The sequence below is a fragment of the Chiroxiphia lanceolata genome, chromosome 4 (genome assembly GCF_009829145.1).
Source record: "Chiroxiphia lanceolata isolate bChiLan1 chromosome 4, bChiLan1.pri, whole genome shotgun sequence".
Classification (NCBI taxonomy): Eukaryota; Metazoa; Chordata; class Aves; order Passeriformes; family Pipridae; genus Chiroxiphia; species Chiroxiphia lanceolata.
The window spans coordinates 68,024,763-68,168,941 of record NC_045640.1 but is presented as its reverse complement, the minus strand read 5'-3'; the positions used below and the strand labels follow the sequence as shown (position 1 = coordinate 68,168,941).

The window sequence follows — 144,179 nt, the reverse complement described above, 5'->3', positions numbered from 1 at the left end:
AGTGCTTTCAGTAGCTCTTCTGTTATTTCACAATGACTTGAAAACCAAGCTCACTGCTCTTTAAAGCACTTTTACACCACATGTAAAAGTACGATGAGCAAAGGAACACTGCAAATGTTCCCGTATTATGTAGAGGGAAATATCAGCTATGTTCTTCCTTTATATAGTGAAGGAAGGTATAGATTCCAATCAGCAATGGCTAAAAAAGATATTACTGTCCTTTATTTGTTCATATTACAGTTCAAAACTCAGCTTAAGTTCTGGAAGTGAAAAGAAACCTCCATACAGTTGCAGCTGTTACTTTGTTCAAAGGGAAAATAAATTCAGCTAAAACAAATGACTGCTGTTGGCAACAGCAGCAAACACTGTTTTGTGACTTCTCCAATCCCAGGGATGAGGGCAAAGTTTTCTGGTGCTGGTCCCTGTTTACCAGGCTGTAAATTATATTCTGTGCAGTGCCTGAACCAATAATCAAAAAAAATATCCAAAACCCACCAGAAACAACAACTTTGAAAACATCTTGTACTTTGTTTTTCTACTTAACATAGCATTATGCAGTACAGACGTGTTACATAACAATAATTGAAATAAAAATGGGAACAAAACCAACCACATGTTTCAGGAGTACTTTTGTGCAAAAGTAAAGACCATATTGGCTTAGTGCATTTGATGTTAAGCCAAGTATGAACTGGAAGAACAGCCTTCTTAGATTTAAAAAAGGTAGCACACATCTGTTTTCTAAGGCCTGATATTTTCAAACATAAAGAACTGCTTAAAAAACCCTACCATTCTTATAGTATCAGGGAAGAAAGCACTATGATATATATAAAACAATATAAAAAATGACAATTTTTGACCAGGCTCACTATATTTCTTGGCTGATTTCAGAGTTTATTTAAATTAAAACAATTTTTTAAGGTACTTATCTCTTAATAGCAGAGTCTACAGGAATCCCTAGTTATAATATTAGAAAGTAATAATCGTATTCGTCCCTTATTTTGAATATTGCTATGCATAATGGGAGCCCAGGTCTAAGAACCCTCTTTCTTAGAGTTCTTCTATCTGCTGAAACTCTAAGGATGAAGGCCTCTAAGGTTTTTCTAAAGTTTCTCGTCTCTGCCGTGGAACACCTGCACCGGCAACAGGGTGTGGGGTGAGCTGTTGGGACTTTGTGATGCATGGCTGCCTTGTGCCCGGAGACCACTGTGACACGGCAGCCAGCCTCCCTGGCCGTGGGGGAATTGGAGGAGCCCTGAGGTGCCCAGTGCTAGGAAAGCAGCTCCCGCAGGAGGCAGCATCTCCCCTGGGTGCTTTGGCACGTCTCTGCCAGAGAATGCCAAAGACAGAGATGGAGAACCTTTCAGACAATGCAAGTTCCCAGCTGCGCGAGGAGAACTTGGAGACAGGGCGCCAAGTGAGGGATAGGGCAGGAGGGAGAGGCTGCTGGTGGGACAGGGCTGGCCCAGGGCTTGCTGGCATTGGGGAATGCTGTGCCAAGGCAGCTGCCTCCATGCCATACCACCCCTCCCTTTCCTTGCCGCAGGCGGGCTGTGGCAGGAAATCTGCAGTATATGAGAAAACTGTGGTTTAAACATGTTTCAAAATGGCTTTTTGTAGTCTCTTTGCTAACTCATGCTTTCTTCTTCCCGACACCCCCTGTGAAGGACTATTGTCTCCCATGCAGGAATGTCCTGGGAAGATGTCCTAAGGTGTTCTCATTGGCCCCTTTTAACCCCTTCCTATTGGTTGTTAACCCCTTCCTGCAACCTGTAATTGGTTACTCTGTGAATCCTCCTAAGCCTATAAATGTAACCCCCTCAACAATAAACCCTCTCTTGCCTCCTCTCCACGCTGGTGTGCTGTCTCTGTGCCTGCCATGGAGCCACGTGGGTGGAGAGAGGGGAGAGCATCTCTCCCCTCCAGGCTCAGGACCTGAAGAAACCCCTGGCCCTGGAGTCCCCCCCCCCCATCCACTTAAGCCGTCGGAAATGGTTCCTCAGATGGAAATGGAACTAGAACTGGGCTGCCCCACGCCACGGGGGGGGGGAAAGAGATCCAGAGCAGGCAACACCCAGCCCCACGCAGCGCCTCAGGAGAGCCTGGGCTGGGCCTCGTCCCTCCACGGCGATGGCCTGCCAGCGCTCCCCGGCCAACAGAGCTTGCAGGGCACCGGCAGCTGCCCAGCCATTGTGCCCAGCAAGAGGGAGCCTGCGTGGGGGCTGGAGACCAGCTGCCAGACCTGCCCCCAGTTGAACTCTAGGGCTTCCTAGAGCACAGCCACCCTGCCATGGCAGCAGCAGTGCCTGGAGGAGGAGGAGCTCCCAGAGCAGAAGAACCAGGACCATCTGGCCTCCCTACCATGGCTTGATGGCAGAGCCGGGCAGGGAAATGCCAAGGACGGGAGGGGATGGCATCAGAGGGGACAGGGGGATGATCCTCCCTCTCCTGGGGCCAGCCGCTGCACTGCACCGCTGCAGCCCCATCATCTCCCACAGCCCTGTCCCAGCAGTTCCTGCTGCCAGCTGCCCGGCACGCATTTGCTGGGGGGAAGCAGGAGACCGTGACAAAGCACCCAATTCCAGAATCGTTAGGCTTGCAAGGGCTCTCTGGAGATCATCCACTCCAACCTCCCTGCCAAACCAGGCTCACCTGAGGCAGCTAACACGGCAATGTGTCTGGGGAGCTTTGCAATGCCTCCGCAGACGGAGATTGCAGCACTTTCCTGGGAAGCCTGTGCCAGTGCTCTGCCAGCCTCAGCGTCAAGAAGTTCTTCCTCCTCACCTTGAGGGAGATCTCCTCCACAAATGTCTCTCTCTCCTTTCTCATCTGCCAGGCAAACCCCAAGCTGGACATTGGGAAGCCAGAGCTGACAGGCCTGGAGGGACTGGAGGCCCTCTCAAGCCAGCAGAAGGTGCTGGAGTGGCTCGAAGCCTATTTTGACACCAGCACTACCTATGCACTGCCCGCTTTGCCTTGGCAAGAGCCCTGGGCACCGGCGCTGCAGGCAGGAGTTCCCGCAGGAGGCAGCAACTGGAAAGGTTGTTTCTGTAGACAGTACTGGAAGGACTCTACGGCCTATGAGTGGTGGTGCAGCCTCAGAATATCTGTGTCTTTCATTCACTCCAGTAAAAACAGTTGGACTGGAAGGCTGTCTCTTGCTCTGAAAATTTCTGCCTGCACTTCCCATGTTACGCACTAGCAGAACTTATTTTCAACTAAACACATAACTTTGCTAAATTAAATATTGGGTTCCTATGGTTTAATTGTGTTGTGGGAATTGGGCTGTACAAAGGTGGTTTCTTAGTTTGCAGCAGAGATGAAGATCATTATTATTAGTTGTGAATTATGTGAGTTACTTACAGTCTGTGGTGAAAAACTGGAATAAGTAATATCTCTGTATAGCAAGAAACTATTAGATTAATGCTGCAACAGTTTTCATTTGTTTTACTTTGTTCCAAATATATGCTGAATAAGCAAGCCTAAAAGCCTCTTGAATGTTAAATGCTGGATATTTAAAATTATTACTGCCACACTGAAGCAATCAATTAGATCTGCTGATGCTGGTCCCAAATTTTCTTTCACCCAGTGCCATCCCTCTGGAGCACGCAGGTCCTCTGAAACCTACCTCCCAACTCTTGCACTGTCTGTGTCAGCCTGGGTGCTGGGTGCATCAGAAACCCTTGAGCATATAGAGGAGCCGAGGACTCGAGACCCACTGGAAGGTTTACTGAGTGCTGAACACATCTGAAGAAATAGACGCAAATTTTCCTTTCTGGAAGAGAAGGAATTTATGTTCATTTATTTCCCTTGACTCAGACAGTGGAGGAGAAATTAATTTCTGAGGGAGATCTTTATAATGAAAATCAATATTTTTGGTGTGTCCAGAGTATATCCAAACAATAGATTTAATCCTCAGAAATTGTATACTTTTATTTTTTGTCGTCTTTCCATTGGGAGTACTGAGGTCATAATTAAAACTATATATTTAAATGCCGTTCGGTCCTTTGAGAGGTACTATTGCTGTAATACTTGAGTTGCATGGATTTAGTTATTCTCCTGGAGAATCTGTCTTTAAAATTGAATGCTTCCATGCCTTGAAAAAAACCCCAAAACTAAAATGTACACATTTATTCCACATGGTTACTGTCTTTTCTGAATATCTGTCAAATAAATAAATACATAAACAATTCAATGAGTTAAGAAGGGCTATCCCTAAATAAGAGAAATGATTATTGGAGAGTTATTTCCAAGTAGACAATTACTGTGCATTTATTTTTAATTGCCCTCTGCTATAGGTTTCATTACGCTGCCAGCTAGAAATGACAGCCTGACAGCCCTGTTGTTTCTCTAGGTCAATTTTATCTCAGTTGTTGAATACTCAAACCTCATTAGCTTGCTGCCAGGCCTCCAGAACTGCATGGATTGCTGTCTGCAAATACAAGCATTTAGTAACGAGTAGTTTTACATTAATTTTATTGTTCTGATGAGTTTAAGAGGAAAAAACCACAGCTGGACATTGGAAAAAGGAGCAGTTATTCTGGGTACTTGAGTCAGTACTTAATATATGGGTAATATTTGAGAGTGATTTTTTCACATATAATAGATTTTTGTTCTGCTAAAGGAACTGAGTACATTTTAAAGTCATTCAAAAATTTTGGTCTTTATCTGGTCTATTTCTTTTTGTTGCTCTTGTTGTTTTACTTTAGAGCAGCTGGATTATTAGAACTTCTTCTGTTGCTAAATCATACCTCACATATGTATCAGTAAAAATAATCTAACCTGGCAACAAATGTTCTGTACTGGAGTACAAGTGCCCAAATAAGTCTGTGTTTATGCTCAAGGGGATCCTCAATATTATTCTATACTCTTTTGCAATTGGTCCTGAAAGTCAAGTCAGAGTTAAGTTTTTATATAGCAACCAAAAGTGACTGAAAATGTATCCATGACTGGCAAAGGTGGAATGTGGCTGTGCTTTGTTTGCCTTACTACATCAACAGAAGGAAGAAATAAAAAACCTCCAGTAAAAGCTTGAAGGTGAAGCACCTCAGGAGATTTAACAAGACTTATCACACAGCACAAAATAATCATTTGGATGACTCCTTCCCTTTCTCCATGGATGTATTTATCTCTCCAGTGCCTATTGTACAGGATACAAAGTAGTAAACCCTACAGACACCTCCCCCTTCAATATTATTTGGAATTAAACCAATTTCAAAAGAAAGTAAGTTTCAACTTTGGTGCCTGTGTATAGACTAAGCATACCATAAATTTTAGTTGTCAGTTTGAATACAATATAATTTGGTGATATTACTAGGTGTTTTTCTGCATTAGCATCATGTTTGCTGGTGAAAGCAGAGCCATGAATGACATTATAAGCCATCATCAGTACATTTATTTTGGTTCATTTAATATAGAGAAACTAAACTAAAAATAAAATAAAATAAAGAAAGTCTTTATACTGGAACTCTTAAACTTGCATTTCAACCACTCTAGTAACTATGGACTAGGAGTCTTGTCCCTAAGTCACAAAAACTACAAGAAGATCACAGATAATATTTAGGAAGAAATTGTGGGGAGGGAGAAGGGAAGTATGTGTCCTCATCTGCAACTTTTTTCCTGATCAGGATTGAGGTGCCTTGGCAGGACAGTAAAAGAAAGCTTCAATATTTTACTGCTGAACTGTACATGTCAATGGCTACAAACAACACATCAGCCATCAAGGTTGTAAATCCAGCACTTATGCAGTAAAGGGAACAACCACATATTCACATTTTGTTTCCAAGGTGATGATAAAAGATATCAAAGCTTTCCCCTAAACAAATCAAGGTATCCTTGTGCAATCTGTAAGTGTAATAAGTAACACTTAAATCTTTTGGTGACATTGAAAAGAATTCTATAAGAGGTGATTCTATAGTCTCAAGAATTCAGATTTCTGCTGTGCTTGAGTTCTACAGGTTAAAATCACCTAGGGTAGCCTAGATGTTGCACTGAAGAAGAAGTTCCAATGCTGAGCAGTGCTGACTGCCCCAGGGGGTTTGCTTCATGTCCAGCAGCATGGATTTGATTTTTGTTTTCCCTTATCTTTTGACCTTCTGAATGAAATGGAATTTTTATAGTGAAAAGTCTTTATCTTTGACTTAATCTTGCTTCATGCCATTAAGGTAGAGTTTACACCAAATAATGTAAACATATAGAGGGGTCAGAGCTTTCCAACTTAGTCTATGTTTGATTATACTGTAATCGTTCTTTGTTGCAATAGCTACTTCTTTATTTGCAGTGGTCTTGATATGATAGCACTGCTGTTATGTAAGAAGTGTCTTCAATGGTCTATAACAATTATAAGTGTAACTTTACAGGTGGTTCATAAGCATTCTTAATCCCATCATGTACACAAGCACAGACTTGTTGAAATGATGATTTTCAGATATGATTGGCTAATATTAAACAATTTAGGGTCAGATTTTTCAGACAAGGTGAATATCTACAGATTTTTCTTAATAGCAAAATGTCTCTATTTGACTGACACTATCCAGCAAAGCCACACTTACTAAAATACCTCCTTTCTTCAGGACTATGTGTATTTTCACAGTACTTTTTATGCCACATATAGGCAGAGATGCCAGCTTTCTTATAAAAGTGGATCTGTAAGTAGGATGTTAATTAGGTACACAAATATATCTTGTTCTTAATATCCATTTTGTAAATATGTCCCAAGAAACAGAATAAAGGTTGAGACATATAATACATATAATAAAAGGCATGGACACAGCAGGAAAGAAAGACATATGGCAATATGTACAAAGAACCTTTCTTGACAAAAGAAATAAATGGCATATGTAGTTTGGAAACCTGAGTAGGGACAGTTTAGATGAAGAAGAAAGATAGGCAAATTAAAACCTAAAAAGCGCTAAAAATTGGTATAGACCTCTTAGGCAAGATTTAAAAAGAAAAGGAAGATAAGGAAAACCTATAAAAAGGATAAATCATTAATCATTGGAAATTCAATTAGTTAATATTGACTGGGCTGACAGTTATGGATTTGATAAGAAAGGGTACCTCTTCCTGGGAAGTAATACAGGACTCCTTTCTGATACATTTTTCAGGCTACCCAGTAAAAGTACAGGCTATTTTGTACTTACTCCTCTTGCTGGGAAATAAAATGAGGATGATAAATAAGATAAAAGTTGAGAGTCATCTTAAGTTTAGTGACCACAATGTTGTCAGAACTTCAGATGCCCTTGAGGTTATAAATGTGAAAAACAATCTCAAAATCACTCAACTTTAAAATATAAATAAATAAAAATAGAGAGTGAGTGAATGTGGGATGACTTGAAAAAAAAAATTGATTAAAATCAATTTTGGTTTGGGGAATTTAGTATGAAAAACCAGCTAGATAGCACAGAAGTAGCCCTGACAGCTGACCCTCATGAGACCTTGTTTCATGAGAAACGGCTGGATTTTTATTTTCCTGTACACTGTATTTTGGAAATCATTTGTGTGGTCTCTTGGGAAATATACCAGTCATACAATTCTTTCTCATGAAAGCCTTGTCTATTGCTTCAGAAGACCCTGTTTACTTACTCTGATGCTTGAAATGAGACATTTCAGTTTGAAGGAGAGACATTACAATAAAGAATGATACTTCTAGAAAAACAGGAACAAAAAGGTGCATTCAGTGAAAACTTTAATGACTTTGCAGATGTTCCTGTTAGAGTAGGATTAATTTTATTGTCACAAAAAAACCACTGCAACCATCTTGAGTTACATGAAATGAACAGCTTGAGAAAAGTATTAAGCTGAGCAGATCATTGAAGTCAAGGGGGGATTCTCTTCAAAAGAAAGGTATCATAATTTCATAGGACAGGAAGGCTGATGTTTGTCAGGGCTTGTCTAGATTAAAAACATCATTTGTTGTGATTTTTTTATTTAGTTTTGTCACTTTGGTCTTCACTGGCCTCAGTAAGAGCTACTGTTCAGGAATGTGTAATATTGCAGACTGCAGGTAGTAGAGTCAAAATTTCTTTTTTTCCTTCAGTCCTACAAAGCAACTGCAATAACTAAAGACATGCTGTGTTCCACCTTTTAAGACAATACTTCCCAGTGTTCTGATCTGCATGTAACCAATAGCTCAGCAGTTTAAGTACTTTCATGAACCACTGGAAAATTGTGCTCTATCTCACTAATGATGAAGGAATTGAACTCTAAGGCCTCTTGGTTTCAGTAAATGAATACCTGTGTCACTGAGGTATTGATTAGAAATATCAAAGATTAATTTCCAGACATTCAAAAAATTCTCTGGAAGCAACTTTTTCTTTGTGAAGTGTTTGAAGTGAAAATAAACTTTAAGATCATATGAATTTTTTATATAACTTATTTTTCCTGTTTGTGGCTTATATTTAAGAAGCAGTATATAGCATTCTAATAAAATCAGTTGTCCTGACATCCCTGCGCACACATCCTCCCTTCTTTTTAGGAACAGCAGCGTGGGATAGTTTGGTTAGGGGTTTTGACTCAAGTGTTGAATGGAAGAATCAATTAATCCACTAAATCTAAAGGGCTGCCACCCCACTGATCTAGAGAACATGGAATGGAATGAGAGTATGCTACTGGTTTTATCTGTTACTTTATACTCCAAATATTTAAAGCACATTCTTTACATTTAAGACAAATGTAAGTTTTATTTAGCCAAATGGTTTCTCGGTAACAATAGTGTTATGGTTTCTTTCACAGACCAAACGTTTCCTGCTGTGAGCCCTTTTGTTGTTTCATAATGGCTGAACCTGGAACTTTGGCCTCTTAACCTACAGTGACAGCTGAGGAATTTCACATTGCAAATTACATTAGCTTCAGATTCAGTGTTTGGCAGGACATTAATGTACACATATCTCAAGAAGCTTCCTTTTGCAACATTTTAGTTTTCATGTCTAGTGAACAATACTATTAAAATGCTTTTCTAGAGCTTGTAACATAAAATCTGAAACACATCTTACATTTCTTGAGTGGTTTGGGTAATGAATTACCCAGGATTGCTTATTATAAAACTCAAGGTTGTTTGGTTTATTGTTTTTTTTTCCCTCCAGAAAGTTAACTTTCTTTTTTTTCCTTAAAATGTGATTCTACACTTTCAATTGAATTGGAAAATACTGCATGATCCATGAAGAAAGCAGTACCCCCCAGCAAATATTGAGTTTTATCAACAACTATGAGGTGTTACATCTATGTGTGTTATATGTGAATACTGTATGAATACTGCATAATAACAAAAAGATGAGTAAAGGATTAAGTGGAATTGTTACAGAAAGAAAAGACAATCAACTAGATAATATTCAAGTGTAAGTAGGACAACAGACTGAAGCCTGAGGAGGCTGCCGTAAACAAAATAAGGAAAAGTTTCCTATTAGACTATAAATGTGGGCATGAGGGGAGTTATTCCTAGAAAAGCCACTTCTTTAAAGCCATTTGCCATGCCATTGCAATTACACTTGAGGAGCTTTCTATAAAAAAGAATTTGCAGTCAGCCAAACCGACATTGTCTCTCTGGGTAGAAGGAGCTTATTTATGAAAATAAGATAAATGCACTGGGTCTGTCATTTGCAGGGACCAGATCCATGGTAAAAACTAGAGAGACACTCAGTTAGAGACGTCTTGGCTGGAGACAGACATTTCTAGCCTTTCTCTTCATTGATCTGTGGTAAGACCTCAGGTATGAGAGGAATAGCCATGACATGACATTAGTGGATCTATTGCTCAGAAGCATAGTGTTATGTCAGATTAGTCTGTCTCAGAAGCAGAAGAATTGAGTAAAACTTCTGCATATGTGCTTTGATGTGTCACTACAATATTAACATTTTATTATTTTACTGAACTAAGTTCAAAAATATGTTTATATATTTATATATGTTTATAAAATGCTGTTAGGGAATGTGCTGGTTTAAAAGTAAACCAGCAGGAGAAATGAACCCAACTCAAGAGGGATTACAAGTCAAACTTGTAATTTACCAAAAAAGACTACAATAAATACAATGATACAGAGAAAAACAGTTTTTAACCCACAGATGTATAACACAGCACCCTGGGGCAAGAACAGAACAGTGTTTGTCCACTTCGGTGCTGAGCACCATGTGGCCCCCCTGGGTGCAAAGTAAAAGGAAAGGAAAGCTGTTGGTCTGGATGATGGTCGCAGTCCTGTTGAAGTGATGATCGCAGTCTTGTCGAGAGTGGCAGTCGCAGTCCTGTTGAAGTTGTGGTCCTCCTCTGGATCTGACAAGTATTACCAGAAGTCCCCAAACCCCAAGATTATAAATGCTTAGGTTCAGGTGGGAATGCCCAGTACCTCCCCCAGGGCAGGGAATTTCACAATGGGTGATTTAACTCTGTGAGTCATGGGATATTTTTTGAATCTTTCATGGTCTAGGTCATTGCAGCTGCCTAGTCTTCTGCCAGTCCATTACAGCCCATTAGCAGACATGACCCCTCAGGCTGGGTGTGCAGGTGCTAATGCCTCCCCAGAGGTGACTTATCACAGCTCAGTCATTGATGGGAAGACGAAGCACTCCCCTGCCCAGCTTGTTGCCTGGGGTGTCAGGTGTGCTCTGGGCACCTACTGAAAACGATCCATTATTAACAGTCCATCAGAAATGACATAGAGGGTGTAGAATACACAGTTTTAATTATACTCACATAGCGATGAACTGGTCCTGGCCCCTGTAGCTAGGACAGGAAACTGTGATACTGTTTCTACCAGTTTTGCTAAATACTTTAAATTTCTGGCGCATTTCACCACCACTGTTTGTGTTTGACTTAAATCTGAGACTTCCTGTTTCTAGTGGTGGTATAAAGGTAACTGTTTTGGTGGGGAATATGGTTACATCCAGGCTTTAATTTTTTTTGCCAGGTTAAGTAGAAGTACATGGAAATACAACTGGAAGAAGGTTATAGATTTGGCATAAGACTTTCACAGGCTTATGTGCTTGGGCTATTAACCCTTGGACTGATGCTGGTTAGTGTTCACAAGCCAAGGTTCTTGAAAAAGATAGTGTGCCCAACACAATATGAGCAGCCATGCTGGAAGCAGTATAGCCACATCAGCTCTGGGCCCAGGATAATGATGACTTTTTTCCAATCTTAATCCTCTGCTGAAGAATTTGGTAGAAAAAAAAAATTTTTTAGCTTCCAGTCCCCAAGCCTGCAAACAGCCTGGAAATAAAGAAAGGACAAAAATAATAAATCGAATGGTTACATCAGAGAAACTTTTCACTTATTTTGGCTTTGGTTAGTATCATGACAATTTTATAACCATTTATCAGATTGAATTAATTTTGCAAATTAATCAGTGGTACCACAGAATATGGATGATCTCAATTATGGAAATGTGGTTTCCATTACTATTCCATTATTATACCATCCCATTTATGACTTTATGTTGATAATTGCAGGATGCAATTTTCACTGATGTTATCACACCCAAAATTGTTTATTCTACTGCACATTATTTTATAGAATCTGTTACGTGCACCTGCTTAGAAGTTATACTGCAAAGTTAAACAATATTTCAAAGACAGAGATTCTTAATGTCTGGAAAAATTATGAATGCCTAGAAATGATTAATTGATAATGTCATAGATTCTATGATGATAAGCCTCTCAAAAAAGCTTATATAATTATAACGGTGAACTTCGGTGAAAGATGAGATAGCATTATTATTTCCCACTGTATGTCATGGAAAAGTAATTATTTACTTTGGATAAACTGATTCTGTTCATTTCCAAATATTAACTTCTCAGTAGAACCATCCTCACTGCTGTCAGAATGCCTTCTTTCAATAGCTTAATCACAAGCCTATGCAATTCCCCACAGGCAGGGCATGCCCATACAGGTGAATTCAGTGCTTTGCATCTGTACTGGAGAGTGATTACTAGAAAAATAATAAATAGTAAAAAATAACAATAAATTTACCTTCCTAGGCAAGGTTGGATGAGACAACTACTGTGCTTCCAGTCCCTGAGCTAACTAGCATTATGCTAGTATAGCACTGTGCTGTGTACACAAGTTGTGCTTTCTGGGAGGGTAAGAGAAAGTTTGATATGTTTTGTTTTACCCAAGTGACTGTGATCACGAAATAAGGTGTCGTAGAGCTTTAACCAGTGCTGTGTGGATTTGTCAAAATTTTGAATTTTCTAGCAGCTGATTTGAACAGATTCCATGTTTTAAACAATTCACCTCAATACTGCTCATTCCTTCACTCTTTAGTAGTCACTGAAGCTTCCTCACCCTGAATTATTTTGCTGTAAAATGTCCCAGGTTCACAAAGCCTTGATTGTAATAGCTTAAAAAACCAAAATTGTCGTCACATAAAGACTCATTATGAGTGCCTATTGTAAATGGATCATATGGCTTCCCAGAAACCATGTATAGAGGCAGAAATGAGTTTGTTTTTAACTGTGGACAAGGCATGATAGTAATTTTGAAAACCTAAATTTAAACAAATAGTCCCTGGTACCAGAGGAATGCCAGTCATTTTTACAGCAGCCAATTAATATGCATGACTCTGGAATCCTCTCTGGGTTTGTGTGATAAAACACTACGAGATTGATTGGACTGCTTTTCTACTGCAAAATGTGGCTTCTCTTTGATTCTGAGAAAAGCCTTAACTCTGATTATAAGGTCCTGCACAAATACTCAGAAGAGGTAAGCAGAGGTGCCTGTACATTGTGTCTATCATAATTTTCTTGTAACAACTCTATTATGGATAATTCTCTGGAAGTCAGCTGTAAAGCTCAGCAAGTCCCCTCCTGATATCCTTCACATTTGGATAATTAACTGAGCAGTTGGAATAACAGAAATTTTATAATGTTCAGCAGTGGGAGTCTTGCAGTTGATCAGCTTTACCTCTATCAGCACTTGTCATTTTAACACTTGAAGGGTAATGTTTCAGGATGAATATAATCTTCGTCAGGAAAAGAAAAGGTTTTAAATGTACAGGAAAATAAAGGCTTCAATAAATTTATTATGCAGACTGTAATACTTCTTGTGCTGCATTGCTCAAGTACTCTGCACTGCTGCTTAAGAAGGATTTAGTCAACCTTGTATCTCTACAAAATAGGCTTTCATTCATTGCAAGGGAAAAAACAAGTAACGAATCCTCACAAAACCTATCCCTGACACCCTGAGAAATAGCACACAGGATCTTAGTGCTGATCACAGCAGTCTTGCCCAGACAAAACTTAATTTGTTTAGATACAGTGAAATTAAATAGCTTCTTTTTTTTTTGTTCAATTCTTCCCATAGTTAAAAATGACCAATGACTGAGTTTCTCTGCAGAGTTCAAAGGAGCAAAGTTGTTGGTTTCTACTGAAATTCATGGCAGTGGAACACTGAATTCTAAGCTTAGTTGGCATTTATTTATTATCCAGTTGGCACAAAGATAGTTTGCAATTACAGAAATGTAGAACATGCTAAGTTGGAAGGGACCTGGGACCCACATGGATCATCAAGTCCAATTCCTAGCCCTGCACAGGACCATCCCCAAGAGTGGGACATCATGTGCCTGAGAGTATCACCCAAACACTTCTTGAACTCTGTCAGGCTCAGTACTGTGACCACTTCCCTGGGGAGCCTAATCCTTGTCCAACCACCTGCTGGGTGAAGAATCTCTTTCTGATATTCAACTTAAACCTCCCCTGACACAGCTTTAGGCCGTTCCCTTGGGTTCTGTCACTGGTCACCACAGAGAAGAGATCAGTGTCTGCCCCTCCTCTTCCCCTCAAGAGGAAGTTGTAACTGCAATAAGGTCTCCCTTCAGTCTCCTCCAGCTAAACAAAGTGCCCTCAGTCGCTCTTCACATGGCTTCCCCTCAAGGCCCCTCATCATCTTCATTGCCCTCCTTTGGATACTTTCTAATGGCTTAATGTCTTTCTTATACTGTGGTGCCCAAAACTGCACACAATATTCAAGATGAGGCCGCACCAGTGCAGAGCAGAGCAGAGCAGGACAATCACATCCTTTGACAGACTGGCAATGCTTTGTCTGATGGCCCCCAGGGCCCAGTTGGCCCACTTGGATGCCAGGGCACTGCTGGCTCATGTCCAACTGGCCACTGACTAGGATCCCCAGGTCCCTTTCCATGGCACTGCTTTCCAGTATCTCATTCCCCAGTCTGTACGTACATCTGGGGTTGCCCCACCCCAGATGTAGAATCTGGCACTTCCCCTTGTTGAATTTCCTATTGTTGGTAATTGCCCAGTCCTCTAATTTGTCAAGATCTCTCTGCAGGGCCTTTCTACCTCTGAGGGAGTTAACAGCTCCTCTGAGTTTTGTGTCATCTGCAAACTTGCTTAATATCCCTTCCTATCCTGTGTCCAAGCCATTTATCAAGACGGTGAAGAGCACAGGGCCTAAGTTGGAGCCGTGTGAGACCCCACTAGTGACAGGTCCCCAGTCTGATGTCACCCCAGTCACTCTTACCCTCTGTGCTCAACCCCCGAGCCAATTGCTCATTCACCACATGATGTGTTTATCCAGCTGTGTGCTGGACATTTTGTCCAGAAGGATACTATGAGAGAGACTACCAAAAGCTTTACTGAAATCCAGAAACATTACATCAAACGGCTTCCCTTGATCAGCTAGGTGGGTTACCTTGTCATAAAAGGAAATCAGGTTTGATAAGCAGGACTTTCCTCTCCTGAAGCTGTGCTGGCTGTGACCACTGACTGTTGTCTTTCACGTGTTTTTCAGTACTTTCCAGAATAAACTTCTCCATAAATTTACCAGCAACTGAAGTGAGACTTACAGACCTGTAGTCTATGGAGTCCTCCTTCATGCCCTTCTTGAAAACTGGGACAATGTTCACCAGCTTCCAGTCAGCTGGGACCTCTCCAGATTCCCAAGATCACTCAGAAATCATCAAGAAAGGTTTTGTGATGACATCAGCCAGCTCTTTGAGAATTCTGAGATGAATCCCATCAGGATCCATAGATTTGATGGGATCTAGCTGGAGCAGCAGATCCTGCACAATTTCAGGGTCAACTGAGAGTTGATCATTCTCACAGTCATGGTCCTCCAACTCATGGCACTGAGACCCTCTTGGTCCATCATCCGTGTTGAAGACAGAGTCAAAGAAAGTATTAAGCACCTCTGCCTTGTCCTGTTTGTGAGGTGACCATCCTCATCCTGTAATGGGGCGATGTTATTTCTACACTACCTGTTGCCATTAATGTGTTTGGAACAACATTTTTATTGTCCCCCACATTTCTGGCAGCTGCAACTCCAGTTGAGCTTTGGCCACATGAATTTTCTCCCTACAGCAGCAAGCAAAATCTCTGTATTCTTCCCATATCACCTGACCTTGCTTCCACTGGGCATGCACCTTCCTTTTTTGCCTTATCTCCAAGAGAAGATTCCTGTTCAGTCAAACCACCTTCTGCCTCACCTGCTTGACTTCCAGCATTTGGCAATTGCTGCTCCTCTGCCCTCAGTATAGGACCCCAGCACCTGCAAAAACATTTTTGCCAGGGGCCTTACTTACTAATTCCCTGAGCAGCCTGAAATCTACTCTCCTCATATCCAGAGCTGAGGTTTTGCTGGCACTTTTCCTCCTGTCAAAAGAGATTTTAAACTCGATTAATAACGGTTTGGAAATCATGGTGCATTATTTACTGTCCTGAAAAATGGTTGCAGTACAAAATTATTAATTACAGTGAGATGTTATTGTTTTGATGGCTAAACATAACTGGAATAAGAAATATGCTTTAAAATACAGCAAAAGCAACATATGCATAGTGGTTAGAAATATCTACATCTATTGAAGCAGTTTAATCTAATTTTAATGACCTACAGTGCAACTACCAAAATAACCTTCAAAGGTTTATTCATTATTTTTAAGTTTCTGGATGCACAGAGGCCTAACCAAGATAACTCATATATCCCAGTTAAAGATATTTTCATGGATGAATTTGTAAGAATGAGACTCATACTGATGAGGTTATGATGCACTGTGTTAGGTCAGGTTAAAGTTTGACTTCTGAAGAGAATTGTTCAGCATTTGTTTCTTTTTCCCTTTACCCCCTCCCCCAGCTTGGATAAGAGCAAGCACAATAAATATTGTGTTACATGAAAATGACTGGTAGCAGAGAGGCTGTTTGTTTTTCTAAGCCATTCTTCTTAGCACAAAGTAGACTGCTTTCTATAAGATAAGTAGAATGCCTTTTCAGTTAACGAGGTGCCAGTTTCTCTAGGTCTTTACACTTTTCCAAGATGTGAACCTATTCTTTAACAATACAAGCAATACCTAGGCTTGTTAGTCCACCCTCCCATGATAATATTTCTTTATCCTAATAAAGTGAAGTCACTCTGCAACCAGGTTAACTTAAATATTTTATTAAGACAGAGACCATTAAACTGTAGCTGCAGTTAGATAAAACAAAACTCAGCATTAAGCATATCACGATTTTCTGTGACACCTTTCTCATATTGCTTTATATAGTTTTTGTAATACTTAAGGAATATTTCTCTCAGGTGTCACTGATCCCTTTCTTATAAATGCCTTGTGCTAGAATTGTCTGCAATGTACAACTCTACAAACAAAAAAATAATACACTAAAAGGCTTTAGTCACCTACTAGATCTCAGATAAGGCAATATTAAAACACATTTATGCATGAAAAACTAATAATTAAAGATTTAAAGAAATTACATACAACTTGAGAAACCATTTCTTAATCATTGCTCATTAAAATAAATTATGGTATATTATTGCATTTACAATGTTGACAATAGAATTTAGCGGCAATCTTTCTGTCAATTTACCTTTCATTCTAGATTTTTATGGCAGTTGTGTTTCGAAAATAATTTGTCCTAATCAGATGTGTTATATTTTACCAGCTGGTAGCTGCACCTCCTCTCAAGCATATCCTTAGAGAGGCATTGGGTTAAACATTAAAACTTATACTCATCAGAGTTAATTGAATGTTATCGTAGTGAACATGAAGAGTTGTTGCTGTGGTTCAAACAAACTACAAATCTATGGATCCTTACAATTGCACTGCTATCTATGACCTTATTTATTCTACACAATACAGTATTACTATAAAGAGCTGGTGTTGAAAAATTCATTGAACATTGAAAATTAGTAAATCCTTTGTTATTATTATAGTGTGGGTTCAGCTCATTCAGTGAATGTGTCTTTTGCAATCAGCTATGGGGTGCCTCAGTACTGCTCCTATGCATCTTCAGCTGGACGCCTGATCTGGAATTAGGAACTCCTGGACCCAAAGGAGGAGAGCAAATCACAAAATCAGGAGCAGTTCCCAAATGTTATGAGTCCCTCAGGATTTGGCCAGATTGATGTGAAGGATTAGTTGTTTACTTGAATTCACTAACCCACAATGACTCAAATATAACACAAGTTCTGGTTGTCTTGCAATCTAGTCACAATTTACCACTTCCCTTCTTTCTGTTAAAACTGATGTCTCTGGTGCCACCGCCATAAACACACAGGAAAAATCCCATTTAATTTCAATCTGAAATTAAAATAATACTTTCAATTTTATTATCTATATTTCAAGAACCTGATTCTAACATTATTTTATCTTTCTTGTGGTTTAATTCTTGATTTATCTTAGTTAATTCTACTGTCTCAAGCTGTTCTGTAAGGGATAACTATAGCTTCAATTACGGAGATATCTACAGTATATAGTGGAATTAGAGAATTTTCTGAGGTGACATCAGACTAAACTGACAGAAAACATAACTGAAAATCTTCCAAAGTTTATGGATAAGATTCTCCTTTAATGGACTTATTTATTTATATTAAGTAGCATTTGGCAACTACAGGAATGGCTATAAAATTGTTCTAATGGGTTTCCAGAGCAGCTGCTGGGCGGGTGGAGCTGGGGATGTCATAAGCTTGCTGTTCTCTGCTCCTTTTTTGCCATGATCTCAGCTTATCATAGGTGTGATTGCACTACTAACTCTGCCCTGCAAAGTGTTGACTTTGGGGGCTAATAAGTATTTTTCTGTTTTCCCCCCATCTTAAAATGTTTGTCTCCCTTCCCCTGTAAAAGAATGTTTGCCCTTCAGGATTGTATGGCATACAAATAATTAATGCTTGTCAAGGGACGGAAAAGAAGAAAGGGGAGAAATCCAGCACACATCTGAAATGAAACTGAGAGTCACAGACATTTGGATAAAATCCAGGAAACATAAAAGTTACAAAATAATTTCTATTTTGAATGACATTGTAAACTAGGATCTGCCTCTTGTTCCTGGTTTTTTTGAGGAGGTTGTACTACATAATTGAAGAAGTTTGGGGTTTTTTTATGTTGAACTTTAGAGACTTTGTAGAAGAGAATATCTGTCTTTTTGCTTCACTTATGGTTTTTCTGAGGGGTCACTACAAAAGGAAGCCAAACCTCTTTATGCCAGGAACTGTGTGTCATTTAAGTTATCTCCTTCCATCCATAGTACTATTCTATAGACTGAAATAAAAAGTAGATAAAAAGAGCTGGTACCATTAAATGAACTTGCTCAATCTCTGTTTTTCCGGGGAAGAGGGACAGAGGGGAAGGTCACAGTTGTTTATGTCCTAGAGCTACTCAATTTTTGGTTTACTTGTATTCAGTACAGTACTGAGACTGAAAAGTTAGGAAGCCTGGAAAGAAAAGAAGGAGTCTACAAAAACACAGGCAAGAAAGAGACAGAAGAAATGAGGTAAAATGGAGAGGAATACACGAAGAAGATGAGGTGAACAAAAATGTCATGAGTGCGTCGATGTGGGTTGTGAGTTATTAAAACACTTCCCTTCTCTCTCCCCTCTCAAAATTATTCCCAAACTTTCTATTAAATGAATACATTCAGCCACTGAAATTTAGGAATTATCACGATAAAGAATTAAGGTTCATCGCCAGGTGTGCCATCCCTGGTGTCAAAGTGTATGGTATGCCCTTTAATTACATTGAATCTTGGTAATTTTTTCCACAAGTTTGTTATGTTGTCTAATGCATTGCACGGGATAAAGATCACAGGATGGTTGAGGTCCATCAACCTGACAATGAACATAGTCAGTGGTGACTTCCATTAATATACATGCACAATCCCTATTATTCATTATTATATTGTTATTCCCTTTCTTAAGGGAGCCTCAGAGTGATTGGGGCTGGAACTACAGTGTTTCCAATAATTTTAAATGTCTGAACTGAGACACACAGGATCTGAATTTTTAGGTGTGCCGGGTCCTGCTAATGATCTTTCAGCCACATCTGGTTTTCTGAGCAGTTAGGACTCTTGTTTTTTCTGTTGGAGATACGGACAGCAGTTGTTTGAGTACAAAATGCGATACAGACAGCCAATACATTGGATCATAGTCCAACTGCTGAGCACATAAACATTATAAATGCTTCCCTTCACCTGGTACATACAAAAGGATGACTTTGGCTCCATATCGCCTTCGTGATGCTTGTCCAAGCAGTCAGATAATAAGTTACTGCACATAAAGCTTTTGTTGTGTGAGAGTCTTCTCTTCTTCCTCTCTTTTCCTGAGAAGTTCCATGCTTCCCCAAGAGGGGAAGTGGCTGATGTTAGGTCCTCAAATCTCAAATAACTGGCTACTGAGCTTGGTGCATGCCACTTTGGCAAAGTCAGTATTTTGACTTTCATGTATTCAGGATACAAGTGTTTTTGAATTAGTTCTAGCTACTGGTCTTCAGATCTTTAGAAAACCAGACCTCAAACCTCTGAAGCAGAGCAACTTTAAAGGAGGAATTTCAAGTAGCCAATAGAGGAAAAGTGTGATTTAAAAATAATTCCCTGAACCACACAGAGAAGGCATTTTAGATGCACACACTTTTCATTATGCTGCTTAGTTGCTACCAGTGGCGGTCTGAAAAATAAAAGCTAGACACGATCCCAGTATGGGGGAACTGGAATGGTTTATTGAACACGAGAACACTATTTTAAAGGCATCTGGGGCTGGACATGTTAATGAAGGGGACGAGCTATGGTAATTAGGGAATTACACAAGTTTTTACTACCGTTGCCCAATGGGTTAAACATTTCCTTCAATTAAGATTACATAGGGGGAAAGGGATTAAGGGGTTTAGACATGGTTTGATACAATCATCTCAAAAGTCTTTTCTGATATCTGCTGGAGCCAGGCTTGATCAATGAGGTAGAACTTTAACAGGTCTTGTGAGAAGGGTCCAGCTCCTTCAGACCACGAGGTTTTTGTCAGCCCTTGTTTTCCTTTGCTGAAAGCTGGGTTTGGGCTCCCACAGCTACCTAACCAGAAGTTAGCCCTTTCCTTTTCTTCATAACTAAGCCCAGTATACTAGTCCAGAACTGTATTCCTCTAGCTCATCACACTCCCATCTGCTGTTTCTTCATGTGTTCCGTTCAGGTCAGAGATGGAAAAAAACCCCAGTTTTCATTACATTGACAAGTTGTCATTCAGTTCCTGGGGAGAATGGTATTATGATGCCAGTTTAACAGGTAAGGAGTTGTTTACATTTCCATATTGTTAATTGAATGTGTTTAATTGAGGGATACATTCCAAGACAAGTAAAAACAAGATTCCAGTCCATGAGACTTAGAAGAAAATGTGTTTCAAAATTACGTGGTACCCCTACCCAGATTTAATTGCTGCAGAAGTGAGATTGAACAGGTATCTGCAGCCTTATCTTATTATACCCTGTATTTATAGAGCAGTGAAAGTGAAACCTCAGCATATAAAGTTCTTTGCATTTGCAGCCCTTGGTTTTAAAGGGAAGAAAATGTTAGACCTCTTCTTTGTGATTTTCATTTCTCATAGAGGAACACTGCATTTCTGTTAGACATTTGGCCTTGGTTTACATAGAAAGCCAGACTGGAGAAAGCAAAATTCTAGCTTTTCTTTTCTTTTTAACATATCCTGATGGCATAGTTACTCAATAACCAGTAGATACTTGGTCAAGTTAGGATTAGGATGGAGAAATTCAAGGTATTAAGAACCAAAGGCTTTGCAAAAGTTCAGTTAAACAAAATCGTTTGGATGATTAAATATAAGTAAAAATATCATCCAGGGAACTACAAAGTATTACTAATCTATAGATACTGCAGAAAGGACAAGAATCCTCATGGAAAACATCTGCCTACTTGAATAAAAAGGACAGTTGATAGGAGCAGTAGAAATATTAAAAGCATAGTTTAGTATAACTCAAATGGTACTGTGGCTTTTATTTCGTAAAAGCACATCTAAATTGTATTCTCTGTAAATTCACCTTCTATCTGTCCAAAAACCCTACAACGTGGTTTTGATATTACACTGGAGCCACTTTTCCATAACCCCTTTGTTATTTCAGTTGATAGAGGTTGTAATTTCACCATGCTGCCATCTGCAGACATTTCTCCTTTTATAATGTTGAAATTCTGGTTGTTAGAATACACTGAGTTTACCTTATCAGCCCTTCTGTAGGTAGGTTCTGCGATCCTCCACAGAACAAGAGTGGAGTTTTCTTCCTCTTCTACTGCATATTCTTTTTCTGCAGCTGCTCTTCCACATACAAGTCTTCCTGGTGCTGTTTAGCAGAGACTGTTTCCAAAATAATATTCTTTTTTCCTTAAATGATGTGTTAGGGGAAAGGTAAACATGCAAAAAAGAACATCAGACTCCTCTCTAACCTTACTGCAGCAGGCTTTTAACGGCTTTTATCATTTCAATATCAGAAAACAAATGTTACTATTAGAGTAACCTGAGTTTGACTTCACAATGCTGCTGTAAGGGGCAAATATATCATTATCTCCATTTACCAGTAGTAGTCTGAAGTATAGATAGAATTTTGTGTGTCTAGCCCAAGGTCATGTAGAAATGCCGTAGCAGAAGTATGATTAGATGCAAGATCTTCTGAGTTCTAGTCTAATACTTAAGAGCTCTCCTTTCTGTGCTGTTAATGGTAATGGGAAGCATTTATACTTATGTAGGAGAACACTAGCCAGAAGAAATGGTTCTTTTCCAAGTATGGCAGAAAATAAATTTTTACTGTTTGTGATAGTTTTTCTCAGTCATAGCATGCAGTTAACTAAACTTATCTGGATTTAACCTCAGCAACAAAAAAAATCAGAGGTTGCAAAGTGTAATTCTCCAGTCCTCGTACAGTTAGCATTGTGAGGTTCCAGCTTGCTGTTGCTTCAGTGTTTCTGAGTCACATATATTGTTTTAAAGTAGAGAGGAATTTTCTTCCTGCTGTTTTTGACTGGTGGCCTTTTATCGATCCATTGTAGCAATAAAATATCAAGTTGGTTACCGGTGGTCTATGCATCAACAATGCACGTGATACTTAGCGTAGACAGCTAATTTTCTCCTGGGCCACAAAAAGAGCCTTCTTGCTCTTCCAAAAGCTAAGAAAGAAGATAAACAAAAAAACCCTGATTAGTCAGTGTCAGAAAGATATGGCAAGAGGCGATGTCAGAGAAGTATATTCATTCTTTTGCTACTGTTTTCTGTTATCATTATTAGTTGTTTGTCTGTTTTCTGTAGCAGAGCAATGCTTCCAAGGCCTCTGCCCTGCCAGAACTGCCAGAGCAGAGGGGGACACTTCATCAACTTATTTCATTTATTTTACTGTGTGCACTTACTTCCATGTGGTCTCACTAAGAAAAGGACTGAACTATAACTTTCAAAGCTCAAATATATGCTTTCAGTGCTTATGCTTTTGACATCTGTATACTTCATAAAAATGCACAGTTTGTGTAGCCAAAGATATAGATGCAAGGATGCCGCAATAGGAATCAGAATGGCAATTAAGATTTTATAAGAAAATAAAATCAATCTTAAAAGGGCAAAATATTTCTTTGAAGCTTCAATAGGTTACTTAAAAAAAATCCATGAATATCACAGGAGTCTCTTTGTATTGCAAAAGATTGTCACTTAGCTGGAAATTAGATTTTTTATTCCAAAACAATGATGCAGTTCCACTAGTGACACTGTGCACCAAAACATCTCTATAAGACATTTCTGAGATGTGATGCACTACTAAAGGGGTGAGTTTGTTGTTGATTTTTTTATTTTTCCATTGTTCCACTGACACATTAAGTCCATCACTATGCTAAAACATTTCTCTTCATGAAATTTGGTAATGGTGACAAAGACAGGACAAAGATCTTTGTATAAGCCATCTCTTATAAACCTAATAAAGGTTACTATAACCTAGTTGCTAATAAAACTCTACAGGAAATCAAATGATTCACACAATTTATTTGTCCTTGCTGAATACAGAAATAACATAATTGTTTTGTACAATAATGTTACCCAATAGATGGCAGCAGCATCTTTATAATGAAGTACTTTTTTAGCAATTACAGAGACATTTGGGATGAATTTCAGCTTCAGGCTCTCAGTTGGCAAAAGAAATATGGGATTTTTCTTTTAAAAAGTAGCATTATAGGAAAACATAGTAGAGTGTATCTTTTTCTAATAGGACTTTTGTCAGTCCTACTTAATACAATCACAATTTTATTCACTGAGAGTGCTGCTGTTCTCACTAATCAAGAGGAAAAAGTACAGCTTCAATGATTCCAAATTGTCATTGATTTCTTACTGCAAAAGACTTTGTTTCTGTTTACTGAACAAAAGCTTAGAGGAAATCTCAGCTCCATTATGAGAGTTAGAAATATGATTGTACACAATGTGTGAACACATATGAGTGTGTACATACACATGTGTGCAGTGCTCAAGCTGCCAATTGAGAAAAATCCATCCTTTTATATAGGAAAAAGTGTGTCTAAATATACTGTTGTTGCATAGCTATTACTTTGGAAAGATGAACAGATCTGCATATGAATGCATGTTCTCATGCTAGGAAAGATGAATCTATAAAAGTCTGAATTCTTGATATTAGACAAGGATGAACACCAAAAACATGAACACTTCAAAATCACCGATTATAGCGTGAGGTACCTTTATGTGATAAAGAAGGATGCACGCTCTTCTGAGGTGGTAATCAAAAGAGGTTTATTTCAAATTCTGCGCTTCCCTTTATACCCTGATATCATGTGACCTTCTAACCAATAGGGTTATCCATTTAGACGCATGCTCCTTTGGGCTTCTCTGCCCCGGCAGGTCCCCCATGCCTTGGACACGCCTCCTACAACCAATCACATAATTTATGAATAATTTATAACCTTGGCAACAATTATTTCTAAATTTAGAGAAAAATGGAATGTTAGGTGACTGATTTTCAAGTTTTATTTGAAGAAAAGACTTCAAGTTCATCGACCATTCTGATTGCCAGCAATGCTACATTCAGAACAAGACAGATATCCTGTTTGGGACTAAAAAAGGACAATTTTGTGATCACTTTCGAAAGAATCTCCTTTTTCTCAGTTTGAAAATGTCATTAGTTCACTAGATGCTTATTTACTAGATGTAAGTATTATTGGTGCTTCTAATTTCTGATACTGAAAATAACAATGTGATCACTAGAACCATGCTACCACAGAACAGTGTTTTCTATTTTCTCAGTAATAACCAGACTAAATAAGATAGACTGTCAGTAAAATAATCCTACTTATACTTCAGGTAATAACAGCTATATATGTATATCTTTATGTGTTTTTTTATGGTTTCTAAAATAGATCAGCATTTTTTAAAGACCGTAAAAGAAATTAAACTTTAATTTGAAAATTATATTACTCTCTATCAGAAGAGCAAAGCTTTCTGTTCAGCATATCCTATGACATTTTATATCCTTCCCCCACTGAAATACCTTGACTTTCAACAAGGCACTTTGCATTAAGCAGAGAAACCCCTATGCACCCATAATTACAGACAGTTGTTAATTATTGTTAAGTAGTGCATGATTTCTGAATAATTAAAGTAATGAAATCCATTCTGCAATACTATTCTGATTTGAAAGAGGAATTTTAAAATTAAGATAATTAAGATGAAAATATCATAACCTCTCCTATTGACAAGTTAAATCACATAAAGGAAGGAACAGTTGGCTGAAGTTTTCTTTTGAAATGTTCTCTAAAAAATTGATGAGCTATAGCTCAGATTGATGCTTTATGCTTAATTAGTCATGTATGGAATTGTTATGCAATTATTGTAGCAATCCATAAACTAACAGCTAATACATGATGTATTATTACGTTTAGAGTTTAAGTATAGGAAATAAAAAAGGCAATCAGAAGGAAAATTAGACTAAGATTTGTGAAATTTTACAGATGTACGGTAAGGAACTTAATGACTGTTCAGGTCCTCTGCCCATCTTCTAGGGAAGCTATGGTAAAATTTCTAATAAATAATTGAAATGACAGAGCAACAGAAAGACTTTCATGTAGGAGGAGACTACAGTTCTTTACTGAAGGACAGGGGAGGACATGAGCAGATGTGTTGGGGACTATTTGCAAATGTGCTTGCCTGGTTGTATTAGTTTGGTTTGAGGGGTGAGTCTGTCTCCTTGCACTCTTTATCACTGTTTCATAGAGAAGCAGTGGAAGACATGGAGTGGGAGGAAATGCTTCATTGAAAGGAAAGGGAAAAAAGAGTAGTATTGCCAAGACCATTTTAGCTCCTCAAAATGTCCCTGAATCAAGTGATAAAACCCCATTTGATTTCAAGAAGGTACAGTTCAAGATTTGTACCTTCAGTGGTGAGTCTTCCAGGAAACAAAAGACATGATGTAGCATTCTTTTTGTACAAAAAAAAGTGAGAATAATTTCTTTAGGGCATTGATCCCACCACATTTAAAGTACTTAATTGAAGATCTTAATTAAGAGTATAGTTGTCCTGGGTTCTTGTACAATCAATGGAGAGAAGCTTCTAGAAGGCAATTCAAATCTTGCATCAACTCAATCACTGCAGGAGAAGCAATCTTTCTTCACTGTCTTAATCAGCTTTTTATTAACAAATGCTAGTTGTTTCACATTACAGGGATGGGGGCAGACATTTAGTTTTGAAAACTAAACTCTGAAAGCAGTTTATTTTTTCTCTTTGTGCCATAGCAGAATTTGTTCTTTCCTCTGTCTGCCTTTTCTACCGTCCTTTATGTTGACCTGCTCTTCATGAATATATAGAATATACTGATGAATATACAGGAATCAAAACTTTGACTCAGAACATGATTTCCAACAAAGAAAAAAAAAAAGTAAAAAAATATTACGACATCAGTCCCTTAACACATCTGAAGTAATTGAGTCTTTTCTTGAAGACCTTTCAACAGAGGTATGAAAGGTAATGGACACCTACTCTCTCTCTCTCAGGGTATTTAATCCTTAAAGCAATTTGTATTTCTCCTTGTTTTCTAGGAATATTGTTTTATATGCACACTGAATTCTCTCTCCCATTCACAAACATAACCTCATTACAGATAATAACCTGTGATGGACTTATTTGCTATTTTTGTGCAATTACTTTAATAATTTCTTGCGTATCCTGCTTCAAATTCCCTGCTGTTATCAAAGTCTAGAGAGTCTCAGACCTGAAGACAGGAACTGCAGACAGACTCGACAAGATATTGACATACATCTTGGCTGAATGTTCAGCTGGTGAGATTAGGAATTTTCTCTTTCCTGCCTTTAGCACTGAAAAAGTACTTTAGGTTTGATGTGAGGGTTTTGAACTGGTTTGAACTAGGCTGGGCTTTCACTCTAAGGTTTAGTTCAGGTTGCCTGAAGTGGTACAGGCATATTTTTTCCCCCTTAACGAAATAAAACCAACATAATTTTTAGATGCCTGAAGGCTATCTGACTCACAAACCAACCCATGTAATCAGCTTCAGAATGTAGCAGCATTGTTCAAGTGACCAGGGATACAGACTGTAGGATTAAATAGTCAAATGCACATAACAGCTCACTTCACCTCTGCAATCAGACAGGTAATTATTATTTCTCAGGATGTTGTAGTCCAGCATTTATAAAATTTAAATATTAATTTTAGAAGTCTTAATTATAGCAACCAGAATAGTTCTGCTCAAAATAGTCCCAAAAATAACCTAGCAAGAAGCTAATAGCAATTTATCTGATTGAGGAACAGGTACAGGTTTAATTAGAAATGGAAAATGCAGTTTGCTTCTATTTGCATAGTAAATAGGAAAAAATTTGCTCATTCGGGGGAAGTTTTTACTTGTTTTTCATTATTGAAATAATAGGTTATCAACAAATTCACAAAAAATAAGTTTCATTTGATGAACGTAAACATATGATTTGCATTGATATATGCCTGATCCATATCTATTTTGTTTATCTATAAATATCAAGTAAATAGATTTCAGTATGTAAACAACTTTTTTTTACAGTCATCCTTTTTTTTAATATATGGAAATAACATAATGTGCTAATTTGCTTCTCAATGGAATTCTAATTTTAATCACGTCCTTCACTGGCAAGTAAATACTATGTAGTTTTCTATTTTTGTCTCAAACAGCGGTTGTGCAATGAATGGTCACATGCTGGTTCTGTGTCTGGCATGTCCACTGGGATTTCCTGTCTTCACATGGCTGCTATGGAGCTGTCTATACTGACTCTCAACAGCAACCCAATTGAAACGTATTGCTATTGAATTTGATGTTATTACTAACAGCACTAAGCTGGAAGAGCATGCTATCATAAATACATAAATAAGGTTCATTGATTAATGCTGTAGAATTTAAAGACTGCAGCTGTAATCTGATGCAACTGTGACAGGTTCCATAGATCCTGCTGTGGAGACTTCACATAAATAGGTCAAACAAAACAAGAATGTCTGCTCCCTATTTCATGAAATGGGAAAACCAAGTGCTATAAAATTTAAATAATTTGTTTCATATCTCAGAGAAGAATACTTCTTGATTCCTTTCGTAACTACATTGTTTCAGCTAATTCAAATCTTTTCCCCCTTTCATGCACTATATTGAACTGTCACTCACTTTCCTTCTTTCCTTGAGGAGCACAGAACATGAGTCCTTCCTTTCCTTCTCTTCCTTTCCCTCTTCCTCCCCCCCCCCATGGCCCCTATTATCAAGATTTGCATATCTGGATGTTATTCACAACCCAATGGCCCCTTCTCTGAGCTACCAAAGCTATTATATGTCTGAGCTATTGTGGGAATTGTTACAATACTTCCCATTATTCTTAATTTACCTTTGATGGATACAGGGAAACTGTTTTATGATATATATATCCAGTGTAGATGTTTGCTGTATAGTGGAGACAACACTTAGAAATTGGTGTTCAGAGCTCCCTGAAGAAAATGCATATTTATTCACCCATATTGCCTAAAGAGAAACTCTGTTTGAAGGAAAGTGGTTTTATTATTCTGAGAGAATTGTCTCAACTTAAAAGATTCACTACAGTGGGCTTGAGGGCAGGAAAAAGAAGACCAAGCAGATGAAATACTTTTTAGCTTAGCAGTTTTGTTATTTTCCTGTGATGGGGATTCAAGTATTTGTTCTGGGAAGTAATCACTAAATGTAAGGTAGAATAAAACTTGCGAAGTGTGATAGAGAACAGTGAGTGGGGGACATTGGAAAATGGAAAACTGAAGTTCAGTCTTCAAAATTAAATTGGTTTCTTTTTGTGTCCCAGAAGGCTGGGCCTTCTGCATTGCTTTTGTTCATCATGGCCATAAATTTTGTTCTGGGTATGAGATATTTGGTGGATTTTAGTGTTTGTGTCTCTTCCTGAATGAACAATTTCTGATGAAAATGTTTAACTGAAGAATTTCTGACTGGCTGTAGACACTAGAAGGGGTTACTTCAGAACTGTACAATATGAGTACACAACTTGGCAACCTTGGTCATGCTCCTCCCTTAAAAAAACAATGGTCACTTCTTTTCTGCAGCTGAATTAATCAATGAAGGTTCAGTGGAAATGGTGGCAGTAAATTGCACAAGCTCTGCGTTGCCCCAAGCCTGATCTAAATTAATCTTCTCTGAGCTATGTGTCCTGAATTTAGATCACTATACTGGCCTTTCTTGTAAATACTGTAGAAAATGTAGAATACAAATACTCTGTGGAATAGAACATCAAAATAAATGATCTGTTGACTCATCTTTGACATAAAACTTGCCTCATAAAAATTGAAGGAACCTTTCATGTTTTTTGAAATGGCTTCTCATAACCTCTGATAAATTACTCCCTCTTTCTGGAAGTAGAAACCAAGTGAACATTTTTGATTGCCATCAAAAAGTGGTATGCTCTACAATCTACATCATTGGTCAGAAAATCAGTTTAGGACTGAAAAAGTTGCATCTGTTACCAAGATTAGTTTACGTAGCTCTCACTTATGGTGGTATCTTATTTTATACAGGTGTTGAAACAACTCAGCAATGAAAATAGAGTAAATATACCATTAAGAAGAAAAAAGGGATAGTCCCCAAAACCCCAATGGCTTTCTCTGACAGTGCTGAATGTACCATCTGTTTCCATTGCATTATAAATTGATGTAGAAAATTGATATGCAGTGCTATTTCTGAGTAGCTTCTCATTTGCATTTGCTTTTGTTAAAAATGAGCCCAACTGAAAACCATCACGGACTTTACAAGGAAGCATTCAAACCAGCCTGGGGTGTTCCAGCCTGAGCCTGGACCCACATCCAAATGATGCAGCTGCCCACATATGTATAGCACGTTAAAACACAACTTCTGATCTAGGCACCACATGGCTTGTCAGATGTTCAGGCTCCTGGTAAAAAATGTCCACTTTTATTTAGCACTTGCATATACTCATTATGATGACATAAGATTTATCACCTACCTACATAAAATAACCATATAATCAGTTAACTCAGGCAGCCAATGTGTAATATCAGCAGTAAGGTTACTTTTAAAGAGTACCAAGAATAAAAACTCAGTCATCTTTGATTTGTTGTGTGCAGTACAATCAAATAACTAGAACAAAACAGGGTAACCATTTGCCATGGCCATGATTGTGATTAATCTCAATGTAAATCACCATCCAAAGTAATATTTCTTCCTATGGCTAGAGGAAACTGAGTTACAGTTTTTTAACCCTGTATAATAGTCCAAATCACTTACAGGCGGACATGGAATAGCCAAAGAGCTTGTCAAACCTAAACTGGTGACATATTATCTATGTTGGACTCTATGATAGGTGAGAACAAATGTAAATTAAACTCCTCCCTAACATCCACTTCTTTCCTTGCATGACCTGTTTTGGAGAGGCTTAAGAGACAAAAGATGCAAAACCAGTTCCAAAAGGTACGTGTGTATGGTGCACATGTCTGTCTCAATGAGCAGATGTATTTGTGGAGCAAGTGTTTCCATAGTTTTGCTTCAGAGCACAAAGAGCTATGAATGTCTACTTTATTCTAAAAAGCAGTAGCTATCTTTCCTGTTCTCTAATAAATCTGAAATAAGATTTTTATTTGATTTAGTCCTCTCCATTCATTGTTATTTTTTATTAGCTTCTGGAAGGAAGAGAAAGGAGAATTCAGTAAATATTACAGTCGCTCAAAGAAATATGTTACTGTACTATTTAAGCATACTGTTGACTAGGGGTGCTAGAACCAGTGTGAATGTAAATCTTCCTGTGTTGTATATTTGTATTTCTGGTACTTAGAAAATTTCATTCAAAGATACAATCACAGGCAAGGTTAAGCCCCTCTCACAATGATGGGATGCAAAGGATTGTCTGCACAATTGCTGAGAAAGATGGCAATAATATCCACACCTCTGCAGACCAGCAGGAAAGCTAATTTTGACAGCAGGTTGGTGGTATATAAAGGATGTGGGTTTGTGCTGATTTACCAGAGGAAAATTTGGATCCATCATTCCACATTCTGGGCTTAAACAACAGCCTGGAATCCACTGGGCATTAGACCCAGCTCGTGGTTCCCAGTTGGCAGGACAAGCAAGGAAAAGCTTAATTTGCCTTTCCTATGTTCTGTATCTTCTGTCTGTGTAGAGCTTAAATACCTGGTTTCTGGGTTGTTATGGTATAATGTTGCATTATATGTGTGTAAGTATAGAAGAATCTTTCCAGAAGATTTAATCTGAGTAGGCAAGTGGTAAGTCGCTCAAGAAAGCTTTGCCACCTGGAAAGAGGCATCTTTCCCAGGGATAGTCTTAGGTGTTTTCTCCTCCTGAATTCCAGAGCAGCTGACTCCTTGATATGAGAAAAGATAAGTCCTTGCAGCAATGTTTGAAGGCCCCTACAACAGTGGGGCCAAGAAACGATAAAAGTCCTGAAAAGAACAGAGGGCATGTCTTTCCCAGGCCCGCCGCACCTTGTGCCAAAATGTTAGTGTTCTTGGTTTTTGGAAATAAATCTCCCTAAATCCTTCCACTGCCTGGTATTTTGGGATACCTGCACATAATCTTTCTTCACAATGTGATAATGTGAAAATCCAGGTAAATGCATAAATAACAGATATTTGAAACTCACTGATTTCCATCCAGTAAAAGAGGTTGGTTTATTTCTCTATATTATTTGTTAATGAACTGGAACTTTTCCTTGTCAAATTCTCAACTGGTATTTGCTTGTCAGTCAAGCCACTGCGTTTTAAAATTTTGAGGTCATAGTAATCAAAATGTTCTGTATTAATGGCATTATATTTTTCCTTTATGTTGCCATGTCTTGCTGACAGGATGCCAGAGAAGGAAGAGATCAAAATTAACATATTCATTGAGAAACTGGAGATTTAAGCCTGCTATGCATTTACTCTAAAGAACCTGTAAGTATAGAAGATAGTGAATCTGGAAGAATAAATACAGAGAATACAAGATAAATTCAGCATTTGTTGTAGATATCTAATGTTATTCTACCTTCTTGACAAATTAAGTCTAAAGGGTACATCTAACATTAAAAAAAGTATAGTCACTTTTTTCTGATTGTATCTAAAGTATTGGATGACAACATGAACATTACAATTAGGAAAAAGCAAAAGATACCATGACATAATGAACACAAATTAGCATAGATGAATTGGTGATATAATTCAGACACAGGTTTGTGACAGTATGAGGGATCTCAGCTGTTTGTCTGAAGGCTGTAATCCTGAATGTTGTTGCAACTCCTGTTGATTTTAATGTTGCTTATGTGTAGCTGGGTCACTGTCAGCTTTTGTGCTACACTGAACTTGCTGCAGGTGTACTTTCAGAAACTTGTGCTTTATAATCTACTTTCTGGACAATAAGTGTATGGCAGCATCAGTGTCAGTCTATTTACAGTGTATGAGATATATTCCTCCTTGGGAATTGTACAATCCAATTTCAATCATATCTATAGGGACACGGGTGCTGTCTGCTGCAGAAAAGAACTTGCTTGTAAAGCTGTGTCTCTAATCACATGCTGGGACCTACTGTGTGCCTTTACTGTGGCTTGCTCTTGCTTAGTTGTATCCCTTGAAGTGTTTGCACTGGCATATCTGAAAGACATGAATACCCGAGAAAGAACTGGGTTTTGTGTTGATTCCTCTTCCTGCACTTAATAGTGCTTTCTTTGTAGGTGCACTGGGCAGAGGAAGCAAAAAACAACCTTAACAGACCTCTTCTTTAGATTTTTACTTTTGCCTTATTTGAATATTCTGCTACAATGGTATCACCCAGGCTAGCTACTGCCTGAAAATGAACAGATTGCTTGTGATTTCCAAGGATCTAAGTCACGCTGCTAGAAACCCTCCAAGGGGAAAATAGGACACAGATCTTGTGAACATTTAATTGAATCACATGTATTATATTAGTAAGTTTTCAAATGCTTTTGGATCAGAGAGCAGGAAAGTGATAAAAAGTGAAACTAAGTAGTTCTGTTTACCGTTATGCATACCTGTCTGTGAGCTTCGAGGACCACCTAACTCCAAGCAATAAATGTGGGTCCAGACTGTATCCATGTTTAAATAAGTTTTAGATTCTTTTTCCTGTTTTATGCTGTTGTGGCAGTTTGAGCCACATTAGAAATCCAAAAATCCAATTTCCAGGCTTCCCCCACCCCTTCCCACAACACCGAAAAGAACAGGGGAAGGAGGAAGCATATATACATTTTATTTACACAAATAAATACTATACAAGCTAATATATATGTATATATATATATATATATATATATTACACTTCTATAGGTGTGTCACGGTAGTGTGGCCCTGGCCCAGCCCCATCGCAGCGGTGCGGCCCCATCGCAGCGGTGCGGCCCCAGCCCTGGGCGCTGGGGCCCTGGCCCGGGCGCAGAAAGGAGTGAGAGAATGGGAGCTTCGCCTGTGCGGACAGTACCATCGTGGGAGTTGAGAGGGGAGCCCTGGAACACACAGAAGAGAAGGACAACTCTAAACCCGGGCAGATGGAGCTCGTCAGCCCTGTAAGGCCATCCATCTAAGAGAAGGTCACTCTAAACAAACCTACCTCTTGAGGACCTCGCTGCCACCGTCCAAGCTTGCTCAGCCCCGGCAGATGAACCTTAGGATTAAAGGGTGGGCTCAGTTCAGCGCACACTGTGTCTCACCTAAAAAAAATCCAAAGGCTTGAAGGCTTGAAGGCCTTTCCCGCATTTGCAAAGCCCTGTATCACCAGTGTGCTTGTAGCAAATGTGGGTAAAGACCCTTCCCAAATCTTCGTTCGCGAAGACTGGCCATGAGTGAGTGACGCTTCTATCAGTCCCTTCGAAGCTCCTCCCTCAATTAGTCCAGGAAAAGCCTTTTCAGGCTGATAGGTAACGCAGTCTCTCTCTTGTGGGAGTGTTCAGGGAACCTGAAACACTCCCCCACTGACCTCTAGTTGTTTGCTGCAGTCTTCTTCATGAAGTCCAAGATATCTTTCAGTCCTTTCTCCTTGGTTCTGTGTCATTTCTGCTGTGTTATCTCTCTCTCTCAGTCTCATACCTCGGTTCTGTAGGCTGTTGTAATTCAGTCAATCATAGCATCTTCCAAGTCAGTTTTCAGCTACCCCTGGTCAAACCTCGGCAACTCCCGAGTCTCTCTCTCTGGCCCGTCTCCAATTTCGCCTGGGATTCTTCTCCCTGACACCGAGCTGCATTCAGCCAGTCCATTTGGCTCTGCTTCAATGCTGAGCCTTGCATCCACTCCCACTTAACAGTGAGAGAAAAAAGCCCCCTAGCCTTGGCCCCAGGCAGCTCGGTCCAGTTATACACTGTCCCGAGCATCCCGCAGCTGCAGGGGGGGGGAAGAGGGCCTAGCCGCCTCCCTCTTACCTCAGGTGTTGTGAGTCACATCCATCACACACACTCACTCCAAATGCTGCCTCTAACTCTGGCCTAGGCAGAGCTGGGGGGGGGGCGCAAGGCTCCCCTTCCCTCCCCCCTGGAGGGGGGGGAAGAAGGAAGCCCAGCCACCCCCTGGCCTTCTACACCTACACGCAGCAGCAGACACCAACAGATATTGCCAACAGCTTCCAGTGGCTGTGTATATATGATTTTTCACAGGAGCAAACAAAACAAGTGGTGATTGGCCTTCCAGGGAACACTGCCCTGGCATCCAATCACCTCTTAGCCTCCGACTCTCAGGGGGGGCCAATCTCAACCCATGACAGCCGTCCATTCCTTTAGAAGTAAACGAGGCGTGTCTGGGTGATCATGGAGCAGGACTTCAGGTCTTCCCAAGAGGGTAGACTTGGGCTTAGGTCAGTATAACCACAGATCACAGTCTTCACAAACTCATACAATAACCAATAACTGAATATTGTTAAGAATTCATTTCACAATAGAAAAACAAAGTAAAAGAGACTAAATTAATTTTGCAAGATCACAAAAAGAATCAGTGACAGAGATGTCAATGACATCAATGCGTAGCTGCTTTTTCTTAATATGAATGTTATTCTGTCTTTTAACCTAGTACTCTCCTGAGATCATGCAATACTTCGTGAAAAAAACATTCAGCCATATTTCCTGTTCCGGATTTGTTGTTCTAAAAATGGTAGCCATGTTATATTAGAGACTCAGATTCTATAGATAGTTAGAGATTTTTCTTCTCACTAAAACAACTTTGAATCAGTGCTAAAGCAACATTAAAGTTGGTATTGATCCTACTGAACAATGAAAGTGTATATGTTTGTGGTTATCTTACCTATCAATAAAATATTTAGAGAAAAGAAGTGTGCAATCCTTGTAGTTGTTGACAGCAGCAACAGTAAGAAAGCATTGCTAAAACAGATACTTTCATTGATCATTTATAAGCTAATATCTTATGTGTCAGTCACTCTTTCACTTCCAAGGTATAGATGTGGAGGGGTGGAAGTTTTGCTGCCATCTGATGAGGAGCTGCTAATGTATTCCTCCGTCTTGCATGTGAGCTTCATCAGCTTCTGGAGCATTCAGCAGCTGGGAATAGCTGCTCAGTATTGAAAATGCAAAATAATCAATTTTCCTTTTCAACAGGTGCCTTTTTTTCCATTGACCCTGTAAAGAATTGAAGAAACAAGATCTAAAGTAGATATATTTCAGGCTGAAAAAATGTCTACCATGTCCTTAGCCATTTTTCCAGCTCCTGAAGATATTGAGGCATGCATTCTGTCTCTCAAGACCAATGTGATGACTCTCCTGATAGCTAAGAGAATGGCACTTAGCACTGCAACTGGCAGGGGCATCCTAGGAGATAATGTCACAGCAATCTGCTACTGCTTCACTCCTGTAGAACTGACTCTGAAAAAGGGGAAGATGTTTATCTGTAAAGTTTGAAAATCTTGTACTGCAGCCACACTTGTTCTGCGGAAGTAATGAAAAAAGATTTCAACCCTGAAGGTTCTGAGAGCTGTAGCTTTTACAAGCACTAAGAGAACAGCATGAAGTTGAAATCTAGTAATTCTTAGATATGTCAGAAGCATCTTGCCTATTGGAGTGTCTTGTCAGACACTTATAGGTTTACTTGTTCTAAAAAAACCAAGTGGGATTTTTTTTTCTTTCCCCTGCATCAATATGAAAGAGGGATGTTGAACGAGGGAGAGTAGTTCTTTTGGCTGGGGTGATTGACACACACAAAAGAACTGGCTGCAGTCTGTACTCCAGACTGATGGCCCTCAGAAGACTCCTCAGGGGTGGAGGTGAGTTTTTTTTCTCTCCTGGGGAAACGGCAGGCACTTCACTTTTGCCCTGACTCGGGGAGGGTGTGCATGTGGAGGGATTTTCAGTGTTTCATCTGGCTGCTTCTGGCCCCGTTTCGCCTCTGTTCCTCTGCGCCCTGTTCTGCCGGCAGTCCAGACCTGCTGGGATTTCATCGGAGAGGCTCAGCCGATCTGCAAAGGAACCTTTGAGGGAGGAGGTCACCCCTTCCCTCCTCCGCTCCCATGTTTGGCAGCAGCTTGTGTGCATCAATGAAGGGGGGGATCATGGGGGGGAATCACGGTCACAGCCAGCCACAGACAGTGTGAGTCTGTGGGAAGAGCCCCTTTTTCCCCATTTCCCCCTCCCGTTCTCAGTGGGGGGGGGGGGGGGGGGGGGGGGGGGGAATTTCCATTTTGGCTTCTTCCGCGCACTGGGGCCCCCACATGGCGACTGCCAGAGCCCAACAGCGCTCCCTGCTGGCCAACACGAAGCCACTGCAGGTTCTGCTCCTCCAGTGATCCAACAGTGCCCCCTGCTGACCGTGGTTAGAATTGTGGCAAAAAGCTGAAAGTACTGAACTGGTTTTTTGGAAGGAACTTTGGGTATAGAATTGTTGTTTAGTTGTTTTTGTGTTCTTTTGTTGTTCTGTCAATACACGTATATCCTTTAATAAAGAGCTGTTATCTTTTCTTTCTCCATGCTTCCCCAATTGAAGCCTCTTAATTTACAGTTGCTTAGAGGGAGGACCTTGGTCTTCCTCAAAACTCATCCTCCTTAGCAAAACACTTAGCTTCATTAAACTGAGACAACACTCTAGTAAGTTTTATGGAATTAGTTACATTTTCCTAATGTTTTTCTTTCTACTGTTGTAGGGAAGAACACACAAACAATAAGAGTAGTCTGTTACATGTGGGGAGAGGAAAGAAAATTACTACACATAGTTTTTCAAGGGGAAAACTTTTTAACAAACAAAAACGGGAGAAATTATTTCCTTGTACATCTTCAAATGCTGCATCTAAAAATGCAGGGAAAACAACAGATTGTCTGTACCTCTTTAAATTTTCCCAAGATAATCCACTGAAAAAGAGTATTTCTGTCTTCCAAAAAACCTTATATAGATAGCAGTAGATTTTCAAAAATACGTAGATAAATATGAATTTTTCAATGACCATAGAAATGAAAAGATTACTAATCACTGTGTTTGTGATTTCTTTTCTGATGTTTAAACTTTGGGGAATAACTGATTAAATACTAAACTGTGTCACCTTGTAAGGACACTTTAACAAGTGTGTTTATCTTTCAAGGACATTAATGTGTATGATGTAAGGAAAACTACCTAATCTGAACCGTGAAAGTGCAGGCAGGTAAACACCTGTGTCTTCACTCTCTCCTTAAAAATAATAACTGGAGTCAAAATTGGAAAAAAACCCTCAGTAAAATCTTTCTGGGTGCTGAATGATAGACACAGCATTTAGTGGGGAAAATGCCAGACGACCTGAACAGTCCAAATATCAATGAAACCTTTATCAGAATAATGTTTATTTGATTTAATTTAAATTCTTTTGGGTTTGAATCCTGAATAACTGTCTTAACTGGTATTTTTATAGTCAGTCACTTGTACTGTGCTGAATAGCTCAAGTTAATATTTGAGTTTTATATGTCAAATATAATTTATCTTGAATAATATGATCTTTCTCTTCATTATTTTGAATGGTCTATTATGATATTTTTTCAGTGTTTGATTAGGGGATGTATGACACTGAATTCCAAACCTGTCACATTGCCTCTTTTAGGGATGATTCTGCAAATACAAGCAGGCATCATTTATTCTGTGTAGTTCAGTTAACTGTGCTGTAAGGTACCTGGTAACAAGCTCTGTGAAATGTCTGTAAGACTAGGACTTTAAATTTTAAGTCTTTCAGAACCTAAAAAATTACACAGTGCCATGTAAATGCAGAATTCTATTATTTGTACATTATTTAATGTTAAATAAATACACTTTCCACTATATAATATATTATAGTTTTCTGGGAGAGAGTACACAGCTGAAAAGTGACATTTCTAGAAGCTAGGAAGGGGCTCAGAATTTTAGCTTCATAGTTTTTGCGCAGTATGTATTTTCATAACTCTGCAGTCTTAAGAGATGAACATTTGCCAATATGTTAACTTGCCTTAATGCACTCTTGTATTAGTAAATAATTTTATTTGTATACTTCATTCACAAAGTATTTTTGTGCACTGAACTCTGACCTAGTCGCCAAATTAAGAGACCCAATGATCAAGAACTCCTTCTATGTCTATTTATAGGTATCATTCTGCCCTTTTTCTACTTAGTTAAAATTTGAGAAAATTGTGAACTTGCTTTTGTAGGACTTTATGTCATTAATATCAAAAGTAAAGTGGTGGAGAGCCTGCCCAATCCTTAATAGCTTCAAAAAGGTCTGTTAACTGTCTGATCAAATCTCTGCAGTTGTCAAAGGAAGTCCAGTTTTGTGTAAAGTCTGTTGATTTATCCTAGCCAAACATCTTGCCTATAGCATCTGCATCTACACTATCAGGTTTCTGTACTTCAGTGTAGTAGTAAAAATAGTTTCCAAGCTCGTGTCCACAGCTGGTTCAAAAATAAGCAAAGGTTTTAAATCAAGTTCATAAATACAAGTCTGTTTCTGAAGACATGGGTCAAATTTTGAATATTTGTGCTCCATAGTGGGCATGTGTCATGAATCTTCTAGCATCTTCTGGTTAACTGTACAAATATGCATGAGTCTCAGATGTTTTAGTTATTTGAAATGGATCAATTATATATGGACATGCCAGTGAGTGGGTGTGGGGAGGAGGATTTGTTATTATTTGCAAGAGAGACTCTGTTTATGAACAATTCATAAATCTAATAGAACTGAGGTAGTAACAAACATTATTCATGCAAAAGAAAGTGATAGCTTTATTAACTTCCAGTCATCAAAGTACATGGGAAATTCTGCATAGAGCCTGGCTCTTCAAGTCTACTTATTTGGCTTCTGCCTAGTTAAATTGCTGAAAAACTGAAATTAAATAATTTGGTTTACAGTTTGCCTGAATAGCCCTAAACTCTTCTTCATCTAATGAGTTTTCTTGGCTTCATGAAATATTGGACTACAAATAGAATCATAGAATGGTTTGGGTTGGAAGGGACCGTTAAAGGCCATCTAATCCAACACCCCTGCAATGAGCAGGGACACTTTCAACTAGACTAGGTTGCTAAGAGGCCTGCTGAACCTGACAAATGTTTCCAGGGATGGCACACCCGCCACCTTTCTGGGAAAGAGAGTTTGTCACTGTTTTACCACCCTCATCATGAAAAATTTCTTCTACCATCTAGTCTGAATCTACTCTCTTTTAGTTCAAAACCATTACCCCATATCCTATCACAGCAGACTGTGCTAAAAAGTCTGTCCCCATCTTTCTTGTAAACCCCCTCTGAGTACTGAAAGGCTGCAATAAGGTCTCCTTACAGAAGTTTTCTTCAGGCTGAACCTCAGCTCTCTAAGCACACAGAACAGTCCCACAGACTTCCACCACATAAAGCATAGGATATCTGTGCTTTTCCCATGTATGTGTATGGATAGACCCTGTGGGTTTGCATATGAAATGATAAAGCCACACTGAAGATACCTCTGTTAGTATGCAGGAAAAATTTAACTTGGGGAGTCATCTGTGTATTACCTGCCTTAGTTAAGTGTGCCTGATTTTCAAAAGCAGACCACAACATTTCTTTTTTCCTATATTTTTGGTGCTGCCTACTCTGATTCTTCTGCTGTCATTTTGACTGTAGATTTCCTTATCAGTTTTTCTTCCTGCAGTCATTTCCATACAGGTTTCTGGCTTTTTTTCAGTAAAGGAAAAATCATCCTCAGCTATTTAAATGTTGTGGACTTTTACTGAATATCATTTTACTCTCTAGAACTGTTCTATGCTATTTGATACCTGTTTTTAGTTTCATCCATTATTTTCCACTTTTTTTAGAAATCACAGTGATTTATGTTTTCCCTCTGCTTTCAAAATACTTATTTTAGAGACAGATTCTATTTTGAATGTGTTTAAATGCTTTAACTTATGGGAACATATCAGGGCTATCCAGTATGCTCCATTTTTCTAGGAAAATGTGGCATATTTAACTTATTTCTACTCCAGTTACTACAGAGTAATGCAGTTCCTGCATTTTGGTGATACCTTGTCATCAATCAGAGCCCAAGTTGTTTTAACTTTCATTTTTATTAAGCAAGGTTTCTGGCCATCCAATCTTGTAAGTCAATTCTTTTACCTTTGGTGAGCTACCTTGGAAATTGCCCAGCTTCTAAAATCAGGTCCCATGCAGACCTGAGCGGCTCCAGAGGAAACACAAGGAGGCCTTATTCTGTAAGGGAGCACTGCAGAAATGCTCAGAGGGCTTGCGAACACTACCTGAGAGAAAAGGTTCTTTGAACTAGGGTTGGTTTTTCTAAAGGAAAATAGAAGAGAGGCACAGTAACAGTTTCCGAATATACGTAAGATATTAGGTTACATAAGATTTAAGATCTAAAGGGATTAGTTATTTTTCACATCCCCTGCTATATGAAGATATAGTGGCCTGAAGTTGCACTAAGGGAGATCAGATTAGGTATTCAGCATTTCCAGTGAAATGAGAGTTAAGCACTGGAATGTGTTACTTGTGGAGGTTGTGGGACTTTCCTCACTAGAGGCTTTTTAGCACAGTTTACGTTAAACATTGTCAGCCATGATTTTCCTATAGTTAATGCCATAGGGTGGTGAAGTGGTCCTAGACAAGCAAGAGGCTGAAGTATATCAATTGATCGGGGGCAAATACTTCCCTGGTACTGAAGCCAGCAGCAAGTGTGACAGTCTGAGCACAGGGAGTAAGCAAGCATATGGCCTTTTTACTGGCCTTTTACAATTGAAGGCTACAGCTTTCAATTTGAGTTCACCTGACTGGTCAAGGCAATCAAACGCATAAATAAATACAAAGCTGAGAGAGGTTTCTTTCCCCCCCCCTCCAATTCCTGTAATTATAATTTGATAAGTACATAAATGTGTGTACAAAGTGCTCATTTAGCTGCAGCCTCAGTTTTGAATAGTCTAGATGTAGACTGCAGGTCAATACAATTTATGTTCCATCATGACCTGAGTAGAGGAAGGAAAAGCTAACAAGGCAAAGATTAAAAATATGAAGTTTGTGTATACATATACACATAGACATTAGACAATATGACAATTGTTTGTAGTGGTCAAAAAGTATATTCTGAAGTGTTTTCACATTTTGACAGACTTGTAGAAATGCATAGATTAACAGGTTTGTCTTGTCAAATTAGTTTTTACACAGTACAAATAGAATTTAAATTTCACAAAATTATTAATGGCTAATTGAGGGCTACTGAGAGATGACAACGTCCTAGATGGCTGAAAATTGTTCCAGTGTCACTGTCTACTTCTCTGCTTCAATGTTTTGAAATGACTCAGTAGTCAACTTTAATTTGTTCAGTTTAATTAAATTCCACCTGAATAAATATGTTGTGCAAATGCTGAAATTTTCTGGATGATGTATGAAGTTGAGATCTAATTTGATAGTACACAGTCCTAGATTGTAAGCTCTACCATAAAGTTGTGCTCCATGTAAATACTTAAATAATAATTTAGAAGAACTTATAAGGAGAACTATATAAAGAAGGCAAAGCAAAATTGCACACAGAAAACTATTTTTGAATATGCTATCATTATTCTTAGAATAACAAAAATCATCTATAGATCACAAGTACATTTCACTTTCAAAATACATTCTGTTAAGATTAGTAGCTTGTTTACTTAGCATGATACTGTCCTGTCTACCCATTACATTAATTAAACAAGTACTGTAATCAGATAGAACAGTTTTTTCTGCTAAGATGTCTTGACTTTGGTAGAACGACTTCTATGAATTATATTCTTATATATGACCTGTGATGTGAGGAATTGAAATAAATGCCAGGTCACGGTCCTTCTCTTTCACATTAAGTGCAAAATGGACCAAAAAGACTCTTCCTTTCCCAAACCTCCTGGCTCTAACCGACTGATGGAAGCATGTTGACCAATATATCATACTTATTTAGGAAGTGAGGAAGCATGGATACACATCATTCAGGTAACCAGTGCTTAAGGAGGCTGGGAGCAAAACTTGTCCTTCCTGGAACAGACAGAGACTGTTCAGAAATTCCTCTTCTCGTACTGTATTTAGCAATAGTGACTTTCCTTCAGGAGCTCCCATGTATGATTTTATAATGCATTATTTTAACTTCTAAATCAGTATAGTTATCTGAGTCCTTCCTTGCAGGGAAATTCACTTAGACTCCGTTTCCTTTCCAGGTGCTTCTAGGTAATTTTGCCTGTTGTTTTTTAATTTTTAATTTATTTCTTATAAATTCTTGTTTTGGAGGATCTCTTTCATCTAGGACAATCTTCCAAAGCATGAACTTTATTGCCTGAAAGTCACAAAGGAGAGTTGACCAAAAATAGTGGCAGATAACTAATGATTTAAGAGAATACTCTACTCCCACTATATATGTTTATCTACCTTCCTGTAGGTAAGAAATTTCTGTACTGATGTAGACAATTAAATGTTTAATATATTTTCTCATTATGGTGATATTATCATTATAAATTAAAACTTATCTGTACTTTTACTGCGATTAAGAGGCAGTCACAACTGGTTTTGTATTTATAAAATTTAGAAAAATTAACACATACTGCTTTTCTTACTAAGAGAGAAGTCCTAGATAAATAAAATAATTTCACCTTCTGACACAGAAAGAGTCTGAGAAATGGAAAATGCTTGTATTTCTCTAAAATTTCATATCCATTTACGTAAAGATAACAGTTGCACATTTACTTGTCCTCTAATTTTCTAGATTGGGTCACGCTGGGCCACGCTGTGACCGCCGGCTACGCTGCGCTGGATGCTGGCTGCGCTGGGCCATGCTGCCGGCAGGGATAGCGTCCTCGTGGGAGAAGAGAGGAAGAACTTTGGAGCACACAGAGGTTTGCCAGTTCAATTTGGAGGAGGGGAAGGGTGTTTTGTGGGCTGTGGGGGTCCCTGAACCAGTGAGAGGGCAGGTGGGGCACTCCTGTATGGAGTGTTGTGGGTGAGCAGTGTGAGGGAAGATCTGTGGAAACGCAGTGAGGGGAGGGTAAGATCAGGGTGGATAGTGGGTTATTCCGGGAGGTTGGGAGGTTTTGACTGGGCTGGGGCCATGGGAGGTACCCGAGCCCCAGGTGGGTGTGGGGGCTGGAACAGTTTACTTTTGACTCACCTGTGGCTACTGCCCAGGATTGGTTTGTTTTGGATTTATAGCATCCTGAAAGGGTGGTCAGGACAAAGGAATGTTCCTGGGTATATCCCCGGGCTTGAGCATAGGTGGGTGGCAGAAAAGTAGGGAGTGAAAGGCTTGCCCTAACCATTTTAGCAGGGAAGAAGCCTGTGTGCCCCTTTGCGGTTGTGAACTGTGCTGGCGATGGCATATGCCTTCGGCAGGGTCTCCCATGCCAGACAGGTCAAAAACAAAGGGCCAAATAAAATGTGTCCATGGGCAGGATGGGCTTACTAGCCTTCCGGCAGTCCTTTTAGGAGAAGGACAACTCTAATTCCAAACCAGGGCAGATGGAGCTTGCTTAGCCCTGTAAGGCCATCCATTTAAGAGAAGGATAGTCTAATTAAATCTATGTCCTGAGGACCTTGCTGCCACTGTCCAAGCTTGGTAGGCCCTGGCAGATGAACCTTAGGATTAAAGGGTGGGTCCAGTTCCACGCATGCTGTGTCTCACCTAAAAAATCTACTGCGCAGGCTCAAAGGTTATACCCACATTTGTAAAGCCCTATAGCGATGGGCAAGGGACGAAAAGGCAGGTGATAAGCTGCACTGGAAGCCGCAGACCCAGTTCAGGACACTGGTCGCCTGAGACTGACCCCGGAGATTTGGCAGCATCCTGCGTGACCAAGCAGCCTTTTTCAAGGAGAGCACTGCTTGCTCCACATGGAGAGGGGCCTAGAAGAGGTGGCCTAACCAAAGCTCATCTCCACCCTTCACCTGGTTGGTTAACAGGCATCTTCTGATTGCGGTCAAACAAAGATTAAGAGACAAAGGCATACACCTGTCTTCAAAGGTGTACCCAAATTGACACTTGCATGCTGAAACATCAGATGCTTGATACTGAGGATAGTGGACATCCTGAGTGTTGTTCTACCCTAATTGCCCACGAACTGTCACGTTGCTGCACTCAGTGAAGTTCGTCTCCGTGAGGAAGGCAGCCTCAGAGAACATGGTGCCGGTTACACACTCTTTTGGTCAGGTAAACCCAGGACCAAAAGGCATCTTTCAGGAGTTGGATTCATGATTAAAAACTCTTTTGTTCCTAAACTCAAAAATCTGCTGACAGGTCATTCTGATCGCATTATCTCCTTACTCCTTCCACTACACAACAAGCAATATGTCGTCCTCTTTAGTATATATGCCCCAACTCTCCAAGTTGACCCTGCCGAAAAAGATAAATTTTATACTGACCTGCGCTGCCTTACCCAAAAGGTTCCGGCAGCTGATAAGATCATTATCCTTGGTGATTTCAATGCCAGAGTAGGAAAGAACTTTGAAGCCTGGAAAGGAATATTAGGCAAGCATGGTATTGGAAACAGCAACAATAATGGTCGCCTTCTGCTAGGGTTTTGTGCGGAGCAGCAGCTCACCATCACCAACACTATCTTTCAGCAGAAAAACAGTCTGAAGACAACTTGGATGCATCCTAGATCCAAGCATTGCTATCTCACTGACTATGTCTTGGTGTGACAAAGATATGTTCGCGATGTTCATCGTACCCACATGATGCCTAGTGCAGGATGCCAAATAGATCATCGACTTGTGCCCTATAAACTTCAACCTTAAGTTCAAACCTAAAAGGAGCAGTATTCCAAGGAGGAGACTCCAAGTTAACGATCTTCAATCACCCACAGTGAGAGACAGCTTTCAGGCAAACCTTCAAACTAGGCTTGAGGATCATTCCATAGATCCCTCTCCTGAATCACTTTGGCAACATATTAAAAATAGCATCCTGCAGTCCTCTGAAGAATCCTTAGCGTTCTTCTTCAAGAAGAACAAGGACTGGTTTGATGAAAACAATCAAGAGATCCAGGAATTGTTGAAGAAGAAAACTGCTCACCAAGCACATCTTGCTCAGGCATCTTGTCATGTAAGAAAAGCAGTCTTTTGTCTTGCATGCAGCAAGCTCCAACAGAAACTTTGTGACATCCAGAACAAGTGGTGGATCAATCTAGCAGGAAAAACTCAATTATGCGCAGGTATAGGTGATTACAGAGGATTCTATGAGGCCTTGAAAACAGCATAAGGACCTACATACCAGGTCCAAAGCCCTCTACTCAGCGCAGATGGTCAAATGCTTCTGACAGATAAAACCTCCATTCTGAATCGATGGTCTGAACACTTTCAGACTCTTTTCAGTACCAATCGTGTAGTTCAAGACTCAGCAATTCAGTCCATTACACAACAACTGCTGAAGAATGAATATTGCTTCACCAAGAAAACAGTGAAAGACTTTAAAATATTATTATACTTTGTGTTGAGAATAATTGATTGATTTGATTGCTAGTAAGAGGGACCAATTCAATTCCTAGAGTAAAGTAATAAATATTAGGTTTGGATACTACTCAGAGATTAGTGAAGATTAAATTCCACAGGTGCTCAGAGAACTCCAATTTTTCCGTATTTCCTTCCCAAATTGCTGCAAGCTTTTGCACTGGATTAGAGTAGCCACTCAGTCTGAGGCACATTTAGTCGATTCGCTCAGGTGACTGTATTTTTTCTCCCTGAGCTACATATTGTTCCCCACTTCATGATACAATTATTAGTTTTGTTCTTTATAGAGCTATTAACAAAAATGAGAAAGAATCTATTACTCTGTTTAACTTCTGTCTAAATTTTACTTGGCTCCCTGCCAAGTACCCAGACCCAACACAAAACAAAGAGCTAAGAAAAAAACTATGAAAAATCCAGACTAGCCAAACTGTATGAAAATAAATGTATTTACATATATTATATACAGTTGAAATGCTATATACAATTCCAAAAGGAAAAGGGAAAGGAAAAGGGATGGGAGAAAAAAACCAAAACAAAATAGGTATACACGCAATGAGAAACTCAGGATCTAGCAAACTAAAGAATTAGCAAAAGAATATCTTACTACTCTCCTTGGGACAACAGAAATTGTGCTGGATGACCGCCGGCACCCTCCACCTCCCAAGGTCTCACAAGGCCTACCAGGCCCCACTACCCCATATGGCAGAACTGACAGCAGGGAACCCGCACCTCCAGAGCCACCGGAAGGGAAGAGAGCAAAGGCCTCTCCTGCCTTCTTCTTTATACCCCTGGCTTACATAAAAATCATAGGGAATACTGCGTAATATGGCCACTTCCTTGGTTACAAACTGGTCACCAAGGAAGGCCTAGAATAAAACTACCACAACTTCCTATTTCTACTTTATTCTCCCCCTTCAATACAGCTTTCTCTAGTAATTTCATTCATTCTGTGAGGAACAGGGAGAAGCAGAGTTCACTCAGTGCACCTGCTTTACTAAGAGGTGCGGGGTTAGATTTTGTTTCAGTTGTTATGGTCCTTAAATCTGTGTCCACACTTTGCTTTCTCAGTATGAATTTCACACTGGTTTCCTTTCTGAGATTTACTGAACATGCTTGGGGAGCTGGGTGCTCTGTGTTTCTTGTTTCCATCAGGAGGGAAAGGTCTTGGAGTGAGTAGTGTTGTGCATAAGGGGTATCAGGGGACACCAGGTATGGACACAAGACAGCATCTCTCTTGAAAGAATGATGCAACTGCACCCACTGAGCTCACAAGCAGTTGAATTTAATTTTCCTGGATTTTTGGTTGGTGGCTTACAACTGTTTGTTAGGAGTTTCTGGAAACTGAAGATTACCCTCATTACTGCCAGTCAAGCCTGACAGAAGTGTTGCATGTGTTTGTAATTAGGTGGTCTAGCTCAGCTGGACATATCTGGCACTAGCCAAAAATGGAAAACAGCTCAAGTGAAAGGATAAAGTGCCAGTGCTTGCTGGATGTCACTGGATAGGGGTGTATATCTCACTTGAAAGGGGCTTGTGACATGCCCCCACATGTCACAGGTGTGGTGTGGGGAAGAGGATAGAGAGGACATGCAGTGGTGTCAGCAACAGTACAGACAGGTCTTGGGAGTTCAAGGATACTGCAAGAGAATACATTACTAATTTTAATAAAGGTCAGTGTCTTGTCTGTTTACCTCAGTATAAATACAGATGTCACTACCACTTGCTACTGAAGAGAGACATATAACAATGTTCTAATGCTCTAATTAAGAGAGTAACTTTTCTAGCAATAGTAAAATAGTTTCCTTAATTTTCTTTCTTTGTAGTCAGTTAATAATTGTGACATTTTTCTTGGCTTTAACTGTGTGTCCCTGAAGGCATGTTAAAGACCCCCTGTTATTACAACAGTGAGAATCATGTTGCTGAAGTGACGGAAGCAGAGATACTTATTAAAATTTGGCCCCTGCTGTTTGTAGTTTCTCAAGACTACACTTTGGCAAAATTTAAAATAGACTTACGTGATGCCTGACAACTAGAAATTATGCTATAGCCCAAGTGTTGGGTGAGAATTAGAGAAGCAATTATGGACTATTGTAACACCTGGAAACAGAAGTGATAGTGGATGGTTTAATGTTGCATTGAGCAGATAATTGGTTTTGTGGCTGATGTGAAGCAGTTCTCTTGGTATACTGTGATTGTACACAAAAATATCATATGACGTACTGTGCTATTTGAATGTTTACAAGGCATTCACACTGTTTATCTGCTGTTCTCAAGTCTCTGGTGGAAATGTGATGCTGCTTTCTTTGAGCCTGTCCACCTGAACAGCATTTTAAATAAATACTTGATGTGACATGTATCAGAAGAAAACAAAATTGGTACTTGATTGCAACCAGTTTACAGTGTCTCCTGAATCAGCAGCTCCTGTTTGTCTTGTAACTTACACAACAATTCTGTTTTCACCTCTAGTGTTTATTTCCCTTTCCCTTTCAGGCAACTGCAAAAGCCAGAAAATGGCCTTTCTGATAATGCCACTGAGATTTAGAGCATTAAAGCAATCTCATTATCAGTTTACATCCCTAGTTGGAAATCTGAGATTGTTCAGCACATCAAACAGTAGAGTGGGGGCATGTAATGTGCAGCCCAAGGGCCAGATGAGACCTGCTGAGTCATATAATGTGTGCTCCAGCTGCCCTCTCCCTGTATCTGAGGGATGGGGACAGAGCTGCTGACTGGTACTGCTAATGAACTCGAACTACCATACATTATTTTCCATCTACATGCCAAACATGGTTGTATGCACTTACAACAAATGTCTATGGTTTATATGCAAATTGGATGTGACCCTTGGGCTCTTGGCAAGTAACCTGTATAACCTTCAGGTCTGCAGAACATAAGCCTCTTGCTAAAGCTGAAATTAGTGCATGCTAAAGCTGAAATTAGCCTCTTGCTAAAGCCTCTTGCTAAAGGTGAAATTAGAGGCTGCCTTGCAGAGAGAGCTCAGGCTGCTCTGTGCTTGATGGCAGTGGAAAAGGCCTAATGGAAACCCCTTTAGCTCATCTTTCCCACTCAACTCTTGGATACATGAGCAAGAAGGGAGGGAAACAATATTCTGTTGGTCCGATGCTCGCTGCATAAGTTCTTGCTACCTCAACCCTTTGATATTAGCAGCCATGTACATGTAAAACCCCCATCACGTCATTGAGGTCTTCATGATGAATCTGCAAATGACATTACACTGTTGAATTTTTATGCTGTGCAAAGAATTTTAATTATTTTAATTACTGTTTCTGCGTTAGTGTGAAAATAGAATCTATCATTAGTGCATCCAACTGTGCAGATGAAATATATAATCAATATAAAATGCTTTTTCATACCCAGTTTGAATAAAGATCTAGGATAGTCTAAATTCAGAGGTTTCTTCTGTGTTAAAGTTCTACTAATGCATTCATTAACAAAAAATTACACTACAATGTCTGTGGGGCTTACTTCATTGAAAGAACAATTTCTTTGTTGGTAACTTCATCTTGATGTTACTCCCCTCTCTTCAGCTTTTCCAAAATGACATTTTTCTTAAAATCAGCACTAATACAGTAGTTAACCTCTCTCAATATTATGTAAGAAAATAATGCTGAGATAGTCATACAAATAATTAAACGTTGAAACCCTCTATTTTTGCCACAAATGCAAAAGTACAGCACAACTCCAGTCATATTATTTATTTTAGAGATCGTACTTTTAAAATGGCAATAATGACCTTGAAATTATGTCAGCCAGTGTTGGCTGGCTGACATACAGAATGTGAAGATTATTTTTGATATAGAAGGAAAGCATGTAAAGATATTGTTGAAGTCTTTGTACCAGCTTCACTTATTTTTGGCAAGGTATAGAATTCTAATGTCTGTTTTATTATTTCTTTTATGATAAAAATAATATTGAAAAAGATATGGGGGAGAGGTTATATGACTGTCAAACTGACAGGTGCACAAATAGTTTACTCAAAATAGCCCTCAATTTTAATTTATTTACTTTATTTATTGTCACCAAAAAATACCACAAAAGAAGCATATTTTCTCTTTTTAGGGTACAAAATCTGAGTATGACCACTCTTATGAAAATTCTGGGTTTGCCTGGGGAAAGGAGGATGTCTCTGTTGCGTCGTGATCCATTGGGGAACTATGGATGACAGGTACTGGAAGCTGAACTTCCACAGTGTAAACCATGAAGAATATGCATCAACCTTGACTTGCAGCACCACTTCAAAAGGTGAGGTGAAAGTGTGGAGTTTTTGCATCCTGGTAGAATTTATTGCCATAAATCACTTCTTCAGTGTCTCCCAAATGTGCAGTTTTTTTGAAAATGCACACATCTAAAATTTTTAATTCATGTTATCTGTTACTTTAGTTTCCATTTATTAGGATAGGGTGTTTTATTTGCTAGCAGTTGTTGGCAATCATGGAGGATAAAAACATTCAATTTCCTTCATGTGAAAGCTGACATTCTCATCCAGTCATTTGATTCCAGGAGCTCTGATCAACTATAGGGAGACACTTAATCAAATCTCAAGAAATTATATGGTTGCCTCTGTTACAGGACTTTCAGTAAGAATGAAAATAGTTCTGGTGTATTATGAGCAGTGAATGAGTATAGATCCTGTGTTGTCCTAAATCCCTTTTGAGCTGCTCATAACAACACATCTTAATGCTATGTGAATAAATGAGCTGGGGATTTCTTTCCTCTAGCTAAATCCTAGTGTCACAGAAGAATGTCATCCATAGATCTCATAAAAGTAATGATGCTATATTACATTAGAGTAAGACCTGCATTTAAATGACCACAATCATCTCTACAATGAACTTTTAGGCATAGACAACTTCTGGGCTGTTTGTTTGAATTTTCTATGTTATATGGTTTTAGACTGGAAGACTTTTTTGATGTACTGTGAAAAAAGCAAAAAGCCCCCACCAACCAGTCAACCAACCAAACCAAATAACCAACTAAAGACCAAATCAAAAAGCCACCCTTGACTTCAGATCCTAGAAATGATCCTAGTAACTATCAGAATGGTTACAAGCTATAGAAGACAAGGTAATCAGGGAATCATACTGTTCCTGAAAGGTTATATACCACAGTCTATAATTAAAATTCTGGTAGAGAAGTATCATGCCACTGAATTTTTAGTCTGAGCATGCAGTTTGCAGAGAAGTTGGTTGGCCAACTTTCTGCCATCAGTACTCTGCATCATATTTTCACTCAGATTCTTAAAGCTGCATAGTTCTGAGTTAAATTTTAAGAGGCAGAAAAAAATTGGCAAAACATAAAAGACTCAAGTAGCTACATATCAGCTAGTCAATATCACAGTATAAAAAAAGAGAGATATTTTATGAACATTTCAAGTTCTTGCTCTACTATTCTAAGAGACTATCTTTATTTAACTTTTATTAGAGTAATGGTGATCTTGAGAAACACAAAGTACAGGAGGATACATTTTCATTGTGTTTAGCAATTGTGGATGTCATAGAATGAAGGTAAGTATTAGGAATTGGCATAGTATAAGAGCCACTCAAATTAAAAACAAAGGATGTATATTTTTTATAGATGAACATGCCAGGAAAACAGCATTGGGGAAGAATGTCTGCCTCTGAACAAAGAGGGCTTTTTGAAAGCAAAAATAGAGAGATACAGGAAAGCATACAATGGAGACATCAAAAGAACCCAATAAAAATGATTACATCAAATAAAAAAAGATTAAATATTTTAAGGTGCAAGACAGATCAAAGGCTCCCTAAAGATATCAAAAACATGATGCCTATGAGGAAATTAGGATGTTAAGAAGCGAAAACAAGTTCATAAAAATGTACATACCACCATTTAAAGTCGAAAAGGAAATACAGTGTTCTAGGGTCAGCCAAAGTACGTGGTACTAATAATCCTTTTATCTTTTATTAGCTAAAATTAAAATATAGAATACAGAACACCTACGAATTTACGATACGATTGAGTTTACCATCAGAGTTATGCAGAAGAAAAAGGGTAACCTACTAATTACTTAAACTTCTTTGAACATGCAAATAAAAGTACTGGAGAAAAAGAAATCAAGGATATTTAAACAGTGAGAAAGCCTCTGACTTGGATTCAGGAAAGCTGAACTAAGTATTTTACTGGAATATTTATACTGTGTCAGTGCTAGAGCTAGCTCAAACAGAACTAGGCAGAACTAGGCTAGAGGAATATTTTATGATTTAAAATTGGTGAAAAAAGCTATATTATGAACAATCTGTTCTGTGAAAATATTTTGGTTCACTGAGGTGATTTTATAAAGCTTTATTTTGTAAAATTGACATTTTCCCTTGCTGCTTCTTACCTCAGTATAGGCCTAAGTACTGTTCATACAGGTAATAAATAAATATATAAATATTTACTTGAGAAGTTGCTTTTAAACATATTTTTTTCTATTTAACTTTGTGTCCACAGCTCCAAAACCAGGAATTAGAAAGCAAAGTAATAGATTTTCAAGCTTATAAATTAGCGTTAATGTGATCTTTATTCTATTAAGTTATCTAGACTAGGCTTCCAAATCATTCTCTTTTCCAATACCCCAGAATATATCGTTTGAGGGTCTCAAAGACATCAGCTAGTTCCTTTGAACTTGGATCATAACAGGATCCTGCTTCATATTTATCATTGGGACAATATGTGTGGATTCTATCTTTCTCTTTCCTTCTTGGCATTCTCTTTTGCTTCACTGTTCATGTGGTTGTTCAGCATGTGACAAAACAGTGTCTTCTGCAAGGATAACTAAATAGTCAGTGTAATTCATCAAACCAATGGCATTGGGGGTGGGGAGGTATACGGAGGAGGGATTTCATTTTTTTTTTCTGTTTTGAAGATATTAAGAGTATACATCTGCTTTATAGACCAAGAAACTGCTGCAGAGGAACCTGAGAGCCAACTGTAGAGTCCAACACAGTCTATAATGCTTTCGGATAATAACCAGACTATAGCTCCACAATTCCAACAAAGAAACACAAGCAGTATGGATGTACAGTGAGTATCAATTTGTCCGTTATTTCTAATGAAGTTAAATAATGCATATGGGACCACATGTTTGAAGAATAAATACACATTAAAATTCTTAACAGTGTGAAGATTAAGGCAATATGATTTTTTTATAGCTTTCATCCAGAGAAAAATAACTTCCTGCTTGCTTTCAGTAAGATTAGCTGGAAAAAATCTATAGTACACCTAGAACAAAGTCTGAGTGGCAACAGGCAAATATTTTTATTTGGAAAGATTTTTATTGGTTTTAATTAAGCAATGACATTTTTGTTGAATGTCTTAAATCTTTAATTACCACCCAAGAGCATTGAGCATGAGTTATGACATGAGTTATTTACTGAGTCATTGAGAAGTACAGTTCAATATTTTCTTATAAATACTTCATATAGAAACAACAGAAGGCCTTCACTGGAAACAAGAGTGATTTTTAGAAATATGAGTGTTTCAGGTCCTGATCTGAACCACAAGGAAGGCAAGTGAAAGAATCCCAGTGGCTTCCATGGGAGTTGGCTCATGTCTTTAATGAGCATTAGAGCTTGTAGTAACTAGAGAAATGTTTTCTTATGATTGACAATGTCCCACAAATCAGAATCTGTCACCAAAGGTCAGCCCTGAATATGTGTTTGGGGCTTTGGGGCTTTTGTACTTTTGTGCTGGGTTTTTTGGTAAAATGAGAAGGGGAAGGTATCACCTAAGGTAAACCTTGTTTAAAGTTTGAGATGTCAACTGTAGCAGCTGCATGTATGGATGTGATATACAATGTAATATGGATGAGATTTTCACAGGAGTTCATCACTCATATATCACAGAGAAATTGGGTTGTTGATTTAAATACAGCCCAGATCAACTGTTGTGGGCATGAGAGAGATACCAGCACTAGCAATGGGTATATATTTATGAATAGCTACAGCTAAGCTGATGCAGACAAGAAAACAGATGTTTATGCTAAAGATTTGCTCTCAATCTTCAATAAAAAGTAGAATTAGTGCCTACAGCTCTAGTGTATTTATCAGCTCTCCCTAAATTTTAAAATCTATGGCCTACGTAATGAGATACATAGAAGAGGGAAGGAAGCAGCAGTAATCTTGCTGCCTGCATGAAGGTGCCTAATCTATGTAAGGCAGTGCATCTTTCCAAGATTCCCAGGTACTTGGTGGAAAGAAATCATTGCTTTCCAGGTTCTCTTCTCAGCCTTGCACATGGCTCCTATCGAGATCATTATCTGATGAAGTAAATTTCTCTCCTCTGAGTGTATCTTTGCTCCATGAAACAAGACAATTTGTGATTACAGTAACCAAATGGAACAAATGAGATCAGAACAAACCTACAGCTGACACAGATCCCAACTGGATAATGATCATCAGGATAGCAAAGTTTGTGACAGTGAAATGCAAGGCTAATTGTGGTTTACCCTACGAAGAATATGACATTAATTTTTTTACAGAGAATGCAATCTCATTGTCATACAGAGCTTACAGCTGGAATTCTTTTGAGGATTGTACTGCAGATTTGTGACAAGAAAGTGAAGGAAACATCTAGATCAATTATGTTTTTAGAGACTAGATTTATGGGAATGAGAGCCCGGAGAAGCAGGAATTGGGGCAGGAGCTCAAAGCTGAGGAGACTTACTCCTCAGGTGGCGTAGAGCAACCTCTGCGGAGTGTTGGTGTTGGAGGCTCTGTCCATCATCCACAGTTGGCAGGGTGGACTCCTCCTTCAAAAGGGTCACTTCCTCAGTGTATTCAAGTATGAGAACCTGGCTGTGTCATCACTTTTCTGTGACCTATCCCTTCTGATAAAATACAGACTTTTTATCTGTAGGAAGGGCAATTTATTCTGTTAATCGCAGACTAAATCTGACTGTTTCTGTTTCTGTTGGTATAAGCCCAGGTGGTAGGCTCTCTAAGCAGAAAATCTGCCAACAGGTAAGCCATAATAGGAAAAAAACAACTGCTGTTTTTTATATTAAAATCCTGGGCATACTGTGGAGCCCAAACCACATCCTAAGTTTTCTTTTCCCAGAAGAAAGCTTAAAGATTCATGAAAGTATTAATGCTGCCTGATCACTACACAGAACTTACCTCCAAAAACATGCAGGGCTTATTTGAGACTCAATGATACCTCTCGTAGGTGGTCCAGGTTTGCAATTTTAGCCTCTAGACAGTGTTTACCACCTCTTGCATGAGAGCTATCAGCAGTCAGAAAGGAGGAACTTTAACCTATGCTTCACTGAAGTTTACTTTCCTTCACTTAGATGTTGTGTACTGAATTTCCATGAAAGAATGAAAAACACTTAAGACTTGATGAACACAGGATATACAACATTATAAAGGAAAGAAACTTGTCTCTGCGTCTGTACAGGACTTGTTCACAAGGGTTCCCATCCGACCCCCTCTGCTGGAGTCGGTAATGTCTCATAAACCTGATATAACCAAATTCTAGTCAGTAACTCTTATGAAGAGAACTACATTATTAAGTCTTTAAAAAAATGCCTAGTCCTATTTAACAGCCTTCATAATTTTCTAGCAGTGACTCCTGCAGAACAGAAACTAGAAAATTGATTATTTGAGATATTAAAAGCCTTCTGTGTAAAAGCTTACAACATGAATGCGTTCTGAACTCTTTGGCTCTACTTCAGTTCACAGATTCCATCTTTTTACAAGATCAAGTCCCAGGTATAAGACTAAAGGCTGCATCTTGTACCTGCTTCATTTAAAGGTAAAATAAAAAAGAACCATCTAGAAATCCTGATAACATTAGCACAGAAGATGGAAATGTACTTTGGATTTCTTGTGCCTTATACTGCTGGAGATATCAAGTTCATAATTTAAGTGATAATATGCGTTTTTTTCCTTCCATGGGGAAAATGTTACCACATTGCTGCATGAGTACTTGTCCCCAACCAATTTCCAGAACAATATCTAACATTGGCCTGTGAAAGTTTCCTCCACTGAAATTCCATGTGAAATTCACTGCAGGAATGATATCTGTGGTCTGATTCCTTGGCCACTGAAATGAAATTATAGCCTTCTATTGAGCTCATTATGCATGAAATTAAGATAGAATCCAGGAAAAACAGTGGAGTCTCATACGTATTCTTGTACTGAAAAAGTGGTTCTCCCCTGCCACTCCCCCTGCAACTTCTTTGTACTTAAAATGGCAGTATATAACATCCTCCAACACCCAAATTTTCAATGAGAGCCAACAAAAGCTACATTTTGTGTTATAGGCATGGATTATGAAGAAAATCATATTAATATTTAAGAGCAAAGCTTTACTTATTTACATTTTTTGAATACATTTATCAGTCTTAAGTGATTATTTTCTACTGATAAATGTTATTTGTTTTTAATGTGACCTATTCAACACTGTAATAAGTGTTTCACTCCAGCTATGTTCCACATGCTGTATTCAAGTTCTTCACATCACCATTGTGTGTAGGAATTTCTGGTGTGTTTTTATGAGAGAGAGAGAAAGAAAGAGAGATCGAAACATTTAGTAGGTAAGATGGAAGGAAGCAACTATCTATCTAGATAGCTGCTAATGTCTGTCATAGTTAATTCCTCTATCTTATACAAAGTTTAAGTAATTTCTTTTTCCTGTCGAAGTGAACTTTACTATTTGGACATAATTCCTTCGTCCTAGAGGTGCAAAAGCTGTTGATGATATTTATTTCTGAAGTTTGGTGCCTTGTAGGAAATTTCCAGGTGCTTCAGGTACTATAAAGGTACTGTCTGAGACTGAACTGAAGCACTTGTAGTCACCCTGATTTCTGTTTACATTGCCATTTAATAAAACAAAACAAAACATTCAAGAATTTGATTTTTCATTATTTTGCTGGACAAGAAAATAAAAACTTGGGAAAGCTTTCAGAGAGAAGTATTACCAGTCTTGCTTTTATGCTATTACATGTTCTTAAAAACTAAGCAAACAAAACATTTTTTTCTCAAGATCAAATTTTACTGCTTTCAATGATGGTGTATCTTTGGTAACTTTTGATTCAATTTCCTAGCAGCAAGTGGTTTTGGTGGGCTTTTTCTTTATAGCAGGCAGAAGATTGAAGTTTTTTCAACCATATAAGAACTTTAGAAGTTTGACGGCTTTCAAGATGGTCTTTCCCTTTTATAGAAACTTCCCTAATATCTGTAAAAATGACAGAAATCTTCAGAAAATTGTTTGGATTTGCTCTCTGCATTAACATCTCTGAGCATGTTAGCGTCTGAAGGAGGGCAATGAAGATATTGAAAGGCCTTGAGGGGAAACTGTATAAGAAGCAGTTGAGGTCATTTTGTTCAGCTGGAGAAGACCAGACTGAGGGGAGACCTCATCGTGCTCCTCAACATCCTCACAAGGGGAAGTAGAGGGGCAGGTTACAGATCTCTTCACTCTCATGACCAATGACAGGACCTGAAGGAATGGCCTGAAGTTGTGTCAGGGAAGGTTTAAGATGGATATTAGAAAAAGATTCTTCACCCAGAGGGTGGTTGGGCACTTAAAAGGCTCCCCAGGAAAGCTGTCACAGCACCAGGCCTGACAGAGTTCAGGAAGCATTTGGACTATACTCTCAGGCCCATGGTGTGATTCTTGGGAATGGTCTGTGCAGGTCCAGTTGGACTTGATGACCTTTGTGGGTCCCTTCCAACTTGGCATATTCCGTGATTCTATGATTCTGCTTGTGTGAATCACAGGTTGATGATCTACATCTATCTCCTAGTGAAACAGCTTCCCCAGCACAAAATCTGTCCTCACAGTTGGCACTGACACAATTTTTTGAAGTGTTTGTTATCTCTGACATGAAGGAGCAGACAAGGAGCTGGTGTCCCCTTATTGCCCCTCTAAAATAATGGATAATACCTGAAATACAGCACAGAACAGTATTTGAACACTTGCTTTATTGCTCCCTGCATGACCTTAGCTTTGAGACCTCTTTTATAAAGTCCACTTGCCTTAGTACAAGGATAAAATAAAGATAAATACAGATCACTAAAATTTTCTGTGATGTTGCTGTTCTTCCATTGAGAGAGTTGCAACAACTGTTTGATGCCTTTTTTTCTCTTTGGGGTATTTGATGTCTCCATAAAATAGCACCATGCAGAAATCTAGGCAGCATGCCCATCCCCAGCACATGTGCCCTCAGATTTGGATAATGATTGTTCACTTCATATGAAAATTAAAAGCTGCAGAATGTAGAAGAACATGCTTGATTTCCTTTTGTGTGTGAAGATTTTCAAGGTTCACTTCAGAGTTAGTTAAGGAGAAGTATCTATTTGTGTTCCTTGACATTTATTTTTTTATGTTTCAAATTTTGCCTAGATGTAATTATTTGAAGTGAACAATTTGGGAAAATTTTGAAAGTATTTACTCAATTAGCATAGAAAAATATTTCCTAATCTGAATTTAAAATAATTATGAACTATAACTGTCAAATAAATGTCACTAAGTTTGGCAGAGAGAGGCTGCTCCATCAGGGCTCTGTCCTTTGTTGTCTATTGAAAATTTATTCGAGTTTGCCCAGGTTCATGGAGCTAAGTAGAGACTTTATATTTTCCAGCATCACTGTTCCCTGAAGACTTCTAGTCTTCACATGCTTCAGGTTTTGCAGTGAAGATGTTGTCTGTTTCTGGTTGAAAGGGGAAAGGAGAGGAATGCTTCCTCACATAGATGGAAATGGAAGAATAGCTAGATGTGCTTAGAAAATAGAAGTATGGGAGAGCTGGGGAGTGGGAACCAAGGTAGAGGCAAGAATTTGGGAAATGAAGCATGTGCCCGTACAACTTTTTGGAGTGAGGTACGAGGTTCTGTGCCTGATTTCTAATTTGGCTAGGCATTGCATACAGTGTGTCATTATGCTTCAGCTAATATCATCATCATCATCACGGCTAGGCTTCGCGAACGAAGATTTGGGAAGGCACTATCCACATTTGCTACAGGCATGCTGGTGGCTTATGAGGCCAATACGTGACAGACATATCCGATTGCAAAAGGCGCAGCAGAAAGACTCCTTAGATGGTGTATTTTGCAAGAAACGGTTCTTTCTGCGTTGCCTTTTTTCCTCGAGAGTGATCCTGCGTGTGTTCTCGAAGGAGACAGCTGCGTTATAGATGGCGTGTCTCCAGGCCTCCCGATTTGGAGCCAGAGTAGACCAGTTATGGTGATCAATACGGCCAAGGCTGAGATGCTGTTTCAGGGAGTCCTTGTATCTTTTCTTCGGGGCTCCTCTCATGCGGCAGCCAGTGGCAAGTTCACCACAGAGCAGGATCTTAGGGAGGCGGTGGTCCTTCATCCTTGAGACGTGCCCTGCCCATCGCAGCTGCGTTCTCAGTAACGTGGCCTCAATACTTGTGACAGCTGCTTGCTCTAGTACAGATGTATTGGTCACATAATCTGACCAGCGGATGTTAAGGATTGTACGGAGGCAGCGCTGATGGAAGCGTTCTAGGAGACGCAGGTGGTGGCGGTAGATGACCCATGATTCGGAACCACATAAGAGAGTAGACAACACTATGGCTTTGTAAACACCGATCTTGGTACTTTTCTTCAAGTGTTTATTAAGCCATACTCTTTTGTGGAGTTTTCCAAAAGCACTATATGCCTTAGCTAACCTGTTGTCTATCTCTCCGTCGATCTTTCCATCTGAGGAGATGAGGCTACCAAGGTAATTAAACTGTTGGACTGATTTGAGCTCTGATTGGCCAATGGTGATGTGGGGATGATGGAAGACTTCCTGAGGTGCAGGTTGATGGAGGACCTCTGTCTTCTTTAAGCTGACTTCCAGCCCAAAGAGCTCAGCAGCATCTGCAAAGCAGGATGTTAAACGCTGCAGGGCTGCTTCTGTGTGGGCAACGAGGGCAGTGTCATCAGCATAAAGCAGCTCCCGGACAAGATGGTTTAAGGTCTTGGTGTGGGCCTTCAGTCGCCTTAGATTGAATAGACTTCCATCAGTACGGTATCGAATGTAGATGCCGTCCTGATCATTGAGGTCTGCTGTGGCCCTTTGGAGCATCATGCTAAAGAAGACGGTGAATAGGGTAGGAGCGAGAACGCAGCCTTGTTTCACACCATTCTTAATTAAAAAGGGCTCAGAAAGTGCGTTGCCATATCTGACTTGGCCGTGCTGATCCTCATGGAGTGAGATGATCATTTTAAGGAACTTGGGGGGACAACCTAAACGTTCCAAAATCTGCCAGAGACCTTTTCTGCTCACAGTATCAAAAGCCTTGGTGAGGTCGACAAAGGTTACATAGAGACCTTTGTTCTGTTCCCTACACTTCTCTTGCAGTTGTCTGAGGACAAATACCATGTCTGTAGTGCTCCTGTTGGCTCTGAAACCACACTGACTTTCAGGTAGAATTCCTTCTGCTATAGTGGGTATTAGTCTGTTCAAGAGTATTCTTGCCAGGATTTTGCCAGCAATGGAGAGCAGAGTAATACCACGGTAGTTTGAGCAATCTGATTTAATACCTTTCTTCTTATACAAAGTGATGATGACAGCATCACGAAGGTCTGATGGTAGTTCACCGAGCTCCCAACAGCGCACCACAAACTCATGAAATTTGGTGTGGAGTGCAAGGCCCCCATGTTTCCAGGCTTCAGGTGGAATTCCATCAACCCCAGCTGCCTTGCCGATTTTCACCTGCTGTATGGCCTTGAGGGTTTCTCCTAAAGTGGGGACAGTATCCAATTCATACTTTACTGGTTGTTGTGTGATGGACTGAATTGCTGAATCTTGGACTACATGGTTGGTACTGAAAAGAGTCTGAAAGTGTTCAGACCATCGATTCAGAATGGAGGTTTTATCTGTTAGAAGGGTTTGACCATCAGCACTGAGTAGAGGGCTTTGTACCTGGTATGTAGGCCCGTATGCTGTTTTCAAGGCCTCATAGAAACCTTTGTGATCACCTGTATCTGCGCATAATTGAGTTTTTTCAGCTAGACCGATCCACCACTTGTTCTGGATGTCACGGAGTTTCTGTTGGAGCTTGCTGCATGCGAGACGAAAGGCTGTTTTTCTTGCGTGACAGGATGGCAGTGCAAGGTGTGCTTGGTGGGCGGTTCTCTTCTTCCTCAACAAGTCTTGGATTTCTTGGTTGTTTTCGTCAAACCAGTCCTTGTTTTTCTTGAGGGAGAACCCTAAGGATTCTTCAGAGGATTGCAGGATGCTGTTTTTAATATGGTGCCAGATTGTTTCAGGAGAGGACTCTGCAGAAGCTGTGGGAATGTTTTCGAGCCTGGTTTGAAGGTTTGCCTGGAAACTGTCTCTTACTGTGGCTGATTGGAGATTGTTAACTTGGAGTCTTCTCCTTGGGATACTGCCCCTTTTTGGTTTGAATTTGAGCTTAAAATTGAGTTTACAGCGCACAAGCCGATGGTCTGTTTGGCATTCTGCGCTGGGCATCACGCGGGTATGGTGGACATCGCGGGCATCTCTCTGTCGCACCAAGACATAATCAATGAGGTGCCAATGCTTAGAACGGGGGTGCATCCAGGTTGTCTTCAGACTATCTTTCTGCTGAAAGATAGTATTAGTGACAGTGAGTTGTTGCTCTGCACAGAATTCTAGCAGAAGTCGACCATTATCGTTGCAGTTTCCAACACCATGCTTGCCTAATACTCCTTTCCAGGCTTCAAAATTCTTGCCTACTCTGGCGTTGAAATCACCAAGGATAATGATCTTATCATCTGCAGGAACCTTTTGGGTAAGGAGGTGCAGGTCGGTGTAAAATTTATCTTTTTCAGCAGGGTCAGCTTGGAGAGTTGGGGCATATATACTAAAGATGACAACATGTTGCTTGTTGTTTAGTGGAAGGTGTAGGGAGATAATGCGGTCTGAGTGACCTGTTGGCAGATTTTCGAGTTTAGGAACAAAGGAGTTTTTGATCATGAAGCCGACTCCTGAGAGGTGTTTTTCGGTTCTGGGCTTGGCTGACCAAAAGAGTGTGTAGCCGGCACCATGTTCTCTGAGGCTGCCTTCTTCATGAAGGCGAACTTCACTGAGAGCGGCAATGTCGATGTTGAGACAAGTCAGCTCATGGGCAATTAGGGCAGACCGACGCTCAGGACGTCCGCTATCCGCAGAATCGAGCATGGTTCTGATATTCCAACATGCTAGAATTAATTTAGGTACACCTTTGGAGGCAGGTGCATGCCTTTGTCTTTTGCTCTTTGTGCGACTGCATTGGACGAAGATGCCCGTTGGCCTGCGGTTAACCAACCGGGTGAAAGTGGAGATGAGCTTTGTTTAGGTCACCTTTTCTAGGCCCCTCTCCGAGTGGAGCAAGCAGTGCTCTCCTTGAAAAGGCTGCTTGGTCGTTCAGGGTGCTGCCCCAAGAGACTGTCATCTCCGGTCAGTCTCAAATGACCAATATCCTGAACCGCCTGCATGCAGGGTTGGGTCTGCGGCTCCCAGTGCACCTTTCACCTGCCGTTTCGACCCTCGCCCATCGCTACAGGACTTTTTGCATGTGGGTAAAGCCTTCAAGCCTGCGCAATGGATTTTTTTTTAGGTGAGACACAGTGTGCGCGGAACTGAACCCACCCTTTAATCCTGAGGTTCATCTGCCAGGGCCGAGCGAGCTTGGATGGTGGCAGTGAGGTCCTCAGGACGTAGGTTTGATTACAGTGACCTTCTCTTAGATGGATGGCCTTACAGGGCTAAGCGAGCTCCATCTGCCCGGGTTTGGGATTAGAGTTGTCCTTCTCCTAGGATGACTGCCAGGAGGCTAATGAGCTCATCCTGCCCAAGAATGTATTATATCTGGTCCCACGGTTTTGATCTGTCTGGCATGGGTGACCCTTCTGGAGGCATGTACCATATAGCTTGCAACCACACAGGGCTATAGAGACTATGTTCCTATTAGAACGCTTTGGGCAAGTCTTTCATTTCCTGCTTTATTATCATCTACCTATAAACAAACTGAAGGAGGTACCCAGGGACAACCCTTTGTCCTGTCCACCGTTTCAGGATGTAACAGAGCAAAGCAAGTATATCCAGAACATGCCGAACCTAGGCAGTAGCTTGAGCTAATAAATCCTGCTGCAAAATGCATGAGAATTAATTGGACAGGGTATCTTAGATCAGATAAACCAGGTCTGGGACCTAGGGAACTTAGTTTATCAGGACAATGGGCTAAGATAACAGCAAGTAAGGTTTTAAGAGATTCTAGTTAATAAAGTGAAAATGGAATTAAGCACTGTTTTATAGTCGAGAATTCTAAATGGAAATATTTCTGGCATTTATCAGTGTTTGAATGTTTAAGTTTGCAATATAACCTTTGTTTTTTAGCACTGGATGTATGAGTACATATTCATACGTCCCCTTCAAATTCAAATCAGTAGAAGCATAGGTTTTTTCTGTAACTTTTAAAGAAAAAAGCAGATTTATAGAGTATCATATAATTCATATTGGTACATATATTAAAATGAACATATGACAAGTATATGACAGATGAAAGTACTGTAAAATCTGCCTTTATCATCATTTCACTAAGTTGTGCTATGGAACTGCTTGATTTTATTTCCTCTGCATGACACGATTTATTTAATTTCTAAGAGTCTTCTGCTACACATGATAGTTCCTTTTTGATGAGGCAGAGAGATACAGAACTTCACTGGAGAGAGAAATACACAGCTCTTTGTTGCACAATTTTTTTTTGCCCATAAGTTTTAGACTGGTTATGATTAAAAGAATATACTTGTCCTTTATGTACAACAACTCATCTTTATAGAAGCATACACATATATGCATATTTGTGGGGAGTAATCAAGAGGCAGTGTTGGAATTAATTACCAAGAATATTCTAATTGGTTATCCCAAGAAAGATGGTAAATCTTTGATTACATTTTCTACTGATGATTTAGAATAGGGACTACATATTTCATGATATATAGGATAAATCTATATTTAGATTTGCAAGTAGTAGCTCTATTTCTAAAATTTTAAATGTGTTCTTAGATCCTTTGAGAAGGAGTTTAATAGAGATATTCTCCTCATCTGTCTTTCAAATCTAAGTGTCGATGAGTAGTGCTCTCAGTCTTTTCAATATGAATATTCCTAACCTAAAAAAGGTGATTGTAAAAATGCCATTCTACATCTAAAGACAGAGCAGCTTTGTCTAAGTCCATAAGGACCTTTAAAAAATATGTTTTACTATTATTTTTCAAAAATATCAGTACCATATACATGTACTTTTCTACTGTATAATTGAATCTTAATACTTATACAATATTACATGTAATTTTATTTTAGTCTCAGACTCCCACTGTAACTAAGTTATGAATACATTCGAGGACTTCAGTCTGTAGTACAGGTTATGCAGTGCAGCATACTCATGGGTAGTATTCACATTAAATACCAATAATCCAGTCTTCACCAGTCAAATATTAATAGAATGATGTCTCTATCTGTACAGCAAGTGACTACTCATGGCATAAAAAGTGGTGATCAGTGCCAAGTCAATTTTGATTTTTAATTTTCAACCACTTGTCAGTTTAGCACCCAACTATTTGGGTGCTGGATTTTTGCCACAATTCTTATATTCTTATCAGAAGGATGACTTGGGGCTGATATGGTACAAAATTAGGTCTAAAGAAAGAAGATTTTTATGAAACTTGCATCAGTTAGAAATGTCTCTGTATTTCTAAATTTTTCTCTCTTCTTAAGGGCATGTTTGCCATGAGCTCTGAATTCTAAGCTTTCCACTTCAGCGTATTCATTGTATGTTCTTTTTTGAGTTCCTCCTGTGTTGCATCTGGGAGCAACATATAAATCTTGGGAGATTTATATATCCTAGAGTCTTCTTTCAGCTGCCATCATGCATGTGGCTTCAAGAAAAAGCCTGCTGGGCTGCTGGTTGTAGTGACATTGTAAGTTTGCTGGCAATAATCACCACACACTGTTTCTTATTCAGGAACTGCAAAAGCCTAATAATTATGAAGGGTGTTCTTAGAGTTATCCCATTCCAGAGGAAAACCTGAGGGTTTTGCCCCAAATTCTCATTTGTTCTGTGGATCTATACTCAAAATAGCACCTTTAGATCCAAGTTCCAGGACACTGTTTGAGGATGAACCCTGCCAAAGTGACTGCAATAACATTTATAGAAAAGACATTACAATTTCTACATAGAGAAATAGTCTCACTGACTCCCTGACTCCCTCACTGTGGCACCTCTGTGAGACAAAGAAACTGTACACAAAATACCAGTTTTCGTTCCCAGGGTCATTCAGAGAGTGAGTGCTAAAAAAGGAAACATAACTCTTCGGAGGCTAGAAGCCAATACACTACTGCTCAAATGGTGCTGAGAGGATATTACTTGGTCCTGGGGCACACAGTGGTAGTCAGGTAGAAAGAAAACTTAGGCTCTTATTTTTGCAACAGGGATAAAATGACCTCCAAAGTGTTGTTAAAAAGGTCCTCTCAAAAACTTCAGATTTCATAAGATTTATATGAGATATACTGGCTTATTCAGAACTTTAATTAAAAATTGTAAAAGTCCTTTATTTCATTAATTGAAGTTGTTTGCCTGCAAATTAGAGATTAATTTATGCTTGTTTTTAATTGTTGGATGCCACCACAATTGGTGCTGCATAAAAATACATACAGTACATAAAATATGAATTAAAACAAGTGAATAATTATAATCACATCAACCTAAAGGCAAGAGGCATTTTAATATCAGAGTCTAGTAACGGTGCATGAATTAAGAAGGATTAATTTTTCTGAGACAGTTCAGAAGTATTTAGCCTTTATTCTGCCCTTATTTAAAATGCCTCATATAATACATCTCAGTATTTTACATAATTTAAAGTTTCATAAGACATTTTGTTCTCACTCTACGAGTTTCTTCAACATATTGAAACACTCCTAAGATCTTAGGTCTACAAATAATAATCTTCCAAACAGATCCTTTGTTCTGAGGCTTTGCATTGGTAATCAGTAGTATCAGTGCCTGTTATAGACCAGCTTCCTAATTTACAATGGTGCTTCTCTTATGGAAATAAAAATATACTTAGATATGTAGGTAGGTGTGTATGTATAGTTAAAGGCATTCTGCATTGGTCAGAACATCACACTTAACAGACTGTTTAGCATTAAGATGTCATGGAAAAGTGCTTATATTCTCTACTCTCAAGTATTATTTAGTTAATGTGGGTGGCAAATGTACGGCAGAAAGCAGACACTGACAGACAAATCAGAGGCAACATCCTGTAGTTTTGTGTTCTTAGGAAACAGATAACATGTATGAACTCTACACATGTGTTAGGACACATACTGCAGAAAGACACTGCTTCAGTGCTTGCTTAGCAGCAAGGCTACTAACCATGAGCAAAGTATTTCACAATATATATAATTTTGAATCTTGTTCCAGTGACTGTTCAGCTGGAGTTAACTATATATAGCTAAAAATAAGAGTATCCGAGGGCATTTCTGTGTTTAGCTCAGATATTTGCAGGAAGCTTTGTAGCAGTGAGGCTCTTACTGGCCTGAGTGTATCATAGCAGATTTTATAGCTATTATAGTAATGTGCTTGAGTACGTATCTGGAGTTTCTTAAGCAATTCAGCAACAGAAGAAGATGTGGTGAAATTAGGAAGATTTCTAAGGGGAAAAAAATGAGAATCCTTACCAATTGTAAAAGTTTCACTGGAGCGCAGAGGTTGTATTACCATATTAATGCCATTATTAAGGTTTTGATAAACACATTACATATGAATATTAACATGAGATAGCCTGGATTCAAGCTTTTCACAGAGCATAGAAACATTATCTTGGGTTCCTGAATGCATGTCAGCATAGCCTTTGATCCTGCTTTGTAACACGTCTTCTGTTTCAGTTCTGAGATTCTGGGTCTTTCCTCTACAGAGTCTTCCAACTCTAACAGATTATTTCAAAGTATGTGGTAGCTTTGTGATGTGAACAAATATCTACTGAGATCAGATTCTTTAAAGTATATATGAATAGTAAATTAGGTAGATGGAGCACTTCTTTGCCTGCAAAGTGTTTCAGTTCCCTCAGCATGTGAACTTTCTCTATATTAAAAAGCAAATCACAATCAAAGAACCTTACATGGGTTTTATATTTTGACCTTGGGCAAGTCACTGAGCCCCCTGTGGTTTGGTTTGAAGCTCAGATTCTTGCACGTGCAAAATGCCGATGTTCTGTGCATCAAGGTGTACATTTTTTTCTTTTTTTTTTTTCTGTGTAGAAATATATGAATCCTACAGCTGACTTACTTTTTTTTAAGTTTCTAAAACTTTTTTCTTTTTTTCTTACTCTTGGCCAGTGCTATACACACAAACTGCATGTCTATGTCTATTTCCATAGACATGCATTCCATGTCTATTTCCATAGACATTTTATCCCTATCTGCTACTTCAGTAGCAGAAGTTCTTCAGTTTGCAGCACAGAGGTCCTGAGTTTTGCCTCTGTGCTTAAGGAGAACTCTTACTGAGTTTTAATCTTGGCTGCAACAGCTTCTGTGACCCCAGAGTTCACAGTCTGCCTCTTCTTTGGCTATGAATCCTTCTTTTTCTCTTGTGGGAAGAACAGTACATGTTTTTTTTCCTGGAAATGAATGGTATGACCTGAAAGGCTCTTTTTTATAGCAACTTTCTCACTCTTAAAACTATAGCTGAGGACTTTGTGCACAGTTTTTCACCCCCTGGGGTATTATGAGGTGATTAAACCACTGAACTACTGCCCATTTGCTGGTCCCCCAGAGTCTTCCACTCCAGGTCCCTTCATGATTTGTTGACTTTAGGAAGTCCTTCTCCTGCTTTTATTTACGTTTCTTTCTGTCTTGCCTTCCTCCTGCTCCCCCAGCCAAGTGTTTCTAATACCAATTTAATGTTTTTTTTTCAGAATGTGATTTCAGGAATAGAAAAATTCCTTCTCTCCTGAAAGGATAAAGGCAGAGTTGTCTGCAGGCTCTACGCAACATCACCAGGCCCAGAGCCGAGCCAGCCCTCTGCTGGACAATGACTAACATTCGAAGGAGCCAAACCTAGGAAGAAGTACCCAAAATGAGAATAGAAATCTAATTTTCTTGGCAGCTCTGTAAGTAAAAAGCAGAAGCACAACTTCCTTTCTTGCCAGGATGTGGAGGAAAAGGTAAGTAGTTTGGGCATGATAAAAGCATGAAACCACAAAGTTTGTCCCTTGTCCCTTTCAGATTTTGCCACAGAGCATTTGCAGGAGAAATGATGCTGGTTGCTTAAAGATCCTACTGGTTATGAACTCCAAACCTTGCAGAAGTGAGTAGTTGTCTCTGAATATCATGTTTCCTGCATTAAAAGAGGAAAGGTAAATGCCATTTGTTGGGGTTTTTTTGGCTGAAGTTCTGATCTTTTCCTAAAAATTAAAGTACACTGTGAAGTGGGGGTTATTGAAATTTATAGAATTATGTATAGGGTTAATCAAGAACCCTTGTTGAAAATGATATATCCTTTTCCTTCTTTGCCTTGACAGGCTTCCTGGAATTTCTGACTTAGTATCTTGACCTTTTTTCCTGTCTTTTAGTCTTTCAAATATTCTTCGGTTTGGGTGCAGCTTTTAACATTTATTATATACTTGTCTCAGTTGTGTCAATGCACAAAGGAAATAATCCTTGATTTTTCTGGTGAGCCTATCTCAGCTAAGATGATAAATTTTGTCTGGGATCAAGTGTTCAGACTACAACTGTCCAGACAAGCTGATTGGTGATTTCATGCCTTCTCTCAGAGGCTTGTTTTATATAATCATTGCTTTCTGTATTAGCTCCTTTTCACTCCTATGCCTCTCAACACTGCTTAACTTTATGTTGACTTTCCACTTAGTTCTTTTAGCTTATTTCTGAATCCAGGGACAGACTCTAATTTGAGCAAAAGTGCTTTTTTTTTGTAATTGCTGAATGCCTTTGGAACACAGTTTTTATGGATGGAAAAAAGCAAGATGAAGAATAAATTAAAAGATATTATGCTCTCTTCCACCAGTGTCCTAAAGACCCTGGATGATGAACAGATATATTTGCTTGTATTCAGAGATAAGTTTTATTTCTTTTTATTCTTTTAGTGGGCAATGCATACTGATGTGTTTTAAAAAGCAGACAAATACACATAATCCTATGAAATAATTTTGTTGGGCATCTAGGAAAAGTTTGCTTAGTTATTTGAGGTTTCCTGAGGTAAACATAGGACTCTCTTATTCTTTTTGTATTGAATGGAAAATTTATGTTAATTATTCTACCTTAACTCGGATTGTCACTTTAAATTCACCTGCTGAGTGCTGTCAACTGTTGGTATCTGTGTTCATGTCTGAAGATGTCCATATTCATTACTGGATTCCTTTAGCTTAACAAAGCTTGGAATTAAATGCAACCCAAAAAGCAAGCATTTATCATTCTGTGACGCATTGAGAGCTAGTGCTGCTAAATGAAAGGATTGTTTCAGGCATTAACCGTCCAGTCTGTTTATGGAACTCTGTCCATTTCTGGTGGAACTATTGCAAGAACAACAACATATTACCATCTGTGTCCTCGGCAGAGGCTTCGTATCTGAATGTTTAGCATTTCAAAAATCGTACAGATGTTGATATTGCATTATTCATTTAGTTGGAGACTGCCACAGCTGTGTACTTTCCTGTATATTCTTTCAAACAATCTGGCAGCAGACTCTAATTTGAGCAGGGCAGAGTACAGACTGCAATTTTGATGGGTATGACTCTGCTATACATAATTTGTGCCTATTTAGCAAACTTACATTCTCTGAAGAAGCAAAATGGAGTATTGTCACTGCACTCCAGCAATTTCAGTATTCCAATGACAATATAATATGTTGAAAATGAACATGCCTTGTGGATATCTGAATGTTTCTGTGGTATTGAAATTATTTCAGAGAATCCTTTCAAATCAACATATCATCTTGTCAATCAATACATCAACTTGTCAATCAATAGATTGATAGAGTGAAAGAAGTGGAGCATCAACAAAAGCAAGAGAAACAGTGAAGGGAAAAGGAGGAAAATAATATGACAAAAAATGGAGGAAAGGATATGGAAGAAATGGAAGAGAGTGTGAAATGCATTGTATATTAAAAAACTGAAAAGAAGCAAACAAAATGGAAACACATAAAAAAATGAAGAAATAATTAATTAAATGGTTAAGAAGGGAAGTAAAAACTCAAGAGAGTTCATGAGAAAATATTTGGTGAGATACAGAATGACATTAAATACCATCTGAGTTAACCACTTAAATACCATCTGAGTTAGCTACTTGAGAAGATATCAGATTCAAAAACACAGTTTCTCAAATATTTCTAGTGAGTAACTGGTTAAAAATACTCTACTTTTCCTGTGACTGCACAGCAGGAAGAAAAGGGGGTTGGAATCCAAATTGCCAAATGTCCATTGAACACGATTCTTCCCCAGGAATCAGAACAAAGCTCTGTTTTTTTATTTCTACTCATAGAATCTGATATTGGAAGTTATTCAATTGCTTGAAAGCAATTTGTTTTCATAGCTTGTGACTGGGAAACTCTGCTAACTTCACTGATAATACTTTGAATCCACTACAGTGATACCAAAAGTGAAAAGTGACCTTAACTCAGTGATATCTCCCAGAAAGATGGTTGGTGCTTTATGAATTTTTAGGGAGTCGGATCATAATTGTTTTATTATTTTCTTTTCACTTGTTAAATCTCCATTATTAAAAATAACAAATTCACACATTGGATGATTTCCTTGCATAGTCTGAAAGAACCTCCTCATCCTATCTTTCTGAGTTTGAGTAACAGCAATTGAAATCCATGTTCAAAATGTAATGAAAAAATGAGCATAGTCATCTCTGCTGCTGCCCATCTAAACTAACCGTCACAATTTAGGAAACATTTCCCCCTATGACGTGGTAAAAGTAGCTAGTAACATTACCTTATACCTCCTTTGTTCTTACAGCTCTCCTTTTCCTAGGGAAAGACTGGTTTTCTGGCATGTTTCTAGACTCCAAAAGGTTGCTTTTTCCAGAGTCAGAAAAAATGAATTTGTCACCGGACAAGACATTTTTATTTTCAGCTCCTATACATGTAGTTGGAAAGTCAAGGAAGGGACTGTGTGTGGCTTTAAATTTCACTCATTCTAACTGAATGACAGTGGTTTTCTCATTCCTTATCTGAAGAGGATGACCCTTAGGTGCTTAATGCCATGGAATCCTTGCTCCAGGACTCTGCAGGGAAACCTCAGTGCCATCATCCTACACTTGTATGCAAATTTTGTAGTCTGACCCGACTGGACAATTTAAATACAACTTTGTGATCATTACGGAGGAGGGCCACACTGCTCTACATCTCTTTATTTTTCTTATGGGAAAGTTTAATAAGGCTCTCACCTGTTGGATGCAATCTATTCCACAGTGTCAGTGTCTTGCTTTTCTGGAGAAAAAATTAACATCTTTTGGGACAAGTGTAATGAAACACCTGTTCAGAACCTGGTAACAGCCAAGCCAGTAGAGTTCAGTTCTCATGAAGAACTGGAGGAAGCACAGTTGGTCAGTAGTGAAATAGAACAATTTTATAAAATCAGTCATGTTTTCACCTTGAACTCCCTGCCCTACTTGGATTATCCAGATGGAAGGGTGACAAAAATTATTTGTAGCATTCTGTTTTATTGCAGAGAGACAGACAAAAATATTTAGTTATTTAGAGGACTGGATTTGTTGGAGTAAGTAAAAGCATAGGAAGATTAACCCAAGTAACCATTTATTTTTGATGCAAAACCACACTCAAATTAAAAGTGTCCTTTTAAACATATAGGAGGAACCACACTTTACATAGCAGAGCTAATGTGTGAAACTCACTGACAGAAAACATTAACAGTGTTCTTTGGTAAAGATTGGTCATTTATAGCAAGAACAAGGAACTGACCATAATTTATACTGTTACAAGTTTAATTTCATATTTATCAGATAGGGCATAATCTTAGCTGTGAGGTCCTCTGTAATGAGTTATTTCTCAAATAGTTGCTCTCAATTTGTCAATAATATCTCTGTTACAGGAATGCTTGATGTTTGAAACAGATGGTATGGACAATCAGCCCAGCAGTTTAATTACCTAGGTAGCCTCATCTCCTCAAATGGTAAGATTGACGGAGAGATAGACAACAGGTTAGCAAAGGCATATAGTGCTTTTGGAAAGGACCACCGCCTCCCTAAGATCTTGCTTTATGGTGAACTCGCTACCAGCTGCCGCAAGAGAGGAGCCCCGAAGAGAAGACACAAGGACTCCCTGAAACAACATCTCAGCCTTGACCATATGATCAACATAACTGGTCTACTCTGGCCTCCAATTGGGAGGCCTGGAGACACAGCATCTATAACGCTGCTGATGCTTTTGAGAAAGCACGCAGGATCACTCTTGAGGAGAAAAGACAATGCAGAAAGAATCGTGCCTTGCAGAATATACCACCTGAGGAGTCTTTCTGCTGTGCCTTTTGCAACTGAACGTGCCTATCTTGTATTGGTCTTTTTAACCACCAATGCACTTGCAAAAAACGTGGGTAGAACCCTCCCCAAATCTTCGTTCGCGAAGCCTAGCCATGATGACTCTCAATTTGTCAATAATATCTGTGTTACAGGAATGCTTGATGTTTGAAACAGATGGTATGGACAATGCTAGGGATATTAAAAGTACCAGTAATGTCATATGGAACAGAGAGCTGCATTCTTATAGATAACCTGTCTTCCTTACAAAGGAAAAAATGGACTACTTTAAAGTCATTCCTTCCCTTTTCTAAACAAAAAGGAGATAAAATATTTTAAATAAATATTTATACTTAAAGGTTGTCTTTTGTAAAGTTCTTGTTGCCTTTGTTCTTGAAAATAAGACTATAGTTTTTCTATATTTTATAACTAATTTAACTATGAAGTATTATGACATCAAATGTAAATATTGTGCCTTCACTCAGAGGATATGCTCATTGATCATTACTGATGTTATTAACCTATGGAATTTCTAATCTGCCTTCCAACACTTTATCTGTAAACCAGTGTGAAAATAAAAATAAGAAATTAGATAATAAGGTGTAACATTTTTCCCTCCTGTCCTTCTAAAACCAAACTTTTCTTCCTCCTTCTGCTTTTTAAAAAATATTTCTACTGTGATTTTTAATGTTTCCCCTTGATCCTTAGTCCTCCATGATTCTTTGATGAAGTCTAATTTTACCAGCATTTTGTGCAGTAACTTTTGCTGAGTTTTATTAACCAGGAGTGTACTTTGATCTTTTCTTTACATGTCCATACTTCTCAACATCAAACAGCAAAAATCCTGGAAGCCCTAGCAGTAAAAGAAAAAAAAAAGAAAAAAAAAGTGTTTTAAACTACCATTGAAATTCATGGGGCAAATTCAGTTTTTACTTGTGACATTATGAGAAATGAAAAGTTTCAGAGCCTAAAGACAACTGAGATAGGGTAGGAGATAATATCAGTGATATCTGTCATGGTTATTAGGAGACAGGTGAAAGGATCAGATGCTACATAAACAAGAACCCCCTGAGCAACAGTGAAACAAAACTGCCAGAGAGGGGCTGGGGGAAATCAGTGAGTATATCCATCCATTCTGATCCTTAACCTACTAATGTTTGTTTTTCAATAAAGCGATCTGTGTAGGGATCCAATCACATAAATACAATCTCAAGTTTTGTGTTCAAACTGACCCTTATCAGTTTGTTTTATCTATTTTCAAACCATTATTTTTCAAAACCCCCATTGTTTCTCCATGAATTATGCTAACTAGAAAGTTGAGGAGGGTAAGTGGGAGAAAAAAAAGCATTTTTAACTTTCTGGGAGTATTATTCATTTAATGTATAATACAAGAAAATGGTTGTTACCTAGTTTTTCTTAAAAGCTTAGATCCTTTCTAATATTTAAAAAATATTATATTAAAAGCTGAAGTACTTTCAGACCATGAAATTTTCTGATGCTATTATTTTGAGAAGTTATTTTACAGTGGCAGGACTTAGGAGGATGGGTCAAATTGTCAGACGATTTAAATTGCCATAGTTTCACTTAAAGAGGCAAGCAAAACTGTACCAGTTAAAGAGAAGCTCTGGATGCGGTTATGGCTCTTATAGGTACAATAAGGTATATGCTTTTGTTGTTATTTATATTGCAGTTGCTCCTAAGAGCTGTGCTTATTACCAGGCCCCACTATTTTGGAGCGACATGTACAAAGAACAGAAAACTGTATTGAGAAGTGACACTGTCTTTTGTATACTGGTGACTAGATGGCATGAGCACTGCACTAGATTGTTTGCAAAAGGCAAAAATAGTTAATCTCAGTCATATTTCTGCCCCACTTAGGTATGCTCTGTGCAGAAGTTTTCACACTCTGCAACAGTAGGAAAACACTTCAAAAGCCTTTTAGAGGAAAGAGAAAGAGCTCTTTATTTCCTCTCCTTGTTTAGAAAGAAAACGGTTTTACACTTAATAAATTCTGTCTTGCTTTGAGATTTTATACAGCTAAATGAGCTGATTCCTTTATTAAGGCCATGAAGTATCTGTTTGTATACAACATTCTTAGGAATATCTATGAATTCTTCAGCTAATTTCTGCAAGTTTGCCCCTTCTTCCTGTAGAGTTACCTAAGCCTATGGAGAAATGTCCATGCATTAAGAAAAGTGAGGCGATGGTAGAATTATGAAATGGCTTGGACTGAAAGGAATCTTTAGTGCTCATCTAGTCCAATTCTCCTGACATGGACAGGGGCACCTTCCACTAGACCAGGTTGCTCAAAGCCTCATCTAACCTGGCCTTGAATGTTACCAGGGAGGGGATGCTCACCACCTCACTGGGCAACCTGTTCCAGTGTTTCACTCATCATAAAAAAATGTCTTTCTTATATCTAGTCTCAAATAATGTTCTTGAAAACAAATGTTGGTTTTGTGTGTAGCTTTTCGGGTTTTACCTACCCTAATACCTTTCTCATTCTCTCTCTCTTGCTGAAAGTGGGGGAATATACCCTTTCAGTTTTCATTTTCCAGAGAATATATGTTGTTCTGCTTTACAAATGACCAAAACATTCTAGACTTGGTTTTTTCTACCATGTTAAAAAGTCTACAATTACTAAGTGAAATTCCTCTGTACTGTTTCATTTATAAAAATCAAATTACACATACGATTTGCTTTTCAGGATTAGAAAATAAAGAAAAATTATAAACAAATACATTATATATTATATAAAGAAAACTTGCCTAGAGATGAGAAAAACCAAATAGCTGATAGGACTGGTCCCCATGTCAGACAATACTTGTTCCTACAGTCGGTAGCAATGCTTCAAAATCTTTCAGGCTCTTCATCCCCAGCGTCTCTTCAGTTTTTTATGTGCATTAGGGATTCTTCTCTTGTGGAAAACATCCCTGCTTTGATGTGTCAGAGGTTATTTTTTTCGCAATTGTTTTTAAAATTGTAATATCTTGTTAGCTGAAATATTAACATTAAACCTTTCTTTCTTAACCACATGCAAATTGCAGCAGAGAGAAGAACCTTGTGTTAATGGACCAGACCTATCACCTCCTAAGGCATGAGAAGTAAATGAAAATGTAGCTAATGAGTTCGTTACTGTGTCTGTGAGTAGGTCAATGTGAAAAACAGCAAGGATGGTAGAATATGCTGCAGTGACAAGGTATGGAGAGGAATATTTATACAGCTTTTTCTCAAACTATGAAAGACGTTTTCTTAATTTTAGGCTCTGACAAAGAACCTGTATGGAAGTTTACCTCAGACTTCTGTGGGAGCCCAAACCCAGCTTTCAGCAAAGGAAAACAAGGGCTCACAAAAACCTTGTGATCTGAAGGAGCTGGACCCTTCTCACAAGACCTGTTAAAGTTCTACATCATTGATCAAGCCTGGTTCCAGCAGATATCAGAAAAGACTTTTGAGATGATTGTATCAAACCATGTCTAAACCCTTAATCCTTTCCCCCTATGTAATCTTAGTTGAAGGAAATGTTTAACCCATTGGGCAACGGTAGTAAAAACTTGTGTAATTCCCTAATTAACATAACTCGTCCCCTTCATTAACATGTCCAGCCTCAGATACCTTTAAAATAGTGTTCTCTTGTTCAATAAACTATTCCAGTTCCCCCATACTGGGATCGTGTTTAGCTTTTATTTTTCAGACCGCCACTAATGTCGCCACAACCGTGGGGCTGAGAACCTTCTAACATTTAGAAGATTCCTCGGCCATCGGCTGGCTGGACCAAGGGAAGCAGCACTCCTTGTGTTTCGGTGGTGTGTGCGTAGTCAGAACTGAGAGAAAGCGGAAGACATGCACGGAAACTTGTCCTCAGCAGGCGGGAACTGCTGAGCGAGCTGACTACGAACTCCAGATTGGGTAATTATTTTAAAGACTTTGTAACATTATAAGTAGGGTACAATGGGGACTCAAATATCTTCTGAACAAAACCACATTTATTTAATTTTAAAACGCGAGCTTAAGCAGCACAGCGCGAAAACTGACGAACGGCCCTTGCAGAACCTGTTGCTGTGGGCCCAGCGTCACATGTCAGAACTGAGCGTTACCAACCTTCTTGATACGCGCTTGAGGGACTCGGCAGTCGCCCGAAAAAACCTCAGCAGCTGCTGCCCGGGACGGGCCCCAGCCGCCGAGCTGAGCGCACAAGCACATTGCAGCCCGACACACGCTGCCCGGAGAGAGCCGTGTGAGACAGAACCATGGCCACCGCCGCTGCAGCCACCCTGTGCAGGGTCGGGGTGCGAGCCAGCGCCAGCAAACTGCCGCGCTGTCTCGGCAAGTCCCTGTGTCACCGCCCGCTACCGCTCTCAGCAGCAGCAGCCAAGCAGCGGCCATAGGCGCGAGGTCAACACCCCAGAGCAGGTCCCTGAAAGAGGGCCACCACCTCCGGCGCCCCAGCAAACAACGAGATCGAGAGACCCGCGGCGGAGGAAGCAGCAGCGGGACCCGAGCGGGAACCACTCAGAAGGCAGAAGGAACGCGGAACCCGGAAACGACAGAGGCACCGGGAAAGACAAACACAAACAGCGCACGAGGTACGCAAAAAACGGGGCTATGGAGCGTGGGTGGCGGAGAGGATCCCACAGAGTCCCTGAGAAGCTCCGGGAAAGGTCCGAGGGAGGAAAGAGCCCGAGCGGGACCGTCAGCGAAAGAGGGAGCGAGCGGAAACCCGGGAGCAACAGCACGAGAGAAACCCAGGAACAGTGACCCCGGAGACAAACAAAGCGGGGCAGACACAAAGCTGCCGACTTCAGCAGTAATCAGAGCAGCAAAAACCCCCTTCCTTGATTTTTTTTTCCTTTTTCTTTACAGCCTGAACTAAGAACTGGTCTTTTTTTGCAAACCCTTTTTGTTTATTAACCTGTTTCAGTTTCACAGTGTAAGGCAAACAAAACGCTACCAATGGAGAGATTGTCCCCCCACACCCCGCAAACAAACAAACAAACAGAGGAAAAAAAAGGGGGGGGGGAAGGCGGGGAAAGCAAAGAACCCTTGCTGAATGAAGATACCCTTCCATAAGTAATAGCCAGAATAGTTTTTAAATGTATGCATAGCTGTATTTTTGAAAATTTTTAAGTCTTTGCAATAACAATTTTCCCTAAGTCCAGAAGCCAAATTAACACAGAAAGACATATATTTACCTTAAAAATAGAAGAAGTATATATTTTATCCTTGAACTATAAGAATGTTTATATGTATTTGAAATTTAAATTGAACATGAAGTAAAATATGCTTATGTTTTTACAGGTTATACTATCATCAAAACAGAAAACATAGTTATATTAGTAATCTAAGGGTGAGAAACAAAAAATGCCAATGCATAACCAAAAGACACTGTAAAATGAAACCCAAAGGTATGTTTGTATGATGTGTGTTCGATGGCCATCGAGTATGAATGTGTGAGTGAATGTATGCATGCGTGTGAATACATAATGATTAATATGTTCTGATTTATACACAAATGCGCATTACCTCACATATGCACAAACACTCTTAGATAAAAAACAGAAAACATATCACCCTGAGTTGAATAGAATTTCATTTGCAGAGACGTCTTAGGTTAAATAAAAGTTTTCAAAAACAAACACTAAAAAACACTTTCAGTAAAAATCAGGAGCACACAAACCCTGAAGTCATCAAGTTATTAAGTTCGGTTCAAAATCAATTGCCTATAAGTCAATAGGATTTTTAGAGGATAGCTTAAATAAGATTTTATAAGAGTAATTTCTAATAAGAAATAATGGGAATAAGTTAAGTTGTTTAAACAAGTTTTATATTAATCCAGGGTTATTTAGTTTAGCATTGTTGGGAATTTTTCCTTCTTGCATTTTGGTCCTTGTTTATTTTTCTATATCCAAAAATGTCTGATAGTCTTTTTGATTAGTTAAATGTTCTTAATGTTAATGCTAAGTTTAAAAAAATAATTTATGTAGCAATATGCAGAATGCCTTAAAACAGCTATGATTCCTTCACATGCCTTTATAGTGCCAAACCTTGTGGCCCAAACTATTCTGTGGCCTTTGCATAATCATACTTTCCATCTCAGGTATGTAAAAGACTGTACATTGCCTTGAAAAAGGAGCCTCCTTGCTAAAATTAATTTCACTTGTGGTACTAAAAGTAAGACTGCAATGTTTCTTGATAGATCCATTTAAGTATACCTTTGCTTCTAAAATGCAGCTATAGAATTTGTTATTACCTCAGTCTGAACCGATACTTCAAAGCATGGATAAGTTGCAGAAAAAATAGTAATCAAAGCTTAGATTTCATGTTTAGTTAGCATAATAAGTTAAAAGAAAACATTTAAAGTAATATTTATATTCCCTTGTATTTTTTCTTGCATTGGCAAATGTTTGATCAAAGTTTTTTCTGAGTTTTTTGGTTTTTAGAAAAATAAAAAAAGAAGGGGCAGATGTGGGAGCCCAAACCCAGCTTTCAGCAAAGGAAAACAAGGGCTCACAAAAACCTTGTGATCTGAAGGAGCTGGACCCTTCTCACAAGACCTGTTAAAGTTCTACATCATTGATCAAGCCTGGCTCCAGCAGATATCAGAAAAGACTTTTGAGATGATTGTATCAAACCATGTCTAAACCCCTTAATCCTTTCCCCCTATGTAATCTTAGTTGAAGGAAATGTTTAACCCATTGGGCAACGGTAGTAAAAACTTGTGTAATTCCCTAATTAACATAGCTCGTCCCCTTCATTAACATGTCCAGCCTCAGATACCTTTAAAATAGTGTTCTCTTGTTCAATAAACTATTCCAGTTCCCCCATACTGGGATCGTGTTTAGCTTTTATTTTTCAGACCGCCACTGACTTCCTTCAATGGCTCACTAAAGTGATGTTTTTCTATTCATAGTATTTGGGTACTTTCTTGAAGCAAGGCACTCACTAAATTTCTCCAAAATTTTTCTTTTAAAATAAAAAAGAAAAATTACACAAATGAAGTATTCAACCCAGAATCTCCTTGCTGCAACTTCAGTATGCAATAAACATAGATGGTTTTAATAAAGATAGTAAAGCTTTTGTAGTTCCATAAAAGTTCAACGATAAATTAACATTAAATGGAATGCTAAAGTTTGGGCAGGTTTTATCCCTTGAACTTAATGGCCAAGGTCTTTGGCTTCTGGTAAGAAACACACAAGGCAGATCAGGTGAAGGATATTCAAGGGTGTCTTTCAGCATTTCTTACCATACTGCTTTTCCATACAGGAGAGAGAACCTAGAAAACTACACTAAAATATGGCCACTGCTAATTGCAGTTACAGTCATTGCAGCGGAAAGGTGGATGGTGGATTTCATGATTTTTTGCTCCCTTTATTTTTAAGTTATATTGTGGGAGTAACTTCACAGGTTACTGCTAGGAGATAACCACGATGTCAAGAAATCATGTTAGCAAGTGCAATTATTTAACACTCATGCTATTCTGGCTACTTCATGCTATAAAGTGATTTTTTTTTTCTTTTTTTTTAAACACTGCCTCTAAAATTCCCTTGCATGAGTTTTCACAGGTCATCTTTATGGCAGCATAGAGCTGTGAACGATTGGGTCATGCATCTTTATAGTGGAGAAACACATGATAAAATAACACTCATTAGCAGAATTACATAAAAGGAAATCAATGTTTAGATTCTCCACCTATTTTCATTTATTTCCTCACATGTCTTATGTTTAATTGCTTTTCTTAGGCTTTGTTATTAGCTTCAAAAAAACCCTTGATTAGAACACTAATGCTGTCTTCAGCACGTTACAAAATATAATGCCTAACACCCACTTTTTTCCCTCTTTTCCTTCTCCTGATTGATTGTATGGCTGATTTGTTCAAAAGGAATCTCCTAGGAAACAGCAAAACGTACACGTGGCATTTTATACGTGAACATCCTAGAGTCACAACTATTTCCATTCCTCATGTGTTTTAGTCTAAGCACAATCTACTGTCAGCTTGAAATTACTAGTATTTATAAAATGCACCTCATCTAGACAAAAAACCCTCTCTACCAATATTGGTAAATATATGTATTTGCAAACTTAATTCTCACCTTTTTCTTTCAAGATCCAGGAGAGTAAATGGCTCTGTTAGGCCGTCAAAACGAACTATTTCTTTTACTATTTTGTTCAGATAGCTCTGTTGTGGGCAGGAAGTAGATGGGATCAGAGGGCTAGAAATTGGTGTAGTATTTTTCTTGTAAAAACCCCATATTTTATAAAGGGATTTTTCCACCCAGAAATATTCATGTGCCTTTGTCTTCCACCTGCATGTTCACTGCAGTGTAGTAGACAGCATCACCAAATACTTGGTGCTTACAATGCTAAGAACACTGAAAATTTTACCAATGCTTCTTTAAGGGTTTGATCATCTCATTCTGTAGAAGCCATTTGACTTTCTTAGCCTTGATGCCATATTAGTCGGCACAAGAAAAGCAGCACTTGGGAGAGTGCAGTAAGGCTTCCATTGAAGCTGAAACTCTTTTTCCTGTCAATATTACTTAGTCAAATCCTAAACAACTAAGCAGTATTGCACAAAAATAAACTGCCCATAGATATTTTGTTTCAAAAAGTGACTTATATTGTCTTATACCTCAGTCTATTATGTTCAGAATGTGAATTTTTAGTTTATTGCTAGCAGCACATTTTCCTAAGCAATGGGTGAAGCTACCATTTCAGAGAACTGCTCAGTGTGTGGCCATTTCCAACCTGTAGAAAGTCCTTAACTTTCTCACACATGCATGGTTTATGTAAGGTATAGATTCTCCAACAAAAAGCACCTCAACACACACTCTCTAGCCTTTCCAAAAGGCTCTCTGGGAACTAGCATGGGGTACTTGCTCCACTTGCTTTGAGGTCTGTGCTCAGGTCCTTCCTAGGTCCTGTCTCTGTGTGTGACTGCTACCTGGGTCTGGAAGAGGGAGCAGCAACTGCTTTTCAGGTTTTTATTACATAAGTCTTTGTGCAGTGAAGCCTTGATGTCCTGAAATAGGTGTAAAGACTTTGGGAAGTAACTCTGTGCACTCAGGCAGTGAAGCCTGACCAGGCTGAAGTGAAACCTCTGGGGAGATTTTAGACCTCTAATAACTAAGTATTTCCATTAATTAGACTGTGTCTTATCAAGATATGATTACATGAAACGTGCCCATTTTACGGCAATAGATGAAAATTTGATGTGGAGTCCCCAGAAAAGTGATACTGCCACCTGTGTAGGTTCAAACGACTAGCCAAATCCCAAAGTCAGAAGCAAATTTTAAGGAGACAGATTTCACAGTCTCTTCTCAGTCACAATGAACCATCCCACTCAGCATCAAATTTGCTGACTATTGATTTTCATTTTTCATCTGCTTAGCTGATGAAATTGGGCTTGTGTCACCTAAATAGAAAAAATGACAAACTTTAGCCTACTGGAACTTGGCTGTACCTTTTTCATAGATAAATGAAAAGAGGTTTTAATAGGGCTGAGACAACACCAAAATAAGAGCAGTGTTTTATTTACTAACAGAGCATGTAGTGCTAAAGACATCACTGAATGTTTTATACAGAAAGAAAATCTAGTGGTTATTTGAATTTTAAAGTCCTCCATAGACTGAAGGTCAAAAACTGCTAAATGTTTTTTTAAGTTGGATATCTAGTTGTTTTATGCAGATTATAACAATCATTTGAATATCCTTACAGGAAAAAGTTTTATGTACTGTCAGTTCCCATATATTTTCATTAATTTTTGTTTTATTTTTGTTGATGGAAGCATGAGGGTAATTGTTTCTGTTCAGTAACATGGTCCTCCAAAGCCAATGTCTGGATATTAAATGGCTTATCGCTCATTTTGGTACTCTTGGTATCCTAAACAGCTACTGAAGCTTTCTAAAACCATGCATCATAGAGATATTTAACATCATAAAGTAAATGGCTCTGTAAATGAATGGTGATATAATTTACAACTTTCCCAATTCAGTTTTAACGTAGTTCCATAATTTCTTTAAAGGCTAGTTCAAGCAATTCAATTAAAACTTTCCCATTGAGACCAGTGGGTGTAGCATCCAGCCATTAAATGCATATCTACTATAGGTAATTCTAATACATATAGTATCTCGTTATTAGTAGTTATTGATGAGCCTCAAATATATTTTTCTCTAGCTTTCTCTCCCATCCCTCTTAATCTGTGTGTATTTTTAAACCAAAGAATCTCGGGTACAGGGAAAAACACATACACACACGCACATATTCATATATATATGTATGTATATATCCATGTGGGATTTTATGTATATTATTACGTTGTTTATTCTGCCTTTTACCTTAAAAAACAAGAATTTTGCTCTTGCCCTAATTCAAATTTTCTATCTCTAATGAAAATAGACAGTTATAAATACTGTATCCTTCGACTCATTAGTAAGTTTGGTTTTAGTGTTTGTCAAACAATCTTGTTAAAAGACTAATGTCAAATTGTCTTTTTTTGTGCTAGGCTTGTTTTCTGTAAATTGCCAGAAAATAATTTATTCAGTCTGTCTTTCTTCCAGTCATTGATTATGCAGATATTATTTATCGTACTTCTGCAAGCACGTCTTAGCATAAATTGGATGTGCTTTATCATTCTGCATTACATTGTATTTACAAATGCCCTATTTTCTGTTCATCATTGATGACTTTATTCCATGGTAAACTTGTCTTCATTAGAAGGGCTTAAGCATTAGTGTTCATTTATCAGCAAGGGAATTTGCTGAAAAGCCCCACCATGTTTTCAATCTTTAGCAAATTCTTTTGCCAAAAAATATGCTTTCCAATCCTTAATTGTTTTTCTCCATATGAAATTATAATAAATAGGAAGAATGATTTTCTCTTAGCACTCCCACCCTCTAGGTATTTCTTTTAGCTGCTATTAAAGTTTGGAAGTTATTTCAGTTTTACTTCTTAAATAAAAGAGCCAATAATAGTAAGGAGGTGTAGCATGCCTGGCATTTTCTCAAGTGTTAATGACTGTGTTCAGGTCACCCTAGTTAGGAGTAATAAGTTCCCAGACTAGCAATTTACTTGGTTAAAGGCAGGGCTGACTAGTATCTACACTGTTTATTGTCTTTTTCCTAGTCATGAACACTGCCCACACATGATGTTTCCGAATTTGACTGAGTCCAGAGAATGCATTCACAAGTCTGATTAATTTTCAGGTATAGATAAACCTTTTCTCTTTATAGCTTTTTTCTTCATAGCTAAGAAAGTATGTTGTATTGCTTTAGTGAGATGTAATTGCAGTAATTCATCTGCAGTAAAAAAATTTCATGTTTGAAAATCTCATCTGTGATTGCACAGGCATAAATGTTATGTTAAATCATAAAAGCTGACATTAGTGTAAATAAGGGCTCAACATCCTGTGGAGTGCCAGGCATTTCCTACTTCCATGCGAATTAGCAGGCTATGAAAGTGCTCATAAACTCACAGACTCAAACACCAGAATATGCATGTCAAATCATCACCCCTTCCTGCTTATTTCTGCATGATAATGAAGGAGACAATTGCAATTCTTTCTGCTTGAGAAAGAGTTTGCAATGCCAGCACAATCCTCGTTCTTTACCCAGTACCAAAAAGCCTGAGGAAAAGTAACATGAGGACCGATGTGTCATCTGTTATATTGAAGCATTGCTGCTGTTCTCAGCAGTGTGACACCTCCTCTATAAGAAACAGTGAGAAGGAAATGAATCTCCCTCACTTGATCATTCAAGCTTGATGTGCACATATGCTTGGATGAGGTAAAGAGGTCTTGGTTTTGGAAGTAATCATGAGTAGACGATAGGGTACCTATCCAGCACACTAACCTTGAGCTGCTTCAGAAGAGATATTTTGCAAAAAAATGGTAGAAAACACAAGACTATTCCTTACGCTTGTGTGGCTGAGTACAAGCTCATCATTGCTGGCACCCTCAGAGCTGCCTGTGTTATTTAACAGGAGAAAAAGAGGACAAGACACTGCGCAGTCCAGAGGGTGGACACAGTCACACAGAACATAGGACGCTGGGATTGCATACTCTGCACCACATTAGAAAGAAGAATAAAGAAAACGGTTTACTGCTTTATTATTCTTTGGTTTTCTTTATTATTCTCTGATTTTTGTTTGAGAATAAGAACAAATGTCTAATGAATGTCTAGAAGGAAATAGGCATCACTGTATCAAGCAGTCATGTGACTTACTTTTGAATAATGAGGCTGGAGCTGTGGTGTCTCCTCTGACATTTTCTGCATTCAAATGAGTCACCACTTTGTTTGCTGGTTCAAATGAGTCACCACATTGTTTGCTGGTTCATGAAGTTGCATTTGGGGATGCTAATTCCATGTATGCATTGCATATGGAACTATTTTAAAAGTCTTTACAGGCCTCTATGCTCACCTTGACTATTTTGGTCATGTATGTGTACAACTCATTATTAATATTGGGTTTTAATTAAAGCAGGCTTTTGATAATCCACAATCACTTTGAAATCCTCTTTCCAAGGAGGAAAAACTCCAGAAACTAAACAAAGAAATATTTTACAGGTCACTTTTAAAATAGTAGGATTGCAGAATGTGTGTGTCTTTCTCAGTTTAATGGGGCTGAAGTGTTTTGCTAAGCAGGATGAATTATGAGGAAGACCAAGCTCCTCCCTCTAAGCAATTGTAAATCTAAAATTGAGGCTCCAATTGAGGAAGTATGGAGAAAGAAAAGATAACAACCCTTTGTTAAATGATGTACATGTATTGGCAGAACAACAAAAGAACACAAAACCAACTAAACAACAATTCTGTACCCAAAGTTCCTTTCAAAAAAATCGTTCAGCACTTTCAGCTTTTTGCCGCAATTCTAGCCATGATCAGCAGGGGGCGATGTTGGGCTCTGGCAGTCTCCACGTGGGGGCCCCAGTGCACAGGAGAAGCTGAAAATGGAGATCTCCCCCCTGCAGAGAAGGGGAAGGGGAAAAGGGGAAAAAGGGGCTCTTCCCACAGACTCACGCAGTCAGTGGCTGTCTCCAACAGGTACTCCTCCAAAGGTTTCTTTGCAGATGGGTCAAGTCTCTCCGATGAAATCCCAGCAGGTCTGGGCCATGGGCAGAACAGGGCGCAGAAGAACAGAGGCGAACCGGGACCAGAAGCAGCCAGATGACCCGGATGAAAACAAAACAAAACACTGAAAATCCCTCCACACACACCCCCTCCCTGAGTCAGGGCAAAAGTGCCTGCCGTTTCCCCATGAGAAAAAAAATAATACCTCCCCCCCACCCCAGTCTTCTGAGGGCCATCAGTTTGGAATGCAGACTGCAGCCATTTCTTTTGTGTGTTGATCACCTCAGCTAAAAGAGCCACCCTCCCTCTCCTTCGTTCAACATCCCTCTTTCATAATGATGCAGGGGAAAGAAAAAAAATTCCCACTTGGTCTTTTAGAAGTAGTAAATCTATGACAATATCTTTTATACAGCTTTATATGTAGGTATAGACATTTATAATATAAAGGACATATTTGCATATATATAAAGTATATGTATTCTGTTTTCCTCAGTGTCACATGTCTACATATGTGCTTCCCCTATTATATATGAATAATTTATCTTTTGGTGGGTGCTCAGTTGCTCCTCTTGCAGGGCTCCAATAAGATTTTACTGGAATATTTCCCCTTCTACGCCTTGCCATTTCAATTAGTTTCCCATTCCATAGAAAACTTATATCTTATCTGATATGAATATGGAAGATGTGCAGTTAAATTTTGGTTTCTACAAACAATGATTGCTTGCTTAAATGTTCACAGAAAGAGAATCTAAAAGGGACCAAAGCATAGCTGGCATGAATTAAGATTTGAATTTCAACAGGCATTCATTGAAAGTTGTTTTTTTCTTTAAAGGCATTCAGTTCTTCTGATGCAAAGGATTCACCTATTTGTATAGGACTGTCTGAACCTTACAGATCTGAGTTACTGTGCAGGCTCACCATCTGTACTACGAAAAATCAAGTCCCTAACCAGAGATCTTCTCTTTGCATGCCCTTCCTCAGGGCTTGCTTTATTTCCACAAACTCTAAACCAGAACAAGTCAAATCAAACTGCTCAGTAATAATCACTTGAGGCCTTTTCGGTCACAGCCATCTGGGAGAAGATAGCACACAACATCATGAGGTTTTCTTTTGTAACAACTTTGTCATTCCTTTCACAAGACCATTGTGAAACACCATTACCAGTTCAGTAACCTCTAACATGCCAAATTGGCTTCAGCTGAGAACACACTGCTCTTTTGCAATGACTGTGTACGCTGATGTACCCTGTTTTCACACATGTAACTCACATTCCAGAAAAGATGAGATTGCTTTAAAAAGAATCAATACTTCAAAATAGGGCCTTTCATAACCTGAAAGTGCAAGGACTCCCATTGAAGGGAATGCAGAGAATTGCTGGGAAATAGTGAGACCTGGAGTAACTTGAAGTAACTTTTGCCTTGATTAATTTGCACATGTAGTGATTTTGAATTGCAAGGAGTTTTTGGTTTTGTTTTTAATGAGTTGTATATCATTATAATACCATATGTGTTCATCTTACCATTCCAAAGGAGGAAAATGAACTTATGACAGGATAAAAGAGAAGATAATGTAAATATATATATTTAAATATATACAAATAGGCATACACACTTACGTTTACATATATAGATATATTTACTAATATACATACATGCATATATGGTTATGTGTTTATGTACATATGTTTACATATTTATTTATATGTATGAAGCTTTAGGGACATGAAGAAAATTGAATATGAAGTACAAACACTTTTATTTCTGTGGACATTGTGAACCATTAATGATGTATCTTTCACAAATCCACAGGAAAGCCTTTTTTTTCCTAAAACTTTGCTTTCTTCCTAGGAAGGGGTAACCTGCTGCAGTATTTTGAAAACAGTTGATGGATCATGTGAGTTGTTCTAGAGAAGAGCTATGCTGTCTGTCAGTTAGATGGCAATATACAGCCTGTGCAAATCAAATTTATTTGGCTTTTATTTGCCTCTGTAGCAGCTGAACAAATATCACAGAAATTGAACTTGTCCTACCATAACTGGTAGTCTAATTTCTTCCAACAACCAGTTTCTTTGAGACAGAAGGTCAGTGCAAAATAAGTCTACGGTAGTGTGCTATGAGTATGTTGTAAGTGGAAGCCAACAGCTTTCAAGATAGGTAAACTTCAGTGAAGGATTTGGGAATGCTCTACTGCCAGTACAGCATGTAAAACCTGACAATATTCTACTTAGCAGTGGTTTAATTGTTACCTGTAAGGTAATTGGAAGAGATAAAAAAACACAGACCAAAAAGCTTCCTTAAAACAAACAAACAAACCTCTGAAAATGAAACACTAGGGAAAGATTAATGTCAGACAGAAAATTAAAACCTGAAAAAAAAAAAGAGTTAAGGCAATGAATAAAATTAATCTGTACTTGAAAATTGATTAAGTCTTGCTAAATAGCCAAAAAGGGAACTACCATATAGCCCTTACTGCCATAAACCATGAACTCTTACATTCATAGTCCAATTCTTCTGAAAACTCTTACTAAATCAGGTCTTTCTTTTCAGTCTGAAATCTAGAAGGTGTTTTGTCCTCTTGCCTTCTTCATCTGCTCACCTTCTTTGTCTTCATCTAAATGACTGATTTTTAAGTCCTGTTGAGAAATACTTTTTGCAATGTCTAAAAGCAGAGGAAGTGGGAATGATGCAGTTCAATGTGTGCCTCTTGAAGTGCAGATGGAAGCCAAGAGCTCTGCAGTTCGCATCACTCACTGCAGTCTTTGGGCTTCTTGATTGGTCTGTACCTTAAGTAAAATGTGACCTGAGGACTGGAAAAAAAAGAGCGTTACAACCCTGCTCCTGCCCCTCTCTCCATCTCTTCTTGGGGGATGGAAAAGGACTGTCTGCCATAGGATATGTTTGGAAGAGGAGTGATATCAACTGGTATGTAACTACATTATAGCGCTAATCCTAGTTGCAACATTTTCTATAATGAGGTTTCAAAGGTATTGGGTTAGTTTTATAGGCATAATATCTTTTCATGGTATTACATATAGCATGGAAAGATATATGTATAGCATATGAAATACAGTTTATGGCAGAGATGGTGACTCAACAGGGTCTGAGATGCCAGCATGCTCAGTGCACTAAATTTGACCTCTGTTGGTGATCTTGTCAAAACAAAGCTCCTGGAATTAAGTGTTTTGAACCTGAATGTGATCATTTAAGTGGAGGTGGCCTAATGATTTAAACGGAAACACAGTTAGCTAGCTACTGATGGCTGGTTAAGGATGTATTTTGACAAAACAAGCAAAAAGGTAGATAAGGAAAATAAGAAAATGCAGTAAAATCAGTTGTAAAACAGACTTTCTCCATTGTACTATTTTACTAATAGTATTGACTTTGCCAGCAAATTTCCCCCTGTCCTTTGTGACAAATTTAGTGCAAGTTAAAGCCATACAGATTTCAAAACCAAAGAGGAAATGAGCACACAGTATATGAGAGCATCGCCCTGCACTGCCCCTTTGCAGGGTCTATGGCAGATTTTGGAAGTCAGCAGAGCCAGGTACTGGATAAAGGGGTAGTAGTTTTTGCAAATTTCTGAACAGCTAGGAGTGCTCACTTGGGTTTTTGTGGCAGAGATTATCTCTCTGCTGAACAACTTACTGCAGTTACAATTTTAATGAAAATAGAAAGCTTAAGTGCCACCATTTTCCATATCACTTTTCCCCTAAAATGATTTATTGACCATTTATACATGATACATTCTCCTATCATGAATAACACCCTATATATTTATTTTCATGAATAATGACTACCATTTTAATTTTCAGTTTCAGACATTTTAATTTTCAGACAGAGTAGATTTAATTCTACAATGAATAAAACTGCCCTCAATATAGAGCCTGTATAAATTATTTTAGTATGTATTCCAGTTTTCATTTTGCAACCCAGATGCTTCTAATCTTAACGGAAATCTGTCAAATAAGATCTATTACATCACTAACCACCAGTTTCCATAAAGTATATTAAGACATTTTTCTATAATGTTTTTAAAATTTTTCTTAAGCAGTGTTGCCAGGAGCTTTTACTGAACCAATTGAACCAAGGAGCTTTTGACTTGGCTGTTATATCTGTCCATATCATATCTGTTTCATTCCCTGGTAGCTTATTTGTTCGCTTATTTGACACCCCACCTGTACACATATATCAATTACTTTATTTGAACACATCTCAATTACTCTACCCTTTTTTAGCTAAAAATTTAGATTTCAGCCATGTTAATAATTAAATATTGATCCCAGCAACGCATGAGCTTGTATGGGCAGATTGCGTATTATGCATTCATTCCTGAGTACGACACGACACCAAAGAGTCAAGGCTGTGAAGAATTCTCTTAGCAAAAGTGATCACAGTTCAGAACTGAAATCCCCATTACTTGCAAATGATGTCGTTCTGATATTAATGTTCAAGTCAGTACATGCTGTGTGCTCACAAATATACCTCAATCATATGCTGCAGAACTATTGAAGGAATAAGTGTGCATACATTCCTGTGTCTAGTATAAAACCCTAAAGCTTGCCATGTATAATTTCAGAATAGAATTAAAATGTTACAGAATGTGCACTAAATGTCTTCATTAAAAACAAGCAAACAAAACTCCAAATAGAAATTCCTGAACAAAGTGCATTGCAAAGCATTGAGTCAAATATCTTCATAATATATTCACCTACTTGTAATTTTAAAGAGCTATTGTTTATTCTTCAGACTCAGGAATCATAGAGTTCTCTCTTCCTCTTTAATAAGGATTTCTTTGTTGTAGCCTGACCAGAGTGTTCTACGGCATTACTCCAATCCCTATGTAAACATTTACAAAGTAGATTTTACATCCATTCAGAAATCCCAGATTCATGCACCATTGGAAAGTTTTGATGGTGGCATTTTAATATTTTTCAGGATGTTAAGTGATTGGGGATGGGAACGCTCTCAGATACAGTGGGGAAAGGGCAGAGAATAGACCTCTCTATAAAATGACCCACAATGTGAGCACCCAAGAGTGAATTTCAAAATGTCACAATAGGTTTTGACAAAGACAGAGAGGTAGAATCCAAATAAGAGAAAAATATATTTGGGTGGGTGCCTCGTTTTCAGTAAGACACTTTACTATCTACTACATTAGTTAATTAAATTTTAAATGGCAATAATTTTTGGAGCTAGATTCTACTTCCCTTTTCTATTCATAAAGCACTCTGCATTTTTTTTAGTGGAAAGACAGTGTTCTGGGGTAAAATATTAGTAACGTAATGTATTAAGATGTTTTAATCACAAGAGGGTATTGCTAACAAATCTGGCATTCATGCCAGATGTGCTGTATAATGGATGTACAACAATTTAGCATTTACTGTACCTTATGTATAATATTGATTAGCTTTCATATATATCACAATAATTACATCTATTTTGAAAGAAAATGGAAATACAGGACTGTATAGGAATTTGAATAGCTTTTATCTATGTCTGCATAGATTAGGTGCAATTGCAATTAAGGTGCAATTCCTTTCCTCACTCTAAAACAAATCAGTCATTTTTTTGAGAAAACAGAGACGTGATTGCTGGAAACTGGAGTTTTCCATTCTGTTATTTGAGCTATGAAATCAAAATATGTTTTAATAAAACACTACAGTCCATAAATTCAGCTGTTAAGCTAAAACAAAGACACCACCTACTGCAGGGAGGCAAGTGAAGCAATAAAGAACTAAACCTAAAGCCACATGATACTTTTTGTTAGGTAACAGCAAAGTAATTTGCATTATTCATTATATCCTGGGAAGACAAAAAATCCCCCTCCAAACCCCCAAAACCAACACATGAATAGATTGAAAAGACTAGATGGAATCTAGCTGGCTAACAAAGCTGAGATAAAGTAAGGGAAGCAAAGAAAGCAAAATCAAATGTAACAAGGCTACAAAGAGTTCTAGAAATATCTAGAGAGAATAGAAGGAAATCACTGAAAAGTAACAAAGGGACTGTATAAGTGAAGGCTCCAAGATGGGTGAAAAATGTTCAAAACTACCTTTTCTTAGTTTTCAGTATAAAGGAAACTTATGAAAGTGAAAATATTATGCAGGAAGACAGGAAGCTATTACAAGCAATGGACCAGAATTGTGCTTCACTTGCACACAAGAGCCCAATTTTCTGCCTTCTTTCTCATGTTGAATAATACTGTGGCAGTTTGAGACCCTCAAAAATCCAATTTCCAAGTTCAAGCCCCCCTCCCACAATTTGCTTCAGTGTGAGAGGGTTTTCAGACAAAATACAGCTACTCAGCATTGGGGGAAGGGGAAAATACTTACAAGATTTATTTACATATATATATAGGTAACAACTATCTCTTCTATGATGAAATAACATATTTACATTAGATTAAATTTCTCTTCGAAAAGAGTCCAGGAAGAAAAGAGAAAAGTCTTTTTGTCACTTTTCAGGTCACAGCTCCTTCAAATTAGTTTCTGTGGTATTAGTTAGCATCCTTTATTTTTAAGGCAGCAGGTTTGAGTATTGCAGTCAGAATTTTTCTGTTCTTACTTTGTGAAAATCCCAATTCCTCAAGCCTGAGCCTTCGTTAGAGACTTTCACTCCTCTTCTCTGATGCTGCTGCATTTTGGAACTCCCTTCAAATGGGAGTCCATCCCTCTTTCCAGAAGAGGGTCTCTGAAAGGGGTTTTGGGGAGATTTAATTCAGTCTTACCCCCAAAACAGTCTTCATTGAGTTTTCTCTATTCTGTTGCCAGTTCTCCCTCCTTGCAGGAACATCTCTGCGTCTCTCTCAGACGGCTATGTGCCATCTCTGCTGCTTGTTCTCTCTTTTGACTCTTAGCCACAGCTCTCCACTCTGCGCTGTCTCTGCCGCTGCTTTTCTGTCTTCTGCTGCCCACTCACAGCAAGGAAATTTTCTCCAGTTCCTAGCAACAGTACTTGGCCCAGTTTAATACTGTTCCAAGCTCCTGCAGCAGCCCCAGCAGGGCTCGCTGGCCCCTACCCTCCTTGTGGCTCAGACCATGGCCGCCTCCTTTTCAACTACCTCAACTTCCTTCTCTTCCGACCTGTACCATATGTTGATTTTTACAGTAGCGAAATGTAGCTTCTGATTGGCCCTGGCACACCAGGAACACCACCTCCTGGGGTTAAACACTTTTTCTAACTCCAGGGGAAAACACTTTTTATCCCAGGACATCTCCTTATATTGCAAGTAGTCCTCCAGCTACTCAACAGAAGGGAAAAAAGGAAGCGCTGGTTGGTCTAAGGATGGCACACAGAGTTACAAAGTGTAATGCAAGTACACAGCTCTGAGAGCATCCCCCAGAATCTCTCAGTAAAATTTTATGACAAACATTACCTGAAATGAGTATCTGTGCAAACTAAATAATATTTCTCCTTAGTTCAGGTATGTTGTGTTTGAAATAGGAGACAACCATTGCAATGCATGGTGTCTTTCATACTATCATACAATGCTGTGTCATGGGAGATTTAGGTTAGATGTCAGGAAAAGGTTCTTCACTCAGAGGGTGGTGAGGCACTGAAACAGGCTCCCTAAGGAAGTGGTCGCAGCACCAAGCTTGACAGAGCTCAAGAAGCGTTTAGACAATGCTCTCAGGCACTTGGTGGAATTCTTGAGGTGTCCTGTACAGGACTAGGAGTTGGACTCGATGATCTTTGTGAGTCCCTTCCAACTCAGGATATTCTATGATTCTAACACCCTAGCACCACGAAAAAACACAGAAACCATGCTTCGGGATATTAACAAGAGCAAAATGAGGCACCATCCCTACATTCACTTAGATTCTACTCCAAATAAAATATAATTTTGTTTAAGAGACTAAGCATAGTGTGAAAGAGTATCTTAGAACAATTATGTGGATGCAAACATCTTCACTCCCATATTTTTGGTTCAGTAGAATTTCTTTTTCATTTTGCTTTTAAATACTTGCTGTGTTCTTGTGTATTAATGTATCCTCATAGATCCAGGTAGAATCTTTTATTAAAAAAAAGTTTCAATGCAAAATGCCATTACTGCCTAATTGACACAAATAGTCAAGAACATAAAACCTGCTTAAAATATAAAGTGTTTTGACAGCATAATAACACTCCATTTTGGCATTTTTGGCTCAATGGGATTTATTGTTTTTAAATGACTTCTGAAAATTAATTAAAATATGAGTAAAAAGCACACAAAACTTAAATTCCAAACAAAATGTTTCAGTTTTATCTAGAAAGAATGTTTGACGTGAAGCATTCTTTTTCTAATATAATTTTATGAAAGATTTGTACATTTGGGGTTTTCAATTAAGTTTGTAATGGGAAAAGTACACTTTATGTCCAAGGTTTGGGACAGATCCTGATCTTATTTCCCCTGAATAGATAAAGACTGCACATTCACAGGCTGATATTAAAATGTGAAATTGATAAAAGTGAAACGTAATTAAAACGTTTACTGATTTTGACATGTTTATGCATAAAAATTGTAGGAAAAGGTGAAAGTAGTTTTAAAAATTTGACATGCTTTATTAAAAAAAAGGCAATAAAACCTGTCTGGATTTCATGTTGTCCTGGTTAGAACAGCTGGGACCAATTCATCACTGAATGGGTATAGCCCAAACTGTGTATTCTATAGCCCTCCATGCCATTTCCCAGAAACTGTTGTCAGTAGAGGCCTGCGAGGTGGGGGGGGGGAATGTTCCTGAGCACCCTCATACCCTTTTATGGAATGAACACCCTCATACCCTTTTATGGAATTCCCCGCTCTGAGGGGAGGACTGAACATTCCTGCCTGAACTGGAGAGTATATAAACCTGGAGTTTCGGAACCTTTTTACCACTTGTGGGATCCAGAGGAGGACTGCAGCTCATCGCTCTCAACCTGCAGCTCACCACCACCCTCGGCCGGACTACAATTACCACTTTCGACTGGACTGCAGCAGCTCTCCCACCAGCAGGTTTTTTCCCCTCTCCCTTTGCTTTGGACTCAAGGGGGGGCCCAGGTAGCACCGCTTTGTTTGTGCCCCGGGGTGCTGGGTTGTACATTTGGGCTTTGTGGGTTAGTGCCTGTTGCTTGTCTGTATGGTCGTTTTTATTGTATTATTTTATTAAATTGTTATTCTGACTTGTAATCTCTCTTTGAGTTGGCTTGGTTTCCTCTGCTGGTTAACTTTTAAACCAGCACACATGTATATATATTATATAGGTCATAGAATTTCATCAAATGAGTCCTGCAACAGGACAACAGCTCTGCACAGGCTATGGGCTGTCTCTTGATTTAAGCTCTTTTAAATTAAGAATGTGCATGCTCTTAAGTAAGTAATTCCAAGGATTCCTTGCTTTCTCTGTTAAAAACATTTAAGGTTTTCCTAGAACCTAATTCCAAGGCATTAAATTTTGTTATACTATGGAGCCTGTTACTATGAAGAATTTTATCCCCATTTAGGTTTCTGCAGATCAGGAGCAATTAATCTGTATTAACCAAAATAATCGCTCAGTCTAAAATGGATATTCCAGATGTCGGATAATACTTCTGACTATTTTTTCTGAACTCTTTCTAGTATGTCAACAGTCTTTCTAAGCGGAAGATAAAAACTTTAAATTTGAGCAATGTAATTGGTTTCCAAAGGTAACAGACTAAGGAATTAGTACTAGTCAATAAATGAGGAAATGTTTATTTTAGGAATGTCAGCAGGGAGCTTTCAGAGAGGAGTTTGCAATTAGACACTGACTGAGGAAAAAAAAAGAAATACAGTATAATCTGCATTTTGATGTCTCCACAGAGAGTTTGATATGTAGCCCATGGTACTGAGTGGGACTCTTCCAGCTGACTTGAACGGCTTTGTGCAGGCCTTAACTGGATCAGGAAGTTTTATGTAAAGCTGAAGAATCAACTAAGGACTTTACCAAGCTCTGGTGAAAACAGAATTTTGCGTTCTGTTTTTCACTAGTCATGCAAGCTCTGAAGACAGGCAACAAGAATGCTGAAAGGATTAAAGACGTGAGGAACCCGAAAGAGCCAAATGCATGCAGTTTAAAAAGAAGAAAGCTTAAGATATGCACAGTTACTCTGTAAATTCCTTCCAGAAACTGATGTATCATCCTACAGTTTCTCTGGGAATAACCTCTCCTCAGCTTGTTAAAAATACAAAGTATATACAATGGAAATAATGTGATGTGTGTTCTAATGCAGAACCACTGTTCTTTTTATGAGAAAATTCCTTCTCCTCTTCCTTGTAATCTATTTCTCAGCTGGGTCACTTTCAACTCGGCTCAGAGCTTTGCAATTGAGTTCAGTAGGAGAAAAATAATTGCCAGTTATAAGGATTAGTTTCTTTAAACTCTGGGTATCAATACTCCTGCAGTACAGAATGAAAAGAAGAATTTGTGTGAGTTGGAGAATAATGAAACATATTTACTTACTCTGCCCATGATAAAAATAGAGCTGAAATCTTGGTCCCAATGAAGAGTAAGAGAGAATTCCCATTGAATTTAGTAGTATCAATCATTGAATTTTTCATTAACTTTTATCATTTTTGCCCCTCAGCAGATCAACAATGGCAAAATAGTCAGTGTAATTCAATGCACATACAAAATATGCAAATAAAGCCCTTGGCATAACAAGCTCTTGCATAACATAAAAGCCACATAATGCAGTAAGGGATAGGCAACATATGTGCATATATACATACATACAAACACCCCTTGTGGGTGTCCAAAGCTACAGAATGTTCTGGGAGGGACAGAACCTAAAGAAATTTACCAATTCCTGTGTTAATGCATTATTACTTATTTCCATGACATATGTATATATGCTCAAAAGTTCAGTATTTTTATTTGTCATAAAATACGCATTCTTATTTCCTCTGTTCTTCTTATCTTCCTATTATGAACGTAGATTGTTTAAATGACTGTAAGTTATAAGCTGTTCATCTCAGGTACCAGACATATGTATGTCTACCTATGCATATATAAATATATACCCACCTTGAAGAATTAGAAATATTTGAAAATCTTGATATTCTGTGACTGCTTTGAATTTTCTGTGTAAAGTCACAAGGAAAGAGCCCCCAGATGATAGTTCTGCCAGATACCAGGGACTTCAATCTATTTGTAAAAAATACTGCACATACTCTTTTTTTTTTTTTTTTTAAGGGAGGATAATTAGCTATAGCTCTTTGGGAGCCCAGTAAATATTACTATCAAAATAACGTGCCATTACATTTTTCTCTGTTTTCTCACAAGTGAGTATGCAATGAGTATATACACTCAAATATCCTACTAATGGTCACTAGCCTATTTTTAAGTATAAAAATAGAAAGTATAGCTCCATAAGTATAAAAATATCTCCCTAATTGCAAAATCTAATATATTTATCTTGGATTTATTTCTCATGACAGAAGTCATTGAATTCTTTATGAAGACAGCCAGAACTCTGTTGGCAACATACTTATGTTTCATAACTAAAACAAAAATGACAGTAACACTAAGTAAAATTGAAAAAAAAAAAACTTTTACTAGTTTGTAATGTCTCACCAAACTGGTGTTTTACTACTCATTAAAGTCAGTTATCTGCGGGAAAGATATTTTACATACTTTAGAACAATATCTGAAAAAAGTCAGATGTTTGTTACTAAGCTTAACCATGATGTGAGTTCCAGAGCTGTCATTAAGGGCCTTTTAAAACTATTATGAGTCATTCTGAGTAGTCCTTAAATTTTCCAAGATGCAATTTGTGAGTTAATTTCTGTTTGCAATAATTTTCCTTAGGAGAAGTCACATTAGGAGGAGTCCAGTAAGAGCATCTATTCCATTTGTGCTTGCCCAAGTTGTTCAACAACTTTGGAACAAGATGCTGAATTCTTTGTAAATTTTCTCACTTGTAAAGAAACAGAAGCCCACACATGTTTTTTTTAGAAACACGCAGTGGTAAGTAGCCTTAATATCTGTTATAGGAGTGTTTAAAAGCTTCTACTGCTCAGGAAAGCCAGACTTCATCAAGGAAGGCACCACTGAGGAGTGCATCAGAGTTACTAGAGGCAGGCTGTGAGAATGATGAGGCTTTGATAGTAGGTTGACTGCAGAACTGCTTCTGACACAGCATTAACTCTTTTAACATTGACATTTACTTAAACAAAAGAAAATAAAGCCTTAGGCAGGCAAAGAGAAGCCCAGACAAGGCCTGAAAAATGCTGGGGCCAATGCTTTTAGCTTTGCACAGAGCTAGTGGCTACACCATAGCTAACTGGCTGCAGCCTGTGCCAACATTGGCTTGGTGTGGCAGCTCTTCACAACACAGTGCCCAGTCAACAGCATCTCACAGCCTTTAAGCAGGGTACCAGTGTTGGAGATGACCTTACACTGACCTTTAATTTAGTCTAAACCTTGCTTATTTTTGCCGCATTGATACAGTTTTCTTTAACATATGTTTAATGCTGTATTTCACAGGCACTGATCTTCAAGTATGAAATACTCTGTATAAAAATCTGAGCTGATATTCACGTAGAAAATTTATACACAGTATTAATCAGTCACTTTTCACCTACCTACAGGCCTGAATGACAAGATTACTTCACTCTACAGGTTATATTTTCCTAATGTAGCTGTCATGTTCAAATAGACATGTACAGATTGATTCCATTTTCAGATTTTCTCAGTAGCATACATTGGCAAACTTTGCATAATAATTACTTCCCAAATAAACAGCTGATGAAGACTGACATTTTTCACTCATGGTGCATATTCTGAAGTCTTCAAGTGATGTTACTGAAGCCCAGTATAGACACTATGCAGTGTGATAAAATTGTGAAGAATAGAGCTGTATGCATATTTACCTAAATAACTGATCTACTGAAAGATTAAAACTTATTTTGGAAAATAAAATGACTAGATAAGCATTAGACTGTTGAAATGTACTAACTAAAGTGAAATGCACCAGAGTGCTGCTTATGATCTCTTTCTTTTAACAGGATATTTAGTAGCAACAGGTGATAGCAACATTTGTCCTTCTTGCTAATAAGCATTATATCCTGCCCTGAAATGTATCTTTATAGCTACTCAGAACCGTAAGGGTCTGATAAAAGATTAGATATTGAGAAAAATTTCTTCACTGAAAGGGTGGTCAGGCATTTGAACAGACTGCCCAGGGAAGTCATGAAAAAGAAAAAGGTGGCATTACATCATCTCTGGAAGTGTTTAAAAAAATGAGTGGATGTGTCACTTGGAGATATGGTTTAGTGTAAACGCAGTGGTGCTGATTTGACAGTTGACCCCATGATCTTAGAGGTCTTTTCCAACCTTAATGCTTCTATTATTCCATGACCTATAAGCTTGCCAGAGCCACCAGTAGAATTCACTTATAAATCAGGAAATTAATTGAAAAGGTATATACAATACCACATTGTATTATTTATTGATTTCTAGCATCACTTCTAAACTAATAACACAGTTTATATTTTGATTGTATGTTTACATTTCTCTTCACAGAAAAAGTCTGCAGATGTTTTAAGTTTTCAGCTTACAGAGGAGGAACCAAATCTGGCAGTTGAGGTAATGCAATGACCATGTCTCCCGAAACACCTTCTGCCAACAACATCTGGTGGGTTGCCATCCTTACTCCCTGTCTTTCCAATCTGACTCCTTCACAGTTCAAGTAGCAATGACTCTTAACAGCTTGACCCATCTGAAGGTACACGTACTTCAGCAGAAAATCGTGCACCAGAGAGTATATCACCTCTTGCACTTCTTTCACAGTTTAATGAACAGATCTCCCCCCATGTTATTTTTGCACAGATTCTGCAAGGGGTTTTGCATAGGTCTCTTCTTGATAGATGGAAAACTCTTTGTCTAAACTCATTAAAATAAGGGCTGAATATTTTTCTCTCTGATGAAAAAGATGCCATTACAAAAAAGAAGAGAGGCAACACAGAGAAAATGTATACACTATATTTTACTACATGTTTAAAATGTTGACTACCCATAATGTGCCTTGGTAGCTTCACAATAAAGGAAATTCAGCACAAAACTTAAAACTTCCTCTAATATTATAGTGATTTTCAACTGATTGCAGGACTGCTGAAGCAAGAGTCTTAAAACTAATAGACAAAACTTGAGGTAACTTCAAAGAGAATTTTGTGTAATAGAACTTGTCTCCACTTTTTATGATTTTCTAGTACCTCTGAAATGCTACTACTACATTTTACTGGAAACCAAGGTTCATGTCAAAATGTTAATTTCATTGTAAAATCAAGACAGTAAGAATCATAAAGTGCCATCTGCATAATCATATGATCACACTATCACATTTCCGTTTTTGGGTGGAGAATACCTGTTTGATTGAGACAGTCATATCAATCCAAGGTGCAGAACCTGTGTTAGTCCACATGAGTGAAGTTTCAAATAAAGAGACAGTAAAATTGGTTATATGGAAGGAGAAATATGGATACGCTCATAAGAAGTAGATGGTGTAAGATGCTGTTGCTTCATCTCTCATGGTAGTATGAAACTACCTGTGAAGTAATTTGCAGTTATATGCTACAGACAGCACAAATTACAGGAGAGAAAATTATTTTAAATTATAATTATTTCTAGTCCATATATAAATATTATTTTCACATGGCATGTGATTTTTGCCTTGCTTCTTTCTTTCCCATCAATTTTCCTCCAAAAAACTATCAGAATAATAGTAGCAACAATTAGAATAACTAGTAAAGTAAAATAATTTTAAAACAAATAAACCAAACCAAACTCTTTCTATTGATAGAAATACTCTCAAACATGACAAAATGTGCAAATTTAATTTGCTTCATAGAAGGAGTTGTTACTAGATGAGTGCTTCAATAGCTGACACACAGTGTATCTTGACTAAATAGCTGTTTGAAGATACAAGTGGCTAGAAGGAAGCAATTGTCCTCAAGGTGGCCTAAATACTACATGCTGTGTTAGGATTCATGGGGTTCTCTGCTTAATTTGATCATTTTTAGAAGAGCACAGACTAGATTCATCAAAGCAAGGGATAAAAGAGATTTTCCTTTTTAAAACTTGGATGTGGAGCTATTTTAAATTAAACAGTATTTTAATAAATTTAGTTTTAATTCCATTAATAGTTTTGCATTTTGTATTGGATGAGTGGATGACTGCTAAAGCAAGAATGATATGAACAGCTATGTAGTAGTCTATGTATAATTTTCAAATTTATAATAGAATTTTTGTGCTAATAGTTGATAGAAAAGATTATTAATTTTTGACTGTCTTAATATAATAATAACAGGGCCTCTTAATACCAAGGTTTTTCCATACATGATGTGATTTGAATGAGACTGTAGACTGCTGTTTGGGCTTTTAAATTAATAAAAGGATAAGATAGTGGCGGTCTGAAAAATAAAAGCTAGACACGATCCCAGTATGGGGGAACTGTAATCCTTTATTGAACACGAGAACACAATTTTAAAGGCTGGACATGTTAATGAAGGGGACAACCTATGTTAATTGGGGAGTTACACAAGTTTTTACTGCAATATCCAAATAGTTAATTTTTCTTGTAGTAGGATTACATGGAGGATAGAGGGATTACAGGTGTTTAGACATGGTTTTAACAATCATCTCAAAAAGTCCTTTCTTAATTCTTCTTGGAGCCAGGTTTATATCTTCGGTTTGTACATCAACAGGTCTCTGGACAAGGGTCCAAATTTCTTCAGATCACAGGATGTTTGTCAACCGAGCTTTCTTTTGCTGAAAGCTGGGTTTGGGCTCCCACACAAGATTACTCTAATTAGATCTCTTTCAGGATTCTATCTCAGTTTATGAGGACCTATAATTGTTTAGACCAAGGAACTAAAAATGTAAAAGAAAATCATGACTATCAAAGTTTTAATGGGAATACAGTACAAAGAATGAAATTTGGAGTTTGAACATACTTGAAAATGTCAGGATCCAATAAAACCTGGGAGTGTCTGCACTGAAAAACAATCACTTGTCTTTTGGAACCCATTATCTGGGTGACATCTGGAGTTTATTATAAGAGATTATTTACTCACATAGGAGACAGCTTTTCTGTGAAAGTAAATTGTAGCAGTTGAAAATGTTTTTTTCAGCATTGATAGGCTGTTTTTATATGTATGGAATCACTATTACAGTTTCCTTTGGGGTTTGTAGCTCACATGTGTCCTGCCATATTCTCTGGAGACTGATGTGCCAGCTAAGCTATTTTTTCTAAGTACTTGGACTACAATGTGTTTGGGGAGTGGAAAAGGGAGGAGAGTGAGTAGCATGTAGTTTGGAGTTTCAGTGGGAACACTAAGTTGGAGAGTACCATTCCTAAACCATGACAATAATACAGTCCATGAAGGAGGTTGGGGGCAGAACAACTGTTGTATGTTTTATACTTAGGAAACATCTTGATTTTTCTCAATATGAATGAAAATTCCAAACACTGAAAATTCCACGCAGAAAGATGCCTTATTCTCCTCCTCCAGAACATCATCAAAAGTGATGATTTTTTAAAACCTTATCAGAAAAAAAAAGATATAAAATTATCTTTTTTTTGGCAACTCTAAAAGTAACATCAGGACTGAATCTTCTAAACTTGAGATGAAGAATCAGGTTAGAATATTCCTGTTACAGGCACAGAACACTAAAAATTAAAGAATAACAAGGAAGTAATTTAAAATTTTCTTCAAACTGCTTCTTACCATGGTATAATTAGACATATATTTACTAATTGTTGACTATTCCCAAGTTTACTAGTGCTTAAATTACCATCTGATATGTCAGTAATGTTGACTCCACATTAAAATCCCCTCTGAATGTTCAATTAACAGACATCTAATCTACAGACTTTTCAGGCAAGTGTAACAAGTATAAAGAAGCAGCAATTGATTATAAATGCATTCAGACCATCGTTACCATTGAAGATATTTGTCTTTCAGCTGACATGAACTTTGAAAGGCATGCTCATCCACATGCTTCACTGCCTTTGAACACATGTAAATTATTCTATTCCAGCTACCAGTTAAGTACACTTGTGCACAGAGAAGTCTGTAAGAATAAATGTCTTCCAGTATTTTAAAGAGAAAATGGCAGAAGTCCTGTCCATCAGAGGACAACAATCCTGATTGTTTATCTAATGGAGATAGAGCGTTATTGTGGAAGAAAGATGGGAGAGCAAGATACATCTTTACTTAAGACGTCTCAGTACTGTATCTACTTTTTTCCAAAAGTAAGGTTGAATCAACAATGAGAGCTAGGCGTGTAAATGACATTAGCACCTTCATTCAATGCTTGCGTGTTCAAAAGAGTATATGAAAGGCTATCAGAGGAGATTGCCTTTTAGATTGCTATTCATTAACAGAGATCACAGACAAGTGCCTGTGAAAAAGTACATGAAACAGTATATATCTAGGAACAAGACATGAGGGTGAGTGAGAAAGACAAGAAAGTAAACACAAAATAAATGTCATCAACTATTTTGTCTTTTGATAAACTAAAAGCAAGTGGAGGTTTTTCTTCTCTGGTAAACATGATGGTTATGGTACACATTATTTTTTCAACCTACTCAGACAACTGATGGTCTGATGTTAAAACCTTGTTGTGGGAATGCTACTTTAAAGTTTAGAAACAGGGAAAATACCAAATTTATCATAAATATCTTTATTACAATATAGAGTCTTTAATGGAAAGTCTCTTTCACCAGACAAGTTATTTTCCTCAGTCTTTAGCTGACGCTATAGGTACTGAATTAGTCTACGTAATGTTCTGAACCCTGGGTTTTAGTACTCAAAAATCATTCATTCTGGCCTATCCTGGTTGTTTTCTACTTTTGAGTCTTTGAATCATACCTTGAACATTAGTTTAACCAAAAGGTTTTTTGATTTATATGTATATACAAGGCACACAATTCACTGCACTCTTAAAGTTCATCATTTTACTGCCAAATAAACTTTATTTTAATATTTGGCTAGGCTTTGAATTAAACACAGGTTTTATGGTTGCAACCTTTTAAAGGGGTAAATGTGCGCTCATATTCCCTTAAAATTTCTGTCGTTTTTCTTTCTTACATCAAGAAAAATTGCCTTCTATAAAGAGTTTTGCTAGCACAACTTCCTTAGTGTCTATAGTATTGCATAGCATGACAAGGGCTCATTTACATAGATGAAGCTAAATTTCCCTTCTTTGTTTGCTTTCAAATCTGTTGGGAGCTATGTCCATACTACTGATGACACTTATTTAGTTATTAGACATTAAAGAAAAGAGTTGTGGAAAAGCAACAAACACTTTATGAAATTACGAGGCTTTTCAGAGAATTCATAGTAGACATTTTCAACAACTGAGACATATTGGAGAAATTATTCTTCAGAGGCCATGGATGATTTACAGCTGAAGCGTAAAGGCAGAAGGTGAAAACTATTCTGTTCATCTCAGTCTCTGCCCAGCCAGGAATTGCCACATTTTCTTCAAATACCTGTGTAGTTCATCTGTACCTTTTTGCTGGTCACTCCACACCAATGTTCAATGGAAGGAGGCAGTATTAATGAGTAAGAGCTTGGAGCAAATATTTGCTGGCTGCAAGTTGATGACAATGCACAGGTATCAGTGAGTTTTGGTAAGTGTATTTACAGAATATGTTTCACAACTTCCTTAGGTATCACAGTGAGGAGTAGATTCCTCAGGCAGGTGAGGACGGAAGAGTCAGAATATCCTGAATTAGAAGGGACCCACTAGAATCATCAAGTCCAACTCCTAGCTCTGCATGTGTAATGACAGCAAGATAGACTACAGACTTTGTTTCTAGAGGAAGCAAAGGATCAGTCTCACATAATATAAATATGCCAAGTTCACCACAAATCCACTGACCCCAATCACCCTTTTAATGGTCGATTAGTTAGCATGTTTAATAACTTTATTCTTATTCTTTTAATAGAGTCTTATTAATTAATTTTCTAATGGTCTGTTATTAATATAAGTTCTATATAATAACTAAATCCTTCTCCCATAGTTTGAATTGGTTTATGCTTTCTTTTATGATGCTCTCTTAATTAAATTATTGCCAGATGCTCCCCTCCCCTCCCCTCCCCTCCCCTCTCCTCCCCTCCCCTCCCCTCCCCCCAAGAAGGGGAAGGGGAAAAGGGGAAAAAGGAGTTCTTCCCACAAACTCACGCTGTCGGTGGCTGGTTCTGGCCAGGACAACCCCAAAGGTTCCTTTGCAGGTGGGTCCAGCCTCTCCGATGAAATCTGAACAAGTCTGGGCTGGGAGCAGAACAGGGCGCAGGAGAATGGAGGCGAACCGGGGCCAGAAGCAGCCAGATGACCCGGCCAAAAACAAAGCATACTTCGAACCTTTTGTCTTTCAGTCTCTGCCTGAAAAGGTTTTTCCTCTTTCTTAATGATGAAAGTTTAAATAAATAATAGAAATGAGAAAGAATCAAGACTATGCTTATCTTTTCTAATGCAGAGCTGCAGTGCTATATTTCCTAGTAGTGCCACTGAAATTAACAGAAAATATGTGGGACAAGGAGATCAAGAGCAACACCTATCAGAACACTTAACAAAAGTAGTCTTTAGCTAAGAATTTTTTGGAAGAGTAGGAATCCCCATTTGAGTGCATTTTTTGCAGTTTTCTGTATCTTTTCCTAATCATTACCCACTTAACCTCCAGAGTGATGTCTGCTGATTCTACTATCAGAAGGTAGACTTTTGACTTCATCTTACCCACTTAAAGTATTTTTTACTTTCCATTACCAAAGATGTTGGTTCAGGACATTCATCATATCCTTAAACCCCACTGAAATCTCACACTAAAAGATGTGGATTTACTGAGCTACCACCTTCATCAGGAATCAGAAATCAATCAGAGCCAGATATAGAGGCTGAACAGCCAGGTTTCCATCTTTCCAATGTGCAAAGCAGATTTTTCCTATATAAAATGCAGGACACCATACACCTTGCTCCTTAGTGAGAGGTCATTATTGAGATTTGCACATATATGTTAATTGCAAGTTTAGAAATTACTTTTGAAAATTATTTTGAAATGCTTTGTTTTAGCAGATATTGCAGTCAGCCAAACAGCTGATTTTACAGGCAACAGTTTGAAAATTGGCAGTTATAAAAATCTTGCTTTGAATTCTAAAGTGAGAAACTTGCTATGGATGTCATTGAGAGAGAAGAAAAGCAGTAAACCAAGACATAATTTCTATAATGTCACTTCTCTGACCATAGCCACAAATTAGAAATGAGATGACAGGATAAAGAATATCCAAAATATTACATGAAGTGAGACATCTACAAATGATTACAAGGAAAAATTGACTTTATTAGAAAGATACGTGCTTTGATCAGTGTTAATGAACTGTATATGAAAGGTATGGATTTCAAAGAAATGATGGAAACCACAATACTGGAGGAATGTAATCAGGCGTGAGGCTTTTTGCCACACACTCCTTACTTAGTAGAAAAGTAATGACTTATATGCCTGGAAACTGTTATTTTAAGATTATTAATTTTGAAGCACTCTTAATTACTCCTAATAAAGTTACTTTACTGTGGACACAAGCAAACAAAATGCTTAATTCATTTTGTTGTTTATATTGCTCCCTGAACTCTGAAACCTGCAATCCAGCTACAGTTGTGAACGCCAAGTTAAATGAGTCTTCCCATAAACATGTACCAATTGATTAATCAGCTTTCTTAATAATCACTTGTTTCTACCATGACCACAGTGCTTGAAAACAAGCAGTCTGAGAACAGTGGATTAAATTTGCCTCTCTGAGGGCATGAGTGTGATGTCTCACATTGCTGAGAAAGCCCTGCTCACAGAAAAAACCCAGATGCTGATACTGCCTTGTCTATCTTTATGTGTTTTCCAGTAAGTGCAAAATCTGCAGCTCTATGACAAGAAATGCTGCACACAAAAAGTATTTCTGGACCTCAGTCCATATACTGTACATACAAACTAATATTTACATCAGTTTTATTCAAAACCCTTGACCCACTTCCTTTGAAATTCTTGATCTCTTCTCCTACTTACTTGTCATTTACATAATCTTTCTCCAAAACACCTTGCCTTAAATTGTGAGGCTCTCTGCAGTGTTTGTACCATCCCTGACGCAAGCCTAAGGGGTTCGTGGAAGTCTCAGGTCTTCTCATCATTACCTTGACGGCCACCATGGAATTTACCTGTGAGCTAACTCTGAGTCTGTTGTTAGTCAGTACATGATGTTCCTGACCTCCAGATGTGCCTCTGAAGCTTTGTAGAGCAGAATCAAGAACATTTCCATGGGCCAATGCTCGTATTCCAGCGTTTGGCACTGCCACTGTGAGCAAAATAAAAGCCTGCGGTGAATTGACTGCTGAAATGCTTCTAAACTGCTGGCAAATCTGAGGGCAAAAAAAGATTTTTAACACTGTAATTCAAATCTTAAGGAAACAGCTGTTGTCTCTGAAGAGAGAGGCTGAAAAATGAATTGGTGAAAAATATAGTTAATTTCCTTTTGGCTTTAGGGTGAGTACTTCACGCCTTTTAATATTAGTCTTACTTTTTTAATATTAGTCTTACAGGAAAGCTGATCTAATCTAACAGCCCTTCCAGTAAAAGGGGAAAATCTTGTTGTTCCCACTTCCTTTACCCTCTTTTTCTTCCTCTCCTCTTTTCAGCACTATCATTTTCTCTTCTTCCCTCCCCAGCTGTGCTGGGCTGCACAGCTGAGCCTGAGTCAGCTCAACGAAACTATCTGTAGAAGTGAATCACGTCCAGTGAAGCTGGTAAGAGAAGTAGAAGTCTTGGCTAAATCAGTGCAAGAGATTTACTTTCATTCTTCACAGTTTTATTTATTTTCATATATATATGTATATAAAATGTTAAAGTAGTTCCTCTATCATATTTACTTGTTATTGGTCAGCCATTTGAGCTTTACCATTGCAGGAAAGCAACACAAAAGGGTGTCTTTGTATTATTCTTGTCTTTTGCCTTCTGGAGATCTCCACAGCTATCAAATAATGTAGCTGTATATCAGTGTCCTTTCTTTTAAGCATATAATATAAAAGGTCCTTAATTTATCGTGTCATTTTCAATGAAACATTAACTGAAACAAAGCTGTTTACGTGCCCTGATAGCCCAGTTTAGTGGGAAATTTTATCAAACAGTTTTTGAATAATGGATGATGATAACAAATGCCAATAGACATGAAATAGAGGAAGGGCCTTTTGTATGAGTAAACACAGAAGTATGAACTCCTGCTGATCAGGTTTACTGCTTGCATGCTATTTATTTGCACATTTTCATGGCAGGAATCAAAGAGCACTGGAAATTCAGGCTCAGATCATCAACTCTTTTTATTCTATGGCACACAGTGTCATTCATACAGCTGTCATTTTTAATTGCTTGGTGCTGGTCACTCAGACACATAGTGAACAATAAGAAAGAAACCAGAAGAGTTTGTTTAACCATTGCTGTTTTCAAGTAAGTACGATAAGAAATCCTTAGACATAAATGAGAAAGAAAACCTACAGTTATATGTAAAAGCTGATTCCTGTTACTGTATGGAAAACCCTTTAAAAAACTATGCTTTTATCTCTGGGTTTGGCTGTTTGGTTTTTTTTTTTTTTTTATAAACTGTTGTGTGTCAGAGTGGGAAGAAAAATGAACAAAAACACTTCACAGGGCTCAGCTAACAGGAAGGAATTTTAAATGCCATAGATGAGTTTTGAAAGAGCATGCCAAAACGTAACCATGGATATTCATGGCTACTTCAAGAAAACATTGTTTATCATTCTGTGGGTATCAAGGTCAGACTACATTGTTTCTTCTTTTTTTCAGGGTTTTCAGTGGGAGACACTTGAGCATTTGATCTCCATTCCCTGCACAGAAAAGGAGTACAAGAAGTGCTCGGAACAGAGAGACAGAACTTCTGGGACAACAGGACCATGGGTGGTGCTTCCAGGCAAGAAGCATCAAGAGCTACCGGTTAATTTGTAGAGCTGCACAATTTAAAAATCACATCTTATCCACAAACATTTTGCCTCTTATTTTCTGAAAACAATAAGAGGCATACAGAGGTCTCAAAGCACCAACAGGTAACAAAAAAGTTAGAAAGTGATAATTTTGTAAATGACACTTTTTTTCCCTTATAATCGTGGCTGACAAGATTGTTGAAAACTGGTACTTTCAGGTAGGATGTAAGTAGGCTGTAAATCATTGTTTCATCTCACTTCACTGTTGAAGGAGCTAATCTGCACGGCAAACTAGTTGAAAACACTAGTTTAAAGTCCTGCAATTTAGTAAAGATGATCAGATTTTGATATTTTCAAAGGGACACGTTATATAGAGATTGATTCCTCTCCCCTTGTCTCTGTTAAATCATGTGAGTAAGCATCAGTGACATGGCCTCTATCTCCTCTCTCATTAAAATAGAACTATTAAGGTTGTAGCAGAATAGGAAAAATGGGGGGAAATCCTGGATCCTGAAGAAAATAAGAGACAAAAGAACACTGCAGATTTGCATTGGGATAAAATGCCTGAATGCCCTAAGAGTACTATTCACAGGAAGAAATGCAAATTGATTGTTGAATAATTTTAACAAATTCTAGTGCTAAAATAACATGGGAAATTGCATGTGGGTCATTCTGCATAGGAAGTGCAACAGGAAGATAAATAATTCAATTTGGTATTTTTACTTTTGATACAGGATGTGACCAGAATGGATGGATTGTAACAGCAGAAAAGAAGAGCTTAGTATATAAAATGGGTGGAAAATTCTGAAGGCTATCACTGCAGCTCCTTTTAGCCCTCAGGCAAATCACTGACTGACTGTCAGCTGACTATTCAGCTCAGACTTAGCCATAAACCTTTTGAAACATGACTACTAATTTGAATGTAATTGTCCCTTGATTGCTGGCATTCCAAATGTTTTTGTTGTTTTCAATGGCTCAACATGAGGATATTTGCATTTTCTATTTTATTTGTTTTTAAATAAAACTGATTTGTAAAGAATAAACTTTAGAAAAAGCCAGATTTCAGATTTCTTTTGCCCATTTTGAATTCTCTACATACAGACTTTCATATGTTTTTGCTTTATTTTTTTCACAGTCCAACTTTTATTATTTTCTGTTGAAGCTGCATTTTTGCAAATGAAAACTTTGCTGTGAGCACTAAGAAAATGAGGAACATCTTTCCTCCAAAAGTCTGGTTTAAGTGACTTGCTTTGAATCACACGGTAATCTGTGACAGATGATGATATAAAATATATCTTCTAAGTTGGCATTACACTGGCTTAACTGTAGGAATAAAGCCCATTGAAAAACAGATTGCTGCTTCAGTCTTGGTATAAAACTGAAATTATAAAATTGCATGATGAATTGCTGAGTGTCTCAGAACAAAAGACTTCAACTACATCAGAAAGAAAAAGTTCTCTCTGGATTTATTATCCAAGTCATTACCTTTATGGAAATAAAGGTAACGATCTTACAAGAATTTTTTTTTTCAAATAAACAATTTTTGTGCAAAGCAATCCTACCCAATAATTTTAACTAGTTTGGCCTTTTAGCTCCCTCAAGTCCACATTTTTAAATTTTATAGCTTGAAAAAATAAGATTAAAGTCTTAGTCATTTTATGACTAAGTTGAGATCCACAACTATTTTCTGGGCATTAGCCACCTTGTTCACTGTCTGAATACAAAAATTCAGGTTAGGATTGCATAATTAATGACTTTATTATAGTGCCAATAGAAAAGAACCCCGAGTTAATGTTAACCTGTTAAACAGGTAATGTTAAACATCATCTTTATTTATGGTATTTCTCAATTTTAAGTCGTGCTTTTTCAACATTATTATCTCATTTTTTTTCATCCCCGTGAAAAAGTAAAATAAATAACCATATATTTAAAGCTTCCTTTCCTACTTAAATGTATTCATTAACATGCTGAAAATAAGGGCCTGCTTTCTCCCTTATCTCTGAAAGTAAAGAGCTGATAACTAATGAGGAATTATTAGTAATAGGTGAGACACAGTGTGCACTGAACTGAGCCCACCCTTTAATCCTAAAGTTCATCTGCCGGGGCTGAGCGAGCTTGGATGGTGGCAGCGAGGTCCTCAAGAGGTAGGTTTGTTTAGAGTGACCTTCTCTTAGATGGATGGCGTTACAGGGCTGATTGAGCTCCATCTGCCTGGGTTTAGAGTTGTCCTTCTCTTCTGTGTGTTCTGGGGCTCCCCTCTCATCTCCCACGATGGCAATGTCTGCACAGGCAAAGCTCCCATTTTCTCGCTCCTTTCCGCGCCCGGGGCTGGCCGGGCCACACCGCTGCAACACACGCATTCCAGGGACGCACGCGTTCCGGGGCCGGCCCCATTAGTAATATGGTAATATGTATAATTCTATAATACAAAAGGAGTCCCCCCCACTGGAACCACGTGGCCAAAGAGGGTCCCTCACCATTGGAACTGCACGGCCTGGGGCTACCCCCGCGCCTGCATGGGGCCGTCCCCAGGCACCCCCAGTGTGGGAAAGGAGAAGGGAAGCCTCGCTGGCATGGCTTTTAGCCCTCATGGGAGAGGAAAGGGGAAGCCTCGGAGCACACATTGGTTTGCCAGCCCGGTTTGGGGGAGGGGAAGGGTGCCAGGCGGGCTGTGGGAAGGTCGTGGGGGTCCTTTGGACTGGCAGGTGGGTGAGAGGGCCAGTGGGGCAGCCCTGCATGAAGTGTCACAGGTAAGCGGTGCGTGGGAAAATATGAGGTAACAGGGTGAATAATAGTTTCTTCGGGGGGTTTGGGGGTATCGACCGGGCTAGGGCCTTGAGAGGTACTCGAGCCCCGGGTGGGTATGGGGGCTGGAACGGTTTTGATCGTTTGTTTGGTTTTGGCTCACCTGTAGCTACTGCCCAGGCTCAGTATGTTCTGGATATATTTGTTACATCCTGCAAGGGTGGTCAGGACAAAGAGTTGTTCCTGGGTATTTCCTTGGGATTGAATATAGATAGATGGCAGAAAAGTAGGAAGTGAAAGACTTGCCCTTATCATTTTAATAGGAATGCAGCCTGTGTAACCCTATGTGGTTGTGAGCTATGCTGGCGATGGTACATGCCTTTTGTAGGGTTGCCTATGCCAGACAGGTCAAAACCGTAGGGCCAGATACAATGCATCCTTGGGCAGGATGAACGCGTTAGCCTTCTGGCAGTCATCCTAGGAGAAGGACAACTCTAATCCCAAACCAGGGCAGCTGGAGCTCGCTTAGCCCTGTAAGGCCGTCCACCTAAGAGAAGGACACTCTAATCAAACCTACGTCCTGAGGACCTAGCTGCCACCGTCCAAGGTCACTCGGCCCTGGCAGATGAACCTTAGGATTAAAGGGTGGGCCCAGTTCTGCGCATACTGCATCTCACCTAAAAAATCCACTGCGCAGGCTCAAAGGCTTTACCCACATTCACAAAGCCCTGTAGCGACAGGCAAGGGTTGAAACAGCAGGTGAAAGGTGCACTGGAAGCCGTAGACCCAACCCTGCATGCAGGTAATTCAGGATATTGGTCATTTGAGACTGACCGGAGATGACAGTCTCTTGGGGCAGCATCCTGAACGACCAAGCAGCCTTTTCAAGGAGAGCACTGCTTGCTCCACTCAGAGAGGGGCCTAGAAAAGGTGGCCTAAACAAAACTCATCTCCACCCTTCACGCAGTTGGTTAACCGTGGCCAATGGGCATCTTCTACTAATGCGGTCACACAAAGATCAAGAGACAAAGGCATACACCTGCCTCCAAAGGTATAACCAAACTGACTCTAGCATGCTGGAACATCAGAACCATGCTTGATTCTGTGAACAGGGGATACCCTGAGCGCCACTCTGCCCTAATCGCCCACGAACTATCATGTCTCAATATCGACATTGCTGCTCTCAGTGAGGAAGGCAACCTTAGAGAACATGGTGCTGGTTACACACTCTTTTGGTCAGGTAAACCAAGAACCGAAAGGCATCTTTCAGGAGTTGGCTTCATGATTAAAAGCTCTATTGTTCCAAAATGTGAAAATCTGCCAACAGTTCATTCTGACCGCATTATCTCCCTACGCCTTCCACTACACAACAAGCAACATGTTGTCCTCTTTAGTATATATACCCCAGCTCTCCAAGTTGACCCTGCTGAAAAAGATAAATTTTACACTGACCTGCACTGCCTTACCAAAAAGATTCCGGCATCTGATAAGATCGTTATCCTTGGTGATTTCAACGCCAGAGTAGGAAAGAACTATGAAGCCTGGTAAGGAATATTAGGAAAGCGTGGTGTTAGAAGCTGCAATGATAATGGTCGCCTTCTGCTAGAATTCTGTGCGGAACAACAGCTCACCATCACTAATACTATCTTTCAGCAGAAAAATAGTCTGAAGACAACCTGGATGCATCCCAGATCTTAGCATTGGCATCTCATTGATTATGTCTTGGTGCGACAGAGAGATGTTTGCGATGTCCATCACGCCCGCGTGATGCTTAGTGTAGAATGCCAAACAGACCATCGACTTGTGCGCTGCAAACTTAACTTCAATATTAAGTTCAAACCTAAAAGGGGCAGCATCCCAAGGAGGAGGCTCCAAGTTAACAGTCTCCAATTAGCCACAGTGAAAGACAGATTCCAGGCAAATCTTCAAACTAGGCTTGAAGATCATACTATAGGTTCTATAGATCCCTCTCCTGAAGTATTTTGGCACCATACTAAGAACAGCATCCAGCAGTCCTCTGAAGAATCCTTAGGGTTCTCCTTCAAGAAGAACAAGGACTGTTTTGATGAAAACAATCAAGAGATCCAGGAATTGTTGAGAACTGCTCATCAAGCACACCTTGCACTGCCTTCCTGTCATGTAAGAAAAGCAGTCTTTTGTCTTGCATGCAGCAAGCTCCAACAGAAACTCCGTGACATCCAGAACAAGTGGTGGATCGATCTAGCTGAAAAAACTCAATTATGTGCAGATATGGGCGATCGTATGTGCAGATACGGGCGTTTTATGAGGCCTTGAAAACAGCATACGGGCCTACATACCAGGTCCAAAGCCCTCTACTCAGCGCTGATGGTCAAATGCTTCTGACAGATAAAACCTCCATTCTGAATCGATGGTCTGAACACTTTCAGACTCTCTTCAGTACTAGCCATGTAGTTCAAGACTCAGCAATTCAGTCCATCTCACAACAACCAGTGAGGAATGAATTGGATATTGCCCCCACTTTGGGAGAAACCCTTAAGGCCATTCAGCAGGTGAAAATCGGCAAGGCAGCTGGGGTTGATGGAATTCCACCTGAAATCTGGAAACATGGGGGCCAAGCACTCCATGCTAAATTTCACAAGTTTGTGGTGCACTGTTGGGAACTAGGCAAACTACCTTCAGACCTTCGTGATGAAGTCATCATCACTTTATATAAGAAGAAAGGAGTTAAATCAGATTGTTCAAATTACTGTGGTATTACTCTGCTCTCCATTGCTGGCAAGAATAATTTGAACAGATTAATACCTGCTATAGCAGAAGGAATTCTACCTGAAAACCAATGTGGTTTCAGAGCCAACAGGAGTACCACAGACATGGTATTTGTTCTCAGACAACTGCAAGAGAAGTGTAGGGAACAGAGTAAAGGTCTCTATGTAACCTTTGTTGATCTCACCAAGGCTTTTGATACTGTGAGCAGAAAAGATCTATGGCAGATTTTGGAACGTTTAGGATGTCCCCCCAAGTTCCTTAAAATGATCATCTCACTTCATGAGGATCAGTGTGACCAAGTCAGATATGGCGATGCACTTTCTGAGCCCTTTCTAATAACCAGTGGTGTGAAACAAGGCTGTGTTCTTGCACCAACCCTATTCACAATCTTTTTCAGCATGATGCTCCAAAGGGCCACGTCAGCCCTCGATGATCAGGACGGTATCTACATTCGATACCGTACTGATGGAAGCCTTCTCAACCTAAGGCAACTGAAGGCCCACACCAAGACCTTTAACCATCTTGTCTGGGAGCTGCTTTATGGTGATGATGCCGCCCTTGTTGCCCACACAGAAGCAGCTCTGCAGCGTTTAACATCCTGCTTCGCAGACGCTGCTGAGCTCTTTGGGCTGGAAGTCAGCTTAAAGAAGACAGAAGTTCTCTATCAACTTGCACCTCAGGAATTCTTCCATCATCCCCATAGCACCATTGGCAAATCAGAGCTCAAATCAGTCCAGCAGTTTAATTACCTAGGCAGCCTCATCTCCTCTGATGGTAAGATTGAGAGAGAGATAGACAATAGGTTAGCAAAGGCATATAGTGCTTTTGGAAAACTCCATAAAAGAGTTTGGCAAAATAAACACTTGAAGAAAAGTACAAAGATCAGTGTTTACAGAGCCATTGTGCTGTCTACTCTTTTATATGGTTCCTAATCATGGGTCATCTACCACCACCACCTGTGACTCTCAGAACGCTTCCATCAACACTGTCTCCGTACAATCCTAAACATCCACTGGTCAGATTATGTGACTAATACGTCTGTTCTAGAACAAGCAGCAATCAGAAGTATTGAGGCCATGTTGCTGAGAACACAGCTGTGTTGGGTAGGACACGTCTCAAGGATGAAGGACCACCGCCTCCCTAAGATCTTCTTTATGGTGAACTTGCTACCAGCTGCCGCAAGAGAGGAGCCCTGAAGAAAAGATACAAGGACAACATCTCAGCCTTGGCCATATTGATCAACATAACTGGCCTACTCTGGCTTCCAATTGGGAGGCCTGGAGACACACCATCTATAATGCTGCTGATGCCTTTGAGAAAGCACGCAGGATCACTCTCGAGGAGAAAAGACAATGCAGAAAGAATTGTGCCTTGTAAAATATATCACCTAAGGAGTCTTTCTGCTGTGCCTTTTGTAATCAGACGTCTATCTCGTATTGGCCTTATTAGCCACCAGCGTGCTTGTAAAAAATGTGGATAGAGCCTTTCCCAAATCTTCATTCGCAAAGCCTAGCCATGATGATGATAAAACGAAGAAATTATAGGCTTTTATAATTATGCTTTAATGTTGTACCAATCATCACAATAATAAAGCAAGATAAACTTGATAAGCCTACTGACATACAGTAATGGCTTAAAAATACGTTAGAAGTAATGTATGGCAGGCGTGCTCTTTGTTATTGATACATTAATACATCATTACAAATGTTCCTCCCAGTTCTCATTTGGATTAGATAATGAGCATTGTGGTAGACAGTAGGAAATTTTAATTAGCTAAACTGTGTTGAGAACAATTGACTGACCTGGACTTAGTGGCTAACATTTACAACCACTGCTGTACCACTACAAACTAGAAGGTAAGGATTGGAAGACTGGAATTGCCTCGGATGCCAGCAATATATGTATGAGAGCAGCAAAAGGGAAAATTTCAGCTTAAGTTTGAACTAAAAGTCATTACTTGGGCAATACTCCTGCTGATCCGAATAGGAGGTTTTCATGAGTAATTTGTTTCTTGTTAATATAGGTCAATTCCAGCTTTATCACCAGATCTCAAGGATCATATACAGTACAGGATAATGTGTATAATATGGATCTCTCATATCCAGTCTTGTTTATGGCAGCTATATACTCTCTTAAAAAATATAGTGATACACAAAGAGAGAATTAATCAGGCTACAAGGAGGTGTGGCTAAAGTTAACTTACTTCACAACTGAATAATTAGTAATTGAGGAATAATTAATGGAAAAATACAGCAACATGTGTGTTGCTGCTCTGTCTTGTTTCTCAAGACTTCAGTAGTTTTAGCTATGTACAAAGATGAGCATCCTTTTTTCTATTTGTAACTTCTGACAAATTAAAAAACATTCTCAAAGGAAAACTTGCAGAGCTCCTTTGGCCTCCTGAATCACAGGAAATGTTTTAGAAGCCTCATTACCTGCATTTCTGTAATTTTCTAATGTATCTTACCATTTTCAGGGAAAGACATGCAAATTGATTTCTTTGCTGCTTTAGATACAGGGCTGTTCCACCTCATATAGTTTCCAAAACTTACAACAAAGATTTTGGTTTCAAGTTCAAAATGTTCCAGCTTCCAAAATAAAGGGATGATGGCTAGCAACCGGCTTTAATGTGGCTTAAGCATGTTCAAAAGGCTTTCTTAAGTAAGCTCAGGGACTAAGACTTCTTGCTACTTGAAACCTCTGGAGAGCTTACTTCTCGTAGCCTTTCATTGTCACCTTATTCCACCTTAATACCTTTATGTTAAAATTCCAGCACTTCAGTGTAATTAATTGTGCAAATTAATAATATCAATGTAGAGATAGAGGTCTTGGGCCAAAAGCAATAGCTGTATTTCATGCAACCCCTAGAAGTGACTCTCCACCACCACAAGAATGAAGAGAATGAGGTCAGTGAAAATCCCTCATTTCCACTTCAAATGAAAGCTAGCTATAAAGAACAACTTAAGCCTGCAGTTTCATTCCTACTTTTAAAATTCATCAAGGAGAGTTCTGTTAAAATACTGTACAATGGTATTAGCAATATTAATAGGAAATAATTAGGAAGAGAAATAATACTTTTTCTTAAACAGGTCCTGATATAAAGTACCAATGCTGCTAATGTAAAAGCTTAGCCCTCTTGGTATGCAGTGCTATATTAAAAAAATTTTTATTAACTAATTCAAGAAAGAAATATGATAAATGTCTCCTTCCAGATTCTATTCCTATCTTTAATTATAGTAGTATCTGGTAATAGAAGGTGCTTCTGGCAATACTTATCTGCATATAATGCATAAAATTTTTAACATATAAAAAGGTCTATATGGAAGTTGGCTACTTGATCCACACCATGAATATCATAACATTTGCCACTTCAATTTAAAACTAAACCTAATAGTTCTTCTAATTCTTGAAGATCTTCTTCTATAAGATCTTCTTGATCTTATAATCAAGAACTTATATAGTACAAGTTCTCAGCAGAAGAAATTGTCATGGCTCCATCAATAACAGTTTATAACTCATCTGCCAATCTGACTCTGTATCCTTAATCCATCATTACAGTATCAGATATTTGCCTCTTAGAGTTTTTTATCACCTTTGTCTTCTTTTTACAACTAAATCTAAAATAAACAATTTCATTTAGTTAACATCATTTATGTAACTAACCCCCCCAAACCTGTCAAGTTCCCAGGTACTCTTATGATTCCTTGATGAATAGGCTGTCAGTGCATATGCCATGACAGCATGCTAGTAGTACCAATGTCTATTTTCATATTATTATTTACTTTTCGGTCTATGGGAGTTTTTTCCCAGCCCGAACCAAGATCAAAGATCTCTCAGCCTAGGTAACAATCTGATCTAAAGTGCATACAGTTTAAGAAATGCAATAATTGGTGGAATGTTGCTGTTACAAATTGCAGTATTAGCCATCTGCAGCATGGTAACAATTAACTCCAGCAAAAAAGTCTTGGTGTAGACTTAAATTTCCTATGTTAAACAGAAAATTCAGGAGCTAGACAGGGTTGAGGCAGCATCACAGAACAGATGCTTTCTGATACTTGGCTATGGCTCTGGCTCAGAAATATATTTAAACACAAAGATATGTTTAAAGGTCTTGCTGCACAGAGATGTATATGAAGCTGTACTTAGAGCTAAACATGGGCTGAAGTGTCCTGCTAAACTATGTGTCTGTGAACAGGACTTCTTCCACAATCACATTCCTTAGGACTTCTATAGTGACTGGTGCTGAGATATCATCTGTTTTGACTATCTGTCCATTATCTGGAAAGTCCATCTGATAGGAAATAAAAATATTTTGATTTTGTGATACTGTGATTGTGTTACTGTATTTGCTTAAGATAGACAATGCCTGATTCTGATTCTGTCAGTAAACTAAGATAGAAGTCACCCTAGACATAAGACTACTAAGGGGATTTGTTTCTCATTTCAAACTACCCTTTACCTGTGAAACAATTGTGCCTACTGTAGCAGCTTCAACAAATTCAAAATCGAACTGCACATAAGTATGTCTGAAAATAGCACATTATTATACGTTTTACTTTCTTTAGTATGGGCCAAGAGCATTTAGGTTGGAATTACAATTATTGGTCAATATTAACAAAAATTTTAAATGGTTTAGTGTGTAATCATTCTCTTCAACACTGAGCAGTAACACAGCCCACAGTTATCTCACATACCTCTGCTAATCCTTTCAGACCTCTGGTATGTGAAAGTTAATCTTTGCTATTGCAGAGATTTCACTAAAATTCACTGAATTTCACTGAAATTCATCCAAGTTTCATGAATTTGAACTGCACATATCGTCACTCTTTTTCTCATCAGTGTACTGGCATGCAGAAGAATCACATTTTAGAAGATTCAATTACCAGGTTACCATGATATATCTCAGTATAATTATATATCATTGTCAACTACAAATTATTTGAGGTGCTTTTCTCATACTTTTGGAATGATTATCTAATATCACCTAGAGACAGTGAAATAGTAGAATACATGCAAAGCCACAGAAATGTTAAAACCCAGGAATCTTCTTTTGAGAAATTTTTTTGATATCTGCTTAAGTGATGTTCTTATGAGTTCCCTGTCATTCAAAGCATATATTTATATAAATGAGATAAAAGTTCTTAGAGAAGCATACGAGAGCATATATTTGAAGATATGGCATTTTTATGCATGTTTGAAAACCCTAGGAATCTGCATTTCAGCCTGTACACCTAATCATGATAATTGCAATTTCATGTAACCTCTGTAATCAACTCAACTCCATGCTTGAGTGTTTCTATCAGCAACTGATTTAAAAGTCTAAATTTGTCTTTATGACAGGATGAGAAACTTTTGTTTCCAGCCTTAGAACCTTTGAACATTGGGCTGGGGCAGCCTAAAGGCATTGAATCCCCTTGTAGGTGTCTTGGCAACTTTAAGATGCCAGGTAGAAAAGAGTTAATTTTTAGAGCCGGAAGGATAACTGGAGATCATCAAGCAGTCAGATCCAGAAGCTTCCTATACAAGGAAGAAAAAGGGACTAGTGAGTAGTGAAGGGAAGAATCTATGTAATCTATGCTGTCTGTTGCACCATTTAATTTTTGAGTTCCAAAGGAAGAGGAAAAAATAAGAAAGATATATGGATTGTGTATAAAGTATGGAGACTTGAACAGTGTAATAAAGACAAAAAAATGACCCAAGGCAAAAAAGCAGTAGTGGCAGTTCCCTGTACTCAGTAGTGTTTTCTGAAACTGCATAGAAAACCTCCAGAAAGAATCGGGATGTCCAGGCTTGATGTCTGAGATGAGCAGAGGTTAAAGTCTGTGAGTGGAAGGCAGTGTTGTGGGCACTTCTTAATGCAAGAGCTGCATTTGAATACAGACTGCTTTTGCCCTCTTGCCAGTAGCTATTTCCTGCCAGGTTCCAACCCCCAGACTGGAATACTGCTAGCTGCAAGCCTTGTTCTGCAGGCTACAGAAGCATCTTCCCTTTGTGGGAAGGACTAATGCATCATTTTTTGGGTGAGTTAGTGCAGTCAGCTGAGGGGCAGATCTAAAAATCACCAGCCATTCTAAACTACCTCTGTGTGTGCAGTCAGAGTAAAGCCCTACTCCAGCTAAATCTGTGCCAACTTTCTGGAGTACAGAAGCCTAGAGAAGTGATTGTTCTTGTCAAATGCTGAAGAATTCAATATCTTTTAGGGCACATTAGAGAGAATGATAAATCATCTCTGAAAAAAATAGAAGTAAAGATATTTACTGCTGTATATTAAAGCATAGTCATATTTTAATTTTGTGTTGAAACACAATTTAGAGAAACATAGTCTCCTCATTTTGCCTTTGATATGTGAGGAAATCCCAGTTAATTTATTACCTTTATTTGAAAGCAAATTTAAGAAGATTCCTAATGCTGTATTAAATCTGTATTGATAAAAATTGTATGGTATTGACTCTGAAACTCACTAGGAAGCATTACTAATCCCTGCATTCAAGATATTGCATGTGACAGCCCTGAAATTTAAAGCTGGCCAGTAATTTTTGAAGGGATAATGCTCTGTCTTTTGCCCTAACAAAGAATTTAGCTGAAGTGGAGGGGACGGTTATAATAGAGTTATATGGACATAGCATCCAAAAGCCGGAATAGGAACTGCCAGTAGCTAAAGTGAGACATTAACATGTTTCTTTATTGGAAAAGGTAGTTTGGGGAGCCTTCCTGGAGAGCCATTAGATATCCTTGCAGTACAAATTTTTTTTTTTTTTCTGGAAGAGTGGTGACGCCTAAAATGGAAGAAAGAATTCTCCAAACAATATAAATATAGATAAGATAGATAGTGTTCTTCAATGAAAGCTTTCAGGTGCACACAGTATATAGGCTTACCTGAGTGTCCAGGTGTTCTACAATTTTACAGTAGTAATCTTCCAATCCGAGAACTATCCACCCCCACATCCTCCCCAGATCTGCCCCCCTGGCATGCCTCCCCAGAATTGAGTCAGAGGTCTCAAGACCCCTTTCGTCCTCATCTTCCTCCTCCTGCCAGCACACATTGTCTTTGGAGCTTCTCCAAGCTTCCTGGGCCTTCAAGATTGCTTTGACCATAATGATGCATTATTGTTGCAGTCCAGGTGCATATGTCCCAAATAAAATATGCTTGCTATAGTCTTTTGCCTTGAAAAGAACATTAAACAAAGCCTGAATAATTTAGAAAATTTGATATGAAGCGTGAGAACATAGTTTGGCAGCTGTCAACTACTATTCTAAACTGTAAAAAACTTTACAGCCACAATAAAAATTCATATTTGCTGAAAATCTTAGAATTCTAAGACATCATTAGTAGAAGTAGGTATGTACTAAAAATACTCCTTTTTGCTATAAACAATTTGTAAACATACATAAAAAAAGTTTTTCAAAAGCCACTTTGCTTTTTAAGGCCAGTTCTGCAAAATGTACAGCATTTTTGCATACTGCTGCTAAATAGTGGATGTAGTTTGATCTTAAACCAAATACAGTGGCAGAGCTCTAGGCTGTGTTCTACTGTGTTCTCATATTCACCTTACTGAAGGTCTTTCTAATGCCCTCTTTCTCTAATACATATTTATTTATAATACTCTCAAGGTTTTAAGAATTAGCTCTAGCATGCTTACCTTGGTTAAGACAGAAGGGTCAAGACTGCTATTAATTGTATGTACCTCCAGCCTGTGCCTAGTGACTAAACTTGAAAGTTACTGTAATTTGCCTTGATGTCACGCAGCTCCAAGCATCCCCCTTAGAATGAGGATTAAAAAGGAGAATAACAACGTCACATCCTCCCTTTCTCTTTCCTTCCAAAAAAACACACAAGTACTGTGGTTAAAGATCTTTACACTCATAACTCAGTGTAACACCCCTTTGGATTTCTGAGTTTGGTAATGTTTATGACAGTCCCTGACATTGCTGTTATTAGACTATCCATATTCTTTATCCTCATGTGGGAAACCTTGCCCAAAGTTAGCAATTAAATATTTCTTTCAGCGCATGTAACACACCCACACACTGTTAAATTAGCTGGTGTAGATGCTCATTGAATTTTGTTGTTACAGTTGAAAAGTCCCTTATATTCACTTGAAAACAAATATTTCATGCAGAATGCTTTAAAATTAGGTTAACAGGTCTTGAAGTTAGTCTTTTTCTGTTGTAGGCAATGACACTATATCCATCCATAAAGGAAACAAAGAAGCTCCAGCTGAAAGCCAGCAATATTTTTTGATCCTACTATTTTTAATAGAAAGGCTGACACAAAACCTCTAATTACCAGCCTAAATGTACTCAGGGCCAGTATACAGCTGCTCATTCATCTGCCAGTGTTGCCTTTTATGCAGTTTGATTCCTGTTATGATGGTTTCGCTCCTGATATACATATAGAAAGCAACAATATTCTCTTAACTTTCAGATTATGAGACCTAGTATATCAAGCTTTCTTGATCTCTTCTCAAAACTTAGGACATCTATTCTTGTTGTAGTAGTACTTCAACACTGTACTTTGTAGCTAAAACTGATCCAGCACTGGTCAGGGAACATCACCTGCTTTTTCTGGGAGTGATATTCAGTCTTCCTGTACGTTGACAGTTTTGAATAATCCAGGAATTTTATTGCCATTCTTCTGCTTTCTGTGCTTGAGTTACCAATGAAAATTTTACACTGGATTGGTTCACAAGACTGAACCTTGAGAATCTCCGCGATTAATCTTTTCTGCCCAAATCCACTACCATCATCTCTCTCTCTTGTGAAACCATATTTGGTTAACTGGTCTTTCATTTCTTTCATCATAGTCAAGTTAGACTAACACTTAGAAACAGTTAATCACCTAACTATTAGTAACTGTTTTGTAACCTAAATAACACCTCTCACATGTCATCATACAATATTTAGTGAAGGACAGACGTATCAAATGTGCTGGCATAATTCTTCTTTTAGTATAAAAATCTCTCTGTTGAGAGAAAATTGATACCAGCTGGAAAAATAAGTCTACACTTACAGGATACATGTGAAGGTGACTAATAATCAGAAAGAATTTGCTGTTTTCTCAGTTATCCTTTTCATGGGTTTTTTGTTTTGTTTTTTTTTTTTTTTCTCCTCCTAATATGTTAAAACTATCTGCTTTCACAGGTAGAGGCACCTGGCTAGAAACTTTACTCTGTCCTACATTTTAATTAATATGATTAGTTTTTTTGTGTGGGTTCTAATTCATAAGTACTCTCATCTGCCAGTCTGTATCCAGCCTCCTGGCAAACACAACTGCTTCTTCAGAGAGCTGCCAAATTCTTGTGAGTTTAAGTAGCAAAATGAAAGACAGTTGTTATAGAGAGAAGCAAATGCAAGAATGAGAAACATAAAAATTGCTGTGTTGTATCTGTTTTGTGGTTTCTTATTTCTTGTGAATGTAAATCCACTTTCAGAACGAAAGCAACTTCAAAGCCACTTGCATTTTTACTTTGGTTTATATTCCCACTGTAACTGTGTTATTCCATAACTTATGTTTGGAAGCAACTGTTGCTGTAAAGAAACTTGTGATTTTTCTCAGATTTGGTTGGAATTTTTGTATCACTAACCTTAAGTGTTTGATTTTTTCAGAAGACAGCCTAATGATTTTCCTTTGAAGGCTCATGATCCCTTATTTTAAAGTAACTAGATTTATATTTTATTACAGAACTTGGTTCGTTGGCAGATTTAGTCAAATGTTCTGAGCGTACCTTTGATGGGTTGAACAGGATAAAAGAGTTTCATAGCTGTCTTTGCAGAGGATAAATGGCAAAGGCTCAGCTTCATTTTTATTCATAAGGTTTCATCAACGAGAAATGAGGTTCTAATCCTGCAACTGGAGTGAGCAGAGGGAACCATTTTGCTTGTGGAGTTTCTCGCTGAAATCTATGACCAGCTCAGAGCAGTGTCAAAAAATGAGCTTTTTGGGTTTTTTTTCAGCCTAGCTTCCCAATTGTCATTCTTTTGATGTTACAGGCAAACTCCTAATGTCTCCCATAATATAGTAACTGCTGACTTGGAGATAGAAAGGGAGCATTTTTAAAATACAGAATAAATACTGTTGAATAATGAAATCTGGAAAAAATCTAGAGAATGTACAGAGATGTAAAGGAAAGACTTATATAGGCCTGTGCAGTTAGATTCTGTATCTTGAAATTTTTCCCTAATAAAGGTTAGGAAATTGTACATTGTTCAAGTGCTGTGCAGCTGAGTCATCTCTGGAGTTAAGAATTGCTCTGTACTGGAGGTCTGAAAAATGGCAATATTTGGTAGAAACAGCATTTGCCTTGCATTCTTGTCCCAGTATTTCCCACCAGAAATGGGGAAGTGTGATGATTACCTGATCATTCACAAGGAGGCAGAGTGTACACTACACATGAGTGTAGTGTATTGCAGAGCTGGTCAAACCTAGCTGGTTCCAGCCAAATCTAAAGGGGACCCACCTGAGGATACAGATGAACTCACTAGTGAATGTGGTGCTGTCTCTGTGAAAATACATTTAAGGACAGCCAACAGTAGAGGGGAGAGGAAGTATTAAGGTTGGGGGTTAGATGCAATCCCTTTCAAATGCTTGGCTTTTGCCAGAGAATTTCCAAATGTTTCCAGTAAAGCTGGAAAGGGAGCCTTCAGTTTATGGTCCAGCTATCTTCCAGTGCCTGAAAAGATGAGGGAAAAAATGATGAGAAGGCAACCCCAGGTACCTGGAGCAACTGCAGAACAGGTATTTCCCCAAAGGAATTGAAGCCCCTGGAGCAGGTACACCTCTGGGTTGAAGCTGAGCCTGGAAAAGGGAGTGGAAAGGCCTTTTTCTGAAGTGTGTAAATATTTGTTTCTTGTTTGTATTGGTTTACCACTATCCATATCAGGAAAATTAACTATTTATTGTGACTTACAATAAACTAATTTCCCCAAGTGCAGTCTATTTGATAGACTAATCACTTGATAGTGATTAGTAAGTGATTTTCCTGTCTTTATCAAGCTATGAACTTTCTTGCTCATGTTCTTTTTATTTTCTAACTCCTGTCCCACGGAAGAAATAAACTGAGTGGCCAAATACAGCTATGAGCTTTGCTCTAGTTGTGATTGAGGCCAGTTCAATTCTAGGCCCTGTTGGGTAAGAATAGAGGTGTGCTTTTCATCATCCATCTCTGCTAGAGTAGCAACTGAGCAGCAATATCTTAATGGCATAGTGTGCTTTCTGTAACTTAGTTAAGAACAGTATTCAGTTACCCTGAAGTCACAGAAAAAATACACCCTAGAAATTAAAAGCTTTTTCCCATCTATGAGAATCAATGTACATAGGGGAAAACATCAAAAAGACTGCATATTTTCAATAGTTGTGAATAATTACTCACTTCTGATTAACTTGGAAATTACTTTAAATTGAAGCCAGAAACCATGACTTTTGTGATAATCAGTAAAGCTGCTGTTGTGACCAGATGACACACAACCTATATATTATCTACTTATCTGGATTTGGACTTACAACAGAAATGATGATTTACTTTGTAATCCATAAGTTTTTCTTTGACTCCTGATGTAGTCCCTCCACCAGTTGTTTTATTTTACTTCCCTAAGACAAGTTTGCTCTGTAATTTATTACTTGATAGAACACTAATTAGAAAAGTTTAATAAATGGCAGATGAATTCAGTAACTAGTTCACTGAACAGTTTGAATACTTCTACTTGCTGGGGACTTTAATATTGCTAGAGATATTCATGCAGCAATGACTGCTTCTCTGAAATGTATTGAATAAACCATTACCCAAAGCAAACCTGAGCATCGAAAATGCCAGTGCTCAGCTATTAACTTGGGACAGTATTTCTGTGCAGTCATGAAATATGAATGTAAGGGAGGGAGGTGAGTCCTAGAATAGAAACATGGGCCATCCTGATGCTTCCTCGCCCTATGAAAACTTATGGTAGATTTGTATTGGTTTTGCTGTGCTTTTAAGAACTGGGAGTTGCCTAGATGCTGAATGCTCATGGTTTTCGAGCTGTAATTTTTTCTTTCTCTGACTTTTGTGATGATCAGAGAATTTTAGGTACCATCTAGAACTTTCAGGACAAACTAAAGAAACTCTAGTTGCTTAGCAATTTCAACTTCTTTGTTGGTGTTCACTCTTGCTATGACAAGTTTTGTCTGAGATGCCAAATTGAGTCTGATCTTATGTGAAAATATATTCTCTTCTTCTCCCCCACCTCCCTCAAACCACAGTTGATTCAGCCTTGGTTTATCCATTTCTATGCTCCTTTTTAATGGTTGGCATTGGCAAATTTATTTATATGTTTAATTTTTGCATGGAGTGGCGTATTCTATTCTTATAGTAATTTCATAATAGTTTCCCTTTGCCTGAGTTAACTGAAAGCTGTTAAGCATATCAAGCACTACAGAACTAGAAACTGTCCAAAATAATACTGCTGGCTGGCTGTATTCCCTGTTGCTGGGAACTCTTCTTATTTTTTTTCCTATGAAAAAAGAATAAAGGAAAGCCTTTCACTTTTTCTGTTCTCCAAAAAGTTCGTAATGATGCAGATTTTAATATTGGAACATATTTTATACTTAAGGCTTTTTTGTTTTCTATATTCATGACACCATATGCTATTCGGAAAACTGCTGAGAGGCAAGTGCCTAATAGAAAATATTTAATTCACTGTCTAGTCTTGATAAATAAGTGTGGTGTTACCTGATCCCTTTGTGGAGACAACCACTTCCAAACTGGTTTGGATTTTGTAAGGACTCTGTGCATACTTATTTAGTGCTTCTTTAAGATAAAATACCTGAGCACTCCAAAGTGTAAGGGGTCTTCTCCAAAGGTGAACACCTTTGCTGCTGGACTGAATTTCCTCAAAGTGGCTGTAGCAGGATGAATAAGTTATTCTAGACAGGGGAAGATTTAGATCAGACTCTCTTTAGCTTGAGGGGAAAATGGGTTAATACATTAATTCAATGTTTTGGAGGCCCAGGTTCAAAGAGCCTACTTCTATCTCCCTATCTGTAGGACTGACTGAAGTGTTTTGTTTTGGTTTTGAGTGGGAAAAAAACAGTGTGTGAATACAAGTAAATTAGTTTCAGCACGGCTTTCTTTTTTCTTTCTCTCCCACCACTCCTTTTTGTTTTTAGTTAGCATCAGTCACTTACCAGTTGTATGGGACTAGTTGGGAGGATGATTATAAGCTCTGCCCCTGGAAGAAATGTTTGTGGAATGACAATATCAGTGGTATGACATATGATAAAGTTGGGAATCTGACACTTCTCTTGTGCCATAGAGAAATTAAGCACTTTGATACAGGGTTGTTGAGCCTGAAAGTCAGGATACATCATCTGTTCCTAAAATCTGTTCTTAAAGTTCTTACAGAAATATTTCGGATAGCAGGGAACTAGATTTTTCCCCATGTTGGTTAATGCCTTAGGATGCTAGTTTTGATTTTTTTGGGTTATGTTTTGGTTTGGGGTTTTTTACCCCCCCAACTGATCATTTGCACTCTATTTCTTTTCATCTCAAAAGCTAAAATTTCACTGCTGTCCTGTAAGGTACTAAGCACTGCTTGAAAAATGTGGTAAATACCTCACACAGTCAAAGGTGATGACAGCATGATGATGATGTTAAACACTTATTTAGGCACATGGTTATTAAGAATTTCACAGGAGAATGTTAATCTGACTCTAAGCCAATCCTGTAAATCAGAATTAATGTCCTGTAAATTCTTACAGCAGTGGTCATATGGCTTTTGCATCTGAACTGGGCACCCAAGGGATGAAACTTAAATCTTGTGGTACCTGAGAGACTCTCGAGTTCACCTTTCTGAAAATTTCTGAAATTCTTCTGAAGTATTGTTTCTCCAGGAGGGGTAGACTGCCATGACTCTCCCATTGGATAAATAAAACTAAGACTTCTTCAACTGATAATGAGGTGTTGTGTTACTATTTGGGCCAAAGCAAAGCATGCCTCCAAAATACTTATTTTAAAAAATAAAACTGAAAGTCAAATATTCTGAGTTGGAGAAAAAAATAATTACCTATGCAAAATTACATTTGGAAATCAGATTTGTTGGGAACTTGTTAGTTCTTAAGAAGGATGTGCCTAGTAATTTTCTTTTAAGAAGAAACTTGCCCTCTCTTGGAATTAAGTAAATCCTTCCTACAGCTTTTCTTCATCAACTAAAACCTTTCTGATTTGACCTCCCATCTCACTATAAATAAGAGAGAAGAGGGTTCAGTGAGTCAGAGAATGACTTTATGAATGTGCATTTCTGTTTAATGGTCCTATTTTATCAGACCACCATTAAAAACAAAACAATAAAAAAGCCTGTCAGCCTGGCTGTCTCCACAGCTGTCTGTATGCTTTTCCCAGCAGTGCTGGCTGTCAAGCTCATTATTCTTCCTCTGAGATGGTTTGACCCACTCTTGTGCACTTTTGCTAGGCTGATGAAGTTTGTGGGATCTTGTCTCTTGGGGAAATACATTTAGAAGGATAAGTTAATTCTGCTTCTCTCCAGTAAGCAGTTCTGCCTGACTTCTGCAGGGCCAGTATGTCTGAGTAGTCTAAATTGCTTATCCTGCAAGCAATAAGGTTTGCAAGGCCACAGCTGAAACCCCCTCCCCTTTTCCTGCTTATCCTGCTTTGTATCACTGCATTTTGTTATAGGGGATGAATACTTAAGAGCCTAAGAACCACTGAGAACAGCTAAATCAAGACAAAGGCTAGAAGAGCTGCTATTGTCCTTGGTTTAAAAAGTAAAATGAAAAAATCTCTATAGCAGCTCATATGATATGTAGGTATGAAGAGAGGGATTTGCAGTCTCAGTTTACAAACACAAGTCATTGTGGAAGTGAGATTTTAATATGTATTTAATTACTACACTTGAATATAGCAATTGGAGAATGTTAGCACTACCTCTCATGCTGTGTGATAAGGGATCAGTGCTAAACACCTACAGTGAAGGAATGAAGGTCAAACTATTGGAACTGCTCACAATCAAGTGCTGTTTATTATGGCCAAACCTACATGAATTAATGGGGATTTATTTCTCATTTGTTGCCTGAAATGAAGAAAGAAAAGCCTTTCTTCCGGTGATTGACTAGATGAACGCACTTGCAGAGCATGGATGTCTTGGTAGGGAGAAAGTAAAGAGGCTTTTTAAAAACAGACTTTAAAATAAAATGGAATAAAGACTGATATGCTGGAAATTCCCTTCTAAAAGAATGTGTCCAGTAAGCAAGATATATCAGTAAGCAAGACAGATTTTTTTCTGCTTTCATTGATATAGGCTTGTAGCTGCCTAGTGCACTCCTTGGCCAATCATTCTGAATGTTACTAGTAGAACGCATGGTACCATGCAACAAATCTGAAAGGTAAAATAATTTGTAATGTAAAAGCTAAATACTCAACTTCATGTGGAGGAAAGTCTTTACTTGTTGGCTACAAAGCTATTACTAATTAAAGGCAGATCTCTTTTCCCTGTATTAGAGTATGAAGTGACTTCAACTGGCTGATAAATTTTAATACAGTAATTGCTAGAGCTCAAGTTTTTTAATTATTCCTAGGTCTTTAGCACTGCTCAGGAATATGGTTTAGCTGTTTGAGAGAATGATTTTATTACCAAAACTGAAGGCCTTAATTTATGATATATTCTTAAAGTGTGTATGATCTGTGTTTGACTATGTAAGGGAAATCCATGTCTGGCAAGCAGAACTGAAAACTAAATGGTGTACCAATCAACTTGTAACTTTTTTTTAATTAGTCATTCAGTTTCCTAAATAAACAAAAATAAATGGCCAATTCATTGAGCTTCAATGCTTAATTAGTTTTTTCATAAACTTTTAAAAAAATCTCAGTAATATAAATTTTGGAGACATCCCTCTGGAAAAATATGTTCTGTTTTCACAAGGAGTGACATGTTAATTGTCTGCAGACATTTTGTTGGACTAATGAGTAAAATAACCTAATAACTCATTGAAACTGCATTGAAATAAAGTCATTAGGAAGGCAGTATCATATCTAAGTAAATTAACTCCATTTTCTATCCTGAATTATCTAGCTGTTGTGCTTTGATCACAGCTGAATTGGATCATTAACTAATTAAAAGTGAAGCCAATTAATAATTGCAAGCTCTTGTATAAAGATTTTTTTCTTCTTTCATGAGACATTTCAGTAAGGAGTCATGGCTCTTTGAAAATTTTCTTCTGCAAATGTTTAAGGATATGGAAATGACAGAACTGGTGAAGCTCTGCTCAGGAAAAGATCCTTAAGACTACAACTAGTTAGGAAGCTGTGCAGCAAAACAAGACTTTTGTTGTGAAATCTTTATTTCTTTTAGTTCAAATGCCTTGCAAAACCATAACTATTTAAAAATAAAATAAAGTGTATTCTAATGGCTTTCTAACCATTCTCATGTTTGTTCTTCTGGAGAATCTGACCTTTTAGAGTTTTAGGAAGTCTTTCCAGAAAGAGGTTGGGGTCATTCAGCCCTGGTATGTCCTCTATGGCTTGGGTTCTCTATGATGGTAGTTGCCACTAGGTTGAGCTAAGAGCTGGGTCTCCCTGAACCTCCTAGGTCTCTGTCACAGGACTGATGATCTTGGGTATCTCATAATGAATCAGGTTTCCAAGCTATTCTATAGGGATCTTGAAGTCTCTGTATTTCCAGATCCCATGTGGAACTAGGAGCTCTTATCCTGAAGCTTCAGTTTCTGCTCTTTAAGGCTTAGGAACAAAGAAAGAGCTGAAAACCTACAAATATTGTGAGAATAAAATAAAGGCTTAAAGGTGACTGGGAGATATGTGAACTGTGATTTTCAAACATTAATTCTGGAAATGTCTTCTCTCTATTTTATGTATTTCGTACTTTTGGACAGGTACTTTTTTTTCAGATAGCTAATAATCTATAAATCAGTAAATGCAAAATTTAAAAATTCAGTCTGGATTCCAAATTCTTTAGTTTTTAATGGAATACCATGCCTTTCTGGTAGTTTCAGATGGTGATACTGTGTTAAGAGTAAGCTCCTGAAGACTGAAACACCCAAGAGTCTGAATGCTAAGGTGAGACCTACATATGTTCCACAAGAAAAAATTTATGCAAGAAAACCTTGTTCTTCTAGGCTACAGGGAGGCATGTCCTTCCACTGAAGTCACAGTTTAGGCTCCTGTCTGGAAACTGTGTACCTAAACAAGTTGTTCCTTATGAGATACTGAATCCTTTCACTGCTCTTAGGATGAAGGATGCAGTGCACTAAGAACTGGACTGGTATCTGACCCAACTTTGTAATTTTGCCCAGGAAGAAGCTAATTACTGGGTTTAGAGTACTGGAGTCTTTCTGTTGTGTGTTAAAGCATATGTATTTTTGCTTGGGCTAAATATTATTTGGTCAGAGAACGTGATTCTGTATTTGAGGTTATTGACATTTCCATTTCATAAATACTTCAGTCAAAACCTTACATAAATATTTAAGTAAACTGAAAGACCAGTTCAACATGCAAACTACTAGCTGTCTCCTATCTTTCTCAAGTGATAAACCAGGAAGTTGACATTTTTCAAGTATTTTATCTAAACTAAAAGCAAATAAAGTAAGGTAGATGTATAGTTAGACTATGGTGGAAGGGAGAATCCTTGTCTTCTGACTTTTTTTTTTTTCATTTAATCTTTTTAAGATGAAAAAAAGGGCAAGGGTTAAAAGCCCCTAAGTTTATCTTTTTGTATTTCTTGTGTTGATCAAGTCTTTGTTCTTCCAAAATGTTTTTGATCACCTGGTCTGCTCATGGTCTCTCAAGGTACAGGAAAGCAAACAAATAAATGAGAGAAAAGAATTCCTAATGGGAGCCTTCTGACAGCACCATGTCTCACTCTCCCTCTTCATGAGAGTAACTTCAGGGTGCCTACACCTGAAGCTACCCTTGCAAAGATACAAGCATGTCTTAGATTCCGTTCAAGAATACGGAAGCTTTAATTAAAAGCTTCTTTTGTTCAAAAGCTTTGTGAATTTCCAACATTTCACCTTCTCCTCCCTGATAACCTTCTGTGGTAAACCAAAGAGCAATTAATTTCTGGCTTTGTCTCTATAAAATTTGCTTGCTACCTGCTCTCCCTTAGAACCTGAAGTAAGCACCTTGTCTATTTAGAGTTGATGCTGCATATGGTGACAGTTCCCTTTCCATGTTTAGTGATGGACATTTGCCAGATTTGGAAAATATGTTCTGATCCTGTAGCACTAAAACTAATGCCAAAATAGTGAACTACATGAAACAAGATATTATTGAATGCATATTAGTGAAGGATAAGTGACAAATCTTCGTGTAAATTGGAAATATCCATTGAGGGCTAACTTGTGCAGCACCAGATATACATATTGTTTAGCTGCCATCTAGTCTCAAAATGAGTCATAAGCAGCACTTAAGTGGTAGGTGAGAGTTGTGCTGGCCCACTGCCCAGAAGCAGACTCCAATTTAATTATTAGCATTGCTTAATTGGTAGGTCAACAAATGAGGGGTTGGTTCCATTATAATTATTGTCAAAAAGCCAGAAACATGACTTGACAATGAGGTATGGGGAAAATTAAAGAAATCCTTTGAAACAAGCCCTTGTCCTGTGGAATTTCCTCCTTGAGAAAAAATATCTGCATGTATTTTTTCCCCTCTTCTTTTGAATTCTTTGAAGTGTTCCTTTAAAGTAAATAAATCTACATTATCACCTCTGTGAAAAATGCTGGTTTTAAATAGAGCAGTCATGAAGTAGGTAGGCAGTTAAGATTTAACTTATGTGAGAAGTAACACACACTTAGCAGAAAAAGATAAAATCATTTAATGAGAAAACACTCTCATATGTCCAGTAAAACTTAAAGTATAAAATGCTTTACAAGAACAAACTACAACTTAAGATGGCACGTATTTCTTCCATAACTCCAAAACAACTTCCCAAAGCAGCAATTTATGTTGATTGTTTAAAATGCAGCGTGAATGATTATGAGGTGACAAAGACTAATGAGACTTCATTGTTACTCATTTGGGATTTATAAAATTGTGGATTACGTGAAACACAATTTAGAGGAAATACTATTCAAGAAAATCAGAAAGAAATCGATGCAGTAAAGCTCATTAATTTTAAATCTGAATTAGCTATTAATTCTGCTTTCAAAGTTAGAAGAACAAAGTATTGCTATCTTGATAATAAAACTATTGGAATGATAAAATGTAAAGTTGAATATATTTTTGGCAGGAAATAATAATTTTTACTTCCTTTTACTGCTGAGTAGCATTTTCCACAGCAGAGAAACTTACTACAGTTGTGTACACTTATTTTCTGTGTAAGCTAAAACGTATGAAGGCATTCTTCCCAAGAATGCCAAGGCAGTGGAAGGATTAAAAAAAGGTTTATTTCAGATGTAAGGACCCCTTTTTTAACAGTGCTGTCCACATCGGGCCCCCTGAGGCAAAAGGCAATGCCCCGCCTCCTCCAAAGCTTTTTTTGTCTTCTTGCTCTCCTCCCCCACCCTCTCTGGCCCAAAGAGGCCTTGTACGTCTGCAAACATGTTATCTCTCTGCATACCAGGGAGACAGAGAGCTGGCTCACAGCTTCTCCCTGAAGCTTTCTCTGAAACACAGAAGGGAAAAAAACCACATCTAACCTGTTTGAGAAGGCATTTCACAGTCTTCCTAAGCGAAATCGAGCTTTCCGTCACAAATACTATCAAAATTGTACCTATCCCTACATTGTGCCTGCCATTTTTTCTTAAAAATATTCCATGATTCTGAAAGCCCAGAAAATATTTTTCTGTCCATAACGACCCTATGTTTACGAATTGCAATTTTATTAATGCTATGTAACAACTCAATTAGTTAGCATTTTAAAAGGCTCTTTCGCATGTTTCCCATAGATTTTTTTTCTTTTAAGTTTCATTCTTTTTAACAACTTTTTTGGTAATCTTTGAACAGATTTATTTCCTCTTAACCATAAAATTTACCTATATTGTTGGGCTTCTCATAAATGTGAGGGTGTTGACAAAAATTAAAAAAATGAGGTGAATTTATCCACAGATAATTGTAAATTTCTACTTTTTCTAATGTTCTAAGGCACGGACACTTTTGCCTTAATTTTTCATCTAATTCTATGAAATTGTTTTAATTTGCAATTGGAATCAGATCCAAGTGGAAATTCTTCTGCTACATGATTTTCCATCAGAAAAACTGAATAAAAGTAGATTATTTTTTCTATTAATAACTGCATTGGTGAATTTGGTACAGAATATTTCTGATCAAAACTAGAGGATGCAAAAGAATATTATGGCTTAATAGCTGTTTTCCTGGAGCTGTTTTCAAACCCGGTAGTTTGAAAGAAAAACCACAGTTGAAGTATAAATAAACATTGCTGAGAGAAAATGGAGCAGAAAAAAGGAACTGTTACACTGAAAATATTACTGGAAAAAAGGAAGGCACCTTGTTTATCTGGTGTTTGTCTGGCTCACTTTTGTGATGTCATCATGGTGCTAATAACACCAAGGTTGTGGGTTCAATCCCCATATGGGTCATTCACTTAAGAGCTGGACTCGATCCTTGTGGGTCCCTTCCAACTCAGAATATTCTGTGAAAGCTGAGTGAAAAAAATTTCAGAGATGAGAATGATCCTCTCACAAGGGTAATACTGCTGATCTTTCAAGGAGCAGCCACAGGATGGGTTGTGGTTGCTGGAGATTCTTTCCTCCTCAATCTCAGCTTGCTTGGTCTAATTTGGTGTACCCTCCCTCCAGCACACACCCCTCTCCTTGGTGCCCAGGGAAGGTCTGCAAGTTGCCCCAGCACCTCCTGGGCTCACACCAGCTGCTGGTGGTTCCTTGAGGATGTCCTGAAGAGGATGAGGCCTTTTTCGCTCAACTCTGCTGTAACCAGTGCCTGCAGAGGCAGCAGCGCTCACTTGCCTGCTTACCAGCTCTTGTCACAGCTAAACCCAGCTGAGGCCATGGCAAGACCATTCCAGCCCTGAGATCTGGTTCTGTTTATTCTGCCCAATGTCTGTGATCTCTCACTAGCAGTGCCAAAATCTTGATTTACTCGGCTATGTCCAATCGTGGAGTCCAGTTTGGATAGTGGTTCAATGAGATGAGAGAAACCTTTGTTCAGGCTCCAGCTTTTAATTTAAGTCTCCAGGTTATAGGGAATTTGCATTCTGTTTTCTCTCTTTGTATGTGCGCACTATTGGTTCTGCTCTGTGGTGGGATGAGAGGTTATTTCAGTTGTTTGTTTGTTTTTTAAATATCAATGGTATTTTAAGAATGGCAAAAATATATTGTGGTGGATGGCCTTTCATGTGAGTGATCTCATTAACAGTGGTGGGATTTAAAACTTCACCAAAATCACAGCTCCAAAAATGCTGGTGTTGACAGCATGGCTACTGGGATTGGCAAAAATAATAAAAAAAAAAGTTGCATTTAGTGAAATATTTTCTTCAAATAAAATTTTGAGTAAAAACCCTAGAGAGGGGAAACAAAAAAGGATATTTCAACACTACAGAATGTTCCTTTTTTTTTTTTTTTTTTTACATCAAGTGTCAGAATAAGACATTTTGGCTTCATTCCAACTGCTATTCATTTTAAATGGTTCAATTTTTCCTGTTTGTGTTATGAAATGACTACCCTGAAAAGACTTTTTAGAGGATATTTTGAATCATGAAAATCCTTTTCAATTTGGAGTGCCAATTTCTGCATCCCAGTCTTTTCCAAAACAATTTTTTCTCCTTATACCGTGCTAATTACATCTTTAACTAGAAAATATGTATTCTAAATTCCTCAGAGAAGAAAAAATTCTAGAATATAATTTGGAAAAATTGTGTGCAAATACAGATCTAAGAAAAACAGTTTTCAAAGCTTTTGGTATATCTGAACAGCTCTTGAAGTCTACTTGAAATCTTCTGGCAATTTGCAATCACATTCAGTATACTGCATTTGTCGCATAAGGCAATATTAAGCTTGAAGAGCATTGAGCGAGGCGGGGAAGAAAGTTACATGTGTTCTGCATTTAAAAATATCTTGTACTGGTCAGATCTGAATGGTGTCTGGAAACAGAATTATTTAGCTCCACCACAGATTGGCATTGCTAGTAGTGCTCAGATGTAATGTGTTCTGGTTAGCTCAGTTTTAGAGTTCTTCTGTGTTAATGTCACTACAAAAAGTAGCACATAAAACTTAATGTAAGGATATAAAATCCAGGGATGTAGACATACACATTGGTAAACTATCTCCTACACTATCTTAATCGTATTGGTTGGAAGAATTTTCACTATTTTCTGCAATTAAGATGATAAAAGCTATAGGCTGAATAGCTGCTGTAGACAATTAGGTGCACCACTAATTACTTATAACTTCCACTCTACAGGAATCAACTTTTCTTATCTCCTTTTTTGATTGTTTTGTTCTTTCAGTCCTCTAATAAAAAGAGATCTGTTTGAGATGCCACTTCTAGAAGTTAGCTCACTGTCATTGGATGTTGGAACTTTTTTGTAAGTCCATAGTACTCACAATTATCTTGGTTATTCTGATGACCTGTCTCTGGCATCTGAAGAGTCCTGGTCAAATGCGGGGAAACCTTATTTGACAGAGATGCTCTCTTAGGGTTCTGTGGGTAGGTTTGAAGTAGGGTAACCTAGTGCCTGGTTCCCTTTCCTGGGATAACAAAGCTTGGTGAAGGAAAGCCCAGTTTCCTGATTTGACTAGGAGTTCCCAATATATCAACTAATTTCACCCCCTATTGTCTTGGAGACTGTGTCATGGCAACTCTCGAAGGGGGATAAGAAAGCAGTGGGTGACTGTTATAGTTTAGCTAAATGAAGATTTTATTTGTTGAATTTTTTCATATTACCATGTTGGTTTTTTTGGAAGGAGGGGTGGGGACTGCATTGCTATCTCAGTGGCATAGACTGATTCGAGGTGACATTCTTTTCTGTTATTGTTTGTTTTTTGTTTTGTTCTATTTTAGTCTCAGTTTTTAGTAAAACTGCTATTAATTTTCATACTTCACTGGAAAGTCTTGTAATTATAGGGGAGTGTTTCTATTTTATCAGAGGTCCTGCCTCCTGGGACATATTGTCAGTAAACCAAGACGGTGACATTACTGAATTTTGTAGTGTGGGTTTTTTCCCACCTTCTTAAATCTTTTGTCCCGGAGGCACTACCACTGTCACTGATGGTCTCAGCCTTGGACAGAAGTGGGCCTTTCTTGGAGCTGGCTGGCATTGGTTCCGTTGGAGACAGGGGAAGCTTCTAGCAGCTTCCAGAGAAACCACCCCTGTAGTCACACTGTTACAAAACCCTTGCCACACTAACCCGATATATTGCCAAAGAAGGTAGAAAGTAGTGATTAAATTAACTTCCCTGTCTGAGGAAGCAGAGAGTCACATCTCTTGTTTGTTAGTAGAGTATACTAGATGGCAACTATAGATGATTTCAGAAGGAGAAATATGTCAAATATGTCTTTTCTGGTCTACTGTCCATGTACAGTAATAATTCAGTTAAATGAAGGAGCAGATGATATGGTATAACTTGTTAGACCTGTAAGCAGGGAGTCCTGAGTTTCAGATGTTATTTTCTTGTATTTTATTCAGTTATTGTTTAATGTAAAATACATGACTAAAAACCTTTAAGAAGACAAATCTTAATGTCTTATGTTTGGTTTCCTTCAAAAAGTTTTGGTTTCTGACTATAAACCTGTCAGTGACTGTGGTTTGGCTTTGAAAACAAATCATAGGACATGAAATAAGTAATGTTTCTTTATTGTTCACCTACTGGACAAACTGTCTATTGGTCTGTAGAGAATGGAAAATCTACGTATGCAATTTATGCTATATAAAGTAGGTGAGATAAGTATGCAAATGGGAGAAGGGAAAGTAATAGATATAGAATCCAGCATTCACAGTTGGTGCTAATGCCAGCAGAAAACAGGAGTCCTGTTACTTCTGTTCCATAGATATGCTGGAACAGTGGGAAGTCACTGAGTTGCCATTCTGTATTGTGGGCACTGTGGTCTGAGTTGTGCAACTGTAAGAACTTTTCTTGTCTCATTCCTTGGCTATTTACAGTCTCTCTTACCATTCTATGTTCGACTGTGAAATGAAATCAGACATGACTTGCCTGGCATGCAAGTATTGTGGGAACTTTGTGATACATTCCTCCATCTGCTGTACCAATCTCGTGTGGGATGCGTGTCATGTCTAAAGGGAGCGCTTGATCTCTGTGGAGTGGGAAGTGAATTTTACTGAAAGAAGAGTATTTGTCTAATGTCACTTTTGTTTTTATGAGTTTAGCAGACTCATATAAGACATTGTCTAAAAATGGTACATTTTTGCTATTAGTCACATGTTCATCTAAATTTCAGAAATTTCAGCACTACTTTCCATTAAGCAAAGGGGAAGAGGGTCCATGCTTGCTTATTTGGTACTTTTTTTGAAGCCTGTTTCTAAAGAAACTGTGGGAGAATAAGAAAAATTTAGATCAGGAGGAAAAATGTTACAGTACTCGTTAATTATGGAAGTAAAAATTGCAAGAAAATAATCTTGTAAGCAGTGGTTCTAATACTGGAGCATAGAGCTAGAAACCTTTGTTCCAAAAGACATTGCTGTAAAAGGTAATTAATACATCAGCTGGCTGGGGAAGGGTGGAAATATATGTATTTCTTTGTCAGAGTATTTCTACTGACTAAAGCTGAAACTACGAAAAAAGACATTAAATGAAATAGTTACTAGTAGCCAGTTGGCTGTGTTTTTATCACAGTTTCTATAAAAATTATTCTACCTCAAGGTGACTATATAGCTATTGAATTCTGACCAGTGTGTGTATATATATATATGTCCTAGATGTTCACAGGTAATTTTCCACTCAAACTGCAAGGATGGTATTTAAATTTACATAGTTCCAAATGAGATAGAAAACTATCAGATTTCTTGAGAAATATAGAAATTATAGTATGAGTAGCATCATATTCTGTGTAGGTATTGTTCTTCTAATGCTGCTTCAACTATTAACTCCATAGATGTACTATGTTTAAAATCTGTGGCTAAGTTCTGTGTGTGTGGGTGCATGTGTTTTAAGTGAAACCTTTTCCAGTAGGAAAATTGGAGCACTGACTGTGGTGCCTGTACAACTGCTTTGTAAATATATTTACTAGTAAAATTGCACATTATGCTCTAACAAAAATGTTATTCTTCATTGGAAAAGGCCCTTGGAAATATTCAGGCTGAACATAATTTCATGGGTTTCCCTCTTATGTTGAAATGATATTTATTAATAGCGTATATTTGTGTACGTACTTAATTGTTGGGAGTTTTTAGCTGTCCTTTAGGGATCTGAAAATAGTCACAATTCCATATTCTGAGTACTATCCTAATTAAAAAATTCTAAGCAAAATAATGTGTTCATAAACACTTTGGAATTGAGAAAAAATAAAATTAAAACAAGTGAATGGTTTAATCCTATTCTGATTATGTAAAACATAGTAAGAGTAGTTTTTGTGATACTTAAGTAGCCTCTAGGTATTCTAATGTCTTTTACGCACTGCACTATGTTAACTACTTTTAAAAGGCTAATTAACATTATCATCAATGTCATAATTTCAAATTATTTAGACACATCATTATGTTTAGTTATTACAGATTTTTTTTTAATCTCTGATGGATATTAAACAGTAGTTTATGAAACTGCAATCACAGTTGTTTGGCATATTAGTAACACTTTATTTTAATCATTTTAATAGCATTATTTGTAATAAACTCATTTGGGATTCATGTAGAACTAACATTTATTTCCATAAAGCATTTCACAGTAATTGAACATTAGTTCAGTTATGATTGCTACCAGAATATTTGTTGATTTCTATTTTTCTTCCGTTTCCTCACTGTTGATTTTGTAAACCCATCCTTCTGCTTCATTACCAATGAGATCATTAAATCTAAGGCTGGATTCCTAGCTAGCATGAATTGGACATCAATGAACCTATCCTGATTAACACTGATTGGCAATCTGGATGTTAGTTTTTGCTGTATTTTACTAAGTCATGGACTTTTTAATCCCAGAGTCTTTTGTGACTAAGTATACTTTTTATATTATTTTTATAGACATACAAATGAAGCATACTTCTACATATGAATCAGAAAAAGAAAACTAAAATTTGTTTATGTGCTGTCTAGGGAATCTGTTTCAAGTTACATTTGATCTTACTGAAACTATCCTAAGTAAGAGAATCTGAAGCCTTTCCTAACACTGTTTTCACACTCAGATCACCTTTCATGACAGGAATTATTTCAGTAATAGCATTACTGTTCTACAGTAATTTATTAAACAATTGTTGAGGCCTCCTTTGTCCCTTTGCTTAGAAGAAAAATGGGTTATTCATAAGACAGGTATAAATATACTCTACTTTTGTTTAATGGTAATATGGAAATTTACGTAGTCCAAATTTGAAGTGTAAGGAAGAACTTATACATTATTTGAAAGACAAATTATTCATGTGCTGCCCAAATATTTATGACACTGGATAATATCTCTTGCAAATAGCGTTCAGGGGACCTCAAACATTTTCAGGAATGTCTAATGGAATTCTGACATATGGAGACTTGCAAAAGCACACCGATTGAAAAATGGATACCATTTTAACAACTCTAGTTATTTTACACATAAATAATCTACTTGCATCTATTCCATACAGTGAGTGGATAGGTGATTGTTACATAGAGGTCATTAAAAAGGATGGTTTTGTTCTATCAAAGCAATTATTCACAGTTATGTTTGGAGAGGTTTTTTCAAAAATACCCCTCTTATGCTTCAAGTATAAAATTAAATACAGCTTTTGTGATTGATTTTACAATAATGATTTCTGTAAAAATTAAGTTTTTGAGGGGGAAGATTAAAGCACTGGATATCTGCATAAACTATGAAAATACCCCAGCAGTGATATTAAATGATAGGATATCAATGTAATAAATTCTGAGATGAATTTGGAGTTTACCACATGTTGTAGTACATTCCAAAGCTTCTCATTTTTTCAGATGATGAATTGCATGTCCACACTAGCTGTCTGAAGAGAACCCACTTTCATGGTTCATCTACCACATAATTAAAAAAAAAAAAAAATTAGATGTATTTTTAAGTATTCTGTAAGTCCATCTTGAAAATGTCACAACAAACTTGAACTAACCAGTTGTGATAGACTCTCCAGGAGAACCAGGGGCAGTGTCATTTTACAACTTGAAGGCTTGGAGTTTTCTAATTACAAAAGAGCAAAAAGCTTGGCTTGGTCTTGGGTATCAGGCAAATGCACAGGCAACTGATAAAACAAAAGGTCATTTGGTAAGGACACAGAGAAAACAATATGCTTGAGAGTCAATTTTGCTAGTATGTGTAATAAATTTCCTAAAGTGATCCAGCTAGTCTTGTCTAGATAGTAAGAAGTATGAAGCAAATCTTTACTCTCATAGGGCAAGATGTGGGTTGTCATATTTCTGTATGGTCTCAGGGAAAGGGTTAAAAATGCGTTACTGACAAAACTGATGTGTTGGGAAGACCTCATGTGCCTTCAAATTAGTTAGACTGGTTTAATCTGACCACAGGTCTTAGCTCTTTAATATCAAGTTCTAGGAAAAATGAAAATGTTTTAGAGGTTTAAGATCTTTATGGTAAAGGAGCTTTATGATTCTGACAACATAAAAAGCAATTAGAAAACTGTCAAATGAATATATATCTCCTAAAGCTCTGATGCGCTTAAAAGAACTAATTACAAAGAAAACTTCTGTGCTCAACGTAATGATTAGCAATATGCAAATCACAGTGAAATTCAGGCAAAGGTCTACAGAGACAAGCAGTTTGCCAAATGACTTATAAATGTAGCCCGTGATGGTTTAATATGGTACGTTACTGTTTTCCTGGAGCTAATCTTGATAGTGGACATTATGAAAAGGGCAATGGGAAACACTAATGTTCACTGTATCAGGATGAAGGCCACGGTCCTTGCCTCAGCCATTCTGTGCTCAGCAGTGTATAAGAAAGAGCCTCTTACTGGTAAGACACCATTTCTACCAATGGTTAGGTGATTGGGGTTTACAAAAATATTACAATTTTTTTATTTTTAATTTCTCTTCTACCTATGCCTGCCCTAAATAAATACAAAATGAAGGACATTCTCCACATAAAAAAAATGTGGCAGAAGTTTTGAATCTTTCTGATGCAACTGGACAGTGTTAAATCTATCTTTGGACAGTGGTATACTTTATTCAAACATTTTAGCACTAAGGTGGAACCCAAATGTTGTTCCATTGCTTTTGGTAAAAAAGGTAAATGCAGAGTAGGATGTATTTTGGGGAAAAAGGTTAGTGGGAACTTAAAACATTGAATTTTGATGTGGAGAGTTATGCTGAGAAGCACTAGTCATCTAGATAGGAGCCAATGATGATTCTCAAACTGATATCTACCAAACTATGTTATACAAGAAAATAAAGCTTATTTTTGAGCCACTTTATGCTGATCTGCTCCCAAAATGGCCTGCCTGCCTGCCTTCAAGCTCCAAAAGCCTTATAGCCACAGAGTTCTATTATATTTAAGAAACTTTCGTCTTTAGAAATGCAGCAGAGACCACAATACAAACATTGGAAAAATACTTGGTATTTTTGTTCAGTGAATAAAGCATTATATATTATATATTGTTGCTTTAAAGTATTCTGAAGTAGACATTTTGTAAAAATAGGAATACCTATTATCAATGTAAGTCTTGCTTTAAATTCTTTAAGGAAAGCGCACAGGTAAGTTGCTGTGATTGCAGGAGGGGTAATTTATTCACCTTTCTTGTTCCTTGAGACAAGTAAGCTCATGTCAATGACAAGGGAACAAAGTTCATATGTGGGAATAGCTGGCACATCCTTTTTAAGTGATAACCAAGTCTTCATTTTTGTGTTGTTAATTTTTTGATTAGAAGAGAGACTCAGCTTTCTAATGGGAACTTTAACCAGATAAGTGTAGAGACTCCATTTTGGTACAGATGTTCTTAGATATACTAGCTCCGACACACAGTGCAGAGCCTTCCTGCCTTTGGTGACAACAGTCGTTCCAACAACCTGTCATGAGCTGACAATTCTCCTGTAAAACTGATAAATTATCTTCTGCTTCCTGGTGGGATTTCACAGAGGAACAAAACCAAGAAATACTTTTTTTGCCTATGTTTCTGATGCGTATATGTTGACATCAAAAGCGATGCTTGATTTTTTACTGCTGTTAAGATATGCTTGTTATGAATATGAGAGAGATCTCTGCCCAAATTAAGGTGCAGACAAAACCACATGATGAAATCAATAGTACTCAATAGAATAGTATCTTAAGTTCTCATCAGGTGGATTAATGTACTGTCTGAATTTTCAGGAATTCAAAAGGATATTTGATGGCAGGTAGGGATGTTTGGTGGTTGCAGATGAGCAGTGGCCTCCTTATGCAGTTTGCCATAGTGGACAAAGTCCTTTGATGATCTTAACAGTGTTTAAGGCCATTGTGATCTTTAAGTCTCTTACAACTACTTAAATTAAGTCTGTGTTATTCTCTTTCTGTATATTTAACTCCGCATCAAAGAAGAAATGGCGTTAAAGTTCATAAATTCTCATCAGTCATTAAAGCAAAAGATGAAAAGTATGGGTCACTTGTTATCTTAATTAACACCTACCTGATGTTTTCCAAATGAAGTGTCAAGAAGTAAAGGGCAAATTTGTGTTCAATTAATGCATTTGCAACATTTCTCCCCTAACGCTTCCTAATCCCCTTCAGATATTCTGTGTTCATCTGGGGAAAAAATAATTTTTCCTGATTAATATTCAATGTGATTTTTTTTCCATATTGTACTGATTTAGGGTCCTTCTCTGTATCCTTTGTGAAGTCTATACATATTCAATTTAATATAAAATAGGTCACACTACATATGAGAAAGGGATGCACGTTTTCTGAATAATGTTTAACCTGGTCAAATACATTCTGCAAGATGAATTGGTTTGGGGTATTTTTTAAAATCAAAATTATCACTGTTAAACAAACTGAATGACATATCTTTCTAGAGAATGCTTTATAGCATTCCATAGTTTAATGAACAAGTTATAGAACAGTATAACTACTGCTCAGTGCTATTCTTTGCAAAATAAAAACACATTCTCATGGCTAGGCTTCGCGAATGAAGATTTGGGAAAGGCTCTATCCACATTTGTTACAAGCACGCTGGTGGCTAATAAGGCCAATACGAGATAGACATGTCCGATTGCAAAAGGCACAGCAGAAAGACTCCTTAGGTGGTATATATACTGACATGATTATGAGCAATATGCTTTAGTGATTAAATGACATGTTAACTCTTGGGTTGCTTTTCTTTGTAACAAAAGTAAAACTTACATGCTTTGCTAGCTGTATACTTAGGGAACAGATTTAGGATATTGAGCTTCTCTACTTAGATTTTTTGGCAGACTACGATTAGCAACATGATAAAGCAGAAACACTTTTGAGGGGTAATCTGAAGGTTTTTATAAGTTGGATATAAGCAAAACATTATCAGAAGGCCTCTGCTTTTTC

At 38.2% G+C, this 144,179-nt stretch overlaps 1 long non-coding RNA gene across 1 annotated transcript; it reads left to right on the top strand.

Moving 5' to 3' along the window:
- Window positions 1-46,299: 46,299 nt before the first annotated feature.
- Window positions 46,300-98,909, top strand: LOC116786304. Its single transcript, XR_004356872.1, has 7 exons — window positions 46,300-46,526; window positions 49,675-49,857; window positions 52,509-52,638; window positions 67,817-67,898; window positions 75,136-75,287; window positions 83,210-83,289; window positions 98,651-98,909. It is a non-coding gene; the product is annotated as an uncharacterized LOC116786304 (long non-coding RNA).
- Window positions 98,910-144,179: the final 45,270 nt, after the last annotated feature.